General features: G+C 42.1%; 3 protein-coding genes across 5 annotated transcripts; all 3 read left to right on the forward strand.

Moving 5' to 3' along the window:
- The first annotated feature begins 4,766 nt into the window (after nt 1–4,766).
- POC1B (POC1 centriolar protein B) lies at nt 4,767–58,771 on the forward strand. Of its 3 annotated transcripts, none has more exons than XM_063322821.1 (12): nt 4,767–4,936; nt 5,157–5,241; nt 13,970–14,141; nt 14,818–14,997; nt 16,293–16,400; nt 17,301–17,416; nt 17,817–17,950; nt 18,714–18,782; nt 22,040–22,192; nt 31,270–31,356; nt 56,485–56,667; nt 57,900–58,771. In XM_063322821.1, the coding sequence occupies exons 1-12, from the start codon at nt 4,922–4,924 to the stop codon at nt 58,002–58,004; spliced, it is 1,407 nt and encodes a 468-aa protein (XP_063178891.1). In that variant the 5' UTR covers nt 4,767–4,921; the 3' UTR covers nt 58,005–58,771. The 3 variants fall into 3 exon arrangements, with proteins under 3 accessions (XP_063178891.1, XP_063178893.1, XP_063178894.1); XM_063322823.1 differs by having other exon boundaries at nt 5,160–5,241; XM_063322824.1 differs by lacking the exon at nt 5,157–5,241 and having other exon boundaries at nt 4,784–4,936.
- GALNT4 (polypeptide N-acetylgalactosaminyltransferase 4) lies at nt 5,052–10,422 on the forward strand. Its single transcript, XM_063322820.1, has one exon. The coding sequence runs from the start codon at nt 5,768–5,770 to the stop codon at nt 7,517–7,519; it is 1,752 nt and encodes a 583-aa protein (XP_063178890.1). The 5' UTR covers nt 5,052–5,767; the 3' UTR covers nt 7,520–10,422.
- A 39,349-nt stretch (nt 58,772–98,120) lies between the features above and the next one.
- On the forward strand, nt 98,121–103,078 carry DUSP6 (dual specificity phosphatase 6). Its single transcript, XM_063322825.1, has 3 exons — nt 98,121–99,223; nt 99,872–100,309; nt 101,718–103,078. The coding sequence occupies exons 1-3, from the start codon at nt 98,821–98,823 to the stop codon at nt 102,023–102,025; spliced, it is 1,149 nt and encodes a 382-aa protein (XP_063178895.1). The 5' UTR covers nt 98,121–98,820; the 3' UTR covers nt 102,026–103,078.
- The last annotated feature ends 41,101 nt before the right edge of the window (nt 103,079–144,179 follow it).

A 144,179-nucleotide genomic window follows, 5' to 3' on the forward strand; every position in this document is an offset into this window, starting at 1 on the left:
AGAAACATTAAGGAATTTAGTCCCTGTAGTCATTAGAGAGATATGTATCTTTTATACAAAAGCATCTAATTAAAAGGAACAAACAGAAAAACCCCTTTGGATAACACACCCACTTTTATACAAAGTCTAATTACTTTAAGACAAGTTCTTTGGCAGAGTAATTGTCGCTCTCAGCTTCTAATCCAGACGGTTATTTGGTTTAAAGTGCTGGTTTTAAATTATGCAGTTTTCCTTTACAAGTTCCCCTCCGGGCACTTTAGGTTCTTTTATTTATCCTTTAGTACAAATACAATCTATACACTGAAGAAGGAAATATCTCAAATATCTATCAGCCGCAGCAGCCCTCTGATCGTTTTCACGGCCCTCCTCCAGACCTGCTCCAACAGGTCCATGCCTTTCCTGTGCTGAGGGCTCCAGAGCCGGACACAGTACTCCAGGTGGGGTCTCAGCAGAGTGGAGCAAAGGGGGAGAATCACCTCCCTCGACCTGCTGGCCACGCTTCTTTTGATGCAGCCAGGGTATGATTGGCTTTCTGGGCTGTGAGAGCACATCACCGGCTCATGTTCAGCTTTTCATCCACCTTTATCCTCAAGTCCTTCTCAGCAGGGCTGCTCTCAATTCATTGGTCTGTACTGATACTGAGGATTGCCCCAAGCCAGCTGCAGGACCTTGCACTTGGCCTTGTTGAACTTCATGAGGTTTGCATGGGCCCACTCCTCAAGCCTGTTGCCTGTCAAGGTCCCCTGGATGGCATCCGTCCCTCTATCGTATCAATTGCACCACTCAGCCTGTCAAGGTCCCCTGGATGGCATCCGTCCCTCTATCGTATCAATTGCACCACTCAGCTTGGTGTCATCCACAAACTTGCTGAAGGTGCACTCAATCCCACCATCTATGTCTTTAATGAAGATATTAAATAGTATTGGTCCCAAAACAGACCCTTGGGGGATACCACTCATTACTGGTTTCCATTTGGAAACTGAGCCATTGACTAACTTTTTGGATGCAACCATCCAGCCAGTTCCTTATACATCTATCTAATAGTCCATCCATCAAATCCATATCACTCCAATTTAGAGGCAAGAATGTTGTGGGGAACTGTATTAAAGGTTTTTAAGAAGTTCAGGCAGATGACATCAGTTACTCTTCCCTTGTCCACTGATGCAGTCACTCCATTATAGAAGGGCACTAAATTAGTCAGCCACAGTTTGCCCTTGGTGAAGCCATGTTGGCTGTCTCTAATGACCTCCTCAGCTTCCATGTGTTTTGACATAATTTCCAGGATGATCTGCTCTGTGATCTTACAGGGCACAGGGGTGAGGCTGACTGGTCACTACTTCCCAGGGTCTGGGTGTGATATTCCTTTTTCTCCAGTCACTGGAGTCTTCGCCTGACTGTCATGACATTTCAAATATGATGGAGAATGGCTTAGCAACTACGCCTGTCAATTCCCTCAAGACCCTGAGATATTCCTTAGACTAAAACTAACATCATCTATGTTCCAGATCATCCTTGCATTTCAAATCTATATGTACCTACTTGATATCCTTTTCTTTTCTGTTGTCTTGTTGCTCTTGGCAAACAGACTTTAATGGGATTTTGATAAGAAAATTTCAACAAAACCAAAAAACCAACAGTACTCCACAAGTTACTTTACAGTCTTAATATTTATTTTCATAACCATTTTGATGTAGGAGAAAAAAAGGTAGGATCAGAGGTTGGAAAGATGCTGGGGGCATAAGGTATAATGGTTCTAGAACTGCAAGACAGCCTATAATTAAATCTTTGTGCCCTGAGGCTACATTCTTCCCCTGCATGTAGGTGGATGAATAACTGACACCATGCTGGCAAAGCATATCTCACACTCCCCTCTAGCCCCCACGGGGCACTGCTGCCTGCTTGTGTCCCCCCTCTGCCAACAGCCCGAGGGCCAAAGGCCTCTCCGGGGGTCTGGACAGCTCTGCTGCTAACACAGCTGCTCCCAATATCATTCCATACAATTAAAGTTGGGGTTCTCAGTTTTATTTTAGAGTCTGATATGACATTGAAACTCCATGCTAACATTAAGTTATAAACTCCTCATTTTAGATATGGTGGAACTTTAGGAGGGGTAATACATTAAATTTGCCCCTTGAGAGCATGCGTTGTATTACCTCTATAATTATGAAATCATAGGTGAGCAGTGTAATTTATGTGCGCATTGCAACACACACACACACAAAGGGTAACAAGTTTGTCTATGTGTCCTTGAATTCCACACGCACTTTTACTAGGTCCTTTCCTACAGTGACCATGCAGCCTGCATGAACCTTGAGTTACAATCTTAAAAATGTTCCTCCATACACACAATTTCTGTTTGGACATAAACTGCCCTAACTCAGTGCCTGAGAAAACAACATTCACAGCTGCTGAAACAACAGCCTACTGAGACATGACACTGGGAAGATGTTTTCTGATGCCCCATTTATCATTGTCATCACGGCGCACAACAACTTAATACAGGAAATTGCACTTGTGTATCGTAGAACAGTTATTCTCAACCTTAGAAAGACAATGCCAACTCATAATTGTATTGAATTATTATGAATTACAATAATCTTACAATCATTCTAAAAATAACATTTATGCATGCTAATGAGAAAAAATAATCAGCATAAAAACTATTACCTGCCAGCTTTATAACTACAGTTATTATAGCTAATTACATGTCTGTGGCAAGGGAGTACTTTGCTTCCTACAAGCATTTGGGGAGTCTTCAAAACACTCTCAGGTGAGGAGAAGCAGCAAGGAACAGACTAACTTTGTAAGCCCTACGATTTCAGAAACACTCTTCTAGCTATTTGTAGAAAGAGGGATACCACCCTCTTTCTCTCAGTAGTCACAGTCGTGCCTTTGATTCATGCCTGTCACCTGGCAATTCAGGAATTTTCTGGGCAGGTGCAGACTCCAGTTTATTGCTAGCACCCCAAAATGAGTAAAAGATACCGAGCCGCGGGAAGTGTAGCAGCTGTGAGGAAGGCAAAAGGAAAAAGATTCAGTATGACTGGGAATTGTCATTTAGCTCAGCTTGTACATAAAATGACACGTACTCCTCTCCACTGGGTTTTAAGGAGCTTCTGAACACATCTGAACCTGAGAACATAAGGTACCAGAGATACTGAGATACCATAATACACAATTACAGCAGCACAGAGTGTAGTATCTCTCATTCAAAAAAAAGGGAAAGGAGAAGACAGAATAACGTAAGATCACTCAAAGTTTGGTAGTAAACCTGCTTCCCAGAGGATCTAAATGGAGCTTGGGTGTCTCCCTGCTGAGAGGCGTCATTCACAGCTGGTAAACCCTAGGAGAAAGAGGATAGTTGGAAAAACAGTTGAGAAAGAGCTGGAAGACTTCGGAAACGGTGAAGGGGCCAAGTGAATTTAAGTTTATCTGGTTAACTCACTATTCCTGCAACGTGGTAGAATGTGGGACATTTAAGTTTTATCATTACCAACTCTTTTTAATGCCATGTTTTACTTTGTGATAACTAAATCATGGGAGCTAGCACAAAGGGATGGGTGAGTGATCTGTGTAGAAAAAACTAACCCCAAATACCCCAAACCAAATCAAGAACAAATAATGACATAAAACTGTAGCATTAGTTAGGTGCAAGTTAAAGCCAATGTGTCCTGTCCCACCACTTTTATTTAAAAAAAACCAACTCATGTTCTGAAGCTGTAGAGGCAAATTATCAGCCTGCATAACATCAGTGCAAAGACCGGCAAGCAGATTTTCATGGAAGCCTTCTTAAACACTTGTCGTGATAATCCTGCTTTTTTCAGCACTTTAAAAAGTGTTATTTTAAATGTACGTTTCATGGTTAAACACAATTGATTTAGAACTGTCCTATAACTGACAAATCTTACACGTTGGCCTAATTACTGACCTGATTCTGTAGATCTAAGAGTCTAATGTCAGATAAAACTCTGTAAAATGCAGACTTAAATGGATTAAAAAAAAAAAAAAAGGGTAATTGCGGTATAAGTTACTTCTTCATGAACACTTGCATATGGAATGACAGTTTTGCTGTCACAGCCCTCCCTTTTGCTAACTGATGTTAAAACCCTCTTTTGACTAGCATTGCTATTGGAGCAGTATTTTTTCAGTGAGATTGGTTCCCTTATCTAAATTATCACGAAGCTGCCTAAACGTTCACAGCACTACTGACACCACTATTTCTGTGTTGTGGGCTTTTATTAAAAAAAAAAAAAAAAAAAAAAAAAAAAAAAGGGCATTGTACTTTTTTAGAGCATTAAAAAAGGCCAGATGAAGCACCGGCGGTGCCGCTGAGCACACCCCATTGCCACCCGCCTGGAGAACCAGGGGGTTTCCCTCACAGGCTGGTAGGAAAAACTGCAATTTGGGGTTGTTTTTTATTTCAATAATAACCGCCAGGCCGGGTTTCCCGCCTCCTGCCGCAGCACCCACCGAACGCCCCACCTAAACGCCCCGGCGGCACCTCAGCGTCCTCACCAACGGACACACTCGGAGACAAGACACTGTAATTATTTGCCCCGGCCCGACCGAGGAGGCCGCTCCGCCCCGGGCCTGGGCCCGCCTGGGGAAACCTGGGCCCGCCCGGGGAAACCTCCCCGCGCCGGACACCGCTGAGGCGGCGCCCCGCGGTCGCCAGGCAACACGGGGGTGAGGGGGCGGGGAGCTGCGGCCCTACGCCTTTAAGAGGGAGTCGAGCACCTACACCACCGATCGGCGGCCACGCCCCTCTCCCCCCGCGGGGCGGCCGGCGAATGGGCGGCCGGCAAGGGGCGCCGCGGATGAATTCGGGGCTCGGCCGGCCGCGCCTGGAGCGCGGGGTGTTTGAGGGGCTGCCGCGCTGCTCCGGCAGCGACCGTTGTCGCGGGCGCCCCCCGCTCCGCCCATGGCCTCCCCGCTGGTAAGGGCCAGGCTCTGGGGCGCGCGGCCGGCGGGTGTCGCCCGGCGCCGAGGGCTGCGCGGCTACAGCGGGTGCGGCCGCCGCGCCCGCCGGTGGGAGCGCTCGGGTTGCGGGGAGCCCTCGCCATAGCGTGCGGGACGTTAACGGTTCCTGAGGGTGGGGGGGCAGGAAAAGGAGCCGCGCGCACCCCGGGCCTGACGGCGCGCACCCTCTCCCCCAGCAGGACCCCGTCTTGATCCGGCCTCTCCGAGGCCACAGAGCGGCGGTGACGGGCGTCGCCTTCAACTCGGATGGCGCGGGGCTGGGTGAGTGCGGGGGGCCGGCGGCGGGGCAGGGCGCCGTTTGCTTTCCGGGCGGGGCGGCTCACTCGTTCCCTTCCCTCCCTCCTTCCCCCTCTCCCTCCTTTCCGGACGCTGGTCCGGGAGCGGAGGCGGGGCGGGCTCCCGCGGAGGCGGGGCGGGCTCCCGCGCCGGCCGGGCGGGCCGAGGAGTCTCTGCCCCTTCCTTAAGCGACAACTTTTTGAGCAAACCACAAGGCGGGAGGAGGGGTTTGTCCCGCGGCGAGAGAGGAGGAGGAGGAAGTAAGTGAGGGGAGCGCCGAGGCCGGAGGGGCGGGGGGGGCTGCTCCGTGCCTCCGCTGCTGCCCCGCACCTCCCGCCGTCCCCCGGGAGGCCTCTGGGCCCGCCACCGAGGGACTGGCTGCGAACTCGGCCGGCCGCCCGAGCCCGAAGCCGGGAGTGCCCGCAGCCCCTTCCGTGCTGGGGACGCGGGGGGCAGCCAGCAGCAGTTCGCGGAGCCCCTCTCTGCTCGGGGCTGCTCTTAATCGCCTGCGATGAGGATCCGGCTGGCGAGAAGATGGACGTGGGTCCGCAAAAGCTGCGTGTTTCTCGCCTTCTTGACGATCGCTTACTTTGTGGTCGAGCTGTCCGTTTCTTCCTTCGGGGCCTCCCTCGGTGTGGAGAGCATCACCAAAGGGAAATGGGAGAGGCGATTTTCTGACCGAGCAGGCGAGGCTGTGGATTTGGCTCGTCCAGTTTATGACAAATCCCCGCCTGATCCTTATGCCCCTGGAGAATGGGGTAAGCCCTCTCGCCTGCAGCTGAGTCCCGAGGAAAAGAAACAGGAAGAAGAGCTGATTGAGAAGTATGCGATTAATATCTACTTGAGTGATAAAATCTCCCTCCACCGGCACATTGAAGATAATCGACTGAGTGGCTGTAAAAGTAAATCTTATGACTACAGAAGATTGCCCACGACGTCTGTTATAATTGCTTTCTACAATGAAGCCTGGTCAACGTTGCTACGGACGATACATAGTGTTCTTGAAACATCACCTTCAGTGCTTCTAAAAGAAATTATACTGGTGGATGACTTGAGTGACAAAGTGTATTTGAAGACTGAACTTGAAAAATACATAAGCAGTCTGAAAAGAGTTCGTTTGATAAGAACAAACAAACGAGAAGGATTGGTTCGTGCACGTTTAATTGGCGCCACTTTTGCTACTGGTGATGTCCTCACGTTTCTGGACTGTCACTGTGAATGTGTCTCCGGCTGGCTGGAACCACTGCTCCAGAGGATTGCTGAGAATGAGACTGTTATTGTTTGTCCTGTCATTGACACCATTGACTGGAAAACATTTGAATACTACATGCAAACGTCAGAGCCCATGATCGGGGGGTTTGACTGGCGGCTAACATTCCAGTGGCACTCGGTGCCTAAACACGAACGTCTCAGGCGCAAATCTGAAACCGACCCAATCAGATCCCCAACTATGGCTGGTGGCTTGTTTGCTGTCAGTAAGAAGTATTTTGAGTACCTGGGTACCTATGATACAGGAATGGATGTTTGGGGCGGGGAGAACTTAGAATTATCATTTAGGGTTTGGCAGTGTGGAGGCATTTTGGAAATTCATCCATGCTCCCATGTAGGCCATGTGTTTCCAAAGCGTGCACCATATGCTAGACCGAATTTCCTGCAGAACACGGCACGTGCTGCTGAGGTGTGGATGGATGAGTACAAAGAGCATTTTTACAACAGAAATCCTTCAGCCAGAAAAGAAAACTATGGAGATATTTCTGAAAGAAAAATACTAAGGGAGCGTTTGAAATGCAAGAGTTTTAACTGGTATTTAAAAAACATATTTCCTGAGCTGCATGTACCAGAAGATCGTCCTGGCTGGCATGGTGCTATCCGCAGTGCAGGAATACCTTCGGAATGCCTTGACTATGTCTTACCAGAACATCATCCTACTGGGGCTCACCTTTCTCTCTTTGGATGTCATGGTCAGGGAGGCAATCAATTTTTTGAATACACATCAAATAAGGAGATTAGATTTAACTCTGTAACTGAGCTATGTGCTGAAGTCCCTGAGCATGAAGATTTTATAGGTATGAGGAACTGCCCAAAAGATGGATCTCCTATCCCAGAAATTATTATATGGCATTTCAAAGAAGATGGAACTATCTATCATCCTCATTCAGGAAAGTGCCTTACAGCTTATCGTACAACTGAGGGGCGTGCTGATGTGCAAATGAGAACTTGTAATGCTGCAGATAAAAATCAGATTTGGAAATATGAGAAATAATAATTGCTGGTAGTACAAATCTAATGGACTGTGGTCTCCAAGGTTTTTACATGCGTGAGCAGATAGTGATGCTTGATTGTATACCTTGGAATGTCTTCAGATGCGTCTATAGTGGTGTAGAAGCTCTATCTCTGTGGTGAACTGTATGGAAAGAAAAAGTAAATACTGGGGTTTAGTTTCTAAAATGTTGAATACAGATCTAATGCCTTTTATTTTTGTAAAATTTTGATCTGTTATTTTCTTACTCCAGTCTGTCTTCATTAGAGTAAAACAAAGGCTTTTGCGTGGAATGAGGAGGTATTTTTTTCTTAAAAAAAATTATACACATTAAACTTGCAAGATAATGTTACATGAAAGTAAAGCTTCTTTACTTAACAGAAGTAAAAGTTAAGGTCCTTGCAGTGGAATTAACTGACCTATGTTGCAGATACATTTATAACACATGTATCTAACACCCTAAGTAATGCTGCTGTAGCATGTGATTGAACTCATGTTGATGTGGAAAGTTGAATCTTAAGCCTTGTAATATTCTGCAGTTTTCTGGGAATTTGCATGCTCTTAAGGGTTTCAGGGTGACAACTAGCTATATTACATTGAAGAAAAAGAATTTTTTCTAGTAGATGGGCTTTGGCACTGTTTTGCAGTCTTGTGCCTATTCTGGAAAACTTACCTCATGAGGGTGACTCAGGAGCTCTCACGCGTTTAGAGAAGAGTGTAGTAGCAGCGGAACTGAGGACATGCTGGCGGTACCACAAATGGGAAGAAATAGGTATGGCTACGAGTAAGAATTCTGTTTAAAGGTAATGGAGAAGGGGAGAAAGCATAGAATAACATTAGCTACTGCTGTTTTGTAGCTATGTATTTAATATTTATGTTGCCTCTGTGTAAGTTTTTCCATGTTAAGCCTGGCATCCTAGGGACTATACCGTGCATCCTTTCTTTTTTTTTTTTTTTTTTTGTCTGTCAGTGGGGTGGAGGAAGGAGACACAGAGGAAAACTTGAGCTGTTTTATTTTGCATCGTGTGTTTTGACAACAGCTGGCATACATCAGCCCTAGGTAGAGTTTTGAAGTAATGCAGCATATGCTGCCTCTTGCTAGTCACAATAGTACCATGGGAGACCTTGGGTAAGGTTGGGAAGCTGGAGTCCCTGAAGTGAAGGCAGTTAAAAAGGCAAAGGGCAGCTTGGAGAAAACCAAGATTTGTTGGTTAGGTGATTTACAGAACAACTTATTTAGAATGTTTTCTGTATCCTATTTGCTGAGTTTTGAAGAATATTGATTCTTGAATCATGTCGCTAATCTGAGTGTGATTATAAACAGTAGATGTGATAGATATATTGTGTACTTGAAAAGGAATCTTGTGTTAATATCAGTGTTTTTTAGATTTATATGATTTAACTTGAACACTTATCTTAATGTTTCAGGCATTCCAGCTTTTTTGATTACTTTCACCGAAGTAATAAATGTTCTTCAGTAGCCACAGCGTAGTAATTCTCAACATGGAGCTGGTAGGTAGGAATTTGAGCCTACTGAGCATTAAGAATCTGGACGCTTGAGGAATGTAGTAGTTATGCATTTGCTGCAGGTGTTAGTAGGTAGAAGGATTAAAAGGGAGCAAGTGAGACCTGAAATAAGTGAAGACTTGCCAAAAATAAAGCGAGAGTAAACTAAGATATATTCTTGAATTTTAGTGGTTTAAAGAGTTGAGAGCTTTGGGTTGAAGCAGGCTAAGATAGAGGGGGAAGAAAATTTGGAGCTGAGGATGTAGCGTTGAATCATGCTAAAATTGTTTGCCACTGTGTGGCATGGGTTGTTTTAAGTCATTAACTTATTTTTAGGAGCTTACTTGCAATTTGATTATTTTTTTTTTCCCTAAGCTGACTTTTTTTTTTAAAAAGGGCACTTCTTTACTATATAAGGGTGACATTCCTGAAAAATTCCATTCCGCTCTGCAGCAAGGAATTCTTTTGTGGACTTACAAGTTGTGAACCATTTATCAAATTTTAAAAGGCAGCCAGTCCTTATGTACTGGGGCAATAAATTATATAAAAGTATGTGCTTTTGTGAAAAGCTTGCAGTAGATTGTTATATCCAATAGAAATGACAGGAAAAAGACCTGGGTTCTCCTACATGGCAGAGCATAAATTGTATGTGCAATGCATGTTTCCTCAGATGAAAGTAATTAAATGGTGTGAATATAGACTATGCAACTTTTATACAATTAACTTTTTTAGGACTTGGCAAAAACTAAATTTCATATAAAGAACTACCTTCAAGTTAAAACTGACATTCGAAGTGTTCCTTATCTATTTAAGCAATAAGTCTAAGTGAATCTGCCTCTTAAAATTTGTGTGTATCTGAACACTTCTTCCTCCCTCCACCTGCTATTCTATTTTTGTGGTTATATAAAAACTAAAAGAAAAAAACCCCGAAAGTAAATAACCTGGCCCTAAAGTTAAAAAAACTAAATTTCTTCTGAATGGGAATAAAAAGGTTGAGAGGGGAAGAGGGGCTAGAGAAGGAGAGAGGCAGAGAAGGAAAAAAAAAAAAAAACCAAAACTTGCCATTTCAAGTTTCCCTAGTTTTGAACTGAGTTGCAGCAATTCTACAGAAATACTCCAGTTTTTCAGTGTGTAAAGATTTCTGGAAAATCTGAAACTCTGAAAGATTTTTCTATTCTGCTAGACTTTGAAAATTTGGGGAACACTTGTATATATTTTAAACTACTGATTTTAAGTGACTTAAAAGAAATTGAATGTAAACTTAACACTGAATAAATGTGGGAGGGCTTTGGGGTTTCTTTTGGAAAAAATAAAATCCAGAATGATAATTAAATGTCTGGCTAGTGTGCTGACTCTTTTCAGTTCTCTTTCACTTGCGTAAGTACATAGAGTATACAATAAAATCTGCCGTGAACTTGAACTTATGGGAGTTATGAAAAATTCTTCGTAATTTATCCACTGTGCTTAGAATTCCAGATTGGTTCCCTTGACAGAGGTTCAATTAATAATTGTTTTCCTCCCAATAGGAAATCTTGTGAATACCTGTTAAATGTGTTTGTATAGTGATGTTGCACCTTACCATACTGAGATTTGCAAGGTTCCTGTAAAGTGTGTGGGTTTTCTTGGTGGTGGTTGAATATTCACACGCACATCATGTGCACAGCCTTGTACTCCATCTGACCTGTAATTCTTGCACTAAGTGATTTAATTATACTGGAGATTGGAGTATTGGGGGAGGCCGGGAAAGGGTGCCCAAGGGGTATGTCTAGCTGTTAAAGCCTGTCTAAGCACGTCTCTTCTGATCTTTGCAAAACTTTCTTATAGTCACTACTGTGGTATTCTGGATAGTGGAGCGTAATGGTAATTCCATATTGCAGCAACTTGTGTCTTTATATATACGTGTATATATGAAAATGTATACCATCAACATTCACAACTTATAAGTTGAACTTGGTTTCATTGCAAATACCAAAAAAACTTTTTTTGGTGGCACATGCGAAGTCCAGATGCTTGTTTAGGGAACTGCAGCAAAGTGGTGTGTAAACTTGGCCTTTGCAGAAGGCCAAGTCTTTATTCTTTTGTGTTCAATTCTGTTATGACTCATCACCAGAAAAACAAATTACCTAGAGATGCATTAGCTGTACTTGGGTGTGTACAGAAAGCACTGATGTTTAAAAAAAAAAGAAAAAAATTTCACTGAGCTTATAAACTAGACTAAATTGCGTATTGGAATCCGCTCAGTGAAAACTTCCAGCTTTCTTTCTAGTTATATTTTGCAGTTGATCAAATACTTTTGTTACTACAGCAAGGACAAATTTTGTCTTCCCCTTATAAACAAGGTTCTGGTTATGTCGTGTTTTCTCCAAGGAGCATGTGTAACAGACCTGTTTATGGTGCAGACCATCTTAAAAAATTGTTCTGGACCTTCTGTGTTTCTTCTGTCTCAGTTCCAGTACTTTAAATTAGCCTTAGAGATCCATTGTGGACCGTTTACTGGTGGTCTGGCAGTTGAAAGTCAGACTGCAGGGTGCTGGTGTACTTAGCAAGTGCTGACAGAACATATCAACTGGGGCCGGTCTGCATTGCTGTAGGACCCCGTGTGTAATCTGTCCTGGAAGGTCCTTGCTCCCCTCCTTTCAAACACTTAAATGCATAGACAGCACAAACTTGAGGGGAGAAAAATGCGTAAAAGGATAAAGAAGCGATTCTTAAGATACTGTGCCTGAGTGAATCGGAGAAGCATTGTTATAAAGTAGGCAAAATCCCTTAAATGGAATTAAAAGAAAAACCGAGAAGTTTATTTGATAGTAATAAACTTACAGTAGAGTTTTCATGTATAAAACTGTTTTAAGATTAGTATTGATAATAGGAATTATTGCTGGCAACACTGTTACCTTGTAGACCCTTGTATTTAGTGCCTGTGGTTAGCCAAGATAAAATGTTTAACATACAGCAAAATGCTTGGGCATTGGCTGCATCCTTGGCAGGATAGGGGCCATAGTTAAATGTAAATTCAGAGTTTTGTCTTGGAGTTCCCTTTTCTGAGTTTATGCCTCTCATACCATTCAGATAAAGACTCACATCAGCCTTAGGAAAATAATTCTGCAACGGATCTCTCAGTTACTCCCTCTTTCCCATGCAGGTCTTGAACCCCTGCCCTCTACCACCCCTGGGGTGGTGTCTGCTGGGCTGGAACTGTATTATCGGAGATAATAACAGCCTTTGAGTGTCATGGTAATGAGCGGGTGGCTTCAAGGCAGAAGCCTATTTCAGGATGCTGTGTGAGCTTAGACAACAGGGAGTCCAGAGGGAGAACAAGGAAGACGCTTGTCGATGTCCCAGGGAAAGGAGAGCTTCAGGTCACTGCTTGTGTCTCATTAACCGTGGGATAATCCATCTGTGAGAGAGTAAGCTGCAAGAAACTGGGTTTTGAATTTATTGTATTATCACCTTTTAAAATATTTCCTTCAGTTTTTAGAACTGAAAGCAAAGAGGGCTGGTATTACATGGCCTTTGTGCAGTTCATAAGGCACCTCTTAGTGTTCCACAGGTAATTGGCAGTTTGTGCATTATTTCTTTTTAGAAACCATCGATCTTGTCTGTTCCGTGTTCCCAATGTGATGCCTTCAAATTCTGTTTTGGCTTACATTTCATTTTTTCCTTTCTATTTTATGCCACTCTAGGTCACATTTTTCTGAATCAAAGGGAAAAAAGAAATCATTCAAGTACAATTAGAAAGAGCCTGCTGTAAAAGAGAATTCTGAAAAGGTGGGAGGGGGAGTATCCTATACTTCTATGTCAAATTTAGGCATATTGGTATGGGCATAGGGATAGTCTGGTCCCATGTCTTTTACCAGAAGCTAGCCTTTTGTGAGTAAAAATAATCTCTGCTGAATTCCTAAGGAGATTTTAATATCTGATATTTTGTTTGAGGCTTGCCTTGATACATGTGCTAATAAACAGACTTTGTTCCTTTGTGCTATGTTGGTACGTGAAAGAGGTTGGGAAGGGAAGAACCATGTCTTCAACTTCCAGGAGGTCCCTGTTCCTTCTCTCCCTCCTTTTCTGTACTAGGGCTAGGAATTTTATAATTGCGAGGTGGAAGTGTGAATCCCTTGTTTTTATTTGTGACCTGTGTGCTAGCACTTAAGATGTGAAGATAATGGGAGTGGAGGGATATCACACTTATCAGTTTAATTCAACTGTTCATTGCTTTTGCTGCTTACAGTTTCCTAAAAATGATCAAGGTCTGGATTTCTGCCTTGTCAAATGTAGATAGGATGGTCCACCTGTAAAGTGATTACAAAAAAAATAATACATTTATCTCTTTCAGACCGACAACTTCACATTGTGTTTTGAACTAGACACATGTTAGTACTAAAAAATTGGTACTTAATTCAGATTACAGAATTATCATATTCACTAGTGTAGATATCTGAAGTGTTTTAGAAATGATCTCGTGAGTTTAAGTTGACCCATCTTTTCAGAGTTAAGCACTTGATGCTTGAAACAAATTCCATCTCGGAGATCAAAGGGAGATCACTGAAGAATTTGTCTCTTGTTCAAAGTATTAGGTAACACCAAATCTGGATTCATACTTAATGACATGTGCATGATGTTTGGCTTTGGATTTTTTTGTTCTCTATCTTTAAAGTACTTGTAGGCCAGTTTGCTTAATGTGTGTGGGAGTTACCTGTTAAGAATTATCTTTTACACCTCCCAGTCTTCTGATGTTCTTCCAAAAGCCTGATGTTGGCATTGCTGGCTGCCAGGCTTCTGCTCAGGCCAAGTATCCATTAAAACCCAATAACTGCTCCCTACCCCTAACACCCGGTGAGTTCACTGGTGAATCCAGATCCATAGTCATTAGCTCTGTGTTTGTGTGGTTGGTTTTTTTTTTTCCTAATAACACAGACCGGACTTTTAATACCTTTTATTTCTTGCCAGCTACCTCCTCTTTGGATAGGTTTCTTATGGTGTGGAAGCTGAAGACGCAATGCAGAGTTTACAAATTTGTAGGCCATGCGGAAGCGGTGACCAGCGTACAGTTCTCACCAGATGGGCAGCTCCTTGCTTCAGCTTCTCAAGATCGTACTGTCAGACTATGGATTCCTTGCATGTGAGTCTAACTGGGCAATGCTGGCTATGTGTTTCATTAATGTACAACAGGAATACTGGAGTCTTTACCCAAGAAAAGTTTCTCTTTCCTTCCCACATCCCTGACTGGGCTTTGACAGAAACAGAGACTGGGAGCACAAGCAACGCAGTTCTTTACTGTGTTACTTTGCTCTTTACTGAATATTCTGTAGTTTCTGAAAACAAATACAGTAATTCAGAGGTCATAATTTCACATGTGTAGGACTATGCTTGGTAGTATTCCTCTGGCTTAAAGGATATATTTCTTTTAATAAGCATTGCATGGCTGCACTTCATTTTGAAGGGACAAGTGATGAAGGAAAAAAATAGCATTTTTGTGGAAAAAAAAAAAATTTTAATTGACTTGTCATCTTAGACTGTTCTCAAGTAGTAGTGATTACGAGTTATTCAGAATGATCTTGGAAAGACCGATGTTTCTTTAAGTCTTAAGCATTTTGTAGATTACTATATCAAAAATATAATAAATTCTCTTCCAAATACTGCGTGTAGGCTAATGCTGCTAGTTAGCAACACTAAGATTTAGCCTGTATACATTGCTTTTCCATTTGGATAAGATTCCAAATATGTTGAGTTTTACAGGGTTTTAAACTCTTTCAGTTTAATATAATTGCGTTTTGGTTTGGTGGCTTTTTTCCTAGTCATGGAGAATCATCAGTACTGAAAGGTCATACAGCATCTGTTCGTAGTGTGAACTTCTCGCATGATGGCCACTTTCTAGTTTCAGCATCCAATGATAAATCAATAAAAATATGGAGCGTTCGCCGTCAGAGCCTTTTGTTTTCCCTATTTCAACACACTCACTGGGTTCGCTGTGCCAAGTAAGCGTTATTTTTATTCTCTTTTTAAAGAAGCAGAACTCCTAACAAGATGTTTTTATTTCTTATGTCTTTATTTATGTCTTTATTTCTTTTATTTCTTAAGAAGAAAAATCTGTGGATGATAAATGATCGTCTATCACTAATAATAACAACATCTTAATAAATCAATCTTACACGCACATGTCATATCTTCTAGTTGAAGTCTGAAAGCTTGCTCTGTGTTAATATCTGCACATATTAAATTTGTTACTGGCTGTTAATTCTTTTACTTTAAAGGACAAATAAGGTCTTCTGTGTTTATTTTCAGTAAGTATCCTGTCTGTTTCCCCAGTCCCATATGTTTTTGTGCTCTATTAACTTATTTCACAGCATTCACTTGTTTCTATATTTATTATGCATGATGGGGGTTTTCTCAACTATACTTGGAACAGTAGTGATGTGAAATAATGGTCATGAGTCAAAATGAGTTAAGCTTATGTAATTGGAAAAGGTAAAAGAAATGGTCTTTGTACCGCAAGTTAAGATCGCATTCTATTTAAAGTCAGGGCAGCTCTTCAAAGACAAGAAAAGATTGTTCTTTTGCTGGTGTTCTTTTTTTTTTTTTCCATATTAATGGAAAATCTGCAGCTGAGAGGCCTCATTTAAATCTCTTGAGAAAGAAATTTAACACTGGTGAAGTACAGAGCCTTACAAAGTTCCAAAGTATCTGATCGTTGAGAAGAAAAATTAAAACTCTAGGAAATCATCTGTGGAAGTTCTTGAACAGTGTTCTAATGTCCTTGTGCAATTGCTCAATATGGAAAAATAATAAGGATTGGTGAAATTACAGACAGATCAATTTTCCTGTTTAAAAACCTAGTCCGACAGTCTATGAATAATCATGAATATTTTGCTGACAGTTTGTGTGTCTAGAGAGAGCTCACAGGAGAATATATATGTAGGTTAAAATTGAATGCAAGGTTCTACTGTGTCCTCTTTGTCTTTTTGCCTATAGTTTTCTATAATAATCTCTGGCATCTGAAGTGATAACCTTAGGCTGCTGTTACCTCCCCACTGCCACCTTCTCTTGCTTTATGGCTGGTTTTAGTTGTAGTTGATTGTGAAATGGGGTGGGGGGAAGTGGGTGAAGAAGCTTTTCAGTTTTATTACTCCAGGAGAAATTCAAATGTTCTTTGAGTGTTATACATTTTAATTCCAAACAGGCTTTCCTGGTACTGGTATCTTGCAATTTATATCTCTAATGCTAATCTAGGTAGTGTCAGTTGCTTAGTAATGTATATGCTTGCATATTCCAGATTTTCACCTGATGGAAGACTAATAGCATCTTGCAGTGAGGATAAATCTGTTAAGATCTGGGACACAAGAAATAAAACTTGTATTGATAGCCTCTTAGATTATGGAGGGTAAGTGTTACTGCAAAAATGGGGAAATGTAAATGTGTCGTTTTAATGAGATTAAACTCATGTTTTGTGGTGTTAACATATATATGTTTTATCTGAAAATAGATCAAACTTCTTTTACCACCCATGTCAACTAAAATAATTAATTTCACATTTTTATGAAGAGACTAATTGGCTGCACTTTTCTGCACACTGATGTTTTCCTATAGTCAAGAAATAGGCCAGAGAGAAGTCAGATTGTTCTTGGATATTTAAACACTTCCTGTTTTTCCTCTATTTCGATAACACTATTTGATATTGGATGTTTCAGCAAGGAAGAGAAGCTTAAGAATTCTCCACTTGTTGGTGAAAACAGTATTCTGTTATCTTTAGTGACCTGCTGTATTTAGGTTTAGAAAATACTTGCTTTTACTCGTTTGCAGTTTTGTTAAACATATTGGAACCAGAGTTTTAATTAAAAAATACAATGGAATACTAATCTTGTATGTGTGCTTTGCTAATTTTGTGACTGCTGTCTCTGTCCTTTTTCCAAGCTAAAATGTTACAGCTAGATATTTTGCTCTTAGACAAAATTATTTTACTTGCAGCTTACAAACTCTGCAGCACTTTCTTCTAGGAACTTCATACTCCAACACAAACTGTGAAGGTTTGAGTCAGGACAATTATACTATCTTTATAACAAAAGCCAGATTATACAGTCTGACATATCGTGCACATCTTGTTTTCTTATGCATATTTCAAATGCTTGAAATAACCTTATTTGAGTTTCCATACAGGTGGATTCCACATAAGTTTGTGTTAACTCAGTGTTAGTATTTTTTACACACACACACACACATATATATCTCTCTCACTATTTCCATAGAAACATGTAATCAATCTATCTTCATTAATTATATTTAGATTTGCAAATTTTGTGGATTTCAACCCAAGTGGTACATGTATAGCTTCTGCAGGTTCCAATCATACAGTGAAACTGTGGGATATTCGAATGAACAAGTTACTGCAGCATTACAAAGGTAAAAACAACGTAGTCTGTATTTTCTTTAGAATGGAGCTCTTGGCAATAAAATGTGATTTACTTAGATTATATGATTTCATTCCTTACTGGGGAAAGTGGACAAACAGGTCATACTGACATTTTGCAAGTAATGTTTGTGGTCTAGCAACCCTAAAAACCCAAAATGAATCCTGATTATTCCTTTGCAATGCTTCTCTTAATTTTAAAACAGAACTAATCAAATACTTTGGAGAGTCTGCTATGCCCCAGCACTTTGGTTGTTTTCCTCTTAAATGAAGTAGGTTGTTCTTTGGGAATTAGAAGAGTGAAGAAATAAAGTGTATGTTTTTTGTTAGTAAAGTGTACATTTGCTGTTAGTAGGTATCTATAGTATTTGAATATCGTCTTCTGTAAATTAGTTCACAGAGCAGGGGTTAACTGTGTATCGTTCCATCCTTCTGGTAACTATCTCATCACTGCTTCTACTGATGGTACCGTTAAGATTTTGGATCTCTTAGAAGGAAGACTTATTTACACTCTTCATGGACACAAGGTATACACAATAATCCTATTTAAATGAAGAATTTAATAGATTATTCAGTGCCTTTTCAAAGGGAAAGTAACATTTATGTCACTATGTCTTGTATCTTGCAACTCGCGGATAAACTTTAGTGGACAGCAAAGTGTTGTATTAATACACCTTGTCACAAGCACACAAGGAAATACATCACTTCTACCTACAACCATGCAGTTAATCTGTTATTATTGTATGCATGCTTAATGTTAAGTAATAGATAATGTTCTGAATTAATTAATAATTCACTTTCTTGCTTGTCAAAATCAGTTATTTGGCACATTTAGTCTTTTTGTCTTTTGAAAAGCAGTGCTTTCTAAGGGGGGGAAAGCTTATGGAAGATAACTCTTGTGAAGAATGGCGGACATCTTATCCCTTTCCTGTTAATGCAAAACAAACCTTACTTTTGATAATGAATCACTCAAGTGCATTGTCTTGAGTAATGTAATACATACTTGATAATTTTTCATTGCAGTGTTAAAGCATGAAATCTAAGGGAAATGCCACTATTTTCCTAGTATTGATTGCAGTAATTGTAGTGCAGCATCTTACAAAGATGTGCAATATTAACTCTTCAGTCAAGTTGTTTTGCAAAAATTTCACGACAGTTAAATTGTTCCTTATTAAAATTGAAAAATCTATTTATATTAGATAATGGCATAGGTGTTTTTCTTCTTGCATTACAATATTAGGATTACAGCAATAGCATAATTTTACTGTATGCTGATTTTCTTTCTTTCAGGGACCTGTACTTTCTGTGGCTTTTTCAAAAGGTGGTGAAAAATTTGCCTCAGGTGGAGCAGATTCTCAGGTTTGTGGTATTGTCTCTCTATGTTAAATGTCTTAATGTTTGTTACAGTGGATGGGACTTAAATATAGTGTATCACAGTAACAGGCTAATTACAGTATGCTGACATGCATTCTGTTTAGTAGTGTGTTATATAGACTTTGTTTAACCTAAAGTTAAATTGAGGAGAAAAACGGTAACATACACTTAAAAAACGTCATCTTTACTTCTCCTCGCCATAACATCCAATTGAAAGACCACAGCACTAGCCACTTCTGTTTTTAAGTATTAAAATAATGATTTTTAAATAGAAGTATTTTAAGTGTTGCAATTTGTAGCCCAAGGCTTAGAGTTTGAGTTTGAAATGTTCCTTAATATTAGTTATCTTTTTCATTGTTTCCTGTTATAAAAAGCTAAAAGCTCAATGTAGACACAGAAAGCCATGCAGTAGAAATGAAGATATGAATTTACCATAAATCATGTTTATATTCTGTTTTGTGGAGTTTGAAATTGTCTAGTGACAGAGACAGTCTTGGAAAATAAATACTTTTCAATTAAAAACTGCGGTATCATTAGAAAGAATACGGTCTGTTCCTGGTTTTTACTTGATGCTTCAGGTAGCACACTTTCTAGAATGACTTAAAAGCACTCAAAGAAAAAAAATTAAAATTGCTTTCTATCACAAGGCATTAGTAAGAAGCAGTGCCAAGGCTTGCAGTTAGTGGAAAAGTGAAAATGTTAGTAAACTTCCGATATTAATTTTACAAGCAAGGAAAACAAAATGGAGAAAAGATATTTTTTCCTTGAACCACTGGTCTAATCTTTTATTTTCCATGCTAAAGTTTTTTTACGAGACTTTTTCAGTTCCAAAATGAAACTTTCTTTCCTGAGTTGTTGACCTTACTTTTAATGAGTTTTATGAGTTTCATGACCTTACTTTCTTTTGAGTTTTATGATGATTGGTATATTATACTTAACTTGGGAGGAAGTGAAGTACATGTAATAAACTAGGTGACATGACAGAAGGTTAATTTGAGAAGCTGTGATGATGGATAGGACCTACAGTATGAAGCCCAACTCAACCTCCCAAATAAATACCAGCATACCCTGGGAATGCCTGTCTTATTACAAGGTTCCTTTGAATTTGGGGCCCCCTGGATGACGTGCAAGAGCAGTGCAGTCATGTCACTGCCTTTCTCCTGCTCTGACTCTGTGCTGTAGAGCTGGTGGGACGTGTGATCGTGGAGTGAGTAGGTATTCTAGTGCAAAATCTCTAAAACGACTCATGTTTCTCAGCAGTTTGGTATAGTGGTTTCATGATGAATGCATGAGAGGGAAGATCCAGTTTCATCAGGAAGTGCTTTCTTAGGAAAATGTTAACTTAAAAGTAGTCATGGTAGGTTTAGTAATCCTGGTTTTATCTACCTTACAGAAAGGCATGTTTTTATCTATTGAAGTTTTTTCCTTTTTTTTTTTTTTTGGAGAAGGTTCTGGTGGGAGGGGACTACTAATTTTGCTGTAACTTTTAATTTTGTATTGTAAGTTTTCAAATGTGCAGTGCTAACCATGTGTGGTAGCTGCCTATGTATTTATCTTTATCTATAGGAAATGCAAGAACTTTATTCCTCAATGACCATTTTCTGTTGGTGTGTATACACATGTACTTCACAAACATCTTTTTTTTTTTTGCTGACCTGTCCACAGACCTCTTCCAGGTCTGCTGGGACAATAGTTGTGGGACCTCTTCTCAACTCGCTGTGCTAGAATTAAGTTGGTTTGCTGTAAATGTAGGGTGTATTCCTCTGGAAAAGTTCTGCTGACAGATCAGCACTATCAAGCTGATGAGCAGACTGGTCTTAAAAATATCATCTTTTACCACTTGTGCAGTATCCAAAAGCTACTGTCTGTCCACAGCATGAGTTGAAGGCAGGTGATTCATTATAAGTTTACCACAGATTACTTGCTCTATACACATATTATTTTGAGACTAATACACTTTCAAACAACAGATAAAATATGTTTTTCCTCCATCAAAGAAGGAAAACCAGTATCTCCGCTTCTAGTTTCAAGTTTCTTTCTGGTTGGTGCAGAGCCAGCTGAAAGCTTTGTTCAGAAGCACGTTGAGTATTTGAAACAAGCACTGAATACTTCTTTTGGTTTTTTTTGCTTCTTTTCTCAATCAAAAAAACCCAAACTCAAGCGTGTAGAGTTCTGAAGTTCATCTTCATGTGCATATGACAAATTATTTCATTTACTTGCTTTCATGGAAGGCATAAGACCTTTTTACCCTTACTTTTAAGTGAAAGAGCAAAGTTATACCTATTTTTGGAAGGTAGTTTCTAACAATGCAGCTACTTAGAAATATATTAAATATATAGGAATACATTAAATAAATGCTTGGAATCTCTGTGAACAAATCTGATTTGTGCTGCTCATGTATAGCTTATTAATTTCTGAAAAATACTTTTAATGGTGGTTAAATATTTTTGTCTGGACAAGCAACTAATTTTAAGTCAGATCATGGTCTCTTCTTAGTGTTATAAACTTCCTTTTTTGTTTTCTTTTTTCTCTTAGCACTTAAAGTAATAAAGATGACACAAATAATGTAAACTTGTGGTAAACTTAATTGAATTATGTACATATACAATTGTTTTGTGATATGAGAGTGCAACATTGTGTGTTATGATTTGGTTTCCTGGTCTATCCATAAGGCTGGATAGACTACCTTCTGCTATCTTACCTCTGCATTCTGCTACTCTTCTTCTGCATTTGGCCATGGTGTGACTGTTGTGTATTGTTTCTACCTTGAATGTAATTGGAGGAGGTTCAGAAAACAGATTCCTGTTGCTAAAACACTGGAACCCCAGGGGGTTTAGAGTTCTGTGGAGCTCTGTCATTTCTCTTATCCCCTCAAACTTTCTCGTTTGACCTGCAAGCCTTTATAGGGGAAAGAAGTTTGATAGTATAGGACCCCTTGATTTGGCAGAAAAATAACTTAATACAGGCTAGTGGGGCAGAAGTTTGCTTTGTTTTATGAATATTGAAACATCTTTTTCGAGATTTTTTTTTAATTATTATTTTAAATAGGCTGAACCACATCTATTAGACTCAAAGTACAAGATACTTTGGGGAGGTGCCTGTGTTGTAGTAGAGATCAGACTGAGTGATGACAGCAGGCTCATTCTGGTGTGATCTGATAGTAATAACAGACTTCACTGAATAGTTATGTTCTGGGTACTGAATAGGCTTCAAGTAGTTACTAATACGATGGCTTCTTACAGGTATTGCTATGGAAAACCAACTTTGATTCATTTGATTATAAAGAAGTTCTTAAACACCACATTAGAAGAACACACATTGATGATCCTCCTCATCTTCTTGATATTTACCCAAGGTCACCTCATCTCCATGATGAAAAACTTCAGTCAGTTGAGGTGAGAGCAATAAGTACTGTAATAGAGGAAACCAGAAACTTTTGTAAACACTCTCTGTCAAACTTTTATAGTTAAATGCATTCTATGTACACCACATAGCTGTTTGTTGTTATGTATAGTATTTTGGAAGTGACCATAGCTTATGAATCCACATTAAGGTTACTAGGCTAGCTGAAGCTGTCAGATTTATCCTGGTGAATTCCTTTTATACTTCTTGTGTAGGTCTGTACTCTACGCCTGATTTAAACAAAACATAGGTGATATTCTGATTTATGCTGAGGTAACATGTTAAACTGTTACAGAAGATAACTGAATCTTCAGTGAGCTTTAGGATACTACTCAAAATATGCCATTATAAGCAAGGACAAGGTGGTGTTATTACTGAAAGTCAAATACTTGATTGTCCCAAATTGTCCCTCTTTCCAATACTTTTATGTATTGTGAGAAGATATTGATGTCTATCAAAGTTTAGAAAGCCTTTCTAGGCTGGAAGTGTGTTTTATGTCACTATAAAGTAGTAGGTCTGTGTAGTCTGATTTTTTTTCTGATAATTTCATTTTGCAGCTACTTTACTGTCAAACCTTCTCCCAAAGACCCTTGGAAGTATTGGGAATTAAGAAACCAAAGTAAAATGTAAAATATTCTATCAGTATTTGAAAAATGTGGTGTTTGTCAGGTTGTCTGAAAGCTATGCTAAACAGGTAAACAGTGCTATGCCTTAGACAAAACCATTGTCTCTTCCAACCATGATGATTCTATGATTATACACTAAAGCCCCAGGGATATGTTTGATTGCCCTTGGTATAGCTGGATAGCTTCTACATGGCTATCTTCTGCCTACCTGTACTTCTATCTCTCCTTTGATATTCTCCAGATAACTCCAGTATCCAAATGCTGTATCTGATATAAATCCAGGAAATTTTTGGTTGCTGTTATATACGAATAGAGCCCTATAGAAAGTCACCATTACCCTTTTTTTGCATTATAAAATGCAAGTACTGCTGCCATGACATTTGTTTCTTCTTAGACTTTTAAAACCTAGAAATTTGAGGATATTGAGGGGGTTTGTGTGTGTATATGTAATATGAGTAGTATAAAGATTGTCAGTGTTTTGGTGGGTGAAGGGAACCCTGATAGAATCCATCATTAAGTATTTTCATGTGTCTAGTTCTCTTGTCAAGTTAGATGTGAAAGTTTGTTACTTAGTGTTTTGATCAGTCAAAGAGCGGTGCAACTGTATGTATGACAAGCTTCATAAACTTCTCTGCCAGAAGAGTAGTTCTCTGTCATATTCATTGTAAGGTCAATGAATGAAATTAAATTTCCTGTAGCAGCCTTCAGTGTAGGTGGTCAGTGCTGGAACAAACTCAGTCACAGCACTTGCCAGCAGATTTAAACCACTTTTGCTGCATCAACAGTTTGCTTCAAGACGCATTCAAATTGCAGCTCGTTTATAAGGCGTACTAAGCACACACAGTAGCTTACAGCTGTAGGGTTCAGTTGCTTTCGTTTTAGGTCAACTTTTCCAGACCTCTACTGCTCAGATGCTTGGCAAAGGTATGAATAGACTGTAAAGCAATTTTCCAGATTCTCTTTTTTTTTTTTGTCTCTGGTAGTTAAGATGAGATAGTTGAGAAGCTCTGGAAAAGTGTTGATGAGTTCAGGCTAAAGTTAAACTAAAGCTAGGAAGCACCTCATTACCAATACTGAAAGGGCATATAAAGGAAATTTGATAGTTGAATGTCAAGATGGTATTCATGAGTTAGCTTTGACACATTTCACTTAACCTAATGTCTGCATTTCTTCATGGCTGTAACATTTGTAGCAGCTTATAGGCTCTGGGTTAGCTGCTCTGTAGTAGTGAAAGGGCTCTTTGGCTGTGTCATTTGTTACAGTAAAGTCTTGGACTCTGAGGTATGTTTTCTGGCCTGACTTCAGGATTATAAGAATCAGATTGCTGTGTTTAGTTTTCTGTTAACATCACATTATCTGTAGAATATCTTGCTCCCAAATAAACACGAATTGTATTATATTCTTTGATATAGAACAGTGGTAGTTTCAACAAAACTGATATTACTGTAATGTACTATACTTTTGTAAATTAAATAATATAATAATAATTATTAAGATCTCTTTTGCAGCTTATTTTCAGAATTAATGTAATAGTTTAGACAGTGTTGAAGTGAAGTTATCAAGTTCTGTTGCTCCATATGTTTTTTTTTTTTCCTATTTTACTGCCCTCCTCCTCTCTCAACAACAATTATGGTTGGGTTTTTTCTTGTGGTGAGGAAGAACAGACCTCACCATCTGGACAGAGACATTTTTTAATCCAGACAAAACTAGTATCAGGTTACTACCAGCAGTAACATGCTTCAGTGGCACTAACTATGCTTGAAATTTTTCAGTGTTCCATCTTCTTAAATAGATGGAATCACTGAAAAAATTCCCAGCATAGTCTAGCTCCACTGTGCTGTACTGTGGAGAAAAAAACATGAAAAATATTTTTGTCCTTCTCGCAAATACACATTTTTTAATTATTTTTTTTTTAACCATCCCAACCTCTTTCTAAGCAACAGGCAATAGAGAGAATTTTAGCACTACGCAGTTCCACTGCCACACCACCCTCATCTGTCTATGACTTACCATGTTTCTAATATACCAGGGAAAGGAGGAGTTAAATCACAGACATGTCAGATAGAGGGAGCTTTTGGAGATGATCTAGTCTTGTTGCCAGTGGTACGTCAAATCACACATGGGTGTATCTAGGGGGCCTTGAAGAGGGGCAGAGATTCCTCAGTCTCTCTGGGTGATCTGTTCCACCACAGCACAGCAATTGTAATGACACAGTTTTTCCCTAGTATCTCATCTGCACCTCAAATAAAATGCAGAACTGTTTGCCTTCTGTTTATTTTCTTTTTCATGAGAAATGGGGAAGATAATTGATCTTAACTGAACTGAAATAACAGTATTTTAAGAGTCTTGGTAACGTATGCAAGAGTTACAGGCAGGAAGAGGAGGCAGTTCAAATCCAGGATATTTAACAGTATAAATGACCTTTTAAGGTTTGCTACAAGCCACTACGATGTCACCTAGACACTTGAGATGTGTTATAATATGTTGCCTTGAGTTATGCTGTGCTGGTTAGGTTTAGTCCCCTCTGTAGAAGGAATGAAGATGGATTCCCTTAGGATAAAATTTGAATTCATAGAACACCAAAAGTTCAACGGATGTACAGGTAGAGCTCAAGAGAGAAATAATTCTGTCTGTGCATTTTTAATACATAATGTTTCACACACACCTCTCCAGGATTCCTAATGCTTTTTGGATATTCATTGTTTCTCTGTCTCTGCTTGCCTCAATGTGGCAAGGTCCCTGCTATTCCAGAACTTGATCCTGGGAAAGTAGAACATGTGAAATGCAGCTAGCTTACGTCAGAATTTATTCATCTGTGTTCAGACACAGTTGCAGTGTTTTCACACATGACCAGTTGGAAATGCTGTTTTGAACAAAACAGCTTGCACAAGGATCTTAAGAATTGCAGGTATCACCTGGTATTTTGCCTTCAGGATAGACTGAAACATGGAACTTGAGTGTACTTTCACCTTTTCTCAGAACTCTTGGTTATTCACTCTTCAAAGCTATACACAGAGCCAGTAATGTTTAAGATACCTTCTCTAGTTTTTTCTCTTTCCCTGCCTACTTTTTGAAGCATAAATAACTTTCACAATAAATTCCTTACTTATATCTCCTCCTCTTAAGACCAGCAGTAGCCTGAATTTTAATGCAGGGTAGAATTTCATGTTCTTGACTTATAAATCTGTACAACTGTTCTCCAACTGCATTGATCAATATGATTCTTGAATATTCAAGTAAGTAGAATATTGTTTGATGATTTGTTGTAAAGTTTGACGATTATACTCATTGCAATTATTCAGACAATTTGGAAATGTAAGTAAATTACCTGTTCTCTGAAGGAGCCTACTTTTTTCCATTGACTGTAGAGGTCACTTTGGGTGACCAGCTCAAATACAGGTGTCTAGCAGTATGTCTAAATTTAGCTGAGATAAATCAGTCATTGTCTCCCTTTGCAATAAGGAGCTTTTGGAGATATTTGAAAATAGTATGTTTAATCAGTAATAGAGTTTTAGTGCAATATACTAAAAGAAATGCACTTTGCTTGATGAGTTATATATCTGAATTTCCTATGTTTGTACATAGTTAATCTTTCTTATACTAGAGATCTCTTTAAAGTGGATGGAAGATAGAAATAATAGTTTCCTTTAAAAGTGTAGTATTGGGGTTTGGACATATTAAGATCTGTAGAGCTTATATCTTGATCATGAAAGGCTACTGTTGATTTAGTTTCACCTTAAAATTTTCAGTTGTAAATATTTTCTTAAGTGAAGGAAATCCAAACATACACTAGGTGGCAGTAGAAATAAGAATATATGGCTTACTTGGATTGAGGACTCCAGTCTAGCACAAAGAACAGTGTTTAATCCAATTGAAAGCTAAATTTCTCTGGATTTACTGGGAGAGACTATTTCACAGCTAGCTACATAATTTTCTTAGGAAATACTTTGTGTGAGTCATTTAAAAATTCCTCTTTTAATTTTATTGATTTTTAATTTTTTGAGATAACACCAATATCTTATGAAATGCATTATAAAAACAAAGTGGAGGGTAGCTTTTGGGGGGGGATTGATATAATTTACTAAAAACAATGGAGGGATAGCTGTAGGGGCATAGTCATTTACTCGTAGCATATGGCTGTCAATCACACAGTTGGGCCTGCTTCTTTTGTTACTCCCCTAGTTCTCTGTCCTAAGCAGTGATCCTAATCCTGCCTCTCACTTTCTTTAAATAACATATTTCGGTTTCACTCCACTTCAGTCTTTAGAAATCTGTAATTCCTTAAATGAAAGGTTCTGTGTAAACCTTCCTTCAAATATATTTTCTTGTACTATGGATCAAAATGTGATAATTGTATCATCATTTTGGAAGAAGATAATGAAAATACTTGGTATATCAGTTTACCAGGTAATTAAAAGAAAGCTTTGGAAGAGTGTTTTTGAAAACCTTTAATACATGACAGCTCTTGCTGCCCTGCTTTCTGGTGTTCTGGTTTTCCTTTCTTGTTTTTTAAATTTAAGTTTTTCCAAATTTGTTTGGCAAGATTATTTGACAACTAACTATATCACCTTGTCAGGAAATATCATAGAATCATAGAATTGTTAGGGTTGCAAGGGACCTTAAAGATCATCTAGTTCCAATCCCCCTGCCATGGGCAGGGACATCTCCCACTAGATCAGGTTGTTCAGAGCCCTGTCCAGCCTGGCCTTAAAAAATTCCAGGGATGGGGCTTCCACCACCTCTCTGGGCAACCTCTTCTAGTATCAAGTCATGTGAAACTTCTACACTTAGCTTCATTCCATTACCAAATTAATTTTTAGTGCAATATTAAACATGAGTATTTGCAAGCAGGGTTTAGCTACAGCCTTCATGTTTTTGTGCTTTCTTTAGACACTTTGCTATTTCTGACTTGTTGCTTAACAATTTTATATCTCTCTCTATATATATAGTTATATCTTTTAATATGGCCAATGACAGTTCCTGCACCCCTAGTCAGTGTTTGCAATGCCCCTCATCCTCCCCTTATCTCTGATAAAGCAGTAGGCAGAACTATATGCAGGAGACACTCATTCCAGCTCCAGGATGTGACACTTCCATGTAAAGAGCATATTTTCTTAACTTCATCATACCATCTATTTATTTAGCAACCCTGTATCAAGAAAAGCATTTAACTCAGTCTAAGTATCTCTGATGTATATAACACGGAGATATTATCTCAAAGAAGATGTTTCAAGAGTTATTAGTAATAATACTATAGTAGCTCCTCTACATTAGAGTATTGATAGGTGATAGGCACCTGCTGTCCCTGTTCTGCAGAGTCCTGCAGGTGCATTGTCCTCTCTTCTTTTCAGTACCCAAATGATGTATGTCAGAAAAAGACTTTAGGCTTAGCTGCCCATAGTATGTTTGATATTCAGAGAATGTGTTAATTATATTTATTGCAGGGCTGACTGAAGATCAGAAGCAAATGACCCTGGTTATGCTGGGCACTAAACAAATGTAAGCTCTTTAGGACATCTGTCTGTTTAATCAAATAGACAGGGTATATATGGGGGGGTTGGGGAAGTAAAGTTTGCTCTTCCCCTCTTCCTCACTTTAACTCTGATAAAGTGGTAAGCAATAATATCTGCAGAGGACACTGTCACTAATCATGTCTCTGTAGAGAAGAAATTAAAGGAGAAGTCCAGTTAAAATGGTAGAACTTTGAGATAAATTGAAGGTTATTATTTAGGCCATGTTACCTGGTTTTACTTCTCCTTTTTCCCTTTCTTTTCCTCAAAGTCTTTTTGACAAAATTAGAAGAAAGCAGGAGTTGGTTCTAATTTCTACAAATTGAGGGAAAACTTAAGTCATCATCTCTGATGGCTCTATAGCAGGATGAGTTTTCCTGATTGTCTCTGGGTAGCTCATTCTCAATCGATGCACCTATAATCTGAATTAAAAGACAGACTACCTACAAAAAAGACCTCATGGATGAAGAATGGCTTGTTGAAACTGAATCTAAGAAAGAGATAAACACTGCTACTCAGAAAGGTGAACTAGCTTAAAAACAGAATTAAGATCTCCCCTTAAGGACAGCTTGTCGTCTCTGATTTGTGAGTGCCGCAAAGTGCGAGGATCACTTTCACCTTGAATAATCAGGCAACATCTGTATCTAAATGTCTCTTTACCTTTAAGTGTGCTAGTAAACTTTGTTCATCATCTTCCTCCCTGCCCCTCTTCCACCCGCATTTACCAAGGAAGATCTTGCTTCTATTAGTTTTAACCTAAATTTCTGCATGGAAGTTATGGAAATCCAAATGAACTGAATGAAAACGCTTCAGGCAGTACAAGATACTATTGCCTGCCTTCCATGGCTACTAATTCCAGTTTTAAGATCTCGTCGTAGCTACTTCGCAAATGGATCTCTGACCTAAAAGTCTATATTCCAATGTACGGACCCTCGTGTCAGGGACTTCTGCGTGTGGAAGTAGCACTGAAGCTGTTACTGTGTGAGCAGCTCTGGCTGAGCCAGAGTTTTGACAGTCTTCAGGTGAAATAGTAAGTTCTTTCTCCTTGAAAAGGCAAAATAAAATGACCCTTGTATCTAATAAACTTTCAGCAACTAAAATATACCCCTGTCATTAGGCAAGTGTAAGTTTTGGGGCTTTTTTTTTTTCCCCCCACTTTCAAGTAAGATGGTTGGAATTAATGCTGTCTCTGATAAGGCTGCTGTTGGGTTACTGATAAAAGGTTGAAATGAGAAAAGTTCACTTCTTTGCTACACCAGACTTCTTGGTGATTTTAAAATCATCTAGTCTTTCTGTGAATTTTGTCAGTTCATAAAATAATAAGAACAGTACTTCCATACATCACGCTGAGAGGGCAAACGTATTGGGCTGCCATATACCTAAATGATAACAACGGTAGGGAAAATGCACACGTGTATTTTTACAGGGAGACTATTCTGATCCTTAGGTAGAAACCATAAGATAAATAAAATCAGCAGCTTTCTCAAACTTTATATTCTCTTATATTTTGTTAATGCTTCACTTTCCTGAAAGGACATTAGCAAAATACTGCTGAAGTTATAGATTAACTCCTGTTACCAACAATAAGTGAGTCATCCAACTGTGATACCAAGATGACAAAATTGCAGATATTGTGTTGAAATATCAGTCAGCCTCTGACATTATCCCAATATAAAGCAGTTTTTCCTGTGTTTTTAGGAACAGCATGGTTTGTGTTTGGCCAGTTAACTTGTCACAGATTAGTGATTCAGTGTTACCTCCTACCTGCTTTCCACAACAGTGTTTTTCAAGTTATTTTGACAATCGGACTTGTCATGCAGGAAGCAAGCATGTCGACAGTATGTATGTTTGGTTGTGATAGATGACTTGGGGAACCTGAGTGTGAGTCAGGAACTGATGGATCTGGGCTGCTGAGTGCGTGCTCACTTTCAGCTCTGGTGCTAATGATGCACCCACGTCGGTAAGGCAACTCAGGATCAGGGACAGGCTTGGCCCACACCTTCCTGTGCTTTGCTGAGCCAGAGTGGTTGCAACCACATTGATCCTAGCTCATGCTGAATGGTAGCGGGATTTATAGGCTGTGGTATGAAACTGTGAGTGAGGATGTGGCCTAAGTAAGCTACAACAGGCAGGGGACCAGTGTAAGGTAAGAGTGCTGCCTAGTTGCGTATGGAAACCTCCACAAGTAGAGGGCTACTGCTGTCCTTGGACTATAACAAGCTAATTGAGCATTGTTGCTAGAAGATGGTTCTCAAGTCCAGAATTACCCAGGGCAATACACCACTTCTGCTGGCGACAGTCCTCCTCATGGAAGGAGGAATGGGAAAGATGGCCTACAACTGCACCCACAAGTGATTGATGCTGGAAAGTAAAACTCAAAGATGACTTTCAGGAGCCCTGATAGTTGTGCACATGCAAAAAAGCTCATAAGCACCTGCAAGGGACAGTTACAGAGTTGGGAAGCTGTTTGAATACTTCTTCCTGTTCAATATTCCAGCAGCATCATTGGCCACTCTGTTAGTTGTACGGCTTCAGCCTTGGGCAGGTTTTGAGTTAGCTGTCTTAAAAACTAATTTGAAATGGATTTATTATAATTTCACTTTTATTGTTTTGTCATACAACTGAACTTCTTAATACTTGCACCTCTTGTGGTAGGAATTCTCTGAGTTAGTTTTCGGGGATGGATGTTTATGAAGTATAAATTGTATTTCTGTAGTAAATGCTTATCTGGACTCTCTTTTCGTATTCTATTATTGCATTTTACACAGTTGGAGGGTAACATCCTACCTTTATTTTTTTACACGTTTTAAAGCCTATTTCCAGTCCTTAGTGAATAGTGGTGCCTTAATGCAGCAAGTGGTCCTTCTTATTTCCGTCTTATTTCCCTTTCTTTACTGGTGCTGAAATAATGATATTATAATTCATTTTCAACAGGTCAACCCTAACTTTGATGTGACTAATACACAAACACTTGACCCACCTGTCATAGAGATTAGTTCGTCTTCCACTTTCAGTACTCTGGTAAGTTGCTTTCTGGCGGAGGGGAAGATAGGGTATAGCTTAAAATAACATGTTGTCAGAAATGCGCTTTTTCTGTTTGTATGAATGGCATATATTTTTTTAACAATTATCAGCTGCTCAGAGCTCAATATCCGAACTTCTCAACTTCAGCTTTCTTTCACAGTTCCTGAGGCTAACCAGAAGATGGTGTAATAGCAACGCGTTTGCGTTATACTAGTAATTGTACCCATACGCTAAGCAAAAATGCCAATTATAAGCCCATGCTAATTATATCAAAATATTATTGGTAAAATATGTGGCTTATTCTCAAACTTTTTTGTAACTCTGTCTCTATGTGCAAATAATGGGAAACCTAAAGAATAATTGCCTCACTGATAAAATTGCAAAAGTGATGTTTTAATTTTTCTCCTTTTAAGGCATCTAGTAGTTCTCTAGGAGGAAAAAAAAAAGTAGCACATTTTAAGACAGAACCATAGGATTAGATACTTCTAGTGTTAGATTTTCATATGACATTGGTATTGCATGTGGGAGGAAAGGAAGGCAATGTTTTAACGGTGGTTTCGTAGGAGGAGAAATATGCTCTCCTGGTATGAGATCTAAAAGACGTACTGTTCTAGAATTAGGTTAAAATGAGAATTTCTCCTTTAGTTCTGAATCTGTTCCTGTGAAGGTGTAAGTTGTATCTTGAGTAATTTTAGATACCATAACAAGAGTTTGTGTGGCTGAAGGGTTAATACGTGTGAATAGGCAGCAGGTGTGGTTTCTGCTGTTCTATTTTATCATGAATGCTTTATGAAAAGGCATGTTTGAAGGTACTTTATAAAATGCTTTAAGAGCATTTATTGAAGATCATAAGACAGAGGTTGATGTCGAAGAGAAACCTTTTATTTGAAGCAAATAATCATGTAATAACTTTTATTTGAGAGATGATAATTTCATATATTTTAAGGCTTAGCAGTCATCATGTTGTGTTTTCCCAATGGAAGTATGGTTCTTTAAGATAACTTATGTCAAAAGTGATTTGCAGCCTTTCAGAAATCTCTTTAGTAGGCTTGACAGATAGTGGATTGTGGTGGCTATAATTTACTGTCTACTGATCACTTTAAAATACTCTGTGTTCATTACTTCCTGATCTTAATACTGATCACGGAATTCACATGTATAGTTACACTGTAATTCTTTGTTATATACCTATAAATCTGCCAATCACTTCATCTCCTTTGTTAATTCTTCTGATATGAGAACAGTGTATAAAACTTTGTGCCCAGAACTCATAGTAGGAATAAGCTGACCTGCTAGAGACAGCATCCTTTTGATTGCTGGCTGGCTTTACAGTCTTCATTACAAAAGTGTTGCTTCAAAATTCATGCCTTCAAAATTCTGCCACAAGATGACTTGTGGCAGAGCAAAAATATATTTATTTTCTTCCCTTCTGTAAAGATTTTTTTTTTTAATAAAAAAGATAGAACAGCATAGGTTGAGAGGGATATCTGGAGTCATTTCATTTAACCTCCCCCTTGAAGCACGACCAACTTGTATCAGGTTCCAAAAAGCTTTGTTCAGTTAATATGTGTAAGGATGGCGATTCCACCACCTCTCTGGGCAGTTTGCTATAGTGTTTGACTGGTGAAAATACTTTATTTTTACAATATGTAGCTAGAATTTCCTATGTTCTAACATGTCTGCTGCCACCTTCACAGTGGTCCTCTAATAAGCATCTGTCTCGGTCGTCTTCTCTCTGCCCACCCATTAAATGTTTGAGATGGCAGTAAGATCTCCCTGTATCCTTCCTTCCTAAGGCTGAACAAACCTGGTTCTGTGCCTTTACTTGTATATCATGTGTTCCAGCCCCCCTCACCATCTTGCTCGCCCTCCGCTGGGCTTGCTGCAGGATGTCAATGTCTGTCTTGTATTGAGAAGCCCAAAACAGGACACGCAACTCCAGGTAATTAAGGTGCAGCTAAGTATCACTGTCATCTGATCCTGACAACAGTCTGCCTGGAGAAGATTTGAAAAACAAATATTTAAAATTTTGACACTCTTGATTCTTTATTGTGAATTTAAAATATATGTTTAGATATTTCTCTAGCAATTCATGTGTATTTTGAGCTTTATCTGTATGAGGAAATACTGGTGTTATCTCTTCCTCCAATTCCTCCTTGTCCTTTCAAGGAATTTTAATTTGTTGCTTCATCAAAGCCAACAATCCATAACAACTTCCAAGCTTAAAATGCCTACTTATGTGGATTTTTTTAAATGTACTTGTATTTTCTTCCTTCAAAAATCAAGCCAAGATATGCAGCATGAATGTTCTTGTAGGGTTCTTGCTAGAAAACATTTAAATTATTAAACTCCCTGAATTCTAAACGGCTTAAAACTTTAAGGCCAGTTCTTTCTGAACACGGTGAAAAACCTGTTTTCATCTCAGATTCACACTGATGCAACTTCCTTGTAAACATAATGAAGGGAATGTGGTCATTGTGTTGGTGGAAAAACTTTAGTGTAGTCTTCAGTATGGAGCTGCTTTGCTTTCTCTTGGACTATAATTACAAAAACATTAAGAATTCTTGTCTGTGTATTATTATTGTCAGGAAAAAAGCTTTGAATTTGATGATTCATTTATTAATTTCGCCGATGCGTTACTGAAAGAAGTATAAGAACAAGCTATATATACTTAACTAATTGGTATTTGCGTAATGCCCTGAGTTTTCCAATGGTAAGAGCCTTCATGTGTTGCAGTTATTAAAAATGAGGTGTGTTCCAGCCTTTTACACTCTGAAAATGTTCACTGACTTGGGGTCAAGGTTTGGGGGCTGGGGTTCGTGTTTCTTTTTATCTCATTGAAGACTCTGAAAGCATTCCTGCCTCTCTCCTACCCCTTCTTCTCTGTGTGTAAACAGCTTGATATTGCCTTTGTTTTCTGAACTATTGAAAAGGAAAAATTGGAAGTGTTGTTTCCCTTTGGGACTATTTCCTTCTGTTCCATCCTCTGACTTTACTTTTAGTTTTGAGGGAGGCTGAGGTTTTTTCCTTTTTTTTTTTTTTTTTTTTTTTTTTTCAAGTCTGTAAGGCAATACATTGTTAACCTCCGGTCCCTGATAAGCTGTTGGGAACGAGGGAAAGTTGATGATGTCTCGGTAGTTTTTACTGACAGCAGCAGGAAATCACTGTAGAGGCTCTCTAATGTTCCATCCCCTGACCTTGCTCATGTAAACAGGATTTGGAGGAAGCAAAGCAATGTACTGTAATCTGGAAGTCAGAACGTCTGTGCTGCCTGGGAGATGTTTGCTCTTCTTTCTCTTCCAGTGCTAGCTAACACCGAAAACAAGACATGTTTGTTGTTCATTTGCAGTATGAGTTCTACAAAGTTAAAACTGGATTAATTATTGGAAGGGGAAAGATAAGGGTTGTTCCTGTTTGGAGCAAAAGGAACATACTATGTTTTAAAATAGAAAGTGGCCAAATAAATTCCTCTTCAACCCCCCCCCCCCAAACTTGTAAAATATGTGAAAGCAAATAAGAGCATGTGCAACTTCTTAGTCCTCAAGGTAAGACATTGTTAGTTTATCTGTACTGCATTTGTAGTAGGTGTCTTGATGCAAAAAAGTAGAACTATCTGTACTCTCAATTTATCCTATACGCATTGCTTCCCCAGTATGTATTTCAGGCTTAGGTGTTTTTGATGCTTTTTTTCTGCCTTGGAGTACAACAACAAAAAACCTAAAACCTACCTCATATATTTTGCAAAGACAGCAATTATGAATGCAAAATTTGCATTTATTCTTTCATCTCCGTGTACGTGAAGGCTTGCACAACTATTCCTCATGTGAACTTCTGAAAAGACTTTGGACAATGTCGCTTCCTTGGATGGCTTAACACAACTCCAGAATCCTATAGAAGAGGATGACAAAAGAAGTTTTATCTTAAAAGCTAAAAACACTGCATGTTTTCTTTACCATGCAACTTCAAATTTATTCTAATTTACATCCTTTATTGGCTCCAGCCTTACATGGAAATAAACGCCAACTGTCTTCAGTGAGGTTAATGGGAAGGGAAAAGGAAGAAAGGAAAGAATAGGAATTTGGGGCCCAAGCCCCATTCAGAAGGGAACAGCCAGTAGAGCAAAACTCACGTGGCACTTCAGTGTGCGCAGTGGTTGCCCTTACTGCTTGTTATAGTTCATCTGAAAGCACAACAGCTTTCTGTAGTTCATGAATATCAAGTTTTCTTGGGACCGCAGACATTTAGCCTTTCACTTAAACTCTGATCGTTGCATGATATTCATACATTTTTCTCTACCAAAGAAAAGTTCTGGCACCACCCCTTTGAAATGAAGACTGGAATCATTGTACTTTTTTTTTTTTTTAAAAAGAGGGAGAAAAATGTCCTGCTTGTGTTCCTTGTCCAGCACTCCGTTGCCAGTTAGACTGAGCTCTGCATTGAGAAGTGATCACACCAGTAGAAGGGCTTTGATAAAAATTGACAGTTCCCAGCCTCTCCCATCACCTTACCTTCCTTGCCCCCAGAGAGAGAAATACGAAAAGCCTCTTCCTGAATAGCTATGGATTTTTTTCATGTACTGCCATTCTTCTGTTTACCAGTAAATGCGTATTTGAACAAACTGCCAACTCCATGATCACAAACATGAAATGAAATTGGGGTATAATGTGCAGAGATCCTGTTTCTCCAAAGTTTTGAGCTAAAACTGTCTACACCTTTTCCATAGATGAACATACAAAAACTCTCAAACAGGCTCTGAACCTCTGATGCTAGGTCTTATAGACACATAGAATAAATACAATAAATAGAGGAAATCAGAAGTGTTCGGTGCAGTAGAAAAAAAACCACTTGTAAACTCCACTCATATGTCTTTGCAAATGAATCCTTTTCTCTGTCCAATCTTGCTCTTAGACAAGCAATTTTTAGTGTCATCTTGGCCTGCAGCACACTCCAGACAGACCTTTCTCCTCTTTGCACTCTATGCAAGTGCAGCGTGTGGGGCTGAGGGAAGAGGATAGGCTGCCTGCCCCCCGCAGCTCTGTGGCTAAACATGTTCAGCTGCTCTCAGGGAAGGAAAGTCTCCCATCCCTCCCAAAGGCTACACCTAATCCATCTGGAACAGCCATGAGGCAGTAGAGACAGCCTTTTCTCTTGCCCAGCTTGGGGCCTTCCAAAGAAGGTATGGTATATATGAACAAAATGGCTCATCACCTGTCACAAGTGCCAAAAAGATGAATCATTTGGCATATTGAACAGTGAATTTCTAAGCTTGCATTCTGAGCCTCTGTAGAGGTGCAGGCATGTTTAAAAAGATTTGTGTATTTAATCCTAAAAGCAATATGCTTTGATACCACTAGCATCAAATAACACTTAAAGATCAGATACATGAAGGTGAACTCAATATTTGTAATAAAAGAAGAATATGATCCAAATGGCCCTTGCATTTTGCAGTGATGCTATTCTAACACAGCGTGTACTGCTGGTTTACAAGGAGAGAACAGGAAATGTGTTGTGCCGCTACATAATTAGGTAATAATACATGTCTTGATGTTCCTTAATAGGCTTCATTATATTCTTTGAGTGAACTGGAGCTTGAGAGAAAGTCAGGTTTTCATTGGAGACAGAATTCTGAATTTGGGCACTAGAGAGTGCAAGAATATAATATTTCCTATACTATTTTTAGCCTGCTTTCCTGAGGAACTGTACCTTGTGAGATTGTACTGTTTATTTGTCTGTCTCTATCCTGTCTCCTTAATAATTTTTCAATCATGTAGTTGTTGGTGTCTTGGGGTTTTTTTGACCAAGTTTGGAAATAAGGAGTTAGTAGAGTAAGGAAACTTATTAATGCTGCCACTGAAGAAAAAGCCGGTGGGATGTGACACTGAATTCACTGATACTGGACTAGGCATGGGCTAGCTACTGGTGACCTGCCCTGAAAGAGTGTCACAGCCCATACGGAGGGAGCTTGTGTTACTGTAGGATAGGAAGCTCAGGAAAGGGACCTAACAGGGGAAAAAAAAAAAAAATCTACAGCACTACCACCCCCTGCCGTATAAAAGATTAAGCTTCAATATTTAGTTTCCTCACAAGGCAGTTTTTTTAATTATGTTGGCTTTGCCCATAGTGACATTATTAACAGATGCTATTGCTGGCCTATTGGTACTGTTTTGTAAGGTAACTGGCTTGCTGTAGATGACTTTTAGAACTGGCAATATTTTACTTTGCATGGGGTCCTACTCATGGCAACAGTGCAATGCTTCAGGAATGCTTTTCAAGTTGATCCACGTCTGTATATTGTTCCTTTAGCAAATCAGCACATTTCTGGGAACTAAAGGGATGGAAGTTCCAGGTATTATTTCTGTTTCAACTTCCTGAGATACTGTATGCATACGCTCTGACCTTGTCTGCTCAAGCAGTGTTTTCCCCTGCTGCGGCTGGGAATCTAAGCTGTATTCACAGTTCTCACAGCTGATTCCGTGGCATGCAGAAAATGCCCGACAGCTATCAGCCCACACATCCAATAACAACTGCTTCCTTCCTCTTCCTGGGGAAGAGTAACATCCTCTGAGAAGAAGCATCCCCTGAGGAATGCAGGAACAGCAGCAAGCCTTTCACACAGGAAATTACTACTATAGCACTTGTAGAAAAGTGTTTCTGTCACTTGGATTGTCAGTCTGTAATGAGCTTCCTGCTGACCTAGATGATGATTTACTACTGATCTAAATGCCATTTGTGAGTCATTTAGCTTAATGGAAGTTAATGAAGTTAGCATTCAGTAGCTCTGTTACTCTCTAAACACCTGTTTTAATTTTTTTTTTTTTTCATGCAGTAGCACAAGTTAAGTTTTGAACTTCTTGAACGGGACTAATAATTCTGAAATCACACACTTTGTGGGACTGAGAAACAAGGGAATGTTTAGATTAGTTCATAGTGTGTGACTCTCTTAGAGAAGGTTGCAAGGTTTTATTTTTGTTTATCTTAAGTTGGATAATAGAGCTACAGATCAAGCATGTCAGAAAACAAGATGCTAAAGCTAAAATACTGCCTTGAATTACCCTTTGTCCTTAGGTACTACTGGAGTCTAAGTTTTAGCACAGCATGCTTGCAGCTGTGTGGTAGAACCTTGAATATAAAATGAAATATATATATATAACCATTATGTTATTTGAAATGGTTAATGCAAGTCTGTTACAAAAGCAAACACTTTAATATGGTTTAAATCTTATTTTTCCTAAATGACAGTGCTTGAACAAGCAAATTCTATTTATCACTAAGATTACAGTGATATCTAAACCCAGAGGGTGCTTTCTGCCTAAAAGCTTGTTTGAGTGTTTTCCAAATATATCAACTGTTCTAATACAACACATCTCTCCTTGCAATCCTTGCCTCATCATTGTCTAGTTTGCTGTATGAGGTGTAGTTACTTGCTTCATGTGAGATAATGGGAACACCGAGCCACATCCCAAAATTACGTAGGTTGCTTAAAATGAGACTGAGACTTTTTTCAAATAAAATTCAGTACCAAGGACAAAAATGTTGCTTCGTCAGATAGATGTTTGATGTAGAAAAACTCTGAAAGTATCTTGTCTTGTATCTTCCACTAAAATAGTTTTGGGGTCAGAAATTAAGTAGGACAATGCTAAAGAACAATTTCACAGTCATTTTAACTTAACGACTGTTTTTGTCTGGTTAATTCCATCCAAGTCAATTCCCTGATCTGCTCAGCTATCCAAACACTAAGAACAGCACAAAGGAAATAATGAGAAAAAATTATTTGGAGGTTAAGCAGGAGATTGGTGCTGGCTGTAACCTAACTGAGGTTGACCGATGTTCGTGGAGCCATGTATCCAATGTGATTGTGCTATAACATATACAGGTATGTTACATGCATGACGCTTCTCAACATCATCTTTTGTACAAGCAAAGGAGGTGGTAGTAATGGCTTCCTTTTGTTCAGGCAGTCGGTGTGTTGGATTCAGGTAACCGAGACAGAGGCTGAATGGAGGCAGCTCCATGCTTGAGTTTGAAGCACTGTGAAGCAAAAGCTGAAAGTATATGGCATCAGAGGAGAGCGAGTGAGAAGCAGTCCATGAGTAGTGATTAGGGTGTTCTTCTGGAAGGGAAACACTGGATTCTATTGCCCTTATGCATTTTGCGATACATGGTATTTGGGGGGAGGTAAAGGTAAAAGTAGGAGCTGTGTGACTGCCACCATAAGTGGAGATACATGGCCTCGCTGTTTGGACAAATTGTACCCTTTTTTTTTTTTGTGTGTGTGTATCGCCTCACATTACAGTATTCTGTTTGTACCAGCTTGAATTGGTGCAAGGGAGAGAGAGAGGGGTAGATAGATGCTGTCCTCTGGTGTGTTCTAACTGTGTGGAGATTGTACTTACTGAATACTACGCTGTCAGTTCCACACTGCACATCAGATACCTGAAGCACAGGTATTGCAATGCAACTCTCAGATGACTATTACAGTATTTTTACTGTAGAGGACGACCCCTTTCTTGACACAGAGATTTAAAAGAATTAATTAACTCTGTCTTTAACCTGTTCCTAGATGAACCAGTATGAAATTTTCCTCACTGAAAAGATTACTCTTCCAAGCCGTGATTCATTCTTGTAGGTGTTACCTTATTTCTTACGCATCTCTTAAACAGTAATTCTGTGTCCATACTTCGGACTTTTGCCAGTGTAGTGTAACAGTACAATACTACCTCTTCGTCAGTCCTTTCAGCTAGTTATAATTACGTATAAGAATTCACTGTAATTCTTCACTCAGTAACCTTATCACATCAAAATTTTATCATTTCCCTCAGTTATACATTATGTCATTGTAATGCTTTTCCACACTTCTGCTTTCTATAGGGTATTATTATAGAGTGTCTTCATCTCTGAGATCTTACATGTGTACATAAGGTTGTATTTGGCCGTCTGAATGAAGTCAGATTGCCAAGTAACCCAGGCTATTTTAGTAGTTTCCAGTGTGCCTTTTCGTGTCGTCTGTAAACTTGATCTTCCAGATCGTTGGTATGTTTTGCAGGGCACTGAAACAAGAACAGATTTCAGTGGAATCACTAAAACCAGCATAATTCTGTAGTAACCTTCTGATTTAACTGTTTTTGAAGAAACGCTAGCTAGATAATTGGCTTCATACTGCATTACAACCTAAAATGTGTTAATTGAAATTGTAGCGTACATGTAATGGATTTTAAAAAAAGTGCTTTTATCAGGAACAATTTGACTAAATATTTCACTAGAGAGGTCTTTAGTTTAACAGACCATTTATTTTCTTTCTCAAACTGTATTGATTTGCTTGACATTATGCCTTAAATCTTTGCTGTATATGTTCTAAATCAACTCTTCGTTGTTTTTCCTGGACACAGTTCTCAAGCTGAGTGTGACCTGTGACCACACAGTTATCCTGTTTATTCTTTCAAACTACTGATGGAATGTCAGCTTCCCCACTCCCCTGGTATTTCTCCATTATTCCAGGATATATTAAAAATCAACATCATCGCCTTACTTGTGAAGCTATTTCAAAACCATTGAGTTCAAACTATGTAACCCAGAATTTAAAAATGTTTACATACAGTGTAAATTGTTTAACTGTCTCTTTTCGCCACAGTTGGAATAGGAAGTATTTTGCCAGAAATACAATTACAACATTTATTATCTTCCAAAATGGAAGAGAACAATACTTCATTAACCACTTCAAAAAATTTCTGCATCACTCTTTAACATCTCTAACTAATAAGTATGCCATTGCTAGGACTTACTTTGTTCCTGATATTTGTAAAGTACAAATAATCCTTGACTGGCAGAAATAATGTAGCCTAGCTTCCTACAAATCTGTTTCACAGCTGACTGTAATGTTTTATTTGAAGCTTTTCCCTTGCTTTGAGGTAATTATAAGTTCTATTTCTCTTGTATGCATTCTCTGGTCTCCAATAATGTGTAAACTTATGCCAGAGCCTTTCTGCCGGTGGGAGTACTTACTGATTTCTCTCCTTTAGCTGCTGATCTAATCTCAGACATGAAATCAGTTTTTTCTAGGATATCTGTTCCTCCATCAGACCCTCTTAAATCTTAAGTTCAAAACTTAAAAGTCAAGTGTGGGGACAAGCAGATGGAAATGGTAGTCTCAGCATTGTTTCCTTAGGAAAGTGGGCTAAATGTCCTTTTTATTGCTCCTAATTCTAATGGCTATAGGGTTTTTACGGAGGCCTTCAATTATGCTGATCGACTGCATTTTATCACTTCTTGTTTATGGTCACTTGTATTATTCTGCCTTTTACAATTGTAAAAAGCAACAGTATATTTTATCTGTGAAGGCTCTGAATCCCCAACAGGAATTTGGCATTCAGGACTGGAATGCCAGCTGTTGATCTGGGATTAAAGCGCCAACTGCTTTTGTTTTTTTATTGTCATTTTAACATCAAGTATGGAGCGTGGCACACAGCAGGGATATGCTTTCTTCCATACCCCACTGAGTGGGGCATCTCCACATCTGGACTGGACCACTACCTGTCGTAACTGATACTGTACAATTGATAACATGTTGTTTAGCTCTTCTATACAGTTGCAAGCACACAGTCAGCCTTAATCAAATGAAATCAATACAGGGGACATAAAAGTATGATACTCTGTTGCATCTTTTAGCGCAGTGTTTATATTTCTTATCTATACCATGGTGATTAGTATTTAGTGCAGTTTTTCATTAATGCTAATTTAGTGAATTATTTAAATATTACTTACATCTTTACATCTTTTTCTTTCAATTAAGTTACATCCCTAATCCAACTCTAACCTGTACAACCAAACTATTCAGAGAAACGTGCTTTGCTTTCGAAGAAAGCGCCACGTCACCGTGGGCACAAGGGAGAACAAGCACATTTCAGAATCTGAGCTGCTGTTCTTAGCGGGAGTATCTTATATGTGAGTGTTATGCGCTTAACATGATCGAGCTCTAGAAAATATTTGTTAATGTTGTCCATTATTATTATTAGAAATTATTTTCCTTAAGATGCAGGGACATAGATGACAGGGAGTGCCAGTGGCGCTGTGTTTTCATTAGAGTATGGGAAATGATACATCCTCTTGTGCCTTGCATGGACACACAGTTCCATGAATTCTTGCTATCACCAGGTTGCGTCTGTTAATACGAAGATACCAAAGTAATGTAGTAATCTTCCTTTCAAAAGTTTTAAAAGATCATAATACTAGTACAAGTAAGGGAGATTTTTCTAAAAACAGAAAAGTTGCAGAGGGAGTGCAACTTAGTCATCATTACAAAGCAAGAGGGCTTTAATCTGAATCTGTCGTGATTCTTAACGGAATTTCCATTCTGTTCCTCAGTGAAGTATCCCAGGCCTTAATGGCAAGCAGAAATAGAAGAAAAATTTCTGGTTCTCCTTTGTCCTGGTCTAACCAGAGGACTAGGTTTCCAGAACAGGCTGCAGTAGTTTATTGAATACAGTGACATGAGCAAGTTCTACCCTTGTGCTTCAGCTCCAAGTTGTACGTGTACGGTGGCTTTCAGCCTTACTTGCAGAACATACTGACGCTCCTGTTTTGGGTGCCAGTGTGATTAGTGACGTTAAAACAATGTTCCTTTACACCAAAAAGAAACAGTTGATGATGTATACTCTTTTTTTTTTTTTTTTTGTTAGGACTTTATTACAACATTCATACAAGAATATACTGAATTGTGTAGATGTGGATAAAGACAATTGATATTGAATACTATTTTAGACTGTGGTGCTTCTGATCTGGATGCCACTAATACAAATCTAATTCCAAGACACTTTCTGTATGCTAGGGCAATAGGAATGTGAGCAAGTTAAGCAATGACTTAGTATATATAATTGTATTGTCATGTCTTTCTCATTTTGAACACATACAGAATACTAATGTTAATCAATGTTTTAAGTTTGGCTGTTCAAAACGAACAAAAAAAACCCCAAACACACAGCAACTGCTAGCAATGTAGCAGCAAACATAATTAAATATGGAATGTGTGCAGAAGAATTGCATGGATGTTTAACAAATTACTTTAAACATGGGTAGATGTATGAATAAAATAATACACTGTGACCAGTGGAATTTAATATTAATCTTCAAATGGTAAACCCTTTAGTCTTTTCCATTTATTTTCCTAACACACACACACATAGTTTTACAGCTTTGCATGTTATAGGGGACAGAGCTGTAGTTTATTTCTGTTCTAAGGTAGTAAGTTTGTAAGGTGTTTTATATAAGTGTGCGTGTATGCGTATACATGAATATATCTGTGTGTATATATATGTACACACATAGAAAAGGTCATATATATAAAAGTTTATATATAGCCTTTTATATATGCCATTTTCTTAAAAAATCATAAGTTATTTTCTACTTATACATTAAATGGAGAGATGTGCCAATCCACAGTGAGCCTGTTCTTCAGAACCTCTTCTGTGCAAAAGATGCTACACCTTGCTGATGGGAGTTGTGTATCTGCTTGTAGTACCTCAGCTTTTCTAGTCACGTAAGCATCACTACAGAGAATGGAAATTGTAAGTGGAGTTTTCTCTTATACCAAGAAAGAGTAATAAGCTGTGAGAGCGACTGGATGTGGAACATGAAGCTGTGAGTTGTTGTGGACACTAGACCAGTTGCTTCCCTTCTGCTGTGTTCATCAGCTGCTTCTCTGCAGCTCGGCGGCATAGGAATCCTATAAGAATCACGAGGCAGAGTTTTCTCAAGTTGTTGGCGTTGTAGCATTTTGCTGCTGAGAGAGGCAGGAGGTCGTGCTAGATTTATTTTCTTTTTCCCCTCTTCTTTTCCGTTGGCAGGGAGGAAAAGCTGACTCCAAAGTAGCCAGCCCTGTCATGTCACTAATAATATGAAACAGAATCTCAATCTGTAAGACATTCTCACACAAAGAACTAAGGAAAAACGGGGGTTTCTTCCAGCATCATTTGCAGAAGTGGAGAACAAACCCCTAAATTTTAGCTGATGACTACTTTGTAGTAGTCAGTAGTAAATATTTATCCATATTTATTTTAACAAAAGTTAACAGGAGTGTGGATGTGACCATTGTGATATTAAGAGCATCTGTTGAGGCAGAAGTGGGAAGGTTTTATACTTTTACTGGGCTAGAACATAATCTGTATAAACTGTTTTGTTCGTATTTATGCTTTTTAAAATTAAAATAAATAAATCATCATAAAAGAAATTCACCATGGGAGATGGTGTCAGTTCCAAAATAAAAGATTGCTCAATGAGAATGCTGTATATTTGTCCTTCTCATACCTAAGGACCGGATTCTGTGATCAAGACCTCTTCTAGTAGTAAGTTCCTGTCACATCTAAGGATAACAAATATTCTTGGAATTGTAACTCACTGAGTTGGTCACCATCCCTACCCTTCCCCCGTCCTTGACTACAAGTTCAGTCGGAGTGGTGTTGCCATTTATCCCTTGTCAACTGTTAGTCACCTCCAATGGTTTGTTAATTTTTGTCACTTTAGGTAGGAAGAAATTGGCTAAAAACAAATACCAAGTGTCAAATGGGGAGAAGATAAATTTTTAGAACCTGGTAGCTAACGAATTGCTTGAGCAATGAAACCCACTCTCTCGGATTATCACACAGATTTTTTTATTTTTTTTTTTAAATTCTGATTTTAATGAACTGGCAGAGCTGCAGAACATATTCTTAAATCAGTAAGGTGTTTATTTTGGTTTCCTCAAAGTTCCAACTGTCACAGCCCAACAGTGGGAGAAAATTATGAAGCATTTCAAAATAAAGCTATTATTGGCAACCTTAATGCTTTAACTATAATTTTTATCGTTGTTGAATTCTTTTTTTAATACAGCCAAGTAGAAGCCATCTACCTACCAATCTTATGTGCCAACACATTTAGCATTTTGATTGGTGCTGAACAATGTGTGTATTTTGACAGAAGTTTGTAATAGAACACTAATTAAAATAAATGAGTTTTCAAGGGTTTAACAGGCATGTCAGACCGCTCCAAAGTTAACATTTATTGGATATTTCTAGGCAATTCTCAAATTTCTCAGTTTTTGCAGTTCCCTAATTTGATTCTTATCTCAGTAAATTGTAAGACTTAACTCACTTAAGTACAAAGTTATGCTATCACTGCTAAAGCAGTTCTTTAAAATCCCACCTCTGAACTACGCTCAGCAGCACTGATTATTGTTTTTACCTGGATAAATTGGAGAACTTGTCCAAACCTTCAGTGTATTACTAATGCTGAGCACCAAAATAACTCAGTGTAGACTTTTGCTTCTTTCTCCAGGTATTAAATGAAACCTAACAAAAGCAATTAAATTTGACTTCTCGAGGAAAATTTTGAAGTTTTGTTTTATCCTTACAGGAGTTTTCTGTGACACAGTTGTTAAAGTAGTTGATGTCCTTGTCAAACCTTTCTTCATCATCCATTATAGGTGTAACATTTTATTAACAAAAGCCTTGGTCAAATGCTGAGGAGCAGTGTTCCTCTATTACATAGTAAAATATTTTTTTTCTCTGGCTGTAGTCAAGGGATTTCAGCTCCAAGCTGTGAAATATTGGGCATCTTTTCTTTTTTTTTTTTTTTTTTTCTTCTTCCTAATAGTAGCATCTGGCTCTTTGGCAAAGTCTTCAAGCAATTGTGCTGGCCCTGTTGGATTTGACTTGGGGCTCTACTATGCTGTATTCCTAACTTAGTTTTTAGTGCTTTTTGCTCCTTGCTATTTTCTTGTAAATAATTTGAATTGGAGGAGATTCTTTTTCTTTGTAGAAGTAGGAGTAAAAACCTGTTGGTATTGTCAGTAGCCACCCGGTGAAGCGGTATACCCTCTTGTTGTTACCCCTGATCTGAAGGGAAGTCAAAACTGCCAGTTCTCAGCTAACAAGAGAAGATTTCACTGTGAAATCTTTGTGTGGACACCCTGCACCTCCTAGCATCCCCCCACGGGAGGCAAGCTAGGTTTGTCTATGTAACAAAGTTGAGTTGACACAAGTTATGTTTGTATGAAGTACCAAAATAAAAATATTAGTACCATAGCACTGATGTTGTTATCCTGACAAAACCCATTCGTACGGGTGCAGCCATACCAACAGAAAAGACCTTCTGTTGGCTTTGCCCATAACTTTGAAAGAAGGCCATGTATAGCCTGTATGAATACATACTTATGTATGGGCTGGCAAAAAGATCTTATGTGCTCCTTCTACAGCAGGGGGCTCTGCTAATGTAGTATCTCTATGTGCATGAAGGGATGCTCTGCAGCATACACAGCTCTACACCGGTTCTCCTGTGCAACAGTATCCCACCCTCCTGAAGCACCAGACCCCTTGTGGAGACTGGAGCACAGGGACTGTAGGGTTTAGGAGGAGGTTACCCAGGTCCTTCAAACCTTCTTGTCCTGGCAGAGCCTGTCTTTTCAGGATTTTGTCTTCGGTAATTCTTTTGTTCATTCTTATTGAGAGATGGAGTTTAAGACAGAAGTGTGTTCCTTTAGCTCTTCTCGTCTACATACAGTGTCACTTGGTCAAGGTTGATTTTGCCCCAAGAGGTTAAGCATGAGACACTTATCTAAGAGAAATCAATTACATATTGTAAAATATATGACTTACAATATATGATTTAGTTTGAAAATTTTAACTTAAGAAAAATGGCATTGGTTTGATTTTCTAGGAGTAAACGTGCCTTCAAGAATGAGAAATTCCTTTGGGTTTGTTGAACGATCTCTTTTCATTGTAATTCATTTTGAACAGTACCAATGAATATGCTAGGTGACTTTGCCAGCCCTTTGAACGAGACAGATGAAGTGCTAGCCCTTTAGATATATTTTAAGGCCCTGCACTATAAATCATACCGTTACCAGCTATTGTTTCTTTGTAAAGTTCAGTTAGACTTATTTAGCTAGCTATTGGTCTGAAGCAGAGGCTTTCAGTCAGTTTCTTAAGGAGGCGGAAGAGGACAGAAAGAAGTCACGCGCGGGCAATCCAGAAGCACGGCTGTCCTTTCTCTGAGTAGCTGTGATCCTGGGGAGGATGCTGTGCTCCCGCTCGTGTTCTGAGGTAACCCTGCCTCCCGCCCTCCGCAGATTTGATGCCCTCTGTGAACCTCCACAATCTGCTACTTGGAGTATAGGGAGTTTCCCCACGTGCTAGGAAAATCCTAGGGTTTTCTTACTTCTGTTTTTATTCATTAGTATTTGTAGTATCAAATATAGCAGAATATTCTATTTATAGTATTAGAAAGGAGGCGTTGTCCATATAGGGTTATACATTTGCTGTCATTATTTCATTTCTAGTATCTGTTTCCTTGTGTTTCCAGTTCCCGTTACAAGTATTCCTCCTGCCCTCAGCTTTTCCCTGCCCTAGTATGGATCAGAAGTTCAAGCAGAGTATATGATATAATTTTTATTAGGACTCTATATGGGTAAAAAGAAGTCATCACTTGAAACTTTAGCATTGATTTTAGCTATAAGATGTTCCCTTGGACGTGTGCACATGCAGTCCGAAGTAATTTGCCTAAATTAAAATTGGCTACTTTATTTTGTAGTTGTGAAAAGTGGGAACGTTTCTATGGTTTCACATTATCTGCCCTCAGCTTTACAAAGCTTGTTGCTGAAGCTGAAGGTACCTTGAAGATTATTTATTACCTTCTTTTACCTTTATTCCATAGGGTACATACTGTTATTTTTAGTGCCGGTGGTGCAAGTATTTTTGTAATTTATGAAAGTGTTTGAATGTGGTCTTCCTGAACTGTTAAATTTAGAACTGACTTCCTGGCAGGGAATTTCTTATCTTTGGAAATTGAACCTTTAGCGATTTCTGTCTAGTTTGTGTGGGATGTTAATGGCATTTATTTATTTACTTACTTTTAAGCAGTATTGCTTGTTTTATGGGGGAAATCCTCAGCTTCCTCTAAATGCTCAAAATGTAGCGGTTTGATTAGAACATGTTTGATAGGGCTGTGGGTTGGTTTTTTTTTTTTTTCTTCCTTTCCTAGCTGCATAGCTACTGTATTTAGGTACTGTATTTCATTTTAAGGGTTAAGTTTATCTAAATCCAGTGGAAACAGAGCATAGCTATTCAGTTTTTGTGGATCCCTTTACTGAATCGGACTCTGACCATGCAGGGAACTAATGCTGTTAGAAATCAACATCAATAAGCAAACTCAAAAAAAAATTTTTTTTTCAGGTTTTAGGTAAAGCTTGAGTATTGCTGATGGTTTAGAAAAAGTTTAGGAAAGTATTTCAGAAATATTATTCATTTCTAACTGGGTGTGCTCAGATATTTGTGGACTTCTGTAAGTTTTTTATTGGGGAAATACAGTTTTTATATTTCATGGAGAAAACAAGGCTTATTTTTAGTTCTTTTCACAGCAAAAGTGTTCTCTTGACATGAAAGCAATATGGAGAAAATTTTTTTGTTCTGTATTAGATTCTGTACACATGGAATTGCGAAGTACTTGGTGCACTGTTTTACAGCGTTTTCTCAGACCTACGGCAACAATGACAAATAAAACTTCTGGGAAGAAGCTGACATAACAAAACCACGTAGCCAGTTTCTCATTATGTGTGTGAAAGAACACTTGTAAAGTATGATATGATTTCTTTACATAAAGCTATCTATTCAGGATATCTTGAGATGCGCCTGCGAACAGAAGAATTTTTGTTATTTCATGTCATCACAGCAATGCTACATTTAATGTAGCTGTAATCCTGGTAGAAATAAATAAATCTGATGAATCAGACCATAAATAAATCTGATTAATCAGACCGTGGCTGTAAGTGCATCAGGATTTCAGTTAATTTCATACTGATATTTAAAAAAAAACCAATTTAGCAACTAGTTTTCATTGCACTGTATTGGCCTCGCAACCTCTATAAACTCAGCTAGCTTAAGGATGAATTCATTGTTTTCAAGACTGAGAAAGTGCTATTCCATTTTAGGTGAAAATGCCTTTTTTGCTAAGCGGTACAGTCTGATAGTCTGGCTTGGTTTGTCAGCTGTAAGTTTGTATCATGATACCACCAGTCACGGTCGGGTTCTAAGCTGAAGGATGTGCTGCCTTCAGTGACGATACTTGGGCTGGAGAGGAGGAGGCTAAATATTGCCTTGTCAGATTGGATGAGGTACGCTTACATTAAGTGCTTTAAATTTTTGAGTTTAGCTTGGACATTCTCTTAAAAGCTAGAGAAGACTGAGATGCGTAAGAAGCCATGCAAGACTTTGCATTAAGCGTGAAATTCTGCGTTAGGAGTTGCTCTGAAAGAGGGCTGCTCACACTAGAAAATGCTTGGTAGAACTTTGAGACGCGCTGCATAGTTTAGCTGTGTTTTACTGCTTGAATGCAAAGCCTCGATTAAAGTTTGTGAATAAATTATAGCAGAACTACCTCATCAGATAGCAAGGGGCAGAAGGCTGCAGTTCGGCACGTGGCAGGTTTTTGCCATGCTGATTCACGTACGTGCGAGAGGAGAGGAAGCGAAGCATGCTGTCATCAGCTGAAACTACAGGGAAGTTTTCGGCAGTAGAAACTGATAAAACAGATTGTGATTTAGCATACTCGGGGTTAGCCTAATAGATCAAAGAGCTCTGTTTTATGTGGATCACTTATTGACTGAAAAAAATAATTTCAAAGCAATAGAAGCGATCTGCGAATAATTATGGCCTACGAAAAAAGAAGGAGAAAAAAGCCATCTCCTGTACGGTTCAATTTAGCCTATCCACAGTGAACCATTTTAGTTCGAGGGTAGGCTCACAAGATGGAGGAAAAAGCAGTGATAATGATAGTACTGTTACTCCTCCTGAGAAACTTCCCATGATTTAAAAAAAAAAAAAAAACAAAAAAAAACCAAAAAAAACACAGGAAATCAAGGTCTGGTAAGATGGGGGACTCCTCTGTTATGCTTTTGCTCTTTGGTCTGTTTGAGCTTAATGCCCTAGTTATGACTAATTGTTTGTAGTTGTTTTAATCACAGTATCAGAAATGTTTTAGTATTAGTAGGCAAATGTACCATGTGTTGAAAATTTAAAGGATTATTTTTAAAACGCAGACCATGCCAATTTTTGTGATTCATTAGGAAGCTTACCAATGTCATTTTTTCATATAAGCCCATCTTAATTATAACATCATTAAGATACTCATTTGGAAGCTGTTGTGTATATTTTCTGAATTTGAGGCTCTTAGAAGATTGAAGACTAATGATTTTCAGTTGAATGACAGACACTTGTATTTTTTAATTATTTTTTTTTCCTTGAGGGAATTTTTTTCTCTATAAATAAAACTGCTCAGGCATCTTTATATATGGATGCATTTTACTCAGATTCTATTCTTATACATCGGGACGTGAAGGGAGACTGAGATTCAGTGGTTTTTTTCTATCTGATCTGTGAATGTTTTATGGGAAAACATTTGGGAATAGGCAGAGGTGATAAGGTTATGTGTAAGGATTTTTCACAAACTGATGAAGTACCACCCACAGAGTTTTGGCGATTTTGCTTGACAGAAAACAAAGATGAGCAATTATGGTTTGCTGTTTGTGACATCATTTATAGGCTAAATTTAATTTTCTCCTGAACATCCGCTTGGTAATGTCATGGTAATAACTTCCTATTGATTAATTAAATCTGTTCCTTCTCCTCCTTATTTGTAACTCACATGAAGTTGCCCAAATGTGAGTCCATTTTATTACTAACGGGATGTGAATGGAAGCACTGTACACATTTTAATTTTCTTTTTTAGCTTTGCTCAGAAGTAACGACTTAAAATTGATTGCCTTATTCAAATTTACTTTCTCAAAATAAGCTATAGCTCTGAAGTCTTTCAGAATAGTTTGGGTTTTTTGAATTATGAGGCATTTTTACTATATTGCTGGCAACGTATAGAATTGTTGTTTATGAATTGGTAGTATTTAAAGTACTTTAGAAAGGGGCTAATTTGAAGGAAAGGGAACATCTAGTTCTTGAAACACTTTATGTAAACTAGGCTGTTGGGTAGAAGGAGTTTCTTTAAAAAGAACTTTTTTATAAAAGATTATGCTGAATGAAAGTGGTGGACATGAACTGATCTGTATCCAAAAGTAAAGGAAATCTACTGAGACTAGTGTCGCTCCTTTATAACGAGGTTTTGGCATTTAAGTGTTCCTTTAGATTCCAGCAGGTTTGGACCCTTCACTGAGCTGGAGGAGATTTCAAATTTAGATACTACGAAAAATTAAAATATAAAGCAGGCATCTAAGGATATAGCAGCATACTTTGATGTCTGACAACATTTAAAAATCTCTACAAATTTCCGGAATATGATAAAAATAACAACCACTTTGGCACAACTTAGATAAGTTGAAAATTTGAAACTATCTCATTTAGTTTCTCTCTTACTAATTTTGAGAGTTCAATTATTTGCTTATCTGTATTTGATCCTTTCAGATTTGACAAACATTGAGGCCTTTGCTTTATTTATATAAGCACTTCTGTGCCGCATTGTCGCTATATGTCTTTGGGTATATAACAGAAGAATCTCAATTTCCTGCTTAACCCAGTAAATTACAAGAAGACTTTTCCAGTACGCTGACTTGGCAATGTAGGTGGCAATTTACTGAGCTACAAAGCATTTTTCGTAGCCTATTTGTCAGATACAGTAAAATAGATCCAAAAGTCAACATAAGAAAATAGTGTTTGGTGAGATTTTTATTAGCTTAGCATTCACTCTGTTTACCTGAATTGACAGCTTTCCTCCTTGGTTTGGAAGAATCTCTTTAGGCTGGCTTTAATGGCAAAATTTGTGATTACTTTGTGGGAACTTAAACTGAAATCTCAAACTTTATTTTCAGTCTGAAGTACAGCAGGCTTGTTTGAAAAGAAACTGAGAAACACCAACCTCAGAGTTGAACTGTTTTTAGAACAACTTGACAATGTCTGATAACCTCAGATTGTTTTTCTCTCCTGCTCCATTAATTTAAATTAATTTTAAATTCTAATACTTCAAATCACAAACAGCAAAAATTTGAGTGTTAAATGTATTTTTTTATTATTTTTAAGTACTTGAGAATTAATAGATTATCTGTAGGACACTGAACTTGCAAAGCAGTATGCCTTTAAGCAAAGTCAAAGAGTATCAGTTCAAGTTTACAGTTATATCTGTTTTGGCTGTGTTATTTAATTACTGATATCATTCAAAGAGCAAGAAAATGAATGTACTTCTCAAAACATCAGTACAAGTGTCTTTGTTAACATTAGACAAACTACGCGAGGTTTATTTCCAATGACGTTATTGATATTGGTGTCTGGGAAGACATGGATTCCAGCCTGGGTCTTTCTCGCACTTCTGGAACTCACGTCCTTATTCCCCTTCGGAGCTAAGGAGTGTGAACTTGTAGAGCTGCGTTAACTTCAGGTGAGAAACTCTGGCATACCATTTCCTGAAGCTTTCAGGAACTTAATTACTTCTGAGACCCCTACCTCTTCACTAGGTTTGATTAAAATCAGTAAAATGTGCCAAAATTTTCAGAGGACACATACAGGTGTCTGCAAAGAATAATTGCATAAGCTTTACAAATTGTTCCTGCACCAAGTGGCTGTTTTTCATTGACACTTTTAACTTCCCTCATCAACTGCCTGCATTTCATACGGCGTGTGATAACCAGGCAGGTTTACTGCTGCTGTGCAGAATGTACAATGCTTGAGTTCTGCCTGTCTTGCCTGCAACGTGTTGCATCTACCCCGCCTCCAATTTTCCTGAAATTTGTTGCAGCTTAATCAGTGAGCCCTCTACCTCTCTGCCAAATTTAGCTAATCCTGGTTGAGGTTTGGAAGCTTCTGGGCAAGCAGTTGAGATTTACAGACAGAAGCAAGGTTTCTGTAATCTCACTATCTTTCTATAAAGATCTCCCTAAGAAGTCTACTCTACCAGACTCCCTGTTGTCATTAAATACAAGGATGTTCTTCAGAGTATGATTGGTTGTAAGGGAGGAATTCTTTAATGTATGGCAGTATTTTTTTATTTAACATTTGAATGCCAAATTGAGCTTAATCTTTTCTGTGTTAATCAGCATTTGAGACTATCTCCATCTTGTGATTTAGTAAGCGTGCCAAAAAGCCTCCATTCATCCTGTTTCCCCAGGACCTCAGATACAACTTGGTAAGTCAGAAATAACACAGTGAATCTGAGCTCCTCTAGGACTGAATGAATGGTATCTCCTATAATGAAATCTGCAAAGGGAAGATATGGACAGTCTTAAGATGCAGTAATCCTATGTACTTCAAGCTCATCTAAAAGTACACGGGATACATTGTAAGCTGGAATATTCTGAGATATTCAGAACACTTTCTTTTGAGGAATTCTAACACTTTAAAGCAAGGAGCTAAAGCAAAGTAAAATTAAATGGGAAATTTATTTTCTGCCTACCTTGTCCAAAAATCAAACCATTTGTATTCTATTTCATTTTATACTAACAAGTGACCTCTTCACAATGTACAATTCTTTGGAATAATTTGAAGTTGACATCACAACATTTTTTACATTGAGGAGAAACTGAAATCTATGGTACTGGAGAGAAAAATATAATTGAACTATCTGCTAAGGAGTGGGGAAGTTCTAGGTTGAAATCCTTTCTCCTGTGGAGTTTTTATTCATTTTATCCCCTTATATATAAAATATAAAGCCTCTAATGGGAGTCCTACTCCTGACTGAGCATGCTAACCACGGAACTAAAGCTGCTTTCTGTTGACCAGTGGCAAAACTCAAACAGCATGGCTGCAGAGAGTACCCTTTGTTCCATAGGTCCATGGCTGACAAAGCATTGCACTATGAGACATGAGTTTAAATAGCCTTAGACTGAGAAGGCCAGTTCTCTGTCGTCCAATGCAAATGCTGTAACCATTAGGACATTCTGGAGAACAGGCTCAGATATTTAATGTTTGAAATCTGTAGTTTGATGTCTAGCAGGCTTTTATTTTTTGACACAACCCAGTATCAATACAAATCACTGATGGCTTTCACTATTAGTTGCATCAGACCTTTTTTACTTGACATGCTGAGTTCATTTGCATAAATCAGTCACCAAGCACAGAAAAGAGGGCTGAAGGGGACTGGAGGTATCTTCTAGTTCATGTATCTGTTTCTTTTATCATAATGAAACCAATGAAAGTGACATATCACCAACTACCATGGTACTATCAAACCTTGAGGAGGGTTCCATGTGGTTTTGTAGCATTGTAAGTTAAGGTCTGAAGTACATGCATGGGTATGTCCCTCTGTCCCTGTCAACCCCATGCTCTGCACTACATGGGTTCTTGCCTGGGGGCTGAGACCTGTCCTTGCAGAACTTAACTGCACAATGGAGCTTGTAACCCAGAGAGGGTGGTGAGACTTTCTTCTTTGTCCTCCTCTTCCAAAGATACAAAGCCCTCTTACCCCACCATAATCTCTGCTTTCAGCCATTCCCCTGCCTAGACTTCTTCTACTGACTCTGTGTGTGTGGTGTTTTTGGTTTGCTCTTGTGCTTTACTAATAAAAAAGAAAAGCCCTTCCAGATAGATGGTGGCCACAACTTGTCTCTTGCTTAGTTCTCCCTCATCGATGTAGAGAGCACAACCCCAGCACTTAGGGAAGAAAAGATTTTTGAGAATCAGCAACAGTGAGTCCAGAGAACAGAGGGTGTTAGTTGGTCAGGACTGTGCAGGATGGCACTGAAGACACAGGAATAGTATTTCAGATAACGCAGCAGTATAAGTTCCTGATAATATTGATACGATTTAGTATTGCTTATATTTAAAATCATGACATTATCGTAGTAGTATTTCCTCCATCACTCTGATCCTACCTGATTCAAAGGCAGGGTCAGCTACACATAAATCATTCTTGACAGAAACTCATCAACATGCCTAGGTAATCTTGTAAAGTTTTGCCACTAATTCTGCCTAGCAATTTACGTTCTACAAGATTATTTTATAGATTTAGGAGATTTTATTTTAATGGCTGACAATGATGTTAAGACTTTTTTTTTTTTTTGCAAACCTTTCAGCTTTACAATATAAATATATTTTGTGTACATTGTAAATATTGTGTATTTTAAATACATCAGGTAAGACTAAAATTTTCCCTTTGTGTAGCTAATGGATATTTTCATCAGCTGTCGATAAATTTCCGAGAAACAGTTAAATTGTAACCATTTAAAAGCTTTATTTTGTAAATGTTGCGGATGTTGGAAATATAGCTAGGGATAGTAAAACCTGACTACATCAGTTTATTTTAGTGTAAAAATAAACTTATGTGATAATAAAATCATCTGAAGGTATAAAAAGTTTTCAAAGAAATCTCAAAAAGTCATTAATAAATCAGATAAAGATGTTCAGAAGGACCTTCTTAATGAATTAGTGATGATTTAACCTTTTGTGACTCAAAAGTGCCGTTAAGAACTTCAAGGCACAAACAAAAGCAGAAGTGATTGGGAAGATCATGCTTTCTCACTTACCCTGGAGCAACGTTTATACATCGAAGTTATTTGTCTCTTAACTTTGCATTGTGGGGGTCTTTGTTGTTTCCTCCTCCCATTTTCTGAAGAAATCAGAATCAATGCCACTGAATAAACAACTAAAAGCTACTTTTTTTTTTATTCTGAAAGAAGATGTTGTGCTAATCAGAGGTTTCATATTATGGAAGCTGGAAGGAACCCTTGTGATCATCTAGTCACGTATGGATTTTTTCATCCATATGACCGCTGTGAATAAATTCCTTTGTGAACTAGAGCTATATTTTTGAAGAAAACTCCAGTCAGTGATAGTATTTATCCAAGCTTTAATTCAAGCTCTAGTAGTACAGCATGTAGTTCCTCAATCATACGTATCTGAAACACGTACCTCAAGACTGCTGAGATTTCTCTTCTTGCCTCATCCATCACAGCTGAAGTTCTCTCTTAGGTCAGAATGAATTGAAATGTTATGAATTGGACCTGGTACAAGAAGCAAATCTGAAGGCCCTTGTGTGTCTGCATATATGTGTAAATAGATTTATTTAAAAAAAAAACAACATTAAAACCAGACTTTCCTGCCTATCTTCTTGTATGGTTCCAATTACATGAAGACAAAGGCAACTGAATCTTCAAATGGTGTTTCTGTATTCAAGGATGATGTCAGCAGTGAAGATCTGCAGCATCCCCCTGCTTCAGTCTTGGCAACAAGTTCAAAAAGGGAGTTGGAGAATGAGGGCGAATCAGCTGTGCATAACATGGACAAGCAAACGGGCATCTCCCCCTCCCTGGGTAATGCCTTGGAGCACATTGTGGAGCAGCTGGATGTTTTAACTCTAGTAAGTATGCAATAACAGATAACGCTTGCAGTGGAAAATGATAATGCCGTCAAATGGGCAAAAAAACCCAGGAGCCATGTTCATAAATCAGAATATTAGTGTCTATGGGGTTATTTTGAGTAGTCATATAGTCAAGTGACTGTTTTGGTTTTTCCCTTTCAGCAAATATTGATCACATCTATTGTGTTTGCTAAAGTGAAAGCTTCCTGCTATATAATCATAAAGATTGTTGTATTTTTAACTCAGGAGGAAAAACATCCCTGTTTTTCCGTAGTGAGATGTAGCGTAGATTTGCCAGAAGCCAGTTGTTTAGCAGACATTGTCAGATTCCAGCTTGAACAGTCATGCATTAGGAGGGGATGAACAAAACAAATTGGCGGTGGACCATTAAATCCCTTTTCAAACTCAGTGTTCAAGGTGTTGGCTTAGGGAGGAATCTGAGCAGTGGAGTAGTCCTTAGTGTCAGTGAAACTGCACAAATACTAGTCTCAGTCAGTGACTCTGAGTCACTTGTTTGCAAATGCTCAATACTTCTTTCTAGCAATCCAGATTTATCCAATCTATGTTTTAAGAACTACTCTGTAGTCTGTAATGTATTAACGTTAAACCAAATTAAAAAGGAGTGGCTAAGGGTTTTTTTTTTCTGCATTCTGCAACTCAAGAAATAAGTTTTGAGAAGTGTGGAGTCAAGTCATCACTTGAAAATTTGTGTAGTAAATTGGACTAAAAAGAAATTGCCAGCCTGTGTCTAGAAACCTACCTTTTCTGATGAAGGTAATCTCTTGGAGAATACCTTTTAATAGTATTTTTTTTTCCTTACTTCCTTTTTTTTTTGGGGGGGGGTGGGGGGGTGGGGAATGCCTTAGAAGTTTCTTTTAGGTTTTTGGACGACACCATTTGGGGTCCCCAGTGACGGCTGGTTTTCTATTGAAATATGGATGCAACTTTCACATAGCATTTCAGAGTAATTTATATATGCACATATATATTTCTCTCTCTCGGAGAAAATATTTTGTGAAAACAATTTTAAACCTTTAGACAATTTCCATAGATATAAAGCTATTATTTTAAAATACAGTGGTAAGTAGTGGAATAGCTCAGGAAAAGCCATCTTAAAATATTTTTTTCCTGTTGAGTTAAAAAGATTTTTCTTATGTTACTGTCTTACACAAATCTATAATACTGTGTGATTTATATAAAAACAAATTGAAATTACTGTCCTCTTCATGCAGACTATTTCAATCCTGGAACAACGTCTGACTTTGACTGAAGATAAATTGAAAGAATGCTTAGAAAATCAGCAAAAAATGTTACTTGAGGGAAGACAGGAAGAATAAAAGATGAAAATGAACTATATTGATGAATATGTTTCACATATTCACAAGGAAATAAGAAATGTTACTTCATTGGATTTTGCTATAAGGAAAAAACGATTCCTCCTTTTCTAACAAGTCAATGTAATAAAAACTGAAGAAAAAAAAAGTACAACACATTTTAAACATCGGGAGCAAGCAGATATTCTGGTTATATGTTTAATAAAGTGTAGCCTGGACCAAACTAATATTTTCTAAAATCATTCCCATTGAACATTACAGAACTCTTATTTCAACCTAATAAGATCTTTGAATACAACTAAGCAACAAACTACGCATTTCTAGATGAGTAGCATTTATTATGGAAGTGCTCTCCGTAGGTTTTTTAAATCAGGTAAGGATTGTGAAAATAATGCTCTTTGTGATAAGCCAATGTTACTCAAGCACCTAAATGAAATAAGACCTAATTAGTCCTGACTCCAAAAATGCCAGAGGTTTTCTTTGTCCCTTACATAATTTCAAATATTTTTACCAAAAAAGTAGCTTCTGAACACTTTAGTGGATTGCAAGAAAATGTAGTGTAAAAACTTTTAGTTACAAATATGAAAATGAAGTCACTTAAGCTTCGAAACTGGCATTGCATCTGTGTAAATTCAGCTGCAAGACTGACGCAGCCGAGTACCTCTGCTTATCTCATCCCCATCAAAATTCATTCTTCATATTTAGAAAAATAAAAATCAGCTTCATACTTCTGGGGAATATATTTGAACCAAACACAAAAGGATGGGAAATCTCTATCATAAATTCAAAAGATTCTCATCCTCCAAGGACTTCCACAGGTGCTCAAGCTTTGTGTGCTTTGTAAGTCCTCCATCAGTTAATGTGTTATGAATGAAGCCATAAATCAGGAAAGACTTTGCAATGTATGATGATTTGGGGTTTATTTTTAATAAAAATGCAATTTTTAGATGATTGTGCGTCTTGTTTTTTTTAATAGGAAGCTCCTAGGCTTCTTTATGTCTTCCTATTATTTTTTTAAATGGCAATTGCAGAATGCCTATTGTAAATCCACAATCAAAAGTAGGTAGTCATCTATTTCTGCAACTTCAGATTTTGTATGTTGAAAAATAGGACACTTGAAATGAGGGGAGCATTTTAATCCAATTCTGCATCTGACTGTATATAGATAAAGCCCATTTCCTGGGCTGAACCTCATTAACATCAATAGGGTTCAGCTCAAGTACAGAAGCTCGCTGAGCAAATATTGTTGCGGTTCGAGCCAGAGCAATGAGCCGTCAGTTTTTCTTTTATAACTTTTCATTTTCTCTCATAGTAATCGCCTTCAGATAGCCAGACACCACCTCATTTGCTTGGTAAGCTCTGAATTTTACCAACAAGTACTATGTATTTTCAGATCGATCTGAAGTAGTACCGTTTATCGCAGAGCAGCAGTCTCTTCTTGTGAAAATTTTAGATGCAACTATTCCTCTGTGACGTCCTAGCACAGTTTTTTTTGTGAAAGGACGGTCTTGCATATTGCAATGTAAACAGCCTGACCTTTGATTATGCAATTGTTTATAATGCTATATAACGCATAGTTATGTAAATACTGTCTTTTAGGTCAGATGTACTTTGCTTTATGCGTTTGCAAATACTCTTGTGGTCGTTGTGTTTTCTTGGCTCCACTGGAAGACACAAAACCATGTAGCTATTAAGATCCTTTGCTTGTTTCATGTTTTCTCTGAGTGGACTCTATATATATACCCGTTTTAAATCTCTACAGTTTTGTTGTTGTTGTTAAGCTTTTCAGGATTATTTATCAACCAGATTTGGAAATTTCTTTTACTTCTGTATTTTTTAATAAAATCACTGCTGAAATTTTCCTTTCTGCCTTAGCTCCTATCGCTAATCCTTCTTCCTTTTCAGTACCTATTCTCTGGAGCATTTACTACTTAATCCAGTTTATTCCTCTGCTGTTTGTGGATCTGGTGAACTAACACAACATTTCCGAGTTAAGATATGTTCTTGTCATTCTGTCAGGTGGTCTGTTGATATTGAAGCTCAACATGCATGGCACTGGGCATGTCTCTATAACTAGAAATAGTTGTTTGAGAACAGGATGGAGATATTTTCCTCAAGTAGTGATGGCTCTCCTAAAACACAACCACAACCAGCTAACGTGATGTTTCTTTTAAAGGAACATCAATGCGGGCTCATTATCTCATTCTCCGGATCCATATAATTTCAAATAAAGTTATGGAATAGAAAAACCTTCCTTTAAAAGCACCTGAAGAGGCTGGTTAAACTGTCAGAAGCATTTACTCTAGGGTTTGTGCTCTGTCAAATCACTGGTGACTTGACAAATGTGAATTATCTTACAGAGCTAGAGGAAAGTGACTGCTGTTTAGCCTTAGTCGTGGCTCTGCACCCTGTGAAGAGGTAATTGCACAGGTCTTTAAATGATTACAAAAAGTATATCTGTATTGCAGACTGCAGTGAAGTACTGAAAATCCGTACTTGTCCTAAACAAGCTGAACCACGTACCTGATACCTCAAGCAAAGGTATCCCTCTGATAGTAAATGTAAATAGGCCACGCTGTTGGAGAAAGACTGCTTCCAGCAGCCAGGCCAGCTACTGCAAAAATGTCTCAATTGCTTATTAAAAAAAAACCAAAACACCGCCACCAATGTCTGAATGACATCCCGTAGATCCCTAAGGTTTGTGGGGGGGGAGAGAGAGAAGATGGCAGCAGGAATAACCCTCTTGCTAGTGTTGCTGGGAGACTGTCTCTGGAGAAACCCAACTTCAGATTCCTCAAGTGTCAAAGCTCATCGTAGGTGCTTCTGCAGATGTTTTGAAACAAAACCGCCCTTCCAAATTGTCAGTTACTACTGTGTTTTAAATTTTATTTGTAATTCCCATCAAAGTTTAGTGGAACTTTTATCTTGGACATTACGTAAAGCATGATGGTGAGGCAATAAAGTTAATATTTTTCTCAGTTTTTCATTTTGGATGGCAATATGCATTTCCTTTGGGAGCACATTTAGAGGTTCCTAGTTATCATTGTGGGGGCAGACACCGAATGGTGAAATGTTGCAACGTTGGACCTTAAGGCACTTCACTTTTTCTTTTGATCTGAACATCGAGGTTTTCAAATAGAAGGACAAACTCAGACCGAGACATCAGTTTATGCCAAAAATCCGTTGTGCCTTATGGACCAACTTGACAACTCAAACTGTATTCTGGGTTTTCTCTTTTTTATTTTTTGGAGGTTGTTTTGTTTTTTGTTTGCTGGGGTTTTTTTTTTGCTTTGGTTTGGTTTTTTAAACACACCATTACATTCTCCAAAAATCTTCAGTATTTACTTTTTACTACTGCTGACATTTTTTATAAACTTATAGTTTTGGAAAAACAGTTCCTGGAGGCGAATGGATATGAACAACTCCCTTGTCTTTGGGGGATTGTTGTTTCTTGCTTTTACACGTGTGAGATAAGAATTCATTGTTTCATTATCATTATCTTTATGACGAGAAGCTTAAACTGTAGTTTTAAATTTTGATTAAACTGATCTTCTGGCTGGAAAAATTGTGGTAGAATAGGTTCTCCTCACCGTTTTATAATGGCCTGAACAGATCCTTGTAGCATGAGGGATTTGAGAAATACAACTTCCCACCTTTTTTTATATTTATTTAAATAAATAAATATGCTGTGCTATTTTTAGGGTAAAAAGTTTTGGGGTTTTTTTTCTTCCTTGAAAGTCTTATTACCGTGTTGCTGAATTATTTTCTTTGCCATATCACAGCACAAAACCACTCTTGAGTTTTGTAGTGACCGAGGGTGGCTGGGATGTGAATGTATTTCCAAGGACATAGCTTTATGTAACCTGTTTACCTTGTAAGACTTAAAAATCAGAAATTCTGTACTCTTTGCCCCAAACAATTAATGAATATGTATGTTCACATTGGATCCAGGAACAGTATGTTTTTGTCAGGGTGTCCCCTCGGGCATTTTGCACGCTTCGGATGCATAATACAATTGAAGCCGTTTCTTTGTGAGAAAATAGGTTAATGACTTGCCAAAAGGCAGATGTTAATTGGAAAAAGTGCACACGAGTCCTTTTCTTTACAATGTATATGGGTTGCATTTGTTATGACTTGCATCCAAGAACAGGTGCAATTTCAATTGACTCAGCTAACAGGATGTGCTGACTACACTCCTCACCGAGTTCACCAGATATTTTAAATCCAGCAGGAAAAAAAAAAAAAAAGAGTTTCTAAACTAGTCAGTGAGCGATAAGCTGCATTTATTACCTGTTACAGAACATATTTATAACTTAGGATTGTAATTAATCATCTTAATAATATTAAAATAAGGCCTTTGGTTATGTATCGGTATTGAATTTTTTCTGGTGAGCACCGAGGAGTCATACGCAAGATAAAATATGTCATCCCTTCCAAAATATTTCTTTTTAGTAAAAAGAGTCGGCAGTTTAAGGCAAGTTACCACGACTGTTCTAGACACAGTACCACAACTGTTTTTGTAAATGCGACTTAAAGCAGAAAAATTGCTTATTTTCACTAACGCATTTTCTGCCACGAAGCTACGCAATCAGATTAAGATCTTCACCTTGCCTCATTTCGTTTTCCCTGTCTTCGGAAGCAAAAATTAATAAAAGAAGTGGAAAGAGAACATTTGCGTGTGTCAGGGTCAGAAGAGCTGCTGTTTGATAGTTTAATAGTTTGATTCCAAGAGTTTCTGGGAATTTCTAGGCTGCTCATATGAGTCCACTGGAGCGGGGACTTCGGTTTGGATCTATGTGCCTAACCAACCTCACCTCGTCCTTCAAAAGCCACTCTCTCACCTGAGAAAGCCTGAATGTAAAATTTTTGTCTCTGGGAAGCAGCAACTGTGTAGATCGGTGCAGGAACATCTACTTCAGGAATCCCCCGGGAGTTTTGGCAGTAACGGGGGCACTGAATCTGCCGGAAACCGGGGTGACACGACTTTCCCACGCCTCTAGCAGGGACCCGGGCATCAGAGGACTTGGTGCGCTTGCAGGGGCAGGAGTGGGCTGAGAAGAAATGCTGCGGGTCTCAATGCCATCCAAATATAGGGTTCTGCAACGCAGAGTAGTAGTTAGGTCCCTTTATGGCCTGTGCCCTTACAGACCAGGATAAAACAGAGGGACCCAACTTCTCTTCAAAGCTGCTAAAGAGGAAGCAATTGCCAGAAGAGGAGAAGAAAAGACAACCATTGACTGTCTTTTTTTTATCCTTTTGTGCTTTGTATTGTAATGAAATAGTACCTCTGTCTCAAGTTTTTTCCTCCTCCTAAGCCCCAGAGGAAATCTCTGCTCGTTTTTAGAGAGATAAAACTTTAGAGCAAAGAGAAAGTAGCAGGAATTGCCAGTGTCTGTACTGTAGAGTGTCGCTGAAGCCTTTTCTGGCCATGGGGATGGAAGCCAAAGGCTTATTCCAACACCTGCATTGAATGTCAATTCTCTCGTAAGATTCAGAAGAAGATTTATAAAATTCATAAGCAAGGCATGTTTGCAGCGATCTGTTTATTGGGACTTTATGAACAAGTGTCATAGAGACAGAAGTCTGGGAAGGTCAAAGCAGTAAAATCCCTTCTCTGATTCCTTCTAAGAGAGATTCAGGCGAGCCACGTGCAAAGGGTCCTGCTGTTTCATGCTACCTTCATCTCACACATCTCAAAAATAAGCATTTAAGATGCAATGCGCTTGGGTGGTGAGAAGGACAGAATGCTCCCGGCAGCAATTCTTCCTCATGAGAGCATTTGTTGAACATTTTTTAATAATTCTTTTTATTAATATTTTCACCCTACAATACATGCTGCGAGCTCAAGAGCCAGGACGTTTGCTTGAGCCTAAAAAGAGCAACTTGAGAGAGACAGATGAGACGCTTGCTGATGGTTTCTGACAGTGTCCAAGTTCTGCACTGAGTAGTGGGAATATTCTGTTAAAATTAAGTGATGCTACACCTGAAAATTGATGTTGCGGGCAAAAGCAGGGTTTAGCTTTTAATCTGTAAGATTTGAAAGTCCCCGTACTTCACAAGACCAACTTTCACTACTAAGAAAATTTTACAAATGTAATAAGATGCCATTAACTTTTCAGTTAAGCAGTGAGTGTAATCAGGCAAAGCACAGTAGATTGTAATATTTAATTGTACGTAACCGTACTGAGTGGTTTTTGGTCTGCGCTGATGTCTCTCTACAGCCTCATTGCTAAAACACTGGGAGCTTTTGTGCAGCTTCTGCAATCTATTCAGTATAGACCTGGCCTATAAATAGCCGCATTATTGAAAGAACTGGGAGAGGTTCATTAGAGAAGTTGTGACAGCCTCGTTTGAGCCGGGGCTGATCTAGTACCACTCCAAGTTACCAAGGAGTTTCGGCATGTGGGTAACGCTACGCACGAAGCCGGGCTTTTGGCCACGCCGCAGAGTAGATGCCCCTCCAGCCATCCCCTCCATCACCCCGGCTGCCCATTCTCACTTCTTGCCGGCTCCGGGCACAGGGATTTCTTTCCAAAGGAAAGCATGGCACGCAGGAGCCCGCGGTCACGCTGATCTTGTCCCAGCCCAGAGCCAGGATGCCGCCGGGGCGTATGCTGGGGGCCGGGGCCGCAGGACATCCTGCCCGATGTACCTACCCGCCAGCGCAGACACAGCCAGGGAGATTAGTCATCTTAAAATCACACGCAGGCATAAGTACTTTGCTGACTCAATGGGAAGTCGCTGGCTGAAATCAGTGGGACTTCTCACATGATTGAAGTGAGCACGCTGAAATTATCTTAATCTGGTGCGCTGTATTCACGTAACTGGGGGGGGCAAAGAAAGAAAATTTGAACAGCAGCTGGTGGCTGCTTTCTTTCAAAGGTACATGGAAAACAAATACAGCCATTATAACTTGTGCTTCTGGTTAGTTTGAAAGGGTACTTTGCTCTTTATTTCACAGCTATCTGAATTATAGCCTCCCACTTCTGGCTCTGGCGCTCAGGTAAATGAAGAGCATGCAGGACCAAGCCCCCAGTTTGTTTGCAGACCTTATCCTGCAGCCTTTTGGGTACTCCGTTGGAAGGGATGCTAGAATGAGAGAGGTTTCTAGGATCATTCAAAACCACAGAAGAGGAAATATCCCTCGCTTTGTCTTTTCTTCTTTTGTACAGAAAAATGCTCTCAGCTATTCAGCGATCCCAAGTTGTGTATGTGTTTTCCACATTTCTCTCTTTTCTCTAAATGCTCCAGTTAGTCATTTCAAAGTGAGAGAGTTATGCCCTCGTTGCATAATCTGAGAATTGGGAGAGAATTACTGGTATTTTTCTGTCTAATGGATTTGGGAGGAACAGGTAGGAATACAAAACTAACAAGCTGTAATATCTGAAAAATGTTATTCACAATGAAAATACGATGGATACGATAAAATCGCTCTATCCTCGCCCAGCATCTCGCCATTACTTTTACATTTGTGTACATTGTAGGGTAACAAAGCTGAGCCCTCAGCACTCATTGTGAAAAAACAGATTGAAATGCCCGAGGTCACATTTTTAAGATTTGCCCCATATAAGGAGTCACTTACAAAACTATATATAACGTAGGCCATTAATGTCAGCTATGACACACCAGTTTCTTTCTTCTTTTTTTTTTTTTTATTTTTTTTAATTTAAGGAACGAGTACGCCATAAGAAACGCTGTCTGGGAGGTTTCCAACAGCGCAGGTTTTTGTCAGCGAATGCCGATTTGTCGTAAGCGAAATGTTTCGCAGAAGCGTCTCTGTTTGGATGAACTTCCGATGGAACACAGGCAGGTTTCCATCACAAGCCCGCCTGATTTCCTGCCAGCTTGCCTGGCAGCTCTCCAGGCTCCGCGGCTCCGGGACGGCTCTGGACTGAACCTGGGATTCTTCCTGACTTCTTTTTTTTATTTTTTTTTTATTTTTTTTTTTTTTAGTTAGAGGGAAAAGGTCGTAGGAGGAATACACAATGGCTCTGCCTGGCTTTTTCTGATTGTTCAGAATTAGGTGTTTTAATAATAAGGACCTTGCACAGCAGAGTCTCTTGGTTTGCTACGTGGGAGACCCAGGGCAGTTTTCCTCCCTTCCAGAGATGCTGCTCAGGTGAAACTGCCCTGGAAGTGAAATATTTTTCATACCGCATTGAGCTTCATTTCTGAGCATTTTCAGGAGACCTCCCGGTGCCAGTATTGTCTCCTCCTCTCTATTTTCTAAAATGCTTAATTGCATTGCGGTTTCTCTGTACTAGCAGTGCCCTTCGGCGCTGTCTCCTTCACTCACTTCTCCCAGGCCAGTTTCTGGTACAGAGGCTGCGGCAACCTCTCTAATGTCTTCTGGGCACCTGTGGTCGCTGGAATTGTGGACGTGAGGAGGTTTCTTGTGACCTTAGGCACAGAGATATACTCTAGAAAGCCGCCTCAGTGGCCAGCTGCTTGTGCCTTGGCTTCTGCTCCCTGGTTTGTCTGCTCCGTCTTCCCTTGGAGCCAGAGATATTTCTCTGCACTTCAGTCTGAATCACCTGGGGGGTGCCAGTTGCTTCATTTTTTTCTCTTTAATGTGGGGTTATCTGAGGGCAGGACCTTGTGCAGGCGTGTGCCCGGGATCCTGGGGGCTCAATAGGTGAAGCAAGCTGGGGAAGGCAGATAACTCCTCTTTCACCTCAGGGTTCTCGCTGTCGGCAATCAACTTTATCTGCCTTTGTACTCCAGCCTCTCAACTTCTAACAACCTCCTATATGTTTTTTTTTCCTTCAGCCCATGGGTTTCATCAGTACATTAATTGTGTCTGTGTACTTGGGTTAACTTGGCTTTGAAAAGCATCTGACTAAGAAGAAGCATGAAGCATTTGGCCAACATCAAGAAGATCTGGCGATTTAAACTCTGGAGTTGATTTGGTCTTGGTGTTACCAAACAACAGAATCCAGCTGCAAGCATCATTTTAATATTCTCTTTAAGCATTACAGTATCTCATTTTTTCCAGACCTCTCAGTTTTAATGATATTTTCTCAGTCAGGAAACCCGTTACATCTGAAAGTGGATTGTCCAAGAGGCTGGCACAGCCAACAGGATCAGACTGTATTGCTGTCACAGCACGGCCAGGAGCTATGAGAAAGAATGGGGAAAGAAAGGGATGTGCCCCGGTGTAATTTTGTAGGCGGTGCTGTAAGCCCTGCCAGACCCTGAAACCTCCACGAAGAAGAAGTGGAAGAGGCAACACCAGCAGAAGCTGAATGCAGGCAGAGAGAGAGATAGGGAGAGGACAAACATGAACCCCATTCTGCTTAAGTACAGCCTCTGATAATTTAGTTGAACCGTCTTCACAAACGTACCCACGATCTCTGCCTCCTGCTGCACTAATACTTTGTCCTGCCTGTATTGTCTGTCCTGCTGTAGCCCATCGGTTCTTTGCTTATCTCTTCCTCTCTATGTTTTCACCCTCTCTTCTCTCCTGTCCTTTTCCTCTGAAAAAATATTTTGCAGCCTACAATTAGTGCACTTGGCTGAAGTCTTGTTGGGCATATCAGGAAGTTTTCTGGATCACTCATGGGTGGAGTTTCCCAAAAGCATCAATTTGGTATTAATGTTGTATAAACAATGGGCCTGCCAAGCCCTAAATAGTGTGAAGCAGCCTCAAAATGTTATGCCTGCTCGCAGATTTCTCTCGTGGGTTACCTCACACAATAGAGACACCGTGGCCTCTACAGTCACACAACAAAAGATGACCACGGGCATAACCTCGGTGTACACCGGGAGGAATCTGCCTTGTGCTCACCGGTTCTTTTGATCGGCCTGAGGCGTTGGTACCGGTACCAAGAGGCCATTAAGAAGTCATGATGGGTAACACAGTTACAAGTGCAGGCACATTTTCAAAAAGTTGTGTGTGAATTACCGAGCTCGTTTCTGCCAGCTGCCGTGGGATAACGAGCTGTATAATAATGACATTGTTTGCAGCAGCTATTGGATGAAGTATGAATCAGTACATTGTCTGCAAGAGGATTTTAAGTAAATATTACAGTTCATACAGCACTAGTATGGCTTGACATACAGAATCACTTAGCTCATTTGGGAGCCCTTGATCCTTGTTAGGAAAGCAGTGGGCAAGAGCTCCTAGAATTATTTCAACCACGGACTAGGAGTGCCACAAATAGCCCTCATTTCCTGCATTTCTTTTTGTTAGAGGCCATTCCCACAAATTTCCCAACATCTGAATGAAATTTTCCATGCTGGGTATCCTTTTCAGGATGAAATTTTCTAGACAATTTCAGTTTTTTTGAAGAATGAGATAATATGTGACCACTCCCCTTTGGACCTTTCCTGGAGACCACCTGGCATCAGGAAGCATACGGACAGCTGATGGAGGCAAACTGGTGTAGGAGAACACAGGCAGGCAGCTCACTGAGAGCTATCACAGAGAGTGGCCCAGGCCAGATGAAATGCGGATACAGTGGGACCAAGACTAGCTCAGCGTGGAGATTGAGACCGGGGTAAGGAGACACAAGAGAAGATCTGAGAACTGCTGAGTGGATGGGGAGGGTATGAGACACTGAGGAGTTTCAAGCAGGACCGAGGAGATCTGTAGCGTTGGGAGAAGTCAAGCTTGGGGCAACATTAGACCCCATTTCCTACTAGGAAGGGTAGGAAACATTTGCAGAGAACCCTCTTGCTCGACTAAACATCTGTCGATCCCCTTGTTTGGTATCTTCCCCAACTGTGCGCTTTCCCTGTGTCGCGAGTGAGCGTGGAGGATAACACCCTGCTATTGCCACTGGTTGCTCCACCTGCTCAAGAGGCGAAGGTCGATGTGGTAAACCTAAATGCATAAAGAAAATGCATGCAGAGAAAACTATCTGGAACTGTATGTTAAAATCATTTTACTAAGGCGGCTCTTGAGAATTGAATTTTATCTCTGCATCTGTATCATCAACCTGGCAGCTGTACTTTGTGTAGGAAGCAGTGGGATGGAGATGTGAAATGGCTGGCAAGGAGGGGGATGTAAAACCCAATACCTGGAGACTGCAGAGTTATAAGCAAGTGTTTTGAATTCTTGGTTGAGATCTGAGAGATACTACAAAGGAAAAAGCAACACAGTTTGCAGCAAGAGAGAAACAGTGAGAAGCAATGCCATGATTATAGGTCCAGTCAATAGTTTTCATGTCAATAGGAAGATGAAGAGGAGAGGAAAGGGCCTTTAGAGGGAAATAATTAGTTCTGCATTAGAACTGTGAAAAGCAGAAATGTGAAAAGCTGCAGATGAGGTTGCCTGCTATTGTGCCTCAGAAAAAGGTTCTGCTATCTATCTAACCATGGCTTTATGAACCATACACCATGTTTATTTGTTGCTCTTCCTGTTTGATTTTATAATGGTGAGTACATCCTTTCGCATTTTTTAAAATCAATTTGATGCTTGCAGATTGATTTGCCACACTAACATCCTCTCCCTCTCTCAATCTGTTCAGCCTCTAATGAACAGCCCGTGCTGCCTTCCCCTCATGTGTTCTCGACCCTGCTGACTCCAAGGCATTTTCCAGACTCCTAAGTACCCTGAGGCATTTTTCCCCTGCCCCCTTCTTGCCAGTGGCACTGAGTAGGTATCACCTTGACAGCTGTGCCTGCTGCTCTGTGCCTGTCAGAGGCAGGAGGTCCCACTCACCTGCTGGATGCTTCCCCGTGTGTAGGGATGCCATCCAGAGGGACCTGGACAGGCTTGAGAGGTGGGCCTGTGCAAACCTCATGAAGTTCAACAACATCAAGTGCAAGTTCTTGCATGTGGGTTGGGGCAATCCCATGAACAAATACAGGCTGGGCGGAGAATGGATTGAGAGCAGCCCTGAGGTGAAGGACCGGGGGCTGTTGCTTGACTAGAAGCTCAACAAGAGCCGTCAATGTGTGCTTGCAGCCCAGAAAGCCAACCACATCCTGGGCTGCATCAAAAGAAGTGTGGCCAGGAGGTTGAGGGAGGTGATTCTCCGCCTTTGCTCCACTCTGCTGAGACCCCACCTGGAGTACTGCGTCCAGCTCTCGGGCCTCCAACATAAGAAGGACATGGACCTGTTGGAGCAAGTCCAGAGGAGGGTCACAAAAATGATCCAAGGGCTGGAGCACCTTTCCTATGAGGACAGGCTGAGACAGTTGGGGTTGTTCAGCCTGGAGAAGAGAAGGCTCCAGGGAGACCTTGTAGCAGCCTTCCAGTACCTAAAGGGGGACTAAAGGAAAGGTAAGGAGGGACTCTTTATCAGGGAGTGTAGTGATAGGACAAGGGGTAATGGTTTAAACTGAAAGACAGTAGCTTTAGATTAGATATTAGGAAGAAATTCTTTACTGTGAAGGTGGTGAGGCACTGGAACAGGTTGCCCAGAGAAGCTGTGGATGCCCCATCCCTGGAAGTGTTCAAGGCCAGGCTGGATGGGGCTTTGAGCAGCCTGGTCTAGTAGGAGGTGTCCCTGCCCATGGCAGGGGGGTTGTAACAAGATGATCTTTAAGGTCCTTTCCAACCCAAAGCATTTGATGATTCTGTGATGATTCTATGCTTCTGTTCCTCAGGCTCCATGTCTGGGAAAGGTGGTGAGCTAATCACAGCATCAACGGGGAGCCTAAGAGGTTTGATTTCCTACAAAGCCCAGCACTGACACTGAGAATGCTTTACCTCAAGCTGTGTTTGCTGCTTCCCAGTTTGCCTTCTCCTGGAGTCCCTGTCACAGTGCACAACGCCTGGCTGTATGGCGAGGGGAGACAGGGCTTTGCTTTGGAGTGTACAGCGAGGGTTTGGAGCAGCAGCCTCAGGTAGGTGCAGGGGCAAAGAGAAAGGAACCCTGCTCAGTGAACTAGAAATTCCCACACTCTGTTGTCAAACATGCTTGTTCACTGGTGTGGAAAAGGGAAGCTGAGGAGAAGAGAAATGAATTTGAATGCATTTTAATTGGAATTACGGGCATATGGTGTGGTGCCATTTGTTTTCCTCTTCCTGCTCTGCAGTGGGGCTCTAATACCTTCACACATTTGCCTTTATTTGTCATGTCAAAAGGGGAGACAGCAAGCGGCTTTTTTCTCCCCCCTCTTTGTGGCCATGCTAACAGCTCTCACTTCGCCCTGAACTTTGCCAAAGGAACAATCATGATTTTCGGAAAAAGTGCAGCCAGATTGCAAAAGCAGGTTTAGCAGCTCCGACTTATTTTTATTAAACTTTTCAGCTGCTCCTGGGAGGACCTTTGCTATTTCCCAGCAGCAGAAAGGGATGAATTCAAGGGGAGAGAGGGGACGTGATGTCCACAGTACCACATGCACATAATTCACCAGCAGCTGGGTAGTTAGGTTTTATTGTTATGATAGTATATTTAGTGTTTTGTAAAAAGCTACTTAGGGAGCTGTTTCCCTTGTTGTACAGCAGTTTGTTAGCTGTAAGATTCAGACATAAGCCTTTAATTATGCCTAGCATCTCCGCAAAAGCAATTTCAGTTCTCTCCCCTGCCTCATGCAGCATCTTGGGGTGCTCTGCATCTGAATGTGAACAAGCTATTGTTCAACGTGGCTTTAAATCATTACAGAAATGTTCTGTAGCATCCACTGGGAAAGCCTGCTCCCATCTGTCCCGTTCATTTCTCACAGTCACTTTGGGAACCAGGGCCAGTAATCACAGAAATTTTGTTTAAAGGTTAGGCGCAGAGTAACATTATCTTCATACGCTGTGCAAGCTAGTAACAGGTGAAGGTGTGGCTCAGAATTATTTAGAGGAATGTAAATCTTAAGATTAAGCATCTTTCCCAGCCTTTAGGTAAGCATCTTTCCATTCATTTTCCAAAACTGTGTATGACACAGTAGAGGACTTGCAGGGGACTTAGAAGCTAATGTCCGCTTAAAATGTCTGCAGTGTGGTTGAAGACAATCTCAATCTCCTCCTGCCTCCCCTGATACAAATCTTCTGTGGTAGACTTCAGTCAGCTCAATGCCATGGCATCCCAGCCTGACCACAATTCTAAGTCTGTATCTCCTGAATAAAAGTCGAGATTTTTATTTTTCTTCTGAAAAATATGTATTTTTTATTATAACTTAGACTTGCAGAAAAAGTATGAAACGTTGCCTAATGTTATTCAGCATATCCTATATTTGATGGTCCTCTTGTCCCAGAGTTTCTGTTTCAAATAATGATGAAAAAAAGTTGTATTAAATTTACATCAAAGGGAAGTTGGGGAAGCAGAAACATGAATAACAAACACATGCATAATGTGATTCTGAACAAAGAGACCTGTGCCGTCAGTGTGGGGATAGGCCGCGCGGGAACACATGTATGTCATTGCAGCATATTGCTAACACATGTGGGGGTCATCCAGATACATTTGGGGGCAGCTGAGATTCCTGTTTGAAGGTAGATTTGATACAATCTGGTTTGTAGGTACTGTGGCAATGAGTGCACTTTACATCTTTATAGAGTGGTTACCACAATCTTTTATGTGTTTTCCTGTACAGGCTTCCATATGCAGGGTGTGCTGAAGGGAGAGCGTAAAGAATATCTAAATTATGTCAGCGTAAAGATTCACAGAAAAGAAAAAAAAATTACGGATGATAATGACATTCTGAAAGGAGTTCATAAACATCCTCAAATGAATGAAAGAAAAAATAAAATTCATTAAATTGTAATGCATTTCACCCACCCAGACATCAGAGCTCCAAAGCAGCTTGGTGGTTTTTCTTCTTCAGTGGCTTGCAACATTACCAGCCCTTCCAGTGGAACACAGAGCACGGCCAAGGGGCCACGGCTCTGCACGGAAGTGAGGATGCATTTACCAAAGCAACAGGAAGGCTCTGGATTCGGGATCTTGGTTCAGAGCTCTTCTGCAGCAGCTGAGGACGTACTAGTCTTTCGCAAAGGTAATTCAGACTGTTTGGTCTGGAAGTGATTTAGCGTTTTATACTTGTTAGACAGAAATAAGCATGCTTGACATTTGTTAGTAATACTCCTGGTTTGGTTTGGTCTCGCCAGGTATTTGTAATCTTGAACAGACACTGTCTATTGCTCTGAACTCATTTCTGCTTTCCTTTACTAGCAGCTCTGGCCCCTGCGCTGCTGTCCCTCACGTCACCCTCGAACCAAGGCAGCTCTCCACCGACTGGCTGGTCTTTATCACCAGATTTTCTGAATGTTCAGCACCCGTAACCATTGCAACAGATTTTCAGAAGCAGGCAACCACCAGCTATGGTAATTACAGTTAGGGCCAAATTCTTAAAAGAACTTGGCATACTGCCCCAAATCTGGCCCCAGGCATGGATACATAGTGCTTTCCTGCAGGAATCACAGCTCCGAATTTGGGAATCACCTAATTCTGTGCCCCACAGAAGATCCTGGCTGGGTGGTGTGTGGTCAGGATGAAGGTGGAAGGTAAGTGCTTGTCACATATGGTGATGCTGGTTTGTGATGCTTGCGGTGACAGAGAAGGACAGACAAAATGAGACTCCAGCTATTACAAAATTATAGTGATGAACTGGGGGAATCCATAAATACAATACACATTTACGTTAATAAAATCAGATGGCTGGCCCACTGCATACGGGGATTGATGTGAAAAGAGCCACTTAAGTTTTGGCAAGTTATAGCTAAACATACTAGAGCAGGTCTTTAAACCTTGGGCCCCTAAATTACTTTTAATGGATCTCCAAAAGGTATCTAAGGAAAACAAGATTTATATTCATTATGCTAGGATCTTAAATTTCCATGTATATTATCACTGAAAGATGCTTAGAGCTGCACAAATTCAAAATAGTTGAAAAAAAATCACTGGAATAGAATTATAATCAACCTTAAAATAGTAGTTTTCAAGACAGTAACCACTAAAGTCAGTTGTAGAAGTAGGTTTCTTGAATGTCTGCCTCACCAAAGGCAGAGCCAAGGGTAAAATAAACTGGATGAAATCACCGAATGTAGGATTAGGGTTACCCAAGGGCCTGTTGGCCCTTCTAAGTGACCCTTGAAAACTATCCTACCTATTTTGGGAGCAGAGTAAATGAACGCAGTTCACCAATTTTTAGACTAATCCAAACAAATGTTAAAAAGACAAACAAACAAGGGAGCAACCAAACCAAGAAAAAGCCCCCAAGCCAAAACCAAACAAGCAACAGAAGACCCCTGGCCAGTCCCTTGTGGTAGGCAAGGTCACTGCCTGGGAATGCTCTCGTGATTCGCAGGCAGACAAAGCTGCTCCACCTCAGACGTGAGGCAGAAAGACATGACGCCGCGGGGAGGTCCTGCTGCCGGCCCATGGGGCTTGTCTAGAGGACGAGCCCTCGCTCCCCAGCTGTTTTTCAGCTTGTTGCTAGCATGGGCTGCCACCCCCATGAGTGACTGAGTAAACGCGCTCGCCGTGTGCCTGAACGCTTGCACAATGTCCCACCACACGCACAGACGGTTGCTGAAGCCCTGCCCTGCCAAGGTCGGTGGGAATTTTTGTCATCGACTTGGGTGCAGGCAGGATTTCCCCCCATGGACACACACCTCCTCCCGGATGCATGTGCATGTGAGTGTTTGTGTGTATATATATGCTTTACAGTACAAAGTACTTACAGGAAGGCATCTTCCCTCTTTAAATATTTTTCTGCAACTTCGTATTGCATGAAGTCAGACCCTCACTGTCACAGCCGCAGTTTCTCACAGTTTAATGGTGTTAAAGAGCCCTTCTTGCTCCCGACTGCTGCAATAACAATCAGGCTGGGAGGAAGGGGAAATGAGCAGTGCAGCACACGCTGTACCTTCCAGCCACCAGCTATTGTTGAGAGCACGTTGCTCCAGACAGAGTGGCAGCAAGGCATGGGGTGGGAAGCAGGTGTAACCTGCCAGGAACACCAGCCTAGCAGAAGTCAATTTTTAATACAGGCAAGTACTCCTACTTCTCAGCTGCCTCTTGCCACCAAACCGAAAGAGGTTTTACATTCCCGTTGCTCAACGCTTGAAAGCTTAACAAATGCTTTTTTATGGCAAACCAAGAGCTCATTTTCTCATGTCGGCACTTTGGTCATTCATCTGCAAAGTCACGGATTCTTTTTTCTTCAACTCCCTATCATAACATAGCATTTCACGTGCAACAGTTTGCTCTCAGGAAGCATGTTTCCAGATGCTTTGCTATAGTTTGGGTTCTTTACAGAAGAGTCTGAAATCTCTCCTCCTTGCTTGCCCTGCTTTTCCACCTTGTTTTTCTTCTACTGTCTTCAGAACGTCCCACCAGCAAAGGCTGCCCAAGCTGTGGTAGTCCCGATGGAGTATTTTGCTGCAGCCAGGTCTACACAAGTGTGTAGTCCGGCACGACTGGCCAGGTTTGGACTGCTGCTGGGTGGCCCAAGCCCAGCTCAGTCACCTCACCCCCTAAATTCAACTGCAGTGTGTTGTTGGAGAACTAGACTGCCCTTGCTGAGCCCCTGTCCTATTCTCAGACCCCTTCTAGGGTGGTTTATAAACATCAGTGTGGTGGTCCCTGCCAGAGTGCATGAAGCCAGCAGCCCATGTGTTCAAACCCCTTCTTTGCTTTAGTGCGGGAGTTCCTGCCCTGGCGTGCAATATTAAAGCCTATTTGTGATCAGGTTCAGTTCACTGTGCTCTTGATCTGCAGCCTTTATTAATACCTTGTTTTCAGATACCTGCCTCTGTTTGCTGAGCACTCACACACCGTGCAAAGCAATATAAATGCATGTGTTCAGCCCAGCTGCCACACCATAAACAAGCATGATGAAAGAACATCACATCTATTGCCTGCCACTACCCACCAGGACATTATCTCTGCTCCCTTTCCTTCACCAAGGCTTGGAGGTGAAGTACTGCCTCGTATACATGCCACTCATGAAATGCCTTCCCCGGCTGGCTGTTCCTGGTCTAGGATTATCCATCAGCTGCAGGACACAGCTGCTTGGCAAGGGAGTCAGCGGACCATGAAAAGGCCTGGGCTTTTCTGTCCCTTACTAAGCATTTTCTCCACTTGTTCCTTATATTTCTTTTGTCCTTATAGTTAACGGTCCTCTTTTACCACAGGATAATTTTTGGGAAAGTGAATCCAACCCTGTCTCCTCCTCCCCCTCATGCAGCAGCTGTCAACTCCGGTTGGACTCTGCTTGTTTTTCTTCAGGAGTTAGCTCAACACCCTGCCAAAGCCCCAGGTATCTCCCCCAGCAACTCATCCCTGACCGTCTTCCTCCCCTTCCCCAGCAGCTCCCGCATCACTCACGGGTGATACTGCCCTGTTCCTTGTAGCTTGGTGTATTTGGCTGGGCTGGAATGATGCTGAAAAACAACGGGAAAAAAAACCCTCAGAAGCGGTCTTTCCCCCAAGGAAAATTCTCCTCTTTAAATAGTCCCTTTGCATTTGGGAGGAAAAATACAATTTTTATCTCATTAACATACAGTTCCCCAGTCATCTGCACTTCTGAGCTCTGTAGCTATTTTATGTTCGTCCCTAATACATATGATTTAGCCTGGAGCTATGATGTATAGATTCAGACTACAGGAAAAGGACTGGAGACTGTGTAAGTAATCAGTTTGGCTTTACTTCACTCAGTGGTGACACTGGACAATAACAAGTTACAAGCAATTTTGGACTGAACACGATACGTCTGTCCCTGCGCTGCAGTGGAGACGCATCCGTCTGCGCCCCTAGAGCTGTCCTTGTCTCCTCATCTATCACTTCCCACTTGTGGCATCTCTTCGTCTAGTCAACAGTAACTTGCCATCTGCAGTGCCGAGAAACTTTGAAAATGTTCTGAATTTCACACCAGGGAAGGCCATAAGGTGCACTTCGTATGTCAAATGCCTCAGAAACTCGTTCTGTGCAAACTCTTATCCAAAATACATGTGGATACAGTTCCATGTTGTTTGTTGTTTTTCTTTTTGTTAAGTAAGTAAGTTGTTTTTGAGCGCTGGTATAATGTATCCTAATAATTCACTTTACATTTTGCTTTGCACCTTTCAGCATTGCATTGCTTATGTCTGATTAAGAAATGAAGATGGGGAGGGGTATGGAGCCATCCCCATGTGGGACTGGGATGGCACAATCCAGGGCACAGAATATAAACGCAGTGATGCAAAGTCCAATCTCCCCTGTACTGTAAGTGCCCTCGTAAGAGTAATGAACTAGTCTAATTCTTACAGAGGTATAACGATGCCAGTTGGTCTCCCCGAGCCCGTTTCTATTCTAGTGTCTGAGTTACTGAGCCGTCTGGGGAGCAGACAGAGCCATTGGGACAACAGCTCAAACCAGCCGGGATTGCTGGCTCTGGGGAAGCCCACACAGACATACCTATACTGCTTCCAGAGCCACATCAGGCAAGAATTAGGAAGGCTGTGTCCCCACGGGGCTAATCTCAAACCCATCAGTTCTAGGCAGAGCTGGATGGGATGCCAGTGCACCACCTCCCGACATGGAAAAGTGGCCAGGGCATGGGGCAGAGAGACCCAGGCTGTCTCCGGTGTGGCTCTGTTGGAGCATGAACCCTACAGCCGGGCCAGCTCTTCTTCAAGCCACCTAAGTGCCAGTGCACTGCACTGCACTGCGCTACCAGCCCAGCTCCCAGAGGATTTATTAGCTGGAGCAGGGAACCTGCCTGGGGAGCACCGTCTAACTGCCACCGCAGCCAACGTGTCTCTTCAGAAACCAGAGTGCTGACAAGGTAAAACGGCGATACCTAAAGCCTCTGTGAGAATTAAGAGGAGTTGTACCTGTGTTGTCTGTATTATTCCCATTACCAGGAGTAGCCAACCTCCTGTAAAGGAAATCCATACGTCGTTTTATAATGTTAGGAAAAACAGATACTTACCATAGAATCATAGAATCATCTAGGTTGGAAGGGATCTTTAAGATCATCGAGTACAACCATCAACCTAAAAACCCAAAACCACCACTAAACCATGTCCCTAAGCACCACATCTACCCATCTTTTAAATACTTCCAGGGATGGCAACTCCACCACTTCCCTGGGCAGCCTGTTCCAATGTTCAATAACCCTTTCAGTGAAAAAGTTTTTCCTAATATCCAATCTAAACCTCCCCTGGCACAACTTGAGGCCATTCCCTCTTGTTCTATTGCCTGTTACTTGGGAGAAGAGACTGACCCCCACCCACCTCTCCACAACCTTCTCTCAGGTAGTTGTAGAGAGCAATGAGGTCTCCCCTCCGCCTTCTGTTCTCCAGCCTGAACAACCCCCGTTCCCTCAGCTGCTCCTCATAGTAACCCCTGCACTGGCTGCTCTATCATCACGCCTCACAACTCAGGTATAACTGATCACAAAGGACATGTATCACTGGAGAGACGCTTACCCACAGCTCCCATCTCCCCGGAATTTCTTTTTTAACTCCTTGTGCTAAATAGCATGCTTCGACATTGGGCTTGCTAAAAGCACTTGTGTTTTTGTCATGTTCTGTTCACAGAAGTCAATGAGGACTTCAGAGGGACCAACGATGCTGGTGCTGACTGAGTGTTCTTCCTCATTAAATGTTTTGAGAATCTAGATGGCCAAAAATATCAAATTTTACTTTTAAAAATCAAATTATCTAAAATAACAAAAGGAAGTTACCAAAGAACATCTTGCTTTGAAGCACTGTTCATGAAGATTAAGAAAACATTTTACAAATCTATTTGTGACAGGATTTCTAATTTGTAGGAAAACTTGACACTACTGTAGCTTGTCTAGATTGAAAGGAAAACAAATTTCAACATGTTGAAAATCGCCCCAAAGTGGAAATTCCCAGTTCTAATCTACTCTGAAGATCACACAAACAACTTTTCATATTTTTATGGCAGCAGATCAGAACGGCATCATTCCTTTCTTCCATATGGCAAGGATGATGCAAAATAATATCTGGAGCGAGAAGAAAAAATAATCTGTGACTAGTTGGAATACAAAGAAAAAGAGCTTCGTTGAAATGATCTTTTCAGAGCATCATCCCTCGTAGCTCAGAACCTCTCAGCACGAGTTTGGCATAAGCTGTGCTATGTTTGGCATAAACTGCGCTATGCCAAACTTCTGGCTTCAAGGCTTCAAACTTCAGGCTTGCTTCTGCACCGCTGACAGCTAGAGGTGCAGAATCTGGCCCTGGGAAACCTGCTCTGGCTGACCCTGCTCTGAGCAGGGGGCTTGGATTGAATGGTCTCCAGAGGTCCCTGCCAGCCTTGGCCTGGTGCTTAAATAGCTTAAATAATAGCCACTTTCCCCAAACCCTAATCACACCCTGCCTCCCCTTTCTTCTCTTCCCCACTGTCTTCTTTCTAGGAGACACCTCCCTGCAGCCACCTCAGGGGCCAGTGGTGGCCATGACCGTGCCCTGCTGGGGACACCAGCATTGGGCTGCACCTCGCCACGCGCAGCACCACCCTCCTGCTGCAAATAGCAGCATCCCCCTGGAGAGAGGGTGGTGTTGTCAATAGGCTGTGTTTTCACTACCCAAAACAGTGAGCCTTTTGCAGCAAAATGTCTGGTTTGAATGGCTTTTTTTGTCAGCGAAGAAGGTCTGTGCTTCCAGGCGCTTGCAGGGTGCAGGCATGGCAGCCACTGAGGGAGCAATACTGGGCCAAGCTGGAGAACCCACCGGGCAGCACCAAAATCGCCAATTATTTCATAGCCCATTAAAGAGTGAATGGACTAAAAGTTATCCTACGCTAATGGTATCGGTCCTCCATGACTCCCTTCCAAGAGGCTGAGGTGAACAATTCATTTGCAAGAGTTAAAATGTCCTCAAATGCACATGCAAAAAAAAAGCGTCTCGTAAGATCTACTGTCCAAATAAAAAGTGATAAAGAGAAGCCACAATCTCTTACTTAAGACAGAGCTATGGAAAAAAATATATTTGCAGAAATCTAAGCAGCTGCCCTGAACTCACCATTTCTTAATGTAAATGAAACACTTTTTGCCATGTTAGATCTCCAGTGACGCTGCTTCTGCTGTGCTCCTTTGGCAGTTTGTGAGACAAATTTGGGACCTGGGACATCTTACCCAATCTATATTTATCTTAAGGCAGAGTTTAAAGCATCTCTTGCTTATGGAGAAGGAATTAACTTTAACCCCTGCCCCAGTGATGTATTTAAGTATCTTAAGGGGGCCTACAAGAAAGCTGGTGAGAGACTTTTTAGGATGTTGGGTAATGGTAGGACTAGAGGGAATGGATTAAAACTAGAGATGGGACGATTCAGACTGGATGTTAGGAAGAAGTTCTTCACCATGAGGGTGGTGAGACACTGGAATAGGTTACCCAGAGAAGCTGTGGAAGCCCCATCCCTGGAAGTTTTTAAGGCCAGGCTGGATGGGGCTCTGAGCAACCTGATCTAGTGGGAGGTGTCCCTGCCCACGGCAGGGGGGTTGGAACTAGATGATCTTAATGTCCCTTCCAACCCTGACAAGTCCATGATTCTATGATTGTATCTTGCACACTTATTTTACAAACTGTTTTAAATCAAACCATCACCACCTTGACATGTCTACTCAGAATTAATTTTTCTTAGACCAATATAAATGATATCATGCCTTTGCTTGTCCGACGAGGACAAGAACCTCTTGTAAGAATAAAATTCTCAGGATCCTTTCACAGACACCCTTATCTACACCCTGCAAGTAGGTCTTGTCTTCTGTGTCCATAGTGAGTTTGGAAGCTATAGAGGCAAACCAAAGTGTGCTGCTACAGTTGTTTGTGTCCCTGTGAGCGTGTGTGTGAGGATCAGATAATTCGGTAACTGGTGGACTAAGCAGCTGGTATTTCTATCCACCTTGATGAGATAAAAAATTAATTCAGTTTTAATTTCATTTCTCAGAAATTGGAAATTTCTCTGATCATAGTGTCTACTATGTAATTCTTAATCTCAAGTAGTGCAGTGATGAGGGGTGTTGCAGGCCAAGTGTTTGATCTATGGGCAGTCACATACGTTAATAGTAGCAAATCACCTTTCATGTACTAAAGCAAAGAAAAAAACCACGTGTCCGTTTTGTAATTAAAGAATGAATGAATAAAAACCCGTGCCCGAGGTACTGGGCTGCCTGAGAAAGCAGGTGCCAAACCCAATGGAGCAGGTGAACTGATCGCAAATGGAAGCCAAACAGCTCCCGAGCGGGAAGAGTTTTGTGTCAGGTTCAGGGTCCAAAAAAGTGTGCAGGGGTAGCCATCACCCCCGTGACCGGCGGCAGAGCTGGGCCCCCAGTCTGAGGTGACAACTTCAGGGCAGGCCCTGTGCCCAGCACTCCCCAGCGCCCATCCTCCTCCTGGGCCAGGAGAAGCTGTTCTCTGTCAACCTTAAAGCAATACCCAGAAGAGGGTGGAGACTAATGTCTTTTCCATTATCTGTAGAGCTCACAAACAAATCTTCCTCCCCTGCTCCACCCCCACCCAAAAACCGGAGCCTCTCTGGAAGGCAGCCTGGTACGGAGGGACACGGAGGCGCTCCCAGACCAGGGCTGGTAAAGGAGCACCAGACGTGCATCTCTGGGAATTAGGGCTGCATCCAGGGAAAGCAATCCAACAGCCTCCCTGTAACTCCCATCACTGCCTGTAAGGCCATAGGTGTTCGTCTGAACTGCAGCGTTTGCCACAGGAGCCACCAAACCAGAAAAGCTGTGCTCTTTGGGCGAGGCCAGGAGCATCCCTGCGGCCACCGAGCCGACTGCGCGGAGCTCTCTGGTGCCCAGGGGGGAGCCACCTCCGCGCCAAAAGCCCCAACACAAAGCCAAACCGCTGATGCCAACCCAAACCACTCGCCCGCCTTTTGGTACAGGCCAGGCCCTACATTTGAGAGGATGAACCTTTTACCGTCAGGGAATTTTACGTCCTGCTGAATCCGTTTCTGTCCGCGTGTGAACACAAGCTGCGATAAGTTGTTATTTGAGGTCTGAGGAAGCGTTTGACTTTGAAGCAGCACCAAGGAGAAACCTGCTATAAAGGATTTTGTCGGTGCTGGGCCTGATGCTGCACACATATCCCATGGTGTTTATCGCCCCGGGGGTCTGACTGATGGGTTGCAACGGGAAACCTGCTTAGTATTTGAGTCTGCATATTCTGCCAGCTATTCTGTCAGCGGTTGTCGACATGATCAAGCCTAAATGTCAATACCCTAATTCCTCAAAATAGTATTTGATTTTAAAATTGACCATCAGAAAATAGCAATAATAGGATTTTCGGCCTACACATTTATGATAAGCTGCCTTTATGATTTCAAGATTTTCTTTCTTAGGCGTGAAGGCTAGAAAGACTTGATTCGGATGCATGAAAACCAAGATAGTCATTAAATTGCAAAACTTGAAGGAGTTAGGGCTTAGTGGAAAACAACACACGCCATGAGATTCACACTAAAATGGGGAGAATGAACCGTACTGCAGTGTAACTTCATCGTCAGGAAATACAGTTACGCAGTAGAAATGTCTCTTAAGCCTGTAATTCCTGCAAGTCTGAAACGACGCTTCTTTACAGCCATGGAAGCCAGCCAACAAAACCTGCGGAGCCTGTGCTACCCTCCCAAACCCTTCATGCTACGGGTATAAAGGCACAGGGGAGCTAGTAGGCAACTGCGGCTCAAAGATGCATTGAGGCTGTGTTTTCACAGGGAGTTTGTCCTGGGGAATATTAAGAAATCTTTCCCTTCAGTTTCCATATCAGGTTTTCAGATCAGCGCTCTTCCCAGCCTTTCCTCCTCCGGGCTGCTCGCAGTGTGGAGTGCTCTTTTCCTGTTTACCCTCACATCCCTTTTTATTACTAGGCAGGGTTTTTTTTTTTTTTTTAAAGCACACTCAGGCGCCTGCTTGTTTTTTCTGAAGCTCTATGGGGATTTGTTGGCGTCTTTTGCAGCAGGTCATCCTGTTTTCAGACAAAGTTCCTGTCTTGTTAAAAACAATCATTTCTGGATGTCTCTGTACAGCTCCTGCTTTTAATCATCCTGAGTCCTTGAGCCATAAAATCCCCACTCCAAATATTTAGGTTTTGTTTGTTTGTTTGTAGCTAAAAAGAAAAAAAGAAAGGGAAAAGAAAGGAAAAGCCCACAGAACAGTTTCAAACTGCCACCCTTCTGCAGGACAGGAGACCTCTGTCTGCAGCAGCACTCTCAGGACAAAGGCTACCACTAGCAGACAAAACGGCGGCGGCGGCAGCGACAAGCCCCTTGACTCAAAATGCCCTTGCTGCTCTGGGTAGGAGCAATCTGGCTGCAGATGCCCGAGTCCTGGGCAAGTGCTGGCCAGCACGGCTCCCTGCAGCCACGCTCAGCCCCGGGGGCAGACCCACAGGGCACAGCTACAAAGATACCCAAAGTGGGGCTGGCCCATCTTTTGGGCATAGTCTGCACGGTCTTGTACAGCGGCAGTAATTTTCAGAGCAGATCAAAGCTCGGCATGGCTTTCAAACCCATGGGTGGATAGTAACGGGGCCAGTACAATGCTATACAACTTGTTGGGTTTTAATTTTACGTTGAGAGGAAAAACTCAGACAACCGTCTGCCAGATTTCATCTATTTTAATTCTGTACGTGCCCCTTACCACTGCAGCAAGGGCAACTATACAAAAAGTACGTCCATGCTGACAACACCTCCTGTGATGAGGGGACCGCTATAATTTTAATCCCCCTGAGGCTGGGACAGATCTTTTACACAGCTTCATTTGAGACAGCAGCAGGAGATTACTCTCTGTGGCTCCCTTTATAGCCAGCAATAGAAGGTAGTCTCTGTTGGGGGGAAGCTAATGCCCCTAAACTAGGATCCCCTGCTGAGCCCTTCTCTGTGGAGTCTCTCCCCATCACCCTAGTGAAGGGGGCCAGGTCTTACCTTTTAAAAGTTAGAAGATGTGAATAAACCCTCAATAATTGCTGATATAAGATGCCAAAGTGTTTAACAAGTCAATTTTGTACCCTTCACATATAAATAGATGGGGGAAGTCGGTTCACAGACGGTGATATGTCTTGCCATAAGCTGGGACAAGAAGTCAAGTCTCTTTTATCTAGCCTGGGAGGAAGGTCTTGCTCTATCTGCCAGACTGTGCTCTTGCCTGCACTGCTGCAAGGAGGACTCACCGGAGCAAAAGACTGAATCTCTGAGCTCCTGAGTTAGCGCTTCCCAGGCTCCTACCTATTGGGAAATGCTGATATTAAAATGGCAAAAGGAAAAATAAAAAGGACAAAAAGAAAAAAAAAAAGGCAAAAAGAGAAAAAAAAAGACAAATAAGTTATTCTCTTTACTGTCTCCCAATTTGCACTACAGCAAGCTGCGTCTTAAAGGGTCCTGGGTCACCCTGTTGGCACCCAAGGAAAGGTCACTTTCAAGTGTACCTCCAGGGTTTTGTGTACTGTTATGTTCCAGGAGGTGATGAAACGTATTTCAAAATATGTATGTTTAAAGGTGCCACGGTGCGCAGCTCCATTAAGAGAAAGGGTCTATTGTATGCTTCCTGATGCTGAACACTCATGCAAAATGATCATCAATCAAAGCTTCAGGCTTTGGTAAATTTACCCCTGACAGTTCTTATAGGAAGATGTTACACAATCCCTAACCCAAATGCTTTGATCTCCTAAGTCAAAGTCAATATGTCCAGCTGGATAAATAGCATTAAGCCTAGCACTGCTTCCTGTGTAAGTGATAAAAAATTGATAAAATCCTGACTTTCAGAAGCGCAGGTGCTTTAAATCAATGAAGTACAGTTCACCAAAGCTATTAATACCACCCCTGGAAGTCCTGACTGGAAGCAAAAAGCTTTGAAATTTTCATGCTCCTTAGTTCAGAAATGGAGTTTAAATTAGGTCATTTTTAGGCAGCCACAAACACTGAGCCATACTCTGGGCTAGTATCAATCAGAACCGTGCTATTTGCTTAACTGGACCAGAGTCCCAGAGCTGAGATTCAGGCTCCTGCACTGCCAGCCTCCCTGCAGCGCAATGGGATTAGCTTTCAAGGATGTGCTCACAGAAACAGATATACAGCCTTGTCCCTAGTCCCTGTCCTCTCTTCACATGCTTTCGATGTGTCGTCGACATTCCCCCTTTCGGGGTCCTACCATTTTTCAAACCACACTTAGTCTCCTTGGACTCCTAATTGGCCACAGTGAGAATGCTTCCTTCTCCTGGTATTATCTTATAATCACGGGCCCACAGCCCTTCTTTCTGGGCAACAGCAGGGCTGGTGGGGTTCAAGCAGGTTTCCTTCCCTCAGGCTTACCCACTTCCCAGCATCAATAATCTGTTACAAATCCTCCCCCAATAATAATGACATTCTTGAAAGCTTGAGATAAATATCCTGTTACAAAACAGATGATCAGGATGAATATTACTTTCATCCTCTAAGTCACTACTTGTGGGGGAGTGGAGATAGTCTGTTTAGCCATATGGATGGTTTTCCATCATTCACAAATGTCACTGACAGCAGGGCCAAAAAAAAAATATTTTGACATGAACTTTGGGTTGCTTCAGCTGAAGTTGATTCTTGGAAGGTAAAATTCCCTCTGGTCCCAGGGCCACTCCATAGCAAATATAGCCCAAATGTTCCTATGAAAGCCCTGAACACACCTGGGAAATTTCAGAAGAACATGGACCTCGTGCTAAGAAAAACCCTGGAGGAAATATTTGACATACAGATCTCAGGAATTCATTTTGATTCCTCTGAAATGATACACCCATCTTTTCTCTTCAAAGTACATTCTGACTGTAGGTTCCTAGAAGTTCTATGTCCTCTAAAAAAACCCCACAAATTGCTTCCTAGAAACCCTTCTTCGGACCTGAGGGAAGGAAAGGAGTCAGAGAACAAAATCCTCCCTGCCACTTCTCAAGAAGCATTTTGTACTTCCTCTGAAAGTGAACTAGACAATGCCCACAGAGAAGTGTGAGGTGCCCTCTCACCCAACAGCAGAAATGAAAATAGACACCTTGTGTTTCAACAGATGCCCTTGCTGGGCAGATTATGAAGAGCTAAAGAAATCAGTCTCTATCTAAGAATACGTCAGCTAAGGTGTTTTCTCCTCATGCCGGTAAGAAGAGCTCAGAAACTGGACTAGGTGGGCAGCCTGTTCTTAGAGAGCGAGTTTCATGGAGGGCTGTTATCTCAGCTTCAGTGGCCCCATTTTGTCTAGACCTCGCTCCTTCCTCCCTGACCTCAGCCACAGTTCATAACCCCCATCCTGAGCAAGCAAAAAGTCTCCTGGCTGCTCCCAAACAGGTTCTTACCCTAAGGGGTGGCCTTAGGCAAAAAAAACCTCAGCAAATGCTCGGTTCCCTCCTCGCTGGCCCATGTAGCCCCTGCATCAGTGTGCTTCACAACAGTGCATGTAGGACACACATCAGACGGCCAGGAATTGCTCACAGGCAAACTCTTCAACCCACAGTGAATGTAGGCAGTTCACACGTTTTTGAAGCCTGAGTATGAAGGTCAGATGGGAATTCGGGAGGAAAGGAGACAAAGGGCACAGGGCTGGAGCTGCACAGATCCACAGGGCAGCTGTTGGAATAGGGGAGGTTTTCGGGTCACCTTCACCTTACTTGTAACCCTTGCTTGGAGCTCGCCTTGCCACAGCTGGACCTGATCCTTCTGGCTTGTTTTTCCCTTCTCATTTCTACTGTCTCTATGGTCAGAAGTTCACTTTGCCCTTCTTTTGAAAGGCAATGTGCTGAATCCAGCCTAATGGATGATCAAAGCGACTGATCAATTCCAAGCCCTGAGAATAAAAAGCCCTTGCTTAATTTCTCTGCGATTTTGGCCTCATTTGCCTTCTAAAGTAATATGCAATATATTTTTGCGGGGAATCCGTTGCAAAATCAATATGGGCTATGCTTGTAAGAGCAAAGAGACAATCAACATCATGGGTCCTATTCCAGGCACTACTTTTGCCTTACTATGTCAGCCAACCTAGCTTGAAAAACTGCTGTAACACGGCCTACAGGCAGGTGAGCGCTACACCTGAAATGGTTTTCACAGCACAGACTGCTGTTATTCTAATGGCTATGAATTTTCCTACTGTTTCTTGATACTATTTTAATGTTACAGCTGCTATTTGTTGTGGACCATACTGGTGAAGGGAATTGGGTCAATTTACAGTTGCCTCGCCACTAAAACCCCAATACTTACTGTTCTGTTTGTTTCCGGTCCAGTCTCCAGCTCAAGAATACTGATCATCTTACTCAGATGAGATAAATAGCATGAAAGTGGTTGAATAAAGCAATATTCAATAGAGACAGACAGGTGTGCATATGGCAATTAGCAGACTATAATCAGCATTTTCCCACAGCAACGTATCTCTTAGCTTTACCAATTAATAATGCAGCATTCATGCATTTACTTTTGTAGGTTTTCAGAAAAAAAAAAAACCACAACCCCAAAGTCCAGCTAACAAAACACTTCAAAGGAAATATCCTGTTGTAGGTTTCTGAGTTGCCGTGAAGCTGAATGATGCAGGTAGGTGACCTTTCCCTACCTGTGAGTAACAGTTCTTGTCCACCTGACATAGCGGAGGCGTCACGTGTGCTGTTAATGAGTCTCAAAGGAGTGGGAGCAATTGGTTCTAAGTAATTAGTCTGTGTCTGAATCTAAGAGACATTAATTTTATCAGTGATCGTAGAGAGCTCTTGGTATGCAAGAACTCATGCTTAGTTGCCTCCAGTTTCCTGGAGTTAACTACACAAATCGACACGGGTGGTGGTTGAAAGCACTGGGCTACAGTGAAGAGTGCTCTCATCCCAAGCACTCAGTGCAGAAGACTTGGTTCCTTTATTTACTTTGCATAAATCCTGGGGAGGAAATATGAGGCACTGAGAGTCCCTTTGTTTTTGCTTATTGGATTTAAGCAATTCCTCCAGCACACACCAGAACAATGAATCCCTTCAGTCCCCCAGGCTGCGAGTGATATAAGGCCATGGATTCACACTGCAGATCTCCAGAATTTTCTAAGTTTTGGAGAAGCAATTGGATGATTGCAGCGACTTCAGATTCAAACTTTGAGTCTGCTATTTTCAGAGACAAGTGATAAAATGTACCCCCTTATGCTAAGAGTCTGAGCTGGCATAATGTACATATCATTAAGACAGAACATCCAGGCTGAAGCTGTCCTCACTAATTAGGAAAATTCCTGGCCAAAACCATATTGTTTGGAGCCCAAAGAACACAGGTTATTCCAGTGATTCCTCACCACATACTGTGACTGGTAGATTCCTCATTTTCCATACTTCCAGTCTCAGTAAGGACTTGCTAACACAGCCAACGTGGTGTGTGTGGACAAGCACCCACGCAGCTGGTTGGTTCAGTTCTCCCTCTGAACCCACAGAGCACATAACGGAGACCTTCTCTCTGACTGACTTCAGAAAATATACTTTTTTAGGTGAAAAACATCCTACAGCTCTTTGTCGACTCTCCAAGAGCCATGGGCAAATGCCCTGTTGCTAGACAATCACTGTGTGGGATGTCAGCTGGATGCCCAGCACCATTCAGAGTTGTGACCTGGCTCATTGATTGTACCATGTAGAAGAATCACAGAAGCATAGAATCATAGAATGGTTTGGGTTGGAAGGGACCTTAAAGATCATCTTGTTCCAACCCCCCTGCCCTGGGCAGGGACACCTCCCACTAGACCAGGCTGCTCAAAGCCCCATCCAGCCTGGCCTTGAACACTTCCAGGGATGAGGCATCCACAACTCCCTGGGCAACCTGTTCCAGTGCCTCACCACCTTCACAGTAAAGAATTTCTTCCTAATATCCAGTCTAAATCTACTCTCTTTCAGTTTGAAACCGTTACCCCTCGTCCTGTTACGAAGAGATGGTATATCAAGGTTGTGATCATTTGAAAGAAGTCATATTTATCCAGATCAAAAAAGTCCATTGGCTAGTTTGGAGGTCATGACTTGGATCAAATAAGAAAGAAAACAGCTATCAGCTTTTGTTTCTCTCATATCTAATCTTTAGAGAGAAATCTTCTCTGAAAATGCCATTTGGACACTGACCTAGTCTGACTAATTATGGTGTCTTGCTCTTGGGAAACAAACCAGTTCTCCTTCTTTCCGTGTGTAATACATGTAGAAAAGCAGTTGCCTCGCAATTTAATCCACCATACTTCAGTGGGTTACCGAACCTACTCACCTTGAATATAGGCCATAAGGCATTCCAAGGGTTAGTTTAGAGGTTGCATCATTGTTCTTTATCCCAAAAGCTATATAAGCCAAAAAGTCAGGCAAACTAAAACTCAAAAAAAATAAAAATAAAAAGAGAGAAAAGGTGTTAAGGGTGGGTGTGATGATGAAAATGCTGACGGGCCCTTGCATTCAGTGGCAGTAATTAGCTTTACCATAGTAAATTCCAGGCATATGGCACAGCAACTTTCGCACCCTCTTATATGATTTAAAACGGTGCTCACAAATGTTCGTCTCACTGTAACTGTGAAAAATCTCCTGCTTTCTCAAGAATAAAACCACTCCAATATCTTGCCCTGACAACTGATGCTTAAAAAAATGCCCCCCGAATCCAGTTAAGGCAACGATGTGTGTTTAATGCAAGAGAACAACAATTAGTATATTTTTGACTGAAAAGAACTCAGTTAAGCTGCCAGAAACGTCAAAAGTTCCTCGCTACCCTGACACTTACGTAATTGTTCTGCGAACACCCACACGCCGGAATAGACCTACTCCACCAAAAATTGCAGGGCTGACTCACCGAGCATTCCTCTACGTAGCTGAAGACCTAACCATCTAGGATACATCATCTACAGCGTAATTCTAATGTGATTTCCCTGATTCAATAAAGTTACACTTCACTCAGAAAAAAAAAAAAAAAAAAGAAAAAGGATAATCTTCGGGATCCTGCCCACCCATCACGGGGGAAGCAGCCAAGAATGGCAGCGCTGCGGAGGGTATCTGCTTTCCAAAAACCTGCCCAAGCCCCATATAAGGGCAGGGCTGGGATTAGATGTGGTTGGCTATGGTCTTCTGGATTCTCCTTGCTGAAACAAGATGCAGAAGCAACTGTACCTACAACCTACTCAGTTTTGCCCGCTGTGCTGGGTAACGTTCGCCTTTCAGAATCCAGGTATTACAGTTGGCCATGAACCTTCTTATCTGCAGGACAGCGCTCCCCTCCGTGCGGCTCCTCCAAACCCTGTGCTGGGGCATTGACCTGGCGCAGGCAGGAAAGGGAGCAGGGCACTGCTGGATCCTGGTCCTTGCTTCCTGCATACTTCTGTCTTATTCCCATTCAAATTCTGATACGATCCAGGAATGAGTAATTTCTCTGATCTGATGGGCCTGCCACATGACATGAAGCAGACGATTGGTGCGAAATGAGACTGGAAGCAAAACCAAAATCGCAAACCAAAATTTATAATTTACCGGGGAGAACCTCTAAGACAGAGTGGGGAGGCTCCAATGCGTCACTGGAAAGCAAAGGGCTGTCGGCATCTCTACAACAACCTCTTGTGAACACTGGAACAGAGATTTATGTGCACCGTTTAGCCAGAATAGGAAACTTTGTGAAAATGATTTATACTTTACAGCTATACTACAAGACTGCTGAGAGAAAGTAATAATTTGATATAATTTACCTTTGCAGTATGCTGGTGGCACCAATGTACCAAACGGGTAACATAAACTGTGACCACGAACGGTACTGCAATCATCATGCCATTGTGCTCTGACATACCAAGTGACGACCTGGTATTTGGACGGGACAGTTCTACCATTAAGTCCTCATAAATATCTAAGCATTCTAAAGCCAGGATGAACTTAACAGCAGTAATTCTCTTGTCAACATTTGCAGAGAATACACTTGTACACATCCAGTCTTCAAGGTATGTTGTATACTGCAAAGCTCTTAAGTGCTGAATCAAAGATGAAGAAATAACTACCATCCTCACTTATGGCTATACCTTGAGGTGTATGCCTTTCAAAGGGACTGTACACCTTAAATATATACTTTCCTAGTAACATGCACCAACCAATACTGCCCTGGACATTTTTAATACTGATCCATGTTTAGGGCGTTATCCTTTCCCCATTTGTTCTATTTACATTAAGTTCTTCCTACTGGTTTCCCTCTCCCGCTGACCAATGTCTCTCGAGCTTCCAGATGAAAAGAAATTACTAGGTTGATCTGTGCAACTTGGGAGCTGTGGTGACTGACCCCTTGAGACCACTGTAGTTTGGCAGTTTTCATCTCTTGATTAATTTTTTTCTGGGGGGTGGGGAAGATGGGGTGAGGTACGTGCAAACTGTAGCAAACTAAACCAGAAAGCTAGGCCCTTGCATGGCAGGACACAAAGACTCATGTCAGTTGCTGTCCCTGGGAAGCCAGCAACGCCACTGGTGCTTCAAATTCAGCGTGTGAATTAAGCTCTGTTTTTTAACAGAGTAGGACATTTTAGCACTTAGGTCGAGCCATCACTTTGGTGCTTCCCTCTCAATAAGCTTTTACCAAACTGCGTTTGACAGCGGCAGGTCACCAGGGAGACCCCCCCCAGCCCCAGTAATAAGGAAACTCTTGCCTCTGTCAATGCATTTACCCCATTTGGTGCAGGTCCTGCCTGGCCCGGGAGAGGTCCCCATGCGGGTGACATCTGTGAAAAGTAAAGCAGATGTGCTAAGTGGGAGTCACAGGTGCCAGGACATATATCTGTCCACGTCTCTTCCCCCTGTGACATCCCAGAGCCAAACTGTGTGCTCGGTTCCCTCAGGTCCCCAGGACACATTCCAGTGGCCATATGAAAACCAGGCAGCGGAAATTGAATTGTTCATGCCTGGATTGGACTCCTAATTGCCTCTCTTTGGAACCAGAACATAAGATAGCTGCGCGGCATTTCTTTTCCTGAATATGCCTGTCCCAGGATGAAGATCTTTTTCTTACGTAATTTGCTGTCCCTGCTCTGCTCTCTGCACAGCTGATTTCCCCTGCACTGTGCAAACGCAGCCCTTGTTTACTCTTTTCATGGTCTAGAGCAAGCCTTCAGTCATGCCAGGGGCAGGCTTTATTCCCATGGTCAGAACAAGAGAGAGATGTGGCATCAGGGGACCTCACAAACGCAGAGGGAAACAAGTCTTTCAGCATTGGGAAGAGAGGGCTGCTTTCTGTACTTGCTCGATGCTGTCAGGTTTGCTTCTTCGTAGGATGAGTGAACGGGATGAAAATGGGGCAGTGCTATTGAAGGAACATACTTTAGCCATAGCACTAAAGCCTCCTCCCCAGGTAAGCCCACACTTTAGTGCCTCGTAAACCCTTCCAAGCACATCAAAAAGGGCAGCACTAAAGAGATTATAGCATTTTCTCAGCGGCCTCATCTGGTGTGATGTAGGTGCCCAGTATAGCATGATACAGGCTGTCCCTGAATAGCAGACAACGGCAGAGAGAGACACACCAGCATGCAAAACATGAGAACACGCTTTGGGGACTACTGAACTCTTTGGTATTGGCAAAGAAAGAATATAAGCACATTGTTATCCCTATACAAATAGCATAATATCCCTGCACCATGGATCAGGACTTCTGAATAGGAGCTAAGGTAACGGAACCATATGAATCTGGATTCCAACTAGTAAGCTAATTTATTAATTTAATCACTGACATCAAATTTAAGGGTGCATCAGTATTTTTATCCAGTCACAGTCTCATCACCACTTTAAAAATTCTCTGCTTTTCTTTTTCGCCTCTATTATATAGTCTATTTTTTATTAGAAAGCTTTCAATTTAACATGTAATTAATTATAAGAAAATTATGCACACACATAGCCTTCTGTTTCTTCATGATTATTATTTTTAAGACAGAGCTGCCCACCTGTGCGGTGTTTCTGTTGCCAGCAGAACGTAAACCACTGTGAAATGATACACAGGTCAGTGCCACCAAAACTGTCACTACCAATGGCAGTACCTGGTGGGGGGGGGGGGGGCGGAAAAGGAAAAAAAAAAAAGAGGAAAAAAAAAAGATTAGAGTATTGGCCTGTCTGCTTGGTCAATACACTGTGAGCCTGGCTAAATGTGTGCCTTGCACTGCCTTCCTGCAAGCTTAGTTTCATCCTGTAAGACAGGAGAACCCTACAGCCATTAGTGATCTGCTGTCAGAGAGAACTGCTCACCTTTGCACACCCTGAGGAACCATTTGGAGAAGTCACGTATGAGCTACATTCAGAGGGGGGCTTAGTTTATACTACAAGAAGTCAAAAGAAAAACAAAACCTCTTGAATAAATGCATGCCTGCAGTAGCTGTTAAGTATTTTAAAGCGTCATTCCTAAGTAATTGCTAATTACATTACTTTATTACCAGGCACAATTAAATATGTGCTTGAGGTCATCCAGCTATTTGCTGTTTCAAGGAAAGCACTTGAGTCAAAAGGATTTCCTAAATGGAGTCATTCAGTGTTTTATTTCTCCAACTTCAGGAATTATTTTGGATGCGAATAATTGGACATTGAATAATCAGTTAAATGCCATTTCCATAAATTGTTTGTGCTTTACATAAAACAAGTAAAATGCTTTCTAGGGCAGTTTTCTCCCTTTGAGGCACCCTGCGCTAACCAGTTCTGCACCAAAGGCACTGGACTTTATGGCCAGTTTGGTCTAGGATGATTTGTGTATTTCATTCACACAAACCAACACACAGAGACCATTAATTCTCACTTTCATTGAAATTAAAAGGAACTGTGAGAGGGACTTACAGATAAACCTAGAGGTGAGAATCACAGACCATAGGGTAAGCACCTAAAAGTAAGGGCTGGTTACACCAGGCATCATTCAGAGACAGTGAAGGGAACTGAGCGGCTCCAGAGGGCAGTTTGTCCTCTCTGAAGACCTCCTGAAAGTGATTGTTAAGAGAAATAACTAGCCAAAGTGTGAACATCTAACTTCTGACATCTAAAGCTGAATGACTACCTAGCCGAATCACAGGCATCTGCTGGTTCAGTCAAAGTTGACAGTCAAGATCCTCAAAATTCATGCCTAAGTGTGACCTATCAGTGGAGAAACCTGTCTCCACTACATTTTCCAAGCACCTGCATTTCCAGAGTTGCATTGAGTTGGCATCTCAACCAAAATCCTGATGACAGCATGTTTCATGCTTCTTGGCCTTCTCCATCAGCCAATCCCAGAAAGTACTTCAGTCACCTGACATCAAACAGTGCCAAGACAGAAGGCGCCTCTGCCACTTTGATTCAGGTCATCAGTGGGATACGGAAAACCAAGGCTGGAGTCCCTGCTTTCGAAATATTGATTGATGCAACATGGGAAAGGTCTGACCAAAAAAGCAGAAAAGCCTTTCCTATTTTAGGGCCCATCTTCTCATAGGAAGACAGGCTCCTATTGAATTCTGCTCCACATCAAGCAGAAGAGAGGAGTGAACCTGCACCTTTAGAGGAAGAAAGCTCTTATATAAGGAAAAAAACTTTCACATCCCTGATGTCTAATGCAACTTCATCAGCACTTAGCCTCTTGAGGATGCCTCTGCATTGCTGCCTCAGTATCCCAGGCTGTGAAGTGTCTCACAGTGGCCAGTTGGCCTGGTTTCAAAATGTAATAAATACCTGCCTTTTTGGTACTTCTCTCTCCCATTACACTATGTAGATAGCCCGTCTGCCGAATTCAGGGCCAGGGCTTCTATTACAGGGAGAGACATGAAGGAACTGGGCAAAGCAACACTCATCTCTCAACTCCATCCTCTGTGAGAGATTCTTGTCCTCTGTGTCTGCATCTCTGGCCAAGACAAGCTCAGGTTATAAACCCTCGAGGAGATCTAGTCAGGCCTCTACACATGCTAAGAATGAGCAGGTTTATGGTCCAAAACCCAGCAAAATAGGGTTTTCGTGATGAATATGCTTTGGGCTGAAGAGGTTTCATTCGCAGCCAGGGAGGTATAAAAAGAAAAACAAATGAAAAACAAGACAAAACCCACCCTGAAAAACACATTTCGGGGTTCAAAATCTAACTCTGCCAGGGAGTGGGTGAATGAGGGGATCATGGTTAACAGGAATAGGCTCTTCTTACTGCCTGTTTACTAAGAAAAGTTCCGGAAGTTGAAGCAGAAGTGACCTCCTGGTGAGGCTTGGGCAGTAGATCTGGTCTCTGACAAAGCATCAAATGGTAGTGTAGTTAACTGAGCCCACTCCTGTGTCCCTCGGCGACTGACAGGACAGGGTGGTTCAGACAGAGAGAAGAAAAGTGATTGCATACACACATGTGAACACAAAGATAACAATGTCCCACGTAGCTTACATTCTCCTTCAGAGTTCTTCGGCTGGTGTGCGCTGAGGGGGGTACTACAAATTCAAAGGGGGTCATTTCTATTTTACTTGTTTAACTCTGCTGCAGTGCAACATCTCCTGCCTGGGTCCCAACTCACCAAATGCCACTATCTGACTGTTGTCCTGCAATGAACTGGCCGTAGCCATCACCATTACAAGTCTCCGCCCCAGCTCCGCTTGGGAAATACAACTCTCTTGAGCACGCTTCATCTAACATTTTATTGCCTTCATATACTTAACCTTAATGCTCATAACATTTCAATCGGATCTGACAGTACTAATGATAAAAATCTCTTTAAATGCTATCATTATTTCTTGTTGCATTACTACTAGGCAGGTATCTCAATGGGGTTGATAAACTGCTTGCATAATATGTAGCTTTCAGTTAAAATGCTGAATGACTAAGATTTTTATTTTAAACCACTGCCATAAAACGTCACTGAAAATGCCCTGAAGACGATAATCAGAACATATTTTCTTCCTAAAATATTTTAGTCATCAGAGATGCAAGTTTACCTTATACGAATATGGAAGTAATTTGGGGCTTGTTCTGTTTTCTTAGAATCTTAGAAACTCTGCAATGTGCTGATGTTTTTCTGTGCATCTTCATTTTTAAAAATGTAATCAAAGTACAATGCAACCATGTTAATTAATAATAACATAGATGGCAAGGAACACATTGTATTTGTCATAGTGTCAAGCTTGCTGGGAGTTGTCAAAACATTGTACTGAAATTGTCCCTGTCTTTAACTTCAGGTCACATGGATTACAGTTTAATATCACTCCTGCTTGTTTTCTAAGTTGACCCCTTAGGTGACAATTGATCATTTGAGGGTTATTCTGGCTGTGGCTCCTGTTGGGATGAAGGTTAACAGAGAAATTGCAGCTTCTTATTAGAATAAATGAGTAATAAGAGAGGTTTGAGATGCCTCTAAGACAATCATCGCATTGTACTGCACCTTAGGAGATAACTACAGTTGAGGTTGTTTGAGAATTTCTATTTCAGGTGCTCATGCTTTGCAGAACTTGTTTCCAGAACTCCCACTACTTAAAAAGTGAAATCCATGGTTAGTAAGACTGAGGCCTGGGTTATATCAGTTTGTAAAATTTGAACAAAAGTTGATCTGATGTACTTGAGAAGAAGAGTAAAGAATAAAACTGGTGCCAATTTTAAGGAAAAAAAAAAAAAGGACTTAAATTATGACCTGATTATTCATTTTACCAGGACCGCGCTATTTGCCACACTAATACAGAGTGACCAACACTGACAGGCCCAAAGAATTTGCTGTCCTGCTTGAGCCCTGATATGGGTGAAAACAGAAGACATATATAGCACGGAAGCCGGGGGGAGGAAGGGGGAAGATATCAGCAAATAAATAAATAAAAATCAAAGGCTCCTGCTTTGATCTGTCACTGCTCTGAACATTTAAACACCATACCCTGAATACACAAAGCTGAGTGTAACACCTGGTAAGAACAGCCTGGAAACTCTTCAGTGGTGGGCAAGGTGGACTGGACAGTTTGCCCCCACTGAGCGGTGGGACAAAGTACGCGTGGTGTGTGTGCAGCGAGCTGCACATCCGCCTGGCCAAGTCCCCCTGTTTAGGGTCAGGGCAAGGTTTGTGTCATGCTTCAGTCCCACAGCAAGCCTCTGAAACGGGTAACCGGCCGGGATCCTCTCAAAACCCCTGCTGGGGAGGATGTCCTTAATGCCATCTGGGTGTCTGCCTTGCTTGGAACCGCAGCGACTGACGTGCCAACTTTAATTAACATCACATTTTCTGCACAGAACACAGAGGACTGTCCGTGCCACTATCTGTTCCCAGGGTCAACGCTCTCCAGCCACTTGCTACCTAAGGAAGCTCCTTCACCTGGGACTTATAAAAATAATCAGCCGCCGAGCACAGCAGCAGTGTAAACGAGATTAGCCTCTTCAGGACCACTCTGCTACCAGGCACATGTTGGCGACGGGATTAGCGTTCAGGCCGGGCTCCTCCCGATTTATTTTCGCTCCGCGCTTTTCACTTACACGTTTGCTAACCGGCACCTTGGAACAACCCCCGGCCCCGCTGCACCGCCCCCCCCCCCCCGGGCGCCGCTCCGCCCGGTCGTCCCCCCCCGTCCCCCGCTACCCCGGCGCCGCTCCGCCGCCCCCCCCCCCCCCCGCGTCCGCCCCCGCCTCCCGGTGCGGCGGAGGCCGCGGTGCCCTTCCGGCCACCCGGGCCCGGGGGGGAAGCGCCGTCCGGCGGCGGCAGGACCCCGCCCGGAGGCCGCCCCGCTGGAGGATCCGGTGGCTGCCCGGTGCGAGGGTCCCCGCCAGGTCGGGCCGGCCCCCGCCGTGCTGGCGGCGGGCAGGGCGCTCCCCGCACCGCCGGGGGGTGGCTGCGGGCTCCGCGCTGGCGGCGGCCCCACGCCGCAGCCGGGCGAGCGCGGTTGGATTACCGGCTACCTGGGAAGGGCCGGCTGCGCCTAGGCGGGGCCGCTTTCCCCGGTCACGTTTTTTGGGGTGGCCCGCCCGGTCTTTAGCGGTGCCTGCAGGCTGTTCTCGAGGCGGTGCCGGCTCCCCTTAGTGCGGCGAGTAAAGCCGGGCTGCGTAGGAAGAGATTAGCTCGGGGTTTACCCTTCACCCGTGGAGGGATCAGCTGAGGACAGGGGCTGCCCGCCTCCCTAAAAAAAGCCGGGCAGGGATGAGCGCTGGGGAATTGGGGGGGGGGCGGAACGGGACGTGGCCGGCCCCCCCGCGGCCGTCGGATTTTGGGGAGAGAAAAGATGGAGGGAGGGAAAAGGTGCCTTTTGTTCCGGCGGCGGGGAGGGGAGGGGAGGGCCGGGGCGCGCCCCCTCACCTGCCCCCGCCGCCCCCGCCCGCCGCGCCGCGGCTGCCGCTTGTTTGCGCTCGGCTTATCCGGAGCGGAAATTCCTTTCCGTTTTTGTGAATGACAAACTCATTAACGATTCATCAACACAACCTGTTCCAGCCGGCCCGTCGCCGCGGCAACAGCCCCTTCCGCGCGCCCCCATTGGCTGCCGCCGGAGAATGTATCCATTGAGGCGTCCCGCGGTTGTACCCATTGAGGAGCTGCCGGGCGCCGGGGGCTGCGCGGGGCCGCGGCCGAGGGGCGGCGGGCGGGGAAGGGACGGGGACAGCGGCCACACCGACACCGGCACCGGCACCGACACCGGCAGCAGCGCGGCGTGTCCGCGCTGAGCCGGGGGAGCCCCGCTCGGCGGCACGTTAATTGGATTTCATTCACTCGGGGCGGAGGAAAAGCCCAAGGGCTCGGGCTGCAGCGGCGATTAGGCAGGTTCATTCAGGGATTCATTGACAAAAAAAAAAAAAACAACAAGAGGAGACCGGGCTGCGCGCACGCACAGACACACATACACACAGACACACGCAGACACACACACACTTACACACACGGCGGGGCCGGGGCTGCTTCTCCCTCCCCGTGACTCCACCGCCGCCCGGCGCGGGGGAGGCGGCGCGGGGGGGGCTGCGTGATTCATTTTCCTGGGGCGGAGGGAGATAAGTTGTGCGGAGTTGGAGGGGGGCAGCCCGCCCGCCGCGCCATCCGCATGCCTCTGTGAGAGAGAGGGGCGCTTCCAGAGCACGCTCCGTTCCCCCCGTCCTTCCTCATGCTAGATACGTTCAGACCCGTCCCTTTCGCGTCGGAAATGGCGATTAGTAAATCCGTGGCGTGGCTGAACGAGCAGCTGGAGATGGGCAACGACCGGCTGCTGCTGATGGACTGTCGGCCGCAGGAGTTGTACGAGTCGTCCCACATCGAGTCGGCCATCAACGTGGCCATCCCCGGCATCATGCTGCGGCGGCTGCAGAAGGGCAACCTGCCCCTGCGCTCCCTCGTCTCCAGCAGCGAGGAGGACCGGGAGCGCTTCGCCCGCCGGTGCGGCACCGACACGGTGGTGCTGTACGACGAGCACAGCCGCGACTGGAACGAGAACACGGGCGGCGAGTCCGTGCTGGGGCTGCTCCTCAAGCGCCTCAAAGACGAAGGCTGCAAGGCGTTTTATCTGGAAGGTGAGAAGGGCCGCCTGGGGTTGGGGAGGTGGTGGCGACATCGCTGCCTGCTTGGGGGCCCGGGGCTGTGGGTGACGGGGAGGCGAGCCCCGCGGCTCGGCGGTGCGGTTCCCTGCCCGGGGAAGAAAAGGGAGGAGGGGTGTCCGCAGCGTCCCCCGGGCATTGCGCGCTGACGCTCCGGGAGGACCCCAGCCTGGGCAGGGGGCTTTTCCCCTTGCCCTCTCCCCCCCTTCCCCAGCATCCTTGTCGTCGCTTTGTTTAAAGATACCTCGGGGTCTGGAATCGCTGTAGCGGCGAGGGGAGGACAGAGCTAACGGGGATCCCGGCATGAGCCGGGGAGGGCAGAAGGAGCTGCCGCCGAGACATCTCTCCAGAGGTCCCCGCAGGGCGAAGCGGCACAGAGCTTTAATCTTGAATGTGCTGAGCCCTCCGCCGCAGCGGGCGATTTTCTTAAACCTTCTTTTAGGTTAGTCCGTCTGCGTGAGTGTGTGACATATTTTTTGCTTTTTTTTTTTTCTTTCCCGGGGCTCGGAGAGGGTGGGAAACGGATGCCCCTTTGCAGCCGGGGCTGTAGCAGGGAAGTAAGTCGGCTTGCCATCTTATATCAGGTTGCATTTTTTCCCCCCTCCCCTTTGCTTTTCTCCCCAGGTGGTTTCAGCAAGTTCCAGGCCGAGTTCGCCCTGCACTGCGAAACTAACCTAGACAGTTCGTGTAGCAGCAGCTCTCCTCCTTTGCCAGTCCTGGGCTTGGGAGGCCTCCGAATCAGCTCCGATTCCTCATCAGACATTGAATCTGACATTGACAGAGACCCCAATAGTGCCACCGACTCCGATGGCAGCCCTCTCTCCAACAACCAGCCTTCCTTCCCGGTGGAGATTTTACCCTACCTCTACTTAGGCTGTGCCAAGGACTCCACTAATCTGGACGTTTTAGAAGAGTTTGGCATTAAATACATCTTGAATGTTACCCCCAACCTGCCGAATCTCTTTGAAAACGCCGGCGAGTTCAAGTACAAACAGATCCCGATCTCTGACCACTGGAGCCAAAATCTGTCTCAGTTCTTTCCTGAGGCTATCTCCTTTATAGGTGAGACCCGATTATTTGCTAACAGCTATTTGTCAGGCGGCAGAATTCAATTTCTTTTGCAGAATTCAGGAGATTTCGGGCGAGAAGGGGTAGCAGCGTTTCTGGCAACATCTCTGAGGGCTGTCCCGCTTTCTGGTTTTAAAGCCGGCTTAAGTTGAGGGGCGGGTGGGGGCTGTTAGGGGGGTTACTGAGGAGCCCCGGTGAATCGGAAGCGACGGCTGCAGGTTGCAAACGCATACCTGGTTTGCCTGGCTGTGGGATTCCTCCCTGAGCCGTTTGTGTGGGAGCTGGGGACTGAGCAATGCGCAGGATGGGGGATCTTTTTAAGTCTCTTCCTTGCGGGGTTGGGAGGGAAGCAAATGAACCCGGGGCTGATGGTTTATACGTCTTTTTTTTGGAGGGGGGACTTTTTTTTCCTCCTTGAGGTTACTGAAGAGCAGTATAATAAAAAGAAACTATCCAGGAAGCTAACTTTAGCTTTTAAATGCAAGTTGTTCTTAAGCGGTATTCCTGGCAAATGTATAGTCAGAGCTTTAATTAAATCTCGTGGTAATAATGATATACCTCTCGGGCTCGGTGCTTTGGTTTAGCCAGCCCTTAGACGTTATCCATCAGCTTTGGAAACGCATCCCCTTGGGCTCAGGGAGTTCTGGTTAAAATTTGCACTCTCCTTCCTTTCTGGGAGAACTAAAATCACCCCATCGGGGTGCGGTGGGGTGGGCATCTCATTATCTGTTGGGAAGCTGTGCTGTAATCCGGTTGAATGATACCGGTAATAGTGGAGAATGTAGGTAATCTGAGCCCAGCAGGAAGAAATGTGGGCTGGAAGCCACAAAGAAACTAATCTCCAGGCATTGTAATGCATTTCCTATTACAAAGGAACCCATTTTCAACCAATGTTGACATCCTGTTCCTCCTAATGGGCTGTCCCCTGTGACTTCCCTCATTCTTTTAAAATGCCTGAATACCTCCATTGTTAGCTGCACAACAGTTGGAGAATAATTTAATAGACCTTTGCAGTCTGCTGGTCTGTATAAAAGGCATTCAGTGACATATTGCAGGATTTCCATGCTGGGGCAAGGGGACTGTAAGAATTTAAGGCAAATCTCCAGGCGAAAGCATATCTTTTAAAAATGACTTTTAAAACAGCGTCATGCAGCGTATCCTGCTCCCTTTGTCTCATTCTTAGTTTTCTTAGCTCTTGGACTCGGGTACATGTACGTAGGGGGGTGGATTCTCCTCTTGTCCTGGTTTTAAGCCGGTGAAGTTAACTCTTGCGTCGCACAGCTGGCCACTGGGAGCAGAATCGTCCTTTCTTCCTACTTGATACTAATCTCACTTGTGTTGAGAGATCAGTTACCAACGTCCTGTCTTATGTGTCCTTCTCTGCCTCTTTGTCTCTGCACAGATGAAGCACGGGGGAAGAACTGTGGCGTCCTGGTGCATTGCTTAGCAGGGATCAGCCGCTCGGTCACAGTGACGGTGGCCTACCTCATGCAGAAGCTCAACTTGTCCATGAACGATGCCTACGATATTGTCAAGATGAAGAAGTCCAACATTTCGCCCAACTTCAACTTCATGGGTCAGCTGCTGGACTTTGAGCGGACTCTGGGTCTGAGCAGCCCCTGTGACAATCGAGTGCCGAACCAGCAGCTGTACTTCACCACCCCTTCCAACCAGAATGTCTTCCAGGTGGATTCCCTGCAGTCCACGTGAGCTCCCATCACCTCCCTTCTCCTGTCCGTTTCATGGGATCACTCCTCAATGGTTTCTCTTTGGCAGTGATAAAGAAAACGCAGCTTTCTCATTTTGTGGCCTCTGCTACCAAAAAGCAGCTGCCAGCGCGGGCTAGGAAAGGTTACACAGTATGGAATCGGCTATTGCGAAGGGAGGGAACATGGTGAGCTCTCTGGGAAGGACCGTGGTGACCAGGCGGCAGGTGGGCAGGGCGCTCATCCCCGCTTGCGCAGTGGCTTGGGTCCGAGGACTTCCAGGGGGGTAGGGTAAGGCTGGACAGGCTGAGCACGTGTTCTCTAGAGACTGGGACTGTCCTGCTTCCCTCTCCGCTTTCGGATCTGTGACACACACCTCTGTCTTCAGTGAAGACTGGTTATTTTTGTTTGTTTGTTTTAATTTAGAGGAGCCAAAGAAAGAGATTTCAGCTTAGTGTATTTGGAGTACTTGTTTGCCGGGAGCTTGGTAGTATTCTACTTGATCAATGTAAATATTTAATCTTAAATCGATTTGCAATTTTTTTTTGAATTCACATGTATTCAAGAAATCAATCCAAGGGACATCTGTGTTTTTGTTCTCTTCATAAATTCTGGTTTATTTGGTTTTTTGTTGTTTTTTTTTTTTAATTGCAAAGAATATATTTGCAGCATGCTTAATTTTATTGTTCAACTGAAGCAAGCTTTCTATGAGGGAGAAATGGCAATGGTGAGAAGTTTGCAAATCATGTTTTGTGAGCAAGTACAGTCTCTTCTTTCATATATCTTTCTTTTCCATGTGGTGATTTTTTTTTCTCCTCACACTCTTGATGTAGTTTCCATGTGATATATATATTTTTTTTAAATTAAATTAATTTTTTTGCCTTACCTTTTGTAAATAGATCATCTGGGAGGAGGTTTGTCTTTGAATGCGAAAGATTTTTGATCACTTTTTAAAACTTTCAGATGTGCTAAACAGTGCATTACCTCTGTACAAATTCTTCAGGGAGCTTCACCTCAAATGCAATATTTTGCATCTTTTTCTTTTTTTTTTTTTTTTGTATAAAACTGGAAGTATGTGCGAGTATTTGTACCTGTGTGTACGCACAGTGAACCTGCACATGGTTGCCAATAAGGGAGAGTCTAATTCATGGTGTAAAAGTTTTAAGATGGAATTTATTATAAGAATGTAAAACCTTAAATTATTAATAAATAAATAACTATTTTTGGCTATTGAGAACCTGGCTGGTTTATTCCCCCTTTCCCCTCTGTGTGAGTGTGGTTAATTGCACATACACATATGGTTATGTTTAAAGGTAATGATTGCTTTCAATAGCTTTTGTACAGCTCCTAAGACAATAAAGCCTTGATTTCCCCTTTGGTCCACTGGTGCCTAAATGAATAAACAGTGCATGTGCTGGATTCTTGCCTTGTTCTGGTGAAGGGAATACTTTTGAAGGCCTTTATGTTAATTGCAAAATATTCTGTCACCCCTTTGCCACCCCAGGGATGCACCAGACCCTGAGCCATAAGGATTTTTTTTTTTTTTTTTTGAGAGTAAGGAGCTGCTGTTTTCTGGGTTTGTTTACAAGTTTTGGGCACTCTATTACAGATGCCAGGAGATGGGTTCATGCTCTTCTTATCTGTCTGGCAGGAACTCATTTCACTGAGATCCATCAACAGTCTGCAGCCTGTAAATGATTTCCCCCCTCCCCCCCCCCCCCCGTTCATTCGGTTCAGCCACACTGCAATTTAGCAGGTGAAGGAAAGGAGGAAAAGTCTCTACCCGTAGTCGCCTCATTTCCTCTCTGGCCCGTTCAAGTAGTCCCATCTCTGCAGAAGGAAAAAGGGGGGGGGGGGTTATAGCGATTGCAAAACTTCCTGCTGCAACTTATTTTCATTAACATCCTTCCTGATGAGAAGTGGCCCAAGGTGGGGTGGTGCCAAAGACTGCGTGCGGGACCAGGGTGATGGGCTGATGCCGCAGCTGGGGCTGTCGGCTGGGGTTCTGCAGAACTCCTGGCAGCCGGAGCACATTTCAAGTAATTTTAGAAACTGCAAGTGTGTGAAATGAAAAGCAAACAAAACATGGGAAAAAAGTGAGTCAGTGTCTCATGCAGTAGTGGCCTAGATTGAGTGCATAAGCTGTGAAAGTAGAAGTGGGTTGCAGTTAAACTTGGCTTGTGCTAATCCAGTTTTGAACGGTTTCCGCTCTTGGCATTCCCTGTGCTGCTCTGTTCAAAGTGGAGATTTGCAAGCAGCTCTAGCAATTTCCTGTCCAGCTGCAGCTCAAGTGACTCCCTTTTTTTTTTTTTTTCCCCCCCCTCTCTCTGTTTTTTTGTTTTTTTTTTTTTTTTAATATGGTCTGCGGATAATTTTAGCCAGTTTCCTCTTTGTGGATTATTAATCTGCTTTCCTTGTAGAACCTACATAGCTGCGTCCCTACTGTTCTGCTGAAGTCAACAGATGGCCTCCCCGCCACTTCCTCTCGTTTCGCTGTGGGTTTGTTGTCAGGCCACTTCTGAAATTAATAGTGTTTTCTGGCCGGTTGCCACAGGCCATTACCACGAAGGGGAAGTAACACATCTGAATAGCAGGAAGCCGGGCAGGGTCACAGCGTGAACTGAACCTGTTGAGCGCAATCGGGCCTCTCCCGTTCAGCAAGTGTAGGGTTCCTCTTCTTTCCCCTCCCCGCCCTCCTTTTTCTTTTTTTTTTTTTTTTTTTTTTTTTTTTTTAATACGCCTTGCACAGAGAAAAAGGACTGACGCCGAATGCCTCAGCTGTTTGCACCGGGCAAATATTTCCGGCTGAATGAGTTGCAAATGTTAATTGTGACTAGGTGGCCCGGTAAGGTGAGGAGTTAGAGAGCAGCACGCAGCGATGTAACCTAGGGGAGGTGGGGGGGGGGGGGGCGGGGGGGCTTGGCTTTCTTTGCGAGTTGCTTTGAAAAGTTAGTGCTCACAAGGGCTTCCTGCTTCCTTCCTGCTTCACCGAATGACTAACACCAAATGGGTACTTCTGCAATTCATCATTTTTCAGGACAAGCAAGCAGAGACGACCAGCTTTGCTCACACACACACACACACACACACGCACGCGCGCAGCGGAGTCGGGCAGAAAACTTGTTCCAGATTGTTCCTCAAGCGAGGCCTGAACCAGGGCTGTTAGTCAGAAACCTCGGCTGAACTCGAAGCGGGACTGGTCGAGAACAACGTCGGTCACAGGCAAACCCAAACCAGGACTGGAGCCAAACCAAAACCTGGTTCAAGCTCTGATTTTGCTGAGGGTGTTCTTACTTGCTCGTGGGCCGGCTCTTAATTACAAATGGTTTGGAGGCAAAAGCAGTGAGAGGTCTCACGTTCACCTTCCCCGCACGGGTTCCCGGGTAACTGCCCTGGCACGGTGAAGGGAGAGGCTCGTGCTACACAAGCGCTTGCCAGCTTTGCTGAGGTCGGACTCCGCTTGCTCCTGCAGTTTCCCCCCAGCACTTGTTTCAAAATAACTCACTTCCTCTCACCCCTCCGTCGTTTCGATCCTTGCTGGGATGGGGCAGAGGTCTTGGGCTTCTGGGGGGTTTGGCAGCTATTGCGGTTCCTCAGCTGGTAAAGTAATTTGTAAAGGGAAGAATAAACCCTTTGTGCCTGTAGGGGCAGGCCTGGTGTGTACAGGGGAAAGGCGGGGGGGAATATCCCGCCTTTGCAGCTGAAAAAAATCACAACCTGCTTCATATTATAATGTAGGAACGTGAGGTACTGAATTCCTCCAGAAGCTATGGAGATATTAAGAAGGAAAATTGTACCCTCAGGAGTGATCAGAGTTTTCTCACACGACCCATCTCTGCCTTTAACACAAAGGGTGAAATTGTACCCCGTGGCATCCATGTCCCCTTTGCTCTGGTAAGGCCAAGGTTCCCCTCAGTGTTTGGGTGCACATTAGCACTTTGCTTTCCATTTTCTGTGCAATAACATCGTGTAGCTCATTGTGCTGGTTCCCCTTCTTGCATTCCTTCTGTCCCACTCACAGTCTTTCAAACCACTTTATGGCCACCTTCACAATGTCTTCCAACTCTTTCTCGTTTTTGTTGTTGTTATAGCAATAATTTTCTCTTTCCTCATTCTCTTTCTCGTCCTTTATTAATGCTGCTCTTCGCTGTGTGTGTTCTGTTCTTCCACAGACTTTTTCCTAAGCTCCATGGTCCTTTCTTACTTCTCTTTTGTTTTCTCGTCCTCTCTTTTTTCCCTGTTCCTCTCTTGCTCTCATGTTTCCTAAATCAGCTCCACTTTCTCCCAGCCTTAAGCCTCTTTGTTTTCTCAGAGAAAAACAGGATGAGTCTCGTGGACTCAGTCAGTTGTAGTGAGCTATAGGAAAGGCGTATATGAGAGGAAGAAGTAAGAAAACACCACTGCTGTCCTCTTGCCATTTCCTAGCAGATGACCTTCTTCCCCATCTCCATTCCCTGTCACTGTGGCTCCGCGTGGCTTCCCTGGGCCCTCTCCATGCAGCAGCCAGCACTGCCGCTATTAACAGGGAAGGTGGGCGTGAGGAAGCAGCCTTTCCTCGGGGCCGTCCTGCATCACAGGCCACTGACCCTGCCACTGACGCCCCTCTGAGGACTGGGGAGTGGTGAGGAAAGAGGGGAGAGACTGAAAATGTGGCCGCCAAAGGCGGCTCGGCTAGCAAAACTGAAGCCGAGCTTAACAATTGTGTGTCTGGAGAGCATTTCTTCAGCTCCTCTGAAAAGCTTGTCCAAAATTTTTTTCCCTGTTGAGAAGCGTGATGACACTTTATTCAGAGCTCGAGGAAAAACAATGGCATGTGAACACTTAACAAAGCTAGAGCTTAGGCCCTCTCTCCGCACTGCTATAAATCACCAAACGCTTTGCCTGAGTGAAGATGGTGGAACAAATTGCTAAGCTCAGTTCAGTGCCCCCCTAGACCTTGAGTGTGCGTGTTCAGCATTGCTCAGTTACCCCGGGAACACAAGCGTTGGGGCCAGACCCTTCCATCACACAGCAGCGCATGTGAGTGACTCCCAGGACTCCAGCGAGGTGCTGCGCTCAAGGAAGGTGGCTGAGTTTGCTCTGGACGCCTCATAGCCAAAGGGAAATACAGGCTACCCACTGGTGTTTTCTCATGGCCTGTGGTGACATTGGGGTATAGAAACTCTGTCCTTTCCTCCCCGCTCCCAACAGCCAGCAACGGGTGGTGCTGCATCATGTGTCTCCTTCTTCATTGCCAAATTTGAGAGATAGGCACGTGCTGTAACTTAGTAGATAGCACAGGCAGAAAGCTGGTATGGGAGCCGCTCTCTTTTGAGTAAAGTGCTTGTCTCTGTAAGGAAAGGAAAAAAGCATGTTAGATGCTTTCTGTTGTTTGTTATCGTAGGGATCTGCAAGCGCTGAGGGAATTTTGGAGCGCTCGTGGCCATAGCTTTTCCTCATAAGGCAAAGATGAAGGATGTTGACTTACCACAAACACAAGGAGATGATTATCAGATGGAAAGTGGGGGTATGGAGTCTGTTTAGGAAATATTTCTTAATGACAGAAGTCGCATTCAGGACTATATTTGAGAGATGCAGCGGAAAGCGTGCCCTGCTCTATTTCACAGCTGCGATCCCCAGGACGCAGGAAGCGCACAGAAAAGCTGGCGCTCTCCCATTCCTAGGCTGTTCCAGCACTGCAGATACCAGCGACATAAAATGATACTATGTGGGAGGTCTGTTTACCATAATGTGGAGACCATGGTGAAGCACTTTGCTCATTTCGCTGGAGGCACAAGTGTTTTGGAAAGTCCTGCTGCCGAGATCTTCCACCTTCCCAAACAGGCAATGTCCTTGCTTAACTCTAAGACTTTCATTTTAATGAACTTCTCTGTTTTTCTGTTAAAGCTGTGATTTGGGGCATTATGGAAGTCTCTTTTTTCATCTTTTTTTCCCGCTGGCCTCAACTCTGTAGGAAATAAATTCCCATCTGCAAGTGAAACCATCTGAAAAACAGATTGATGGCTGACACTTGGTTTACTCAGGGCAAAAGTTCTTTATAGTTTAAAGGTGGCGCTTTTTCCCTTTGCTGGGAAATTATATCCTTACGAAAACAGGCTGGAAGCACTAGTGTTTAGTGTTTGTGAAAACACATTAACTGTTCAGTTGTTGGCCTGGACACTCAAATGATGTAAATCAGCATAGCAGCCAAGGCTACCAGTAGAGACTCCACCACAGACTGGTGGTCCTAATACTCTTGAACCCCTTGAAGACATTATCTGCCTCTATATAGAGACCATTATGGACATTATTGATTTTTGTACATCCTTTTTTCCTGCATACAGTAATATTATTATATTCTGAACTAGTAATAGAGCTAGAAAGTCAAAACATCTCAATGCGGTGAAAAAGAACTTTTCTCCTCATTTAAAAACATGATAATTTTAGTGTCTTGGGGACCTACTAACACATAAAAAAAAATAATAATTCAGGATCAATGAGAGTTCAGCTATTGCTCGATTGATTAGCGTCCAAGTTGCATTTTCTGTGCCAGTATTTCTTCCACGTTTATTTGCGGGGTTTCTAGGCCAACCTTGCTCTCGGTGAAGAAATGTAGTGCAGCACCTCTCATCGGGGCTGAAATTCAGCCCATGCTGAAGCCCAGCGCTGAGCTCATATTCCATTTGAGCATTAGGAATTCAGTAACGCTTGGACTCTGTGCAGGATGTTTTTGTTACAAATACAGACAAAATGTGTCTGATTTCTGGGAATACAAATCAGGAGCCACAAATTAGTCTTTTACACACACCTTTACAATCCCTCATCCATTCTTTTTTTTTTTTAAGTGGATTTTTGCAGGCTACTGTATGCGAACAAAAGCTTTTTTATATTTGCAAATTACTGTCAGAGGAGACAGCAATGTCTATTATTAAGGTGCACCAGTGCTTTCTTCTATAAGAGGACTTTCTTTTCAGTTGTTTACAACTTTGCTAGACTTTGTTTGGACTCGAATATAAATGCCCCGGGCTGATCTATAAAGATGAAAAGAAAAGAATATCCTTCTGAAAATGTCATCCTAAAAGACTTGGCCCTTTTTTTCCTAAAGAAAATGCCTTGGTTTTTGTCTGTGTAACAAAATCTGTTACTGTTTCCTTGAACAGCTTTGGCACTCTGTGCCTGGAGGAAAAAGGAGACGAAATCTGGCAGGGTGTGTCGGGAATGTGCCTGGCGCTGCTTCCCTGAAAAGCTCGGTTTGCCCGAGATTTGAGGGGTTGGAAGATGGCAATTTGCACGTGCCAAGCAACTGCATCTTGAACTTTCTTTATCAGGTAGCAGCGATAAAATTTAGCTGAGCGGCTGCTGGTGTTGAGCAGCCAGTGGAAACGCCAGCCCCACCGAGCAGGGAGGGCAGGGGCTTCCCCCAGGACAGCGAGGGGACGCGGGACTCCCCCGTCACTGCTGCCTCTGGGAGGAAGGAGGGGGTATGTGGTGTTGTGTCATTGGGGTAGAGGATTCTGCAGTAAGTCTGCCCCAAAATCGGTAAGTTTGATTGCACAGCTATACTGTTTGTGTACCTGAGCAGTTCCGATCACAGCTACCTCGAGTGTCTCTGTTCTGCGCCGTATAAATACACTATACATCCCTGTTTTCCGCTGGGCAAAATATGGATGAGATCAGTCATCTAAGAACAGTTTTGGGGTTAGACAGAGGAGAAAATGCACGTCATCTGACAGAAAGCAGGGTACCACAGTGATGTTGCTGGAATGGCAAGAGGTGAGAAAATGTGGCTCTTTCTGGGGTTCGTCCGTAGTTAAATTTTATATGCTTCGAGGTGCCTCAGGTGGCAGCTAGGCGCACAAGTTCTTCTGTAATCTTCAAAGTGCTTGACACTGCAACCTTAATAGTATCCTTCTAAGAGTGTTTTTTGCTTCCTGGCAGCAGTACATATTTCAGCCTCTCTGACGAGATCGAAATGAATGGCATTCCTATGGCTTTACACAAGAGTAGCGGAGAGCACACTCCAGCCCTCAGTTTGTTATTACAGCATTAAGGTTTTAAAAGACCCTGTCAATTATGGTGGAATAAAATTAACAGGATTCTCATTTTTTATGCTTCAAAGTGTATGTAAGCTTCCTTTGGCAAGGATTTAATCATCTGGTGTGTTTATACAGTACCTTGGCTAATGAGAGCTGGTTAGAGCTATGGGGCATTATTGTGATGTTAATAATAAATATGGTAGTTATCTGTGGTCAAGAGAAAATTTCCCATTTTTCCTGAGTCCTGCACAGCCAGGACTTGTAGCTTGACTTAAATAATGTGCATGTTGCTATATTCCAGAATGACAGTTCTTATCTACATCCTTGGATTGCTGAGTCTTATTACAGAGTTCAATGAGCTTATTCCTGTCAGTAAAGTTATACACATGCTTAACTATTGGCAAAATCAGACACTGGGGCATTCTTTTGGCTGTGAAAACACGTTGCACACTGCAGGATGCATAATAATTGATAATACGGACTAATGATTGAAGAAGACAGGAATTCTCGGGCAGGGCAATTTCTCATATTACTAGAATTTTCTGAATCAACTAATGAGCTAAATGCCCTTGTGTTTTGGCTACTCAGCATAAGGGAGGATGAAGCAGTTTCTTTGGGAAGTACAGAGCCCTCATGCCCTGTTGAGCTGGTCCTACAGAGGAGCATCAAACAGGGAACTTAGGCAACTCAGTCCTAGGTCATGAGCCACTTAAAAGGTCCATTTACCCTTTTGCTTTTGAGAGCATCACAGACAGGACTCATAGTTCGTGTTGTTGCAGCACTATAAATGAAGGCCCTGAAATAAAGCTGAAGTAATACCATGATGAATCAGGCCTAGGAGCTATGTGTATGAGTGCCATTACTTGGGGGGAAAAAAAGGAAAAATAGACTTTCTAATGTATTCTTGTAAATGTGAGTGACTGTTATTCAAGAAGCATAGAAAGGAACCTGTATTGTTCCAAAGTGAATGTCAAATGATTCTGTTCATTGCACCTTCTACCTACAGTGACGATGACGATTGATTCATTCCATGTGGAAGTTTCTAGCTGTTTTTGTATCTTGAGTGCCTGCCTAGAAGTCACAGTGGTTGTCAGGCAGGTCTTTGATCTGTTGGTAATCACAGACCTGTCTAAAGACAGCGGGTTTGCTTCTTTCGGACACAGTACCGGAGAACTTAATAAATGCTCTTTTATACAAAGATGGTAGGAAGCAGACATGGGTTATGGCCTGAGGCAAGGAATGCGTGACAAAGCTTCAGTGGTACTGAACTGCTTGGCCTGTGCGTGCAAGAACAAGAATATGATGGGCAAGCCGTTGTTTGTACAGGAAAGAAAAAAGTCACCAGACTATAAGGGAAGCAGTCATGGTCATCACGTTGAGATGGAGCAGACAGTCAGGATGCAGGGTACAGTCCTATGCTAGGCCAGGCAATCAGACGATCAGATGCCTCTGAAAAGGCAGTCTGTTCCCTTTCTCCTTCTTCTCAGTTTTCGTTTGTGTCCTCTTGTTTCTTCCTTTGCTGTCAAAAGCACTTGCCGCTCTGCAAAACTTACCAATATTTCTTCTGGTGATCTGGCCCTGATGTAGCACACCATGAGGTCAGAAAAGTATCAGACATGGTGTAATGATGGGAATCAGAGGATGCAATTAGGGGCGATAGGGGGATGGACAGAACTGAATCTTTTGACATTAGCTTGAGCTGAGATTGGCTTAGCTATAAAACCCAACTATGGACCCAGTGTCTGGGCATGGAGCTAATTGGAGAGATAAAAAATTGTCTGGGAGGTTTCTGGGCAAGGAAACTGCCTCCTGATGGGAACTTCTGTTGGGTTCATGGAAAAAATCTTCAAGAATTAAAAGGGGATTGTACCAGAGGGCATACTAGGCTCACACACTTGATTTCTTTCCTAAAGGAAACAAGTTTGCAAGTTGCCCAGACTGGCTTGCTATCTACCCCACAGGGTAACAACCGTGTGCAAACCTACAAGTTTCTCAAGGAAGAAGGCTTTTATTCTGCAATATCATTTTCTGTCTACTTTTTCTTCCCATTTTGATCAAACCTTTGTGTAACAGCCACGCATGCTTATAAATCGTATTCTAAAATCAAAAGCTGTCCTAATTGAGGAAGTATTGTATGGTGTTTTGATGGGCCGCTTTTACCGCAGACGCAAAATGCCATTTTGAAGAGTTAAACCAGAAAAGAGTACGGATGGAGGCATTTGAATTAGGAGACAGTTTTGCATTTCAGTCTGAGGTATCTGACTAAAGACTAATTTGTTATATTCACACAGATACAGAATTGCTTCATGGGGCAGTTACACTGCTTAGTTTAGCCTGTGAGGCATTTAAACCAGAGAAAAGTTAACTAGATTTTGTGTTGCTGCTAGTGCAGCAGAGAGCAGTTACTTCCAATCTGATCCTTGAAGAAACATATCCCAGTGCCTGTTGCACCATGGACACTGCTACTGTAATAGGTTTCAGAAAAGAAGGCACCCTTCGCTTTGGTGGTTTTTAGCATTGTTGTTGTGCCATCTATCCAGGATAATTCACATGGCCATAATTAACATAAAAATGCACTTGTGATTTTCTATCTCCATGTCGGAAGAACTCTTCAAAAGGAAAAAAAAAACCGCTTTGTGTCCATGATTAGTCATCACCACTAATTTATTTTACTCTGATATAATTAAAAGAAAATATATTCAAGACCTACCCATCACAAAAGAAAGCTATTACTGATGAGACCTGTTTCATTTAGCTCATGTATGGAGAAAGCTTACATTTTCCTGAAGGTAATGCCGGTCTGGGGTTCTTAAAACCCGTGGGAAACGCCAACAAAATGACAGGGAACTTAAGAAGACTGGCTATTGTCTTTTTTTTTTTTTTTTCTGGAGAGACTGGAAAGTCTCCTTCTGTCCACAGCACAGGAGAGAGCTCTAGGATGCTGCTTCCTTGGGAGGAAGATGGGGGCTGGAGATATCTATCCCTGTGCTCTCAGGTGTCCCACCACAGAGCTGAGAGTTGTTCTTGCTACCATTAGCCTTGTGCAAAACACTTTTTCTGCCATGATGATACTGGTACCAGCTACTCTGGGAGCCTTCAACTTTGCAGAGGACCCACAAGAGGATCCTTCTGACAGCTCAGCTTGGAAGCAGAAAGCCGTATCTGCTTTATTGTGCTTGGCTTAATCCAGCTGGCAATTGCAGCACCATTAAATGCATCTTTGCCCTGAGAACTGAACTGCGAGGTAATTCCACTGCTGTGCTAATTGCCATCACACACTGAGGATTTCCAAAGATACCCTTTGCCTGTGTCAGCCGAAGCATTTCCGTCCATTTCCCGAAACCGAGGGAGGCGGCCAGGGTGCCGTGGCAGAGCCCAGCGGGACCTGGCATGGGAAATAGCTGGCCTCAACATTTCCACTCTTCCGCTCCCATATAGGGACTCAAAATCCACTGGCAGCAGCAGGCAAAGGCCTGCTCGCAGCGACGAGGGAGAACAAAGTGCCGCCGATCCTGTTGGAGCTGTCAGCTTTGATACCAGCGAGGGGGTAGCAGCGTATTTGTTATCCTTGACGGCAGCGAGCCGAATTAATTTTGGAGTGACTCCACGCTGTGGAATGAGGGCTGCCCTGCTCTCTGATGGATTTCCAGGCAAAATCTGTGATCTTATTTTGAATGTTTAAAGATTTTCAGTGGTTGGGCTCTAATCCCTTGAAAAACTGGAATCTCTCCTCAACCTATATTATGTGCAAGCAGCGGAGGCACAAAAATCAGCCTCGTGCTATATCTGGGACACTAGATGGACACCACTCTCTTCTGGAGCACTCCACTGTACGTGTGAGTTTGGGCTTGTTTATCCTTCCATCCACCCAGCAAGTCCCATTTGTCCCCAGAACATTTAAGTCAAGAGCAGAAACCTCTCCTTTTCTAATGAATTTTGCACTGGGGCTTTTGGGAGAGAGCGAGAGAAGATATTTAAAAAATAGCTTATTTAATTCAGTAAATCAAACAGCTTTAGGAAATAGGGTGGCCCAAATACAACGTGACGTAAAGAATAAGTTCTTTTACTTTTGTCTTACTGAATAAGGAGACTAAAATAAATTCCCAAATGAAAGTAAGTCAATAGATCCTTTATTGCTAACTATGCTTTCACCTTTTGAAAGAAAACCTCTAGCCTTCCCTTCACGTCTTGCATTCAGCTAGTTTCCAGAGCAAAAGCAGTCAATTCTGCATTATCTCAGTAGGACAGTTTTAATTTTAACACTATCTGCCCTGATCTCTCTTTGTCCAGTTAACATTTCCTTGACCTAGAGTTCAACCCCTTTTACAAAGTAACCTCAGGCTTTGATGGCAGTAATTCTACCTTCACCCCAACGGATTCTGAATACACAACCTCCAGGCCCAAAGGAGAAGATTAGCAGACTTTACCCTAATTACTTGTTATTGTGTAGTTGTTAAAAAAGATTTTGGCTCCAGAAAATGAGGCTGTAGCCAGACAGAAGTTAGCCTGGGGTTCAAAAGTCTAGCAATCTTTGGCTCCACAGGCCTATAAAAGCAAAGTGTTGACTGAATGCAAACAGCCTGCATGGTGAGAGGCCCCCTCAGAGGGGGTGACAGCAGGCCATCCGTCATGGGAGGCAGCGGGGGTCAGCGGAGTCCCTCTAATGACTCCTCGCTGGCCTGTTAATGGATAGCTCCATTTGATTCCTCCGTTGGTGGGAATGCCAGACTTCGCAATGGCTGCGACGCGCAGACCTTCGCAGGCATGCTCTGTTCTTGGGGTCTTTGAAAGGAGGAGGTATGTTTGACGCACAGCTGGAAAAATTACCCCCCGGTGCAGTAGCTGCCTGCAACATACTAACCCGCCACTTCTCTAGATGCCCGGTTTAGGTTGGTGTAATGAGCACCTATCAACAATTAATGATGGTTGTTGCATGGGGGGAAGGATCAGGAGTGCCTTTGGTGAAGTGAGAAGCAGTCAGTCAACTCCTCACCTTCAAGCATTAAATGTCATGAGAGGTCAAAAGGTTTTGCAAGGAATGCAAAGTTTGGAATATTTTTAATTAAGCTACATCCTTTGAAATTCTTTCAAGTCAATCTTCAAACAAATCAGGTCTTAAATCAACACCCTTTAAAAGCACATACACCTCTGGTAAGTGCCTTCACGCAAGCTCTACTGGGTATCACAGAAAGCAGTTAATTTAATTTTATGTGAGTCATTAAAAGCCTCCACTTACTTTTGTGTTTATTCACCATAGGATATATTAATACTCCTTTTCCCTGAATACCCAAATTCCTTATCCTATGTAAAGTTGGTGTGTGGTGTCTGAATGGGTTTACCATGTGAATTTATCAGTGTCTCAAATATACGGGTTATGAGGACAGTTTGGAATACCGATGTTTTTGTTAACCTAAAACATGCCTCCTTTTTTGTTTGTTTTTTATAATCTATTTTTATGAAATGCCTGTCTCTTAGAGAGCTACTGATTGGGGGATATTTTCATCATCCTATAAATAGAAGCTGCAGTTGACATACAAATAACTGTACTCGTCACTGGAGTTTAAAGCCCTTTTGGAAAGTTTTACTTGCATGAAAAGATTCAGCAGCTGGCTAAATCCCACAACAAATTACATAAACCAGTGAAATCAAACTTGACCCAAACATTTAAAACACACCAAATGCCATTAGAAGGTAGCGGCTGGTTTGGTTTCCTGGCTGTCGTTTTCAGATCTGTACACTTTCTCTGTTATTTTTGTGACCAGCACACATGGGATTCAAAAGACTCTCTGCTAACAAAGACCTTTGATCCCTGGATTAACTCTTCTAACGCTCTCCTTAAGCAACTAGGAAAATAAAATTATTACCTCATTATCTATTTTGAGAGAATACTTTAACTGGCCTCTGAGGAGAAGGGCTGGAGGGGCCGCCGGAGTCTCCCCAGTGAAAGCTGATGGTGAGGGGTGGCACCTATCAGTGTGAATAGTTCAAATTCCAGCCGTAAGCCTGACGTGAGCCCAGCAAAGTCCTCCTGTCGGGAGCTCCGGCATCTGCCCTGGCTTCTCCAGGGCTGCGTCTGTGCTAGCAGGGCAGCTGCCCCAAGGGTGGTCTCTGACCCTAGGCCAAGCGGTGCAAGATGACTCCCATCCATGTTGCTCAGGAGTAACTGCTCTCTTTAGGGCAGCGTGGCCAGATTCGGGATAGTGCTTGGCCCTGGACTCCTCTGGCCCCGTGTGTCCCTGAGAGCTTGTTATTAAGTGTTTGTGATTTACTAATTCAAAGTATGTATTGCCTGCTTGTGGTGTGCCATGACAGCACGTAGGGGATTTGAGGACACAAGGCCTATTGGAATAACATCAGACAAGTGTGATGGGCTGAGGGAGTTAAACCTGCTGCAGTCCAAGTCCATTTTTTCTGTCTGGAGCAGAGCCTGGAGCAAACTATTCTGTCAACTGCGTCCAGGCTTTCTCACCAAGGAAACTAGTAATTTTGCTTCAGAAGGGAGCCTGGGAGTGAGCGAGCATATATGCAGCATGAATGATGAGAGGATCAGATGGCAGCAAGCAGGAAGCTGAAGTCTGTGACAGTGGAGACGTCTGTTGGTTTCTGACGGAGGCCTGTTTCATCCACGGCAAGGGTATCGCTTATGCTTGGAAGTAACCCACATTTAGTATTCGATGCAGCCAATATTTCCTTAGTTTAAACTCAGGTACTCACTTTGCAGCAGTGGAGCTACACAGCAAGGGCCTTCATCGCAAGCTTAGCTGCAAGTCCCTTTTCCCTCTGAATACAGTTACTGCACAGGCGCAGCTACATCTGTTGTCGAAATTGGCCTAATCTGGAGTGAAGACAGTATCTAATGAAATTGTAGCTTGGCTGTACTCTGAAGGCCTGAATTTTTGCCACTATACTTTGAACTGGTTCAGTTTTAAATACGTCACATATCCTGTTTCATGAGAAGAAGAACAAGGAAGACCAGCTTCCTATGGATTTTCATCTGACCTTCCCGTGATATTCACAGTTTCTCTCAAGAGTCTGTAAGACTTCCCCAGTCCCCTCATGTCTGCTGCACATCCTCAATTAATCTTTACCTACTCCTGTTTCCTCTAATTCCTCATTTTTTCTTCACCTCATTTCGCCCCTGTATCCCTTAACTACAGGCTGAGGTAGCACAGCGCTGCAGATGCTGCGACCCGTAGGCACACCAATGACAAAGCAGATGCATGCATGGTGATTGTCCAGCCAGAAGGTCTTGTGGAGCTCATATTGAACCTTTTCTGTGTCTCTCTTTTCTCTAAATTGCATTAGTTGCTTTCGTCTACCCACCTGTTGGTTTTCACAAGGCTTGTAGGAACTCATCTCCCATTGGAAATTCTCCCTTTTTGCCTGACGTGATTGTCAGCAGTTGTCAGATTTAAAAGCTACCAGAGTAGGAGGTGAATGACAGACAAACTGAAATACAAATGGAAAGACAGCATGAATAGAGAAGCTCAAGTTCCTCAGGAAATGAGGCTGAAGAGAAGGTGATGGTGAGATCACCTTGGAGCTCCGCCGACAGCCGGCACAGAGAACGCAGCTGCCAAGCAGGGCAAAGCTGTTCCTCATAGCTGGTTTCTGCCACTTTTTCTCAAAACATAGTGTGATCAGGGTGACAAGGAACTTCCTCTAAATGTGGTTTCTTTATGCCTTCTTGCCAGGTTGGTGTACTCACAACGAATGTCCCTGCAGTGTCTGGGAGACACCGATACCATGATATCACCAGTACCAACGGGTTGAGTCCAAACAATTAAGCCAAGAAGCTTTTTGGGTATGTAAAAATGTGGTGTTACACACTATTTTACAACTTTAGCTTCACTTACACCTTCAATATTTAAGTCATCTGGGGTGAGTTAACTGATGATAATGCATATAAAGCAAAGTCATTCAGATACATACGGTGAAGATCTGTTCTCAGTTACATGCCTCTGAAGTCATCAGGGTCCCAAATCTGACACGGTCCATATCCAGAGTAACAGCCTCCAGAGATCTTTTGCATTTGCAGTTTTGATGAGTATTTTTGTGTGCACAAAGCTGACAATTCATGTTTGGTTTTGCTTTTGGACTTTACAGCTAATGCATGTGACTGGACCAAGGACTAAGTACTGCAGAGGACTTTAATCCTAAAGCAGGAACAAAGGACTCTAAAATTTCTGAGGACTCTAAACCTAAAATCATGATAGAAAACCCTGTTAGTAGAAAAAGCTGCTGACCTTAGTATGTGCTTATCTCTTTAACCTGAAATATTCCTGGTGTCTAGAGTTATATATCTGTGCTTTGTCACAGACATCTCTTTTGAGCAAAAGGACATGCAGGTCTCATCCGAGACCAGCAATAGCTGCTCCATCATCTAAGTTCCTTGGGAAACACCTTATGCTCAGGCCATCTTTAATATACGCTGGTAGCATAAAACCCCTCAGAAAAGCATTGCTTGCCACTTTCTTTTGAAAAGCTAGGGATTTAGGAGTCCAGCTTTTGTGTAATGGCTTATATTTCTTCTCTAGAAAACCCTTCTCAGCAGGAGAAATTTCAAACCCAACTCGCAGGAAGACCCATCTATTTTGCCAGTGATGCCACTGTTCAAAAAGGGACCAGGACTGCTGTGCCTTAGTAGCAGTCACTTTGCAGAGCTTTCCTATAAGGGGACTAGGACCATGGAGTCATTCCTTCTCTTTCTCACCAGGCTTTACCTCTTTGCTTCATACTTTAGCAGAAGGATAGAAAAGTCTCCTCAGTTCTAGGCTGATTGATAACCTGCCTACCCATGTAATCCCACTTTACAGGGGAGATATGACTCTCATCCTCTGCAGGCAAAAGAAAGGTACTACAAAAAGAAAGATACTACAGCCACTAGGCCATAATAAAAAAGATCGTTTCCTTCTTTAGGGATACCACATAAGGAAAAAGTGCAGATTCACCCTGTCCAGAGGTGAGAATCTAGGGCTTTGAACCTCAAGGATATTTCCTTGAGGTTTCCTTGAGGAACCGCAAGATCTTTCCTTGCAGGTGTCTCTCAGAGACCTTAACTCTCAAAGAAAAAGTGATTTCAAACACAACCCTAATCTTGGTGCTTCTTATTGCTTAACTCTAAATGACTGCCTCAGTAAGTGGGCAGTTTAGATTACCTGTCTGAGGTGTGTAACTAGCAGCTGGTACTGCATGTGCAGGTGTCTGACAGACTCATGTCCCTAAAAGTAAAGCATCATGGGTATACCTTTATCCTGTATTTCTAATAGGTGCTTAAGCCTGAACAGAGGGCGTAAGCCAAAATTTAAGAAGCCACAGAGAGTATCTCACTGCAAAAACTTCTTGGTGGCTTCTAGAGGGCAAGTAGGCAGAGCAGATAACTCAAAAACATAGTCAGACCATTCAGTCTATAAATCAACGCAGCCCAAATCACTCATCAGAGAGGAACATGAGGTCTATAAACAACAGCTCCTTGCCATGGACAAATTAAATCAATGATAAAGATCTGAAACACATAGTGCGTCAGAGGTTTCCTTCTTTAAGCTCTCTTGTGTATTTGCCTGTCTCTGTTCTTACACAGCCCCTTTTACAACAGAAACAGAATGCCTTTTTTGCAGGACAGCACAACCCTTTATTCAGAGAGCCAAAATTAACGGGCTTGAGTGCCAAGAGTCCTTCTGTAGCCACATCTCTTCTGTGTCGTAGGAAGTATTGATGGCTTTTTGTTTGTCATTTCAGCTGCACAGACTAGAAATACATGTGGCTTCACTGTGTACTTTCTATTCCAGGCATGAATCCCATTGGCCTTTCACATGCAGGAACCCCTGGTAACCTCAGCTGAAATTTTCTAGGGTGAAAGAGAAGGGTTATTCAATGGCTGGAATGCTACTTCAGGCCTTGGGAGATCTTGCTCGTGATTTCTTCACAGTATTTCTATATTTTTTTTCCCAGTGAGTCATATAGTCTCTCAGGTCCCTACATGTAAAACAAAGGTAACAGCACTTTGCATAACACCATGAGGGTTAGCACACGGCATTCCTTCAGCAAAAGGGAAGATTGCTAATGAAAGTAAACTGTACAAAAATTACTGCTGGTATCTGAATCATTCCAACAACCTGAGACGGTTCTTGCTTTTACAATTAAGCCTCACAGACGCCTAGCAGAACTATAGATCTGAACAGAAACCTTGGTGACACCAAGAAGTGTTTATTGAAGAAACACTGTTATCACTATAGTTTCTACCAGTGGAAAGCTTTTTTAATGTTCACAGAAAATAATCCTAGGTTCAACTGTCAGCAGGAATAAGTCAAGAATCTGAATTACCATGCTTCTCCCTTTGGGAATACTTATACATCAGTCAGTGTAATGGGCTGCATTTATTAAGGTAAATATGGGGTGAAGGGGAAGGGAATTAAAAAAGAATTTTTTCCACCTCTTCAGCTTGTTTTATACCATGTGGTGCCGCAGCAAGGGAAAATATTCTGGCAAAGATTACAACCATCCTACCCCTGGTGCACAGTCTGATTGCTAATCTGTTCTTGAACTCGCTGCAACCAGTCATCAGCCTCAAGGGCTGGTGACAAAACTACAGCTGGGCTCCTCAATCACCCAGATTCACCTATCTACTCATCAAAAACACCCCAGGAGGTTTTAAGTGAAGTGAAGACTGAAACCAATGTATATAAAACTTTAGCATGGAAGTGCAAATCTTTGCTATCTCAGGAGGCCACATTAAATTATCTTCTTTACAAACTCATGAAACTCCTCTGTGAAAGTATGGCCCCACACTTGTAGGAGAAAAGCTGTTCCAAGTCATAACCTTCTGATGGTTACAAGATTTTTCTTAATTTCTAGGGTATGTCCACCCATGGCCAGTTTATACTTGGCCTTAATCATCCTGACATTGTCCTCTAGCTCTACTATTTTTTCTCTCTCCTCTGTTTTACCCCTGAGATGCAGCAAACATATCGCCTCACAGTTCTTGTTTTGCTAGACAAGCTAAGCACTTTCAGTTGCTTGTCATTACTTCGTTCACTATATTTCTTTCAGCTTGCATTCATCTTTCTTGAACACAAGGAATCAGAGCTATATACAAAGGAGGTTTCACAATTACAATGACATTAATAGTTTCTTTTCTCTCCTGGAAAAAGGATTTATGGGGATTGCAGTTGCCTTCTTCAAAGTCAGATCACATTGAGGGACCATAACCATCCTGTGAGAAACTGATGCTCTCAGTTATTTCTCTCTCTCATTTATTTCCAACCAGTGTGTTCTAACAAAAAATCTTCTTATTAGTAATTGAAAGACTTTGTGATCATAATCATAGAATCACAGAATCATTTAGGAAAGGAACTTTAAGGTCACCGAGTCCAACATAATGTTGCATTTTATGCCATTTCTATTACTCCAGACCTCAAAGTTGCCCAGTTCTTAATTTAAAATAGCCTGCTCCCTCACTGTGATGACAAATACTTTCAAGTAAGAATTGTCACCAGCTTTCATTAGCTCATTCCTATTTCCAATAGAAATGTGCCAAATTCTCTGATGACAGTATTGAACAAGATGGGCCCTGTCTGATCTTTAGAAAATCCTTTGCTAGTCTTCCTCTAGCCAGAGGTTCTCCTTTCAACGTTGCCCATTACCTTCTCTTCATTATTTGCAGTAAACCTCTGTGTTGAGTTAATAATTTCCCAGTGATACTCCTCAAATGATTTACCCACCTTTTGTTCATCCTGAAATACAGTTATCACAGAAAGATATCTGGATAACCTGGCATGGTAAACACATTGCACTTTATTTGATTTCTTCCTTGATTTCCACATCTCTAACTAATATTTCTTGAAAATGTTATTTAGATACTATTACTGATTTAACAGAAAACACAAGAAGTGTTGGCATTTGGTTCTGGACAAAGGTGGATTGTCTGGAAATCGGAATCTGTTTTTAACTGTCTAAGCTGGGAAACAGTACAAAAGAGTGACGCAAACTTTTTCCTGCACTGATTTCCCCATATCAACTCTAATTGAGAGATGTTATTTTATGATCTTACATGTAAATGTCACCTTTAGAAAAATATTTCTTTCAAAAAGGACAGTAGTCTCTTCAGGTGTAGTAATTACACAGTACTAAAAAGATCTCAGAATATGATACCTTGTTTATTTTCTGCTCTGATCCAGTGTGTCTCAGTGACACTTATTTTAGGTACTTATCATTAAGAATTTATGGGGTGTTCTTTTCAAGAGCCCTGATGGCAGTGACTAAATGAGATATTTGTCTAGATATTGGTGCTCACATTAGCACTGATAATGCATTCTATTGCATTACCCGATGGGGCCGTGAATTACAGGAAACAAACTTCCAGTTTCTGGATGGCTCCTTTACAAAATAGTTGTAAAATCCATCCCTCGCAGAGCTTTGCACATAACTAAACAATGATCTGCTAATTGATCTTTAGGGATCACTTTAGTTCCCACTGAAATTAATGGAAAGGTTCCCATCTATTTTGCTAAGAGCTGGGTAAGAGCTGGGTCATGCCCCTAGTGGGGAAGGAGATTAGATCAGGAATATTCATGGGAATTAATAGCAACTAAAACTAATCTCAAAAAAGTCTATAAGAAATGCTTATGCAAAAGGACTGTTTAACTCACCTTGCTTTAGAGGCGCTGCATTTGATCAAAGTGTGTGGTAACAGCCTCATCATCTAGGGAGAAATTGGTTTAACTGGAGAAAGATCTTATTACGAAGCTTCTAATTTCCCTGTTTAGCAATCACAAAGTTGATGTTTTGAAAATCAAACAAACAAAATTTGCACATGTCAAATATTATCCACTGGCTGAATGTCGTGTGTAAGCAAGGATGATGATTCTTTTTTCACCATCTCACCAGGACCTTGAGCTTCTGCAGTTCAAATTAAGGAGCCAAATCTGCATGGAAAGAGTCTGCAATAGATTTGACTTCTGGGTTTTTGCCACAGAGAAGGATTTGTACCACTCATTCACCAGAAAGTTAAACAATCTAATCAGAAGTTTGTAGAGCTGTCCAGTTTGCATAAGCCCGCTGAAATTTAAAGTAAACATTATGTATGTGGAAAGCAGCAGGAAGTAGAATATCCTTTAGAAGCCAGCTGTCTGTTTACTGCACAATTTATAATGAAGCTGTTTGTTTTTAACTTGGATGTCACTTGTTTTCTCAGCTACTCAGTTAATATTGTATACATGTGATAAAACCATCAACATAAAGGTGCTTTTTATGTTTTCGGTGTTTCTATATTTAGACACATCTCTATTTGTGGTCATTCTCTCCTTTTGGAGAAATAATCGAGATGAATGACCATAATAAACCAGCTACTATGAAGTTTGGAAAGGCATGAAGACCAAGGACCAATTGTTCTGGCTAGGTGAACAGATGATGGGCAGAGGCAAGTATGTGATAATCAATAGAAGGTGCAAATATTTGATTTCGGATGGACCAAATGATGAAGACAAAAATACAGATTATTTTACTTTATTTATACTCTTCATAAATTATCAAAATAATTTATCCCACGTGGGAGATTTCATCTGGATTTGGCACTCACACGAGACCATGCATGCCAATGAAATTCCACACCAGATATCCTTGTAGAACGTAAGCCTTTGGGGAGGCTGTGGGACCTTATCAAGTGTATTTACCCACAACGTGTAGCTTCTGACTCAGAGAGCTCATTTTACAACTTTGCTGAGAACATATAGGGAGTGCCTGGGTGTGGGATAGCCCTTCTGTCAAGAAAACAACCAAAACAAAATTTATAGCGAGGAGTGTTTGGAGCAGGTATCCTGTGTGAATAAATATCCTGCATGGGCTGCCGGCCAATTATGTCCTCTGCTCGTTTGCTAAGGTGATGTGGTTCAGTGTATGCATGCATTTATTTTGCATCTCTACAAACAGAAAGTGGAAGTCCAGCCTAGTTGGCCCAGTTTGATAGGTAGTTCACTAGTTTGATAAGTCTGGCCAATTAATTTTTTCCACAGACACGTGCATATCCGCTTGGTAAAATTCCACCTGACTGCCCACTGTTGGTTGCAGCTGGTCACAGGTCAGGCTGGCAGGAGCAAAGCTGCTGTTTCTGAGGCTGCTTGGACCATCAATGGACCAAACTGAAAGAAATAACGTAAAGGGCTCTAATGGTCCTGATTGTGTCCATCACAGACACCCAGCACAGACCTTTCTATGCACCCTAACAATGCTAGTGAAAGCTGTGGCATCAACGGCCACACACTGCAAGAGGACAGGGTGGCTGGGTTAATCTGGCTTCAGTGAAAACCTGCTCATTTAGCTTACCACAAAGCTATATCAGCTTTCTTGGGTCAAAAGGTATGCTGAAGTGGCTACCCACAGGGAGCTGCGTGCTGTGTGGTTACACAGCTTCCTGGGAAGAAGCTCGCTGGGCAAATGGCTCTCAGACTTTGCAGGTTAGGCTCTGCCAGGTGGGACAGTCAGCCTTTTCAGCAGGCCAGTATGTCTATGGGCTAGTGGTGCCTGAAGCAGGGAATGGGCTCAGTGGCGCAACAGCAGAAACAGGGGCACAGGGCTCAGGGTCTTTCTTCCCATCACGTAAAGAAGGAGGAACTGAAGGTATGAGAGCAAGAAAGACGTGAGCGATAGGCTGCAGTCACTGCTTTTTTATTTTGCTCCAGATGATAGAGCACAATGCAGGACACGCCAAGTAGCCCCACCATCTGATCCTGGAACAGGGACAGCAGGGACACTGCTTTAGCCCGTAACATCTCTGTCATGGCAGGGAATCAGGCAGAATGTCCCCCTCAAAATCAGACAGAATTTGCAGGATGGCATTTTACATAAAGCAGCCTCAATACTGGGTGGAAACCCGTGCTGAAATCCGTGGTGGTTCATCTGTGCCAGGTTCAGGGCAGTGGTGTCCACCAGGAGGGTGGTATGTGTACACAGCTGGGGAGTAGCTGTGTCAGCCACCTGTGTTTTACCTCCTGGAACAAATCTGTCGCAGCCCTAATTTTCACCTTTTAATTCAAGAGCCTTTTAAGGTCTCAGATTTTTGACCAGCATTTTAATGAGTTTTAAAACTTTTAATAAACTGTTGGCATTATTGTGTCAATTGTATCATTTGGGTAGGAAGCGTAACCCAATGTCTAAAACTGAATGCATTTGTTGAGTCTATTTTTAATCTTTAAACATGAAATCTAAATATATTTCTAGACAGTAAGAAAGGTGATTATCTCTCTTCTCTCCATCTAAGGCAATGTGCTTTCCTAATAGTGTTATTTATAGCTAGAGGCTGTTAAAGTGTAGCACAGACAGTCTGCCTACATATCGTGTAAAACGGCTTGCTGGAGTAATTACACATTTTTCTTAAGCAATGTGGTAACAGAGAGATGGCTGAGTACTCAGTAGGTGCTTGCCTGGGTGCATACCTGAATGTCCCCAAAGCTCAGTCCAGCTCCAGATGTGCTGATCTGAAAGATTTTCCATGTTGTGCTGTGCTCTCCCTTTACATATATTTGCTAAATGACCCTGATGCACAGCTTACAGCTGTAAGTCTCCTCTGACAGGGTAAGCTGCAAAGCAACCTGAGGCTTTTCAGACTTTAAGAACATTGTAATAAGTCCAAAAGTGAGCCCCATGGGTGGCTGGAGAGTGATGCAGGGCACCATCACCTTATAAATGAGAGGCTGTGCTTGGAACCTGAGTCCCCAAATCAAATACTCTGCGGGTCTGCTTAAGACGTTCCTGGATGCATTTTGGAAATGATTATTCACCTCCTTATAGATAAAGGAAGATTAAATAGTTGAGGTTTTGAGCTTAAAAAAGAGGCCTATGAAAGAAGTTCTATTATTTTATATGGTAAAGGGAATAAAAAATTTGAAATCATGATTCATTATTTGTAGCAATTTGGAAATGAAAGCATGCCCAGTTAAGTGATTGGGTTTAAAACACACACAAAAAAGGAATTGTTTTCATGCAGCCCATATATACATAGTGGAACTCATTGCCACAGGATATTCTGGAAGCCAGAGGTTTATATGTCTGCAAAAAAGGATCAGACACATTTTTACCAGCTATTTTGGATGGAACCTCTGGCTCAGGAAGCCTGTAAGCTGACTGTCAGAAGCAGGTTGGATACCTTGGGCAAAGATCACTGAATTAATTGCATATGCTTCCGCTATTCCTTAAACAACTTTTGCTAGCCATTATCAAGATTGGTAGATTGGGCTAGATAGACACTTGATCATCCAAAGTACATCAGTTCTTACACTTTAATATTCCGCTCCTTGCCTGCCAAAGAAACAACTTCAAGCAAATCATGTTTTTATAGATAGCAAAAAAAAATGTAGAAAAATGACTGAAAAGTGAAAGATGCACAGTCTCAAAATAAAGAACTTATGATAAACTAGGAAATAAGTGTCGTTTGAACTGAAATTTTTTTCATCATGATGAATTGTTGCTAAATGGTTAGATAGACAAAGGGATATTAGGGAAGTCAGCAGGAAAGTTATAATATGGACCTTGATCAAGAAGATCCCAGTAAACCAAGATTACATTGATATATCATGCCTAAGCAAATCTCTAACTTAATAGTGTTAACCATTTTGTTCAAGGATGGGGAAAGAAAGATGAAAGAGAATTCTAAAAGCAACAGAACTGGCCAGGGAGGGAAAAAAAATTAGAAGAGGATCCATTTCCAGCAGCCAGGGGAGAGATGGATGAGTAATTTGAGATTAATTTTAAACAGCTAACAAGATTAAAAAAGAAAAAAAAAAGGCAAGAATAAAACCCAAGCACGCTCAGCTTTTCTTGTATTTAGTCTGTGTTCTATGTGCTTGGTACCTTTGCTGAAAATGATTAATAATGGTAGATTTGAAAGCTGTTTTTCAGATTGCTGTAATCATGATTCAGGGCCCAAATGTCAAAGGATAAAGGGAAGCATTGGAATTAATCTGGAATGACCTTAAGGATAGAAAAATGGGGAAAAAAAAGCACAGCAGCACCATGAAAGAATGATCTATGGGCTAAGGTATTGGGTGTGCTTTGAGACATGGCCCCGCTCCCTTTGCTCTCAGTGGACTTTTCTGAGTAGTCACAGTCAAGTTTGTAGTGTGTTTGGCCCTTGGTACCCCATGCGTGTGGTCTGTTTGCACTCCTTTAGGCAGGACCAGTCTCTCCTTCTAGCAGTCAGCCTAAGCAGAGTGTCACCTTAGCAGTGACATAGTGGCATAGCTGTAAACCAGGTGGTACCAAAAGAAAGCAAGACTGCACAGAAACCAATAATGAATCAGTCATTTTTATTATAGAAAAAACAGGAAACATCTGAAAGAGGCTAGCAGACTTCCAAAAGGTGGCAATTTGTTTGTAAAGACATTGCTAAAACATTACAGTAATTTTCACCATATAAGGAAAAGAAAAGGAGTAGATACAGGAAAGATTTTTTTCCTCCATAGGAAACAGAATTACTCAAAGAAATTGATATGTTACCAGAAGCAACCTGAAAAAAGCAAAAATTAGGAGGAATAATAAAGCTCTTGTGCTAGGAAGATTTCTTCTTGTTGTCCTCAGGCAAAGAAACAAGTTCAAATACTTTAACTGTCCTTAGGAATGAGGGATGTTTCAGCACCCTCCACAAGTTAATCTTGCTTCTACCATGTGAGTCGCTTCTATGGAAAAAAGCCAGGAAACTATTGACTTGAGTAACTATCCTATTAGGGAAAGCAAAGCTGTTCATGTAGATCGCAGTTAAAGCACAGGATAAATTATGATTTAATTATAGCTATTAAATATGAAGTCACGCATGACTAATTGGAGGAATTGCCAGGAAGATATTTAAAGGGAAGCCAAGGACTTCATAATCCTGGACGTCTAAAAAGTTTTCTATGGAGTGCGAGCGAGAAAACTACACTATGGGTTTGTCTAGACAGCACAGGTATATGAGCTAGCTCTGCAGGAGTTATCTGGGGACCTTGGCAGCAGCACAGCTGTTATCACAGTGTTGTGCCCCTGAATCAGGGCTAATTAGCCCAAAAGGAGCATTGTGGTAGCATAACTAATGCTGCTTCCAGTTTGGGAGAGGTGTTTTTTAGCACCCACTCTGGGTGTCTCTGACACTGCAATGAAGGCAATGACCCTCTGAGGTTAAACATTAAATATGTTCAAATAGTGTGAAAAAGTGTTTGGGTGATCTCCACTAAAGAACAGATACCAACTTTCCCGTAGAAGGTATCACAAAGATATCTAAAAGATGAAGTTGCTCAGAATTGAAAGAGATATGGTTGTGGAGCATTTTTAGCCAGATATGCTCTTGCTACAGCATAAGTATCTGTCTCATTTGTTTCTTTCAGGAAAAGATATATGTTGAAGTCTATGCAAAGGAAATTAATCACTGCCATGGGGTAGACAGGTTTTTTGGTGCACTTAGAAGATACATCTGAGGCCTTGCCAATTCTAGACTCAGCTTTAGGGATGTTTTGAGACTAGGACGAAGTAACAGGGCATTTTTCCAATGAAGTTAGTGCAAGCTACCCAGCATAATTTAATGGAAAATTACCATCACTTCTGCTATAGCTCAGTATCTCCTACTCAGTTCTAGTCAGTTGGGCAGATGAATGAGAAAAGAGTGATTTTTAAATCAGAGACGACCTTACTGATGTTCTTGTGATGACCATTTGCTGAATTTGTACTTCATCTGGTCGTTCAGATTATTCTCAGATAGAGTCAGGCTTCAGATCACTACCAGATTGGTAATCAGGGATTACAGCTGGATAAATGGGCTCTGCATTTTAAATGAGTAGGGTTGCTGTTATAGGAGGTACCGATACAGCTGAAGGAAGGAAGTAATGGCTGGACTGGGTGGACTAGTTGAAAAAGTAAAGAGAAAAACAGTATCTCTGTAGTAATCTTGTGGTCAAAGAACACTGGTCAAAATGTAGTTTGGGCCTTTTGTCCCTGTGGTCTCAATTTGGAAGAACTGAAAGCTTTGAGAGGAAAACCCTACCTGGAGTAAGTGATGAGGCTTAGCTTTTGGTCACTAAAATTAAATCAAACTGCTCTGTTCATGACCAGTATGCGTGTGTATGTGGGGGAGTGCGTGTGTGTATTTTACCTCAACATGACTCATGTTTCCTAGCTGTGACTATGTTTGCTAAATCGTTCCTCCAGATTTCCCAAATGGATATAAACCTTCATAGGTTTCAAATGAAAGGTCCGCCACAAGTTGTTAAAGTAGAGGGGGTTAACTTATATTTGTGGCAACAGAGAAGGTGCAGTAGACTGCTCCAAGAGCAATACAGAAAAACCAACCTATTAGAAAAGAGTAGGGAAACCAGGTCTGTATTCTCTGGGAAAACAAAAGGGTGGGAGGCTCACTTTTGTAAATGAAAAGAAGATGTTAAAAGGCTGTTGGGAATCATGTGAGAAGGAAATAAGAGAGGGGAGTTATCCTGCTAAAATGGCGTTTCTTTAAACAAAGATTTGAAAAATATCTACTGTAAGTACAGCATTCGCCTGAGCGAACTAGTATGTGCACACAGTTCACAACTAGAAAATGAAAAAACCTGTGAAGATGAAAACCTTAGTTGGAGAAAAAAGCCACCCCAGATCAGGCTTTCTGACATACGATCACAAAATATGCTGTGACCTTCTAGTTTACAACAACAAAGAAAATGTAAGTAGCTGTGTGAGGGAGATAATCTCCCAAACCATGTTTGGGACATTAGCAACATGTAAATTATGGTAATGCATTAACTGGTGGTTTAGAGAGCTAGCGTGATATATTTCCACAAGCCTGTACCAAAACTAATCTCTATTTTTATACAGAACCAATAGCTGGAAAACCAATACAAACCACAATCCAGTAGCTTAGGGATACTCGTCGCAAACCTGCGTGCCAGGACACAGTAGTTGGGGAAAGGGCAGGTGTTACCTTTTAGTATGTGTCATCGTTTGGAGCTTGTCTGATGCTAGTTTCCTGGCACCTCATGTCTTGGAGTTGCTACAACAAAATATTTGTCCTCAGATATCACTATACTGGTTATTTCTCGTCACGTCATACAGCAGAGAAGAGAAGAAAAGGGGAATCGCAGGTTTTACTTCTCTTTTTGTTTCCATGGACACAGTTTTCTAACTCTGTATGGAATCAAAATCTGCTGCCTTCATTAACTTCATTCTTGGAACGAACTTCCCCATCAGCTTTTACAAGTCATTGAAATAATTTGGAAAAGAAAAGAAAAGAAAACAAACACAAGGCTGAAAATAAACGACATACTACAATTCCAAGTAAACAGGAAGTTGTAGGTTAAGGCTGAATAGAAAACATCATTTAAGAAATCGTCTTAGAGGCAATTTTATGAGGGTGTAACACTACAATTTAATATTAAAACTCTTTTCTGATGTTTTTTTGAAGATAGATTTTAGGCTTTTTAGTGTTTTTTTTTTTCTTGCTAGCACAGCTTGTTGCATATTACGTGTAATATACGCTTGTGCACCTGGCTTGTGAGGAATCCGTGGCAATAAGATATCTGTGTTTATCAAAACAAAGAAAAAAAAGCTGTTCAGGCATTTTCATCTGGAATGCCTTCTACCTAACACCTTGTTAAAGTAACTCTTAGCAATTTCCCAATATTTTACTGTTTCTAAGGGTTACTTCTTCATATGTGCAGAAGCTACCGTTCCTCAGACTAAACCTGTGGCAAGTCTGACATTTAAGAAAGCAAACTCTTAGTGTCCGGTTAGGTAATGAGTTGTTGACCAGCCTTGGGTTTGCGGCAGCCACAGAAAGACCTGCTCAGGGCTAAGGAAAGGATTTGTTCATTGAATAGCAGGGCCAAGTGAACACAATGGGGTCAGGCTCCATCTGCACCATTTGCTGCAGAATTTCCTTCCTTCCCTGTGCTGCGCATCTGCTGGGAGCTGCTGCTTGCCAGCTGCCAGTTCCCACCATCCCCCTTCTGCCAAAAACCAGCTGAGGTAGGTGGGATGTATTGGAAAACTGAGGTCTGGGAAAGAGGAAGGACTGCGCCGAGCCAGAAATATCAGGGATCAGGGAGAGGTGAACGAAAAGGTGTGTGATTTGGTGTGCCCCAGAGAGTCCCAGCTCACTTTTGCAAGGGTTATCTTGGCTGGGAATAGAGGACAGGAAACAGAAGGATTTGTGAGGAAGGATTTAGAGAGAGGAGCAAATAGCATTTAGAACAATGACACTAATATTAAGTAAATTTTGAATTTTACAAATATATTAACAACGTATTCCTATGCAGTGCTGCAAATCAGTACCAGAAGTAAATGCTAGACAGTGTTTGAACAATTTTTAAGCTGTCTTGCCACTGCTGCTTACTTGGTTGCTGGAAGATTTCTACATAAGGAAACCTTAAACCAGATCCTTAAAGAGACACGTTGGATACCAGTCTTGTGGGCAGTGAGCGTGCTAAACATATCAGATCTGCAGGATTTGTTTCCTTTTCTGTAAACTCTGTACACAGGTGATTAAATCTACGATTTAGGTGTCTTTTGAGGCTAGTTAATATTTCTGAAAGCAGATAAAATGCCCGTTCTGTTATTCTTAAAGTAGACTTTATCAAACTTTTAGAAGCTTTTGCTTTTGACTAAAGAACAACAAATTGTGGCCCAAAAGTTAATTTTTCTGCAAGTGGCATTGCAGTGCCTGAAGACTTAGAGCGAAACCAACTCTTCAATTAAAATGATGATTTCTTCCCATCAAAATGTACACTGCAAATTAGCATCAGTCCAGCACAGCAGAATTCACTTAATGGAAGATTGGCCTTATTCCACAGAGGCCTATTCCCCTTCTCATTGCATTCCAGATACCCAAAGATTTATTGAGGTTGCTCAAAAGAGCTGCTCCTCTTTGAATACACCTTACTCACAGCCTGGTCCAGTCGTCAAAACCAGCCTACCCTTATGGAGGCTTGGAGTCCGATGCTAATAAACCCATCCAATGCATCCAGCCTTAAAACTCCGAAGTTCTGCACTGCAAGAGACAGATAACATCAGTATCTCTCAAACCCCTAGAAAATGTGACACGCTTCTATCTTTCTGACATCTCCTGAGCCAGCAGACATTTGTTCGGTTCCTCCTGGGCAGGAGAGTAAGAGCCAGCTAAAATGTCTGCAGCAGCTGGTTACCCTCATGCCTCCACCCTGGAGGACCTGAGCTGCTGCTGACAGCTGCGCTCTATGTTTTGCAACCCACCCTTCCCTGAATCATCTTGCAAACCCCAACGGAGGCCACAACCACAATCTGAGCAAAAAAACAATGCACACACGTATGTCAAGCGGATATTGAGAAGTCCTGTTTTGGAACTTACTTGTCTGCAGAGGCATGAATGAAAATGCATGCATATTTAGTGTTCTTAAAAGTACAGGTTGCATATCGACTTGCAGTTGCTGTTTGTGTAAGCTTATGTGTGCGTGTATACAGCTGTATGAATGTATGGGACTATGAAACTTACACCACCCATTTCACATAATAGGGGCTCTTATCTTTCAAAAACAGACAGAAGTCATTAAAGTGCTGCTTAGAAGAAACTTGTGGTCAGTGTGTACTGCTTCCCATACAAAGTGGCCGTCTTGTTGCCACCATCAGATCAGGTCAGCCATGACTTTGTCTACCAAGTCCTGAAAACCTCCAAGGATGGAGATCCCCTGTTCCTCTGAGCAGCCTGGCTCCGGTGCTGCACTGCCCTTCTCATGAAGAAGTTTTTGCTACAAGTCCAGTGTCAACTTGTATCCATTGCCTGTGATATTTCCCAGGCAAAATAATTAGACACAAAGTAGGACTTACAAAACCTTTTGTGCTCCAGGTTGCACAGGAATCTGTACTTTAACACAACTAACACTACCGAGCCGGGTACTAAAGCTTGCCTGAGCATGTGTTTGTATGCACAAATCAGGCCTCAGCCCTCCCACTGGCTGCTCCATAAATGACTGAGATCATTGTGCATGGTCTAATTGTGTATGTGCTACTCTAACCACCTGGGATTTTGAAAAAACAGGTTTGAAAGCGTGAACATGCGATATCTGTTTCCTTTAAAATCCTAATTGTTCCTGGCTTCAGTTTATTGTGCCAAGTGCAGCAGGAAGCGAATGTCAATAAAGGGTTTTTAACTGGATGTAGACACTGCTGAGGTATACAAACATTTATTAGAGGTAGTCATGGTAACTAGAACAATGTATTACACAGCCTTAATATGCAATTCTTATACATGTAGCATTCCACTGCTCCAAAGGCAGAAACTTTTGACTGTTCCAGGTTCTGAACTGGCTATTCAAAATTGGTGTCGAATACATTACCGGGAATAAACTTTTAAAATTCAAAGAAGAGTTCAAACTAGTTGCAGTATTACTTAAGTTGAAGAATCAATTTAAAATTCGCACTTCAGAGGGTGGGAGCTATCTCATTCTTCATCAGAAAATGATAACCTGAGTTAAAAGACTCACAGGCATGTTATAAAAATATTTCCAGGGTCAGATTATTTTGGATTTATAATACTTATCTTCCTTCAAGACAGAAATTTCTCTCTGCTGGGAACAATAGTCTGACTTCGGTTTGTTACTTCATTGATTGGTGCATTCAAATTTCACAATGAACTGACATCAACGCTTGCTGTGAAAATTGCCTGCAGATGCAGAGCTGGGTGTTTGTCCCTGAACTTCCACCAGCGGACTGTACAAATATTTCTGTGTAGAGGAGTCGCTCCTGTGTGACAAATAACTGCACCATCCTAGTGACAGGGCTTTAATTAAGTCTCCTTTCTGTGATCAGCAGAACCTGCTCTGCTTGACGTGAGAACCTTCTGTCATCTGCTTTTGCCTCTAGTCATCATTAGGGGAATGAAAGCCTCAAAATCAGTCAAAGCAAATGAAAGGCAAAAGGTAAAAGTACTTTCCAGAGTGTTTAAAATAATTTTCCCCTAAGGAACATGAGAAACCCTCTGGTTCCTTGCTGAATTTTATTTTGTCCAGTATCATGTATGAATGCTGACTGGTTATTACTAGGTGATTAAGAAGTCAAGTTGATGGATTTGTCATTAATCATAGAAAAACAATAATACAAGCCTATTCTCTAAGAGGAAAAGCTCCTTCATCCCAACTACACTCATTCATTTTCGGAATGCCTTATGCGGGTACTAGAAATAGAGGCAAATTTTGCATCTCTCAAGCTACAGACTGCCCTTTTATTCACCTAAATCTGAAATTAAACCCATGAGATGTGTGATGTGTGGGTGTGAATGTGCATGTCAGGACATAACGCTGCAACTCCCTTCGTCTTTCTTCGGAGCTGAACACTGAATTATGCACAGCTTCTAATCTTCAAATGATTCAGATGTTTGAATCCTTATTAGTATCACTATCTCAGCCTGCTTTTAGAAAGAAGTAGATTAGCAGAGCAGGTATATAGCGCTCCGCGCATCTCCATGATGATTCACAAGTCTGGTGTCTCTGTGTTCGCTGTTGTCGGGTGACCCAAGAGGGGAACCGAAGCATCACAGAAAATTGCGTTGAAGTCGAAATTGAGGAGAGAGATTGGTGGAAAACGCTCAGGAATAAGACTGGGAAAAGGGGACAGTGTGAAGGCACAGAGAAGGGACATGATGGATAGAAGAGTTATACAAGGAGAATGGAGGTCTGTAAAGATGAGGTCTGGGAGGCACAGACCTGGCTGTGCTCTAGTGGCGCCGAAGAGTGGGTGTGATTTTCCCTGTGACGGTCCCTGTTGTAGCTCTACGCTCTGTGCTTGCAAAGGGCTTTTTGGGGAGGATTTTGGTTTTTTGGGGAGTACATAACAATTGTGTGTTTCCTCTGAGCCTCTGGTGTAACAGTACACAGTCATCTGACATCTCCTGAGACCAAAGGGCCACCAAAGCATGCACTTACAAGTGGTGCCTGCAAAATAAAAATATTTTCAGTCCTTCCAGCTGCAGCCACTTCCCGAGTGTGGAAAGAAAGTGAAAGCTGAGTGTGGCAGAGCAAGTGACTGAGCTTTCTTCAGTGGTAATCAACAAAAAACTCCATGCTGATTGTCATAAATTTCTAGGTTACAATGAAGGCACTGTGCAGTTCCTGTTTTGTCATGCAGCTGGCCACTTAGGACTGCTTTGGCGCCTTTGACAGTACAGAGTGCATCGTGAGTGACCCCATCTTCTGAACAACTTCTGTGATAGAGGCTGTTTCCAGGTCATGAAGAAGGTGGCTTATAGTTGCATGAAATAATTCCAGGTCACAACAAAAATCTTTCCCAATTCATTCAGGAAAGAATCTAGCCCTTTCAAGTCGTGGTAAATTATTGCCACCAATTGGAGGGCATCACCTACCATTTCTGCTGTGATCCACTAATCCGCAATGCAGGAACTAGCTGTGCCTAGGGGAGCTCCTCTGGGATGAACATCACTCAGCATGTTGGTCAGCGTGATTTTCACCAACCGACTCCTGTGTTGCTTCAAAAAACACTGCCTTCTATCAAATGGCTTTATTTCCTTCAGGTCCCCTGTGACAGCCTAGGCTACACTGGGACCCTCCTGTGCCCAGGCAAAGGAGGTGTAAGATTTTAAGGGCAAACCTTAAAGCCAACTTATCACTGTTTCTCCTTTGTTCCAGAGAAAACTGAGGACAAATATTCAAGGCTCATGAAAGTGCAAAACTGGAAAACAAGATTTAGACCCAGGAAAAAGGGTGTGGAAAGTTTCCTAATCATTACAAAAGAAGCTGAATTACGACACTTTTAATAGTAACTACTGTGAATGGGTGTTTGAGTAAGTTGTTAAGCGGTCCCTTAGAATGATGTCATCAGCTAGTACCACCGGACTTTTATAAATCTATGAGAAATATGGAATTGTATAACAGCTTCATTAGGGTAAGAAGCGCTCAATCTATTGCAAGATGAAGGTAAGATGTGAGCAGGCCAATCTGTGATTATAATCACTGTGTGTATTTGCACCAGATAGTATGAATAATTATTAATAACAATAAAGCCATTGTATTACATCTATTGCTAAAAAGTGGCAAATATTTTGTGATAAATGAAAAGAAAGTCTTGGTGACGTGGTAAGCTTGAAATGATGAGTGTTCCCATAGGTTTCAGGCTGTGAGGTTTCTGAAGTTTACTCTGAATGTTTGAGAAGATGTGTGTGGTACAGGCCTGCCTGGTGATAGATACACGTGTACATGCCATCCTGTAAATGCTGTGGCTATCTATCTATGCACAGATAGATACTTCTAGATAGATAGACAGACATATTTATATATCTGGGCAGATACATAGGTAAGTGTACCTATTGATAAATTTGAAAGATTCTAGTGGCTGTATTACTCAAATATATTGCAGATCTAAGTGGGAAATCATCATTGAAAAAAAGAAATGCAGTGTATAAGTCACCTCTTGAAAAATGTTACCTTCTCCTACTCTATACTTAAAAAAACCCAGGCCCTCAAATGGGCAATTTCTTGCAGATCCAGACAAGGCAAAATGACACCGTCATTGTTCATTGCAACTTTTGTCCAATCAGCAGCTGCGGTCATGGGAATCGTATATATTTACCGATATCATAACGGGCATAACGGGCAAAATCCTTTCCACGTTTCTCATTCTGCCAAAAGCCCAGTGTCTTTGACTTTTCACTTCAAGCAATTGTTCTCCGCAAGCCAAGCGTGAAGAACTCAGGCTATGATTTCACTCACCTTCATTTTACATCGTTTGCAGCGTACAATGGAGAATCAGACTGAATGGCTCTATGCAGTTTGTTAAATCATTCAGAATTTCGCTCCGTGTCATTCTGATTACCTAAAGAAAATTTGTCTATTTTGGGAGACTAGCTTTATATAAAAGAAAATAATAGTCCCGAAAGGAAGATGTATTTATGACTAGAAAAAAGTAGTGCATGTGTGATTCACTCTGTGTATATTTATTCATCTATCTGCTTGGACAATATGCATAAAAATGTAGTATAATTCAAATAGAGCAGATCTGCTCAGTCTGTTTTAGTGATGCAGTATAAAATGATGCACATAAGAGATTTTATACTGAGTTTCCTTTTATGTTAAGCTAGGAAGAAATGAAAAACCTGCAATAATTTTTTATAAACTGGGAAGATTTTGTGTATTTTTAGCCTGATCTGGAAGCAATAAAGATGTATTCCTAATTTCTTGCAGTACTTAGTTTTTATGACAACCTGAATAAATTCTCCCAAACTTGCCTGTAGTACCGATTAGATGCAAAATAAAGAGACAAATTCAGTGGTTACCTTCTGACTGGTTAGAGTGTGGGAGGATGTTAATTAAAAACTCAAATTGCCATCCTGCTGTCAGGAGGTCCAGTGACCTGGGTTAACACTTAAAGTTACAGCAAAAAGCCCTGGGGTTTTGTGACTTCAAAGGTCCTTTGGCCCCCACAGGGCTGTCTCCAGCAGCCTTGGCAGGAGCAGCCCTACCCACTTTCTTCTGCAGGCACCTGGACCGTCCAGTCTTGGAGGCAGAACCCCAGCAATGCCCTGACTGCACCTCCTGGAGACCACAAGCGGCGCAGATGTTTTCATGTTTTATATGAACCTTTTGGGGGTCTAGAGGAGAAAAAGGAGCTGAGGAGAGGGGTGAGGTTTTGGCCATGGCAGAGTAGGAGAGACCCATGTCCCAGCTTCCCACTTCCTCGGCAAGAGCCTGTGGGATGAGGGATCTTCATCTCATGCTCCTGCAGGGAGACAGACAAAAAGAGTAATTTTTTCCCCAGCTCTTTAAAAGAGAGCTGTAGGAGAAAAGATGTGGGCTCCAGATCCCAAGGGGCTGGAGGTGCTTGCTGTTAGCTCTGAAGTGGGAACTCAACTTCAGAAAAAGGAGTGAGTTGAGACACTTTTCTGTGCAATTTCTAGTTGGTTGTGTTTATGTAACTGCCTAATCAGAGCCGGGATTTATCTTAATGAATGTCAGCTGGTTAGGAGAGGTAAATGCCTAACTCTGGGTTTGGGATTTTCCTCTGGGGCGCAGGCATGTGAAACAGCACAGGTATTGCAATACCCAACTTAATCTACCTTGGCACTTCATGAGTTACATCCTCTAGGTATTTAGCTAAGGATCTCTGCAAATACATAAATACAGATACAAAAGATCTGGCTTCCATCCCCCCTGCCCCAGTTCTTTTGTTTACTTGTAAATAGGTATGCATCCTCACATACAGGATGTTCCAAAAATAACGATGAAATTCTTTTTATCTGAATTACAAAAGTCTTTGTAACTGTACTGTAATTCTTAGACTTACAGTGCTATATCTGTGGAACAAAAATGATACATATGATTTCTGTAACCAATTACAAGGACAAAATGGAGTTCACATTTCAGTATTTTCAACAAGTTGGTCATAGATGGCCTTAATCTGATGCCTTTGCTGATGTCTCATTGCAAGTTAAGGGATGAAAAGTCTGCTGAAATCAGTTTGCCTTCCTTTGTGGAAACCTTTGTAAACAACACGAACAAGGGGTAGAACGAGGTCCCAGCAATCAACAGAAGAGCTAGCCCTCAAAATACTGTGCTGATCCCTTTACCTCAGAAAGGCACTCACTCTTTGCCAGCAGAAAGTTGGAATTTGTCAAGTAAACCGGTCATTATCCTTGTTCCAACCAAGCAGGTGTGTGACAGATACACCAAAGCTGCAAGCAAAACGGGAGCACAATGCGAAAACCGTTAGATAATAATTCTTATTGTTACAAGAATAATATAGTTATGAGTGCTACAAACCATTAATCTTAGTAGCAAAGCACTAAAAGCTGAAATCCATCTTTGTTTTCCTTTCCTAAGGCACTAAAAGAAATGAACTCAGAGATCTACAGACCCCACAGAGACACGTCACATTTTCATTTCCTCCGTCTCCTTTAGAGATAACAATGGATCCCTGAAGGCTGTTCCTCTTGTCTAGTTAAGGTTAATGACTTGTGCTTGATGACATTAAAACCTGCTTCTGCCAGTATTTTGTCTGCATTGATGAGCGACTGACAGTCCACCAGGGCATGGGGGAGAAAGAAAAATCCACTGTGGCCTGCCTCACCCGTAAATCTCAAAGCTCAACGCTGGCAGCTGGATACCAGGGAGCAAAATTGCAGCCATGCTGCCTGACCTTGGTGCTCCTTTCTGCTCCATGGTCAAGGGGGTGGAGGGATGGAGCCTGGTGGAACTGCCGCGGGCAGGCGGGACAAGGCGCTCGGGGTTGGAAAGGTGACTGGGAGAATGGCAGGGTGCCAGGAGCCCAGCGCCCACCGCAGCGGAGCAAACGGGGTGATCATTTGCCTTTGTGCTGGTTTCAGTTTCTTTCAGGGAATGTGAGGAAAAAAGTTTATTCTTCCAGTCATGTGATGTTAAAACTTCACCGGAGGGGAGCAGGCGGAGGGCTCCGTAACCTCCGTAACAGAGTTCTTCCAAGAACTGTTCTCCCAGCTCCTCTATTTCCTAGAGTGGGGTTGAAAAAAAAGCAATCATTCATAGGTATCTTTGTTGGATATAATTTTCTTACATCTCGATTGTTAAAGATTAGCATGTCACAGGCAACTCTGTTACCTAGCAACTAGGATAAAGCCAAGAAAAAGGCCTAAATACCAATTCCTTACAAGTAATATACACACTAATACAGTAAGCTTTAAACTCTTAGGGAGTCTTCCTTTTATTACTAATGAAACTATCATGCCTTTTCCTAACATAATAAAGAAATTGTTGTCTTAATGAACTCTGTTGCTATTGATCCATGTCTATTTTTGAAGCAGCCCTTGTGCTCTTCAAATGTTTTGTTGGCACAGCTTTACTCTGTAAATCTTTCATGTTAGCCACTGAACATCAAAATTACTTTGGTGACATCTGGCGTGATGAAAGTAAACAAGATAATTTGTTATCTAGAGGCGCCTGAAAGAAAACCTCATCTTTGAACAATCCCAGATATTGTGACAACTTGCAAACCTGATCTGTACCTCACATTTTGCCTACGACCTTCTCCCTTTGTAAAGGGCAATGCTGTTCTGTGAAACTGCAGAATAGAAGTGGTACCACAGATTCTTCTCGCTGTGTTCATTCATAAAGCTATTCATCGCAGTTAACAAACAAAGTTTCTATTCTAGCTGCTCCAAGAGTCACTACATACGGGAAAAGACTGGTCATTAAAATGGTGACAGGAGCCAAGTCTATATCAAACTTCAAAAAAAATGCAGTTCCTTGGGGACTGCAAAAGCACCAGCAGAACTTGTAGCAGGCTGCCCAGTAATCTTCCAGGGGGATGACAATGGCTCTAAATTCCCATTCCCACAGGCCAAACATGACCTTCTGATTCAGAAGAAGAGCCTGTGAGTAACAGTTTTACACAGATGCAATTAAAACCATAATTTGACCCAAATACTCTTCTGTATTTCATAGAATCATAGAACCATTTAGATTGGAAAAAACCCTTAAGATCATCGAGTCCAGACATTAACTACCAAGTCCACCACTAACCATGTTCCTGTGCACCACATCTATCCATCTTTTAAATACCTCCAGGGACAGTGACTCAACCACTTCCCTGGGCAGCCTGTTCCAGTCCTTGATAACTCTTTTGGTGAAGATTTTTTTTCCTAATATCCAATCTAAACCTCACCTAGTGCAACTTAAGGCCTTTTCTTCTCATCCTGTCATTTATAAACATAAAGTAAATTGTGAGTGTACCCCTGATCTAGACAGGCGCACCACCACTCATTTTGTGTGGCTCGCTCTCTCTCAGTTTGGTTGGTAAATCCGCTAACAGTCTTGTTTTGTTTGATTGGACTAGTCCATTGGTCTTGTGGAGCACTCATTCAACTTCCAGGTCAGGCCAAGATGACTAATGACCTTGATGGTCAGGGCTCAGTTCTTGCATTTGCAAAACGGTCTGTCGGAGCACTTTTGGAAAGGAGTAGCCCCTGACATATCTGCATAAAAACAAGTTTTCGTGTCCCCTTGGCCCTCTTCCCAACAGATCTCAAATCAAAGGACGTAGCAAGAATGTCACAAGGACTAGGTTCATCTCCTTGGGCTTTGGCTTCATGCAATGTTACAACAGCTGCTTGTAACAATGCTCCCTGTGATTCATCTGGGCCCTGCGAAGGGAACGTGGATTCCTCAATCCATTCTTCATAATGGACCTCATCTAATAGATAGAGTACATGAGGTCTGAGTGGCATCTTCTTGGAGAGTGAGGAAAATTCCAGGGCCTATGTCTAAATCTTCTGCCTCTTGCAAACAGACACTCTTTCCGCCCTATCACACCAAAGCTGGTATAACCATTCAACTATTGATTCCCCAGGTTGTTCTTGGCACATTATCTGAACTTTTTGCAGATCATCTGTCTTACAATCATGAACTTTAGTGGTATCCCATCTCTGCAGTTTGTCTCCAAGTGGGTCATCAGTAGTGATTTCTTGTTCAATCAGGGGTCAAGTCGTCACAGTCACTTATTTTACTTACTTCCTCATCAGATCCATCTGGTCTATTCTAAATGTCTCCGTTCCAGTCACTATCATACATAGCTGTGCAGACTTTTATGGGGTCTAGATCACTACCTTGTACTAGTGTTTCTTGGTGTTTTCTTGCTTACTCTTTACCCTGTGGCACTGGTGCCCTTTTCCCAGACTCGCTGCCAGCCTTTAATTTAGCTTTAATTCTCAATCCTTTGTTGAAAATCCTCTCTTCCGCTTTCTAATTTCTTCTTCTAACTTCTCAGCTCCTTAGTTCTCAGTTTTCCATATTGCAGCTAACAGCCAGCACATCCCTTCCATCCCTCTGTCTGTCTTTATTTTACACATATACTTCCAATTACTGAATTCATTCCATATGGCTTTCAGATCGTGGCTTATTGCCTTTAGTCACTCCTTATCCCACTTACGATCTTGCCATCCATTTTCCATAAACCCCTTTTGCAACAGATACCATTTATCAGGGAAATCAGTTGTCGTTCTAACCCGAGCATCCTGACTATGCTAATTAATTCTGTCACCCAATGCTATGGGGACGGGCAGGTTTATTGGGGATTGCTGGTAAAACAACGACACAAAAAGTTGTTGTTGCAATCCAAACTTTATTTTAACATGGACCCTCTGCAGATTGGGTCCTCGTCAACCCTTGCAAGTTCAGAAGCACGGGGTGGCCACTGGTGGTCACTGCCTGAACTCTGCTCAGGATGACAGCCCAAGCCAGCTCATGTGTACGGCTTTTTTTTCCTCAGGAGAGCCCAGGATGATGCTCAGTTCAGTTCCTCTCCCCAGCCATGGCCCTCTGCTTGGTTTCTCTGTTCCTTGGTGGCCTTGGCCTTTGCATCCTCCCTGACTGCGTCAGAGTCGGGATGGATGTCCTTCCTGAACACCTGAAGCAAGTACCCATTGTCGCAGAGAGCATGGCCTCTGAAGGGCCCAGCAGCATTAGCCTCTGCAGCCCCTACGGACTGGGTCAGGGTCAGGAGAGATGTTGCCGAGGGCCTGAAACAACCACCCATTGGTGCAGAGAGGATGGGCTCCAACCTGCCTTACCCTCTGGGCCAGCTTTGGGACTACTTTGTCCAGGTAGACATGACCTGGCTGCTTTGCAGTGCCTGGGAAACCGTGTGGCTGCTCTGCATGGCTCAGATTGAACTTGGCCTCTGGAGACATATGAAGAGACCCCAGGGATAGGTGATCACTTGAGATCAGTCACACAGGAAGGTAGCAGGTCGTGGGGAGCAGGGAACCACAACAGCCTTGGTCAAGAAGGCTTGCAATGAAGGAACGAAACACAATGATGTGGGTGAGAAAGCCCCAGCAGGCCCCAAGAGGTCCTCTGCCTCTTCCCCAGGGACATGTCAAGCCTCAGGGCTGAAACTCTCCAGGAGCCCCCAGCACGACACAGGGCCCGTTAGAGGTTTTCTTATCCCAATGTGCTGCCTGGAGAAGCCCTGCAAGGCTAGAGTTCTTCCAGAGGAAGACAAGCCCAGCAGGACACTTCTTGGTCCCCGAAGCCCCCACCCGCTTCCTTGTACCACTGACCCTGTCATTTCCAGGGAAGAGGATGGACAGCATCATCTTCTGTAGGGACAGACTGCTGAAGAAAGGGCACCTACATAGATTACAACATGATCTGCTGGCTGGAGGCCAACACCACCCTGCTGGTCAGGAGCCCGAGGCATGTCTACCACCTCCACCTGAAAGAGCTCTGTCACCAACACTCCAAGAAAAAGGTGCAAGAAAAAGGCAACAAGAGGAGAGCCTTCTCTAGGTCCCTGTGCAGCTCCAGCTAGAGTGTGCATCCAGCGGTTTGGCAACATGAAAGGCAGCAGTGCAAAAGAGAGCTGCTGTCCATGTGTGGTGGGATGCGAGGCAGAAGAGAACGGGCATTTGTGCCTGTGAGGTGCTCCGTGGGTGCCCACATGCCAAGCGGAGGGCCCCACATCCTGGCAGGGTGCTCACATCCCCATGGAGTTCCTGGTGGGTGCCCAGTGAGGTGTTTGCTCCCCATGTCCCTGTAAGGTGGCAGTGGCCAGTGCCTGCTCATGACCCATTGTGTTCCTTAGGCCTTAGGACCTCCAAGGCTGGTGTGAGGGCAAGCATCACAACAGGAAGAGGTGCAGGTATTAGGAAATGGGTGGAAAACAATTACAACTGTATCATTTTCATCTAGTTAACAAGGAACTCTCTTCAGGGTGACAGCCATCTGGTCTGTCAAGGCATGCCTCACCCCTCTGAAGGCTTCTGGAGTGAGGGCACCTCCACTGACTACAACCTCTTCTGCTGGCTGGAGGCCATTATCACCCAGATATTCGTCTGCTTACTCTCTAGGTGACAGCAAAGCTTGCCAAGAAGGACAGTTGTAAAAACAGTATTTTCTGAGTAAAATAAACTGATATGAGAGAAGTCTGTGAATTTGACACTGTGCCCTGCGTAATCGCTTGCCATGGCAGCGCTGTGTTTAAACAGTTTAAGCCAAATTCTGCTTTGTTCATTCCTATAATTCCACCAATGTCAAATGCTTTCCATTGCTCACATTATTGCTTCATAGGGTTTTCCCTAGTTGAAGACGATTCTGGTTAAATTATGCCTTGAATTTGCCAGCGCAAGCTACATAAAATCTTTTCCGCGTCTCAGCTTCTCAAATACGACTCTTTTTCTCATTGCTATTA

This window comes from Chroicocephalus ridibundus, chromosome 1 (assembly GCF_963924245.1).
Source record: "Chroicocephalus ridibundus chromosome 1, bChrRid1.1, whole genome shotgun sequence".
In the NCBI taxonomy this organism is placed as follows: Eukaryota; Metazoa; Chordata; class Aves; order Charadriiformes; family Laridae; genus Chroicocephalus; species Chroicocephalus ridibundus.

Excerpts from the sequence above, each read along its gene's own strand:
- POC1B (XM_063322821.1), top strand. Across the intron at positions 17,951-18,713 it reads ACACTCTTCATGGACACAAG|GGACCTGTACTTTCTGTGGC; the intron begins GTATACACAATA and ends TCTTTCTTTCAG. Across the intron at positions 18,783-22,039 it reads CAGGTGGAGCAGATTCTCAG|GTATTGCTATGGAAAACCAA; the intron begins GTTTGTGGTATT and ends GGCTTCTTACAG.
- GALNT4 (XM_063322820.1), top strand. The coding sequence starts at position 5,768 with ATGAGGATCCGGCTGGCGAGAAGATGGACGTGGGTCCGCAAAAGCTGC.
- DUSP6 (XM_063322825.1), top strand. The coding sequence starts at position 98,821 with ATGCTAGATACGTTCAGACCCGTCCCTTTCGCGTCGGAAATGGCGATT. Across the intron at positions 99,224-99,871 it reads CAAGGCGTTTTATCTGGAAG|GTGGTTTCAGCAAGTTCCAG; the intron begins GTGAGAAGGGCC and ends TTTTCTCCCCAG. Across the intron at positions 100,310-101,717 it reads TGAGGCTATCTCCTTTATAG|ATGAAGCACGGGGGAAGAAC; the intron begins GTGAGACCCGAT and ends GTCTCTGCACAG.